This window comes from Panthera onca, chromosome A1 (genome assembly GCF_046562875.1).
Source record: "Panthera onca isolate mPanOnc1 chromosome A1, mPanOnc1 haplotype 2, whole genome shotgun sequence".
Taxonomy (NCBI): domain Eukaryota; kingdom Metazoa; phylum Chordata; class Mammalia; order Carnivora; family Felidae; genus Panthera; species Panthera onca.
The window spans coordinates 8,370,236-8,514,065 of NC_138339.1; the positions used below are offsets into that span (position 1 = coordinate 8,370,236).

At 48.1% G+C, this 143,830-nt stretch overlaps 1 protein-coding gene and 2 long non-coding RNA genes across 3 annotated transcripts in view; 1 reads left to right on the plus strand and 2 right to left on the minus strand.

Moving 5' to 3' along the window:
• Positions 1-4,337: 4,337 nt before the first annotated feature.
• On the minus strand, positions 4,338-67,160 carry DAP (death associated protein). The gene is made up of 4 exons (XM_078444382.2): positions 66,901-67,160; positions 54,968-55,064; positions 7,793-7,835; positions 4,338-6,211 (listed from the first exon to the last, which is right to left on the minus strand). Exons 1-4 carry the CDS (start codon positions 66,953-66,955, stop codon positions 6,098-6,100), a joined length of 309 nt encoding a protein of 102 aa, XP_078300508.1. The 5' UTR covers positions 66,956-67,160; the 3' UTR covers positions 4,338-6,097.
• A 12,116-nt stretch (positions 67,161-79,276) lies between these two features.
• LOC132680095 (uncharacterized) lies at positions 79,277-83,546 on the minus strand. Its single transcript, XR_009610507.3, has 3 exons — positions 83,406-83,546; positions 82,298-82,439; positions 79,277-79,475 (listed from the first exon to the last, which is right to left on the minus strand). It is a non-coding gene; the product is annotated as an uncharacterized LOC132680095 (long non-coding RNA).
• Positions 83,547-142,881: 59,335 nt separating this feature from the next.
• The window catches only part of LOC132680682 (uncharacterized), a 13,193-nt gene continuing 12,244 nt past the window's right edge, over positions 142,882-143,830 (plus strand). The window contains exon 1 of the long non-coding RNA XR_009610664.3: positions 142,882-143,049. This is a non-coding gene — a long non-coding RNA (uncharacterized LOC132680682). The remainder of the gene's footprint in view (positions 143,050-143,830) is intronic.

Genomic DNA, 143,830 nt, shown 5'->3' on the forward strand with positions numbered 1-143,830 from the left:
GAAGTTCAGGAAGGTTCCCTTTGGCAGTGATAAAGCCGAGGCCCAGAGAAGAAAAGTGAACTGCTCAGGTACGGAGTGGAGAGTGGCACATGACCTCAGAGGGCCCACGCTTGCTCTGGGCTCCGATGACGGCCGGCACAGCTCCATCAGGGGCGGACCGTGGTTTGAAGAGTGGAGTCGAGGCGGGCCCCCGAGTGGATGGGCATTGGTGCCACCGGCATGCACCTGAGGACGGGACAGGGTGTAATATGGTCCCTGTCTTCTTCCCTGGACCCAGAGAGGGACTGGCACAGGAGGGGATGTGTTGAGAGTGGGGAGCTGATCTCCCCAGACCAGGCCAGGGCCTCGCAGGTGATCCAGAAGGGCCCAGAGATGGGGTGGGGGGCGGGCGGGGTCTGCTTCTCTACACCAGGGGAGACCGCAGGACTCTGGCTCCGTGGGTGCCCCCCATAACCTCTTGTGTCTTGAATCAACCCAATAACACTTCTGAAAGTCACAGGGGGATTTCTTGCTGAAACCAGTCGAGGGGCTGAGCTTTGTACTAGGGAGACATGAGCCCAAACAGAGCACCATGCACAGCAGGCAGGAGCTAGGGGCCAATGCAAGCTTCCTTGACCTCTGGGTCACATCTGTCCTAGGGGGTCCTCAGGGTCCTAAGGCTCTACCCCTCCCTGCTGTGCTGATCATTAACCGAGCCTCTCTGGCCTCCTCTCTAATCCCAGACACCGCCTGGATTGGCACTGATCCGGCCCTCCTTTTCTGCAGTCTTCTGTCCCTGCTATCCAAAACCTCCACGCCCTGCCAGCACCATCTGCCCATGTTGGGGGCTCTGTTCTTTTGAAACTGGTATTAACCAGCTATCTAATGAAACTGGTATCTAATATGACCATAGATGTACCAGTATCAATGATTTTTTCGTATTCTTGCAAAATTGCAAAACCCCTTTCTCTGCGTACACAGCTTGCCTCTCTCCGCCTGCCTGGCACCTTGGGCTCACATCTCCATTGTGTCCCCAGCAGCCCGTGCCCACTGTCTCCGTCCCCAGGCCCCACTGTCACCCCCACCCTGGCACCACCACACGCCTCGGCCCCTCCTTGTCGAAGCCCTGCTCAGCAGCTCTGCACGGAGGCCCCACACAGTCTGCCGCTCCCCTCACCTCTTCTCCAGGATGGCACCTGCCCCATCATGCCGTCCAGGCCCCCGACGGCCGCACGGTCCCCTCCTCGTGCCCTCAGCATCCAGCCACGCCTGTGGTCCTGTCTTGGCAGCTCCCTTTCTGCGTGGGATTTCTGTTCCTCGGTCCGGCGAGCACCGCAGAGTGGGGCCCGATGCTGAGGAGGCCGTGGCCTTGGGGTCAGAGGATCTGGAGTCCAGGCTCAGCTCTGCCACTCGTTAACACGGACTTAAAAAAAAATCATTATCGAGATACACTTCCCACACCAACAATCTGTCCATTGAAAAAAGTGCACAATTCGAGGGGCGCCCGGGTGGCTTAGTTGGTTAAGCGTCCAACTCTTGGTTTCGGCTCATCAAACCAAGGTCGTGGGTCACAGTTTCGTGGGTTTGAGCCCCGCGTCGGGCTCTTTGCTGACAATGTGGAGCCTGTTGGGGATTTTCTGTTTCCCTCTCTCTCTGCCCCTCCCCTGCTCACGCTGTCTCTGTCTCTCTCAAAATAAGTAAATAGGCTTAAAGTAAAGCGCACAATTCTGGTTTGGCATATTCACAGACGTGTGCAAGCATCTTCTCAGTTGACTTTTGAGTATTTTCATCGCCTCAGGAAGAAACCCTGTTCCTTTTGGCTCTCACCCACCTCCCTGTCCTCCCTGCCCCCACCAGCCCAAGAGCCATTGTCTCTAGATATTCTCTAGTCTGGGCCTTTCCTATGAACGGAACCCCATAATACATGGTCTTCTGTGCCTGGCATCTTTCACTGAGCATAACGTTTTTCTTTTCATTTTTTAAAGTTTATTTTTTGAGAGAGAGAGAAAGAGACAGAGAGAGAGAGAAAGCACAGGCAGGGGAAGGGCAGAGGGGAACAGAAGATCCAAAGATCCAAAGTGGGTTCTGTGCTGACAGCAGGGAGCACGATGTGGGGCTCGAACTCACGAACCGTGAGACCGTGACCTGAGCCGAAGTTGGATGCTGAACTGACTGAGCCACCCGGGCGCCCCTGGTTTTCAAGGTTCGTCTGCCTTTAACCTTTTTATGACCAAATATTCCGTTGTACAGGTATACTACGTTTTGTTTATCTTCAGTCGATGGACATCGAGGTTGTTTGCACCTTTTGACTATTAAGAACAATGCCACTAGGGGCGCCTGGGGGGCTCAGTCAGTTAAGCGTCCAACTTCGGCTCAGGTCACGATCTCACGGTTCGTGAGTTCAAGCCCCACGTGGGGCTCTGTGCTGACAGCTTGGAGTCTGCTTGGGATTCTCTCTCTTTCTCAAAAATAAACATTAAAAGAAAAGAATCATGCCGCTAATGAGTGTTTGTGTACACACATTCGTGTGGACGTATGTTCCCATTTCTCTCCGTGGCTGCAACCATTTCACATTCCCGATAGCGCTGCACGAGGGTTCTGATTTCTCCACATCCTTGCCAACACCTGCTGTCCTTTGACTTTGTTGATTTTAGCCTTCCTAGTGGGTGCGAGGTGGTCCCTCACTGTGATTTTGATTTGCGTTTCCCTGGTGACCAATGATCCCCAGCATCTTTTCATGTGCTTGGTGGCCATTTGTATATTTCCCTTCGACAAATGTTTGCTGACCATGGCTTTTGCCACTGGGCACTGGGCTTCCGTCTTCCTGTCTGTGAAATGGGACAGCCGCCACCGATGGAAAACTCTCATAGGGAAGAAGATGTGGGATCTGGAAGCATGTGGCTCTGGACTGAAGACATGGGCAGAGACAGCTGTAGCCTCACAAGCCGGGACCAGGGGACAGACAGCCTCCTTCGGCTGGAGGCACCAACCATGCCCACGCCTCTCCCCTGCCACCTGCAGACAGGCTTTGCTCCCTGGCCGGTAATCTGCAGCGGGTAAAGCATTCTTACAGCTAAGTTTATTCAAAAAAGCGATTTACAAAATAGTCAAACAGTGTGAGCCGGGAGGGAGGTTTCTTGGCTTTTCAGCACATGGTTGATGCTCTGGGTTGAACTGTGATTCCCCAAAAGCTATTTTCAAGTCCTACCCCCCAGCATCTGTGAACACGGCCTTATTTGGAAATAGGGTCTTGCAGATCAAATTCCTTTCCATGAGGTCATACTGATTAGGGGGAACCATTCAGTGGTTCAAGTGTCTAAGGACATTGTTCAATGATGGTGTCCTCAGAAGAAGGAAATGTGGACACAGATGCACACAGAAAAGGTGACCATGTGACGACGGGGACAGAGATTGGATTTATGCTGAACCAGCAACGCACGCCAAGGAATGCCAGCAGCCATCAGAAAGGGAAAGAGCATCACCCAGGGCCTTCCCAGGGAGCAAGGCTGGGCTGACATCTCGATTTCAAGCTTCTAGACTCCAGAACCATGGAATAATAGATTTCCATCGCTTCAAGCCAGCCAGTTTGTGGTACTTTGTTAGGCAATGATGTGGGGAAAATGTAGGTCACAATGATGTTAATAATAAAGGCCTTGGGACAATTCTGTTCCATGTTGGTTGTGTGTTTTGCATTTCTGTCCACCAGCGTTTTACAGAGCCCGACTCTCTGCCCGGTGACGCTAAATACGTGAGACCCTCATTTTGTTCCCAGCCTCTTAAGACGAATGTGCTAATGCAAACAGCAGCTCCAGAGGAGACACGAGGGCTAAGGAAAGGCCAGGCTGGTTGGGAGATGCCAACTCTGGCCTGTCAGATGCCTGACACTCAGGTCCTCACCTGAGGGAGGAGGAGGCCCCGGGTGGGGAAACTTTAGGGGACCGTCCCAGTTCAATCCCAGGGTCAAACAGTTGTGCTCTCCTCCTCCGCACAGGGTTCCCGGAGACCTTTGGAGAAAGGTGAATGTCTTTTTCACCAAAAGCTGCTCACAGCCACCCCTGGGCTTACTACTAATTCCTTCTTAAGTCTGTCCTGAAGGGCCTCCCTAGCATAGGGCCAGCTGCTGGGCTCAAGTAATATGTTTTAATCAGCTGCATTAAGCTTTCCCATTTTCAGACATTCTAAAGTAGCTGATGAGACTCAAGGTGTCAGCTGTCCAGAGGTTCGACTTTGTGTCTGGGCAACAATCTGTGAAAGTATCCATAATGTGGGCATGTGCCTGATTCTAGTGAAAGCGTCGGGGAGCCCCTGTAAAATGTAAAAGAAAAAAAAATCTCTGAAATATAAGAAAAAACAAACCATGAGAAGAAATGCGGGACTTTTATTGCAATCGTTAATAATCTTGAGGTTAACAATTGAACTCATTGAGGAAAATATTTTGCGTTTAATGATTTAGAGCCCAGGGCTACATGCCAGAAGTAGCTAAAAGTACACGAGAAAAAAATGCACCTTGGGAAACAGCTCGGCACCCTGGGGCCGCAAAACTAAAAAGTATCAAGGAAAAGGATGCGTCTTAATTTCTGTAGCAGATGGTACAATGGTCCGCCCAGGCCTGACCCAGCCCTGGGAGGTGGCTGCTTACTCACTGTGCTCTGCGACATATGCCCCCCACCAGCCAGCTCCCCCCCCCCCCCAACGCCCTCCCCCCCCTAGTCTGCAGCCCTGCAAGCCCCATGATACCAACATCTCCGCGGCTAAGAAATACTAGATGTGATGACAGGGCACCTTGAGGGTTATTCGCTGGCCCTCAGCAAATCAGCGAGCAGAGAAAGCAAACCTGCCTTTAGAAGGTGAAGCAGCGCTGGGCTCCCCCCTCGGGGAAGGGCGAGGGGCGGGTCTGATGAGGTCACGGTGCCCAGCTGGCAGGTGCGGCTTTGGTAAGGACATCGGGCGGCCGGCGGCGCTGGCCTCCGGCAAACACGGCCGTCGGCGGTGGCCGGTCAGGGCCCGGACGGCACAGCATCCGAGTGGACCGGCCCTTTGGCTTTTCGGAACAATAAAGCACTCGACCGCCGTGAGCCCAAGAGCCCTCCAGGGCCGCTCCGGGCAGGAAGGACGCACTGCAAGAGTAGGACCGTCCGGCTCGCGCAGGTGAACGGGCCCGGCAAACCGCACACGGGCAGAAGAAACTCAGGGCAGTGGGATTGACAGGTGTTTTCTAGCTCACGTGGAACACGGTGTTTCTACCTTCTTCTAGGCAGAGTTTCATCTGCTCTTTCCACAACGTTCTTGCTTTGGTGTTCCAGAACCAGCTTTACGTCTACTCCTCCCCCGGTCGGTGGTCACTTCTAGAACTCAAAAGCGGCTCTAGAGGGGATTACGAGAAACGCAGGTTTGCCTGATTGCCCCGCTGGAGGCGGTCTGGATTGGGGCTGTGCCGGGTTTGGGACGCACACGGAGATCACATTCTGGAGCTGTTCCCTTTGCACAGACTGTCTACGATCTCCTTCTCCAGAAGGTGGCTCCTGGGATTCAAAAGCCATTTCAAAGACGGGAGCTTCTCTTTGGCTTTTCCCAGGAGTACCTGGTGTCCCCCTACAGCGACCCCCTGTCACACGGGAAGGAGAATTCAGTAACGCTGGTGCCACTCTCAAAAGCCTGCCTTGCCCTGCCTTTCTGAAACGCGCCCCTGTGATTCTGAAATGCGTCCCCTAGGTGTTAAGACGCGTTGTCCTGTTACTAAAAAGCATGAAATGGTCCACTTTCCCTCCAGCCTTAATCTCGTCCTCCCAAATCTGCGCCCTCGACGACCGCTGACGTACAAGTAAAGCTGGGCTTTGAACACTTCACTTAGGTCTCGGCAAGTTCTGCTAAAGGCACGTACAGGGGCACGCTGACCCTCAAACGACATCAACCAGGACTCCCTGCAAATGAGGTTTGGGGTCAGATCCTTTCTAGTGTCAGACACGGAAATTTAAGGCAAAGGACGGGGGCGCTTCACTTTGTCTTAGATTTCCCAGGGGAGCAGCGGGTTGAAGAAAACGCCAATTGTCTCTGCCGGGGAAATACCAAAGGTCGGGATATCGAGGCACTGCTGGTGGGGGCGCTGGGGCCTCGCCGTTCACTTGCGAGGCTGCTGGATGTGCTGGGTTCTCGGGGAGGGGTGCTTGTCCATGGAGGCGTGGGGCTTCTGGTGAGCCACCTGGGCGGCCGCCGGCGGGAAGTCTTTGTCGCCCTGTCAGGAGACAGAATGCACCAGCTCACCAACACCGAACAGCGGGGTAACGCAAGACCAAAGCCCCCGACCCCACGTCCTCTGGCTTCCCCGTAGGGTGGGCAGTGGGCTGGGGAGCCTGCTGGCAGGTAGAAGGCTGTCTCCTGGGACCGTGGGGGTCCTGAAGCTGTCTGGGGTGCTGAGGGGGGCACCCAGAGGGTGATAATGCTGTCTGCCCCCCTTGCCATGAGCTCAGGTCTCCATACGAGTCGCTCAGGACTAAGCCGGTATTGGGTGGCTTTCTTCTGCGAGAACTGTGACCTCTACATCCAGGGACAAAACAGAACCAAATCCAGTGTCCTAATTCTGATCTGCTGCCATGGCCGAGTCAGGGCACTTGTTGGGAAGGAGACACAGCCAGGGCAGGGCTGAAAGCCGTGAGATGAAGCCAGATCCAACCTGCTGAGTCTCACAGAAGGCACCCGGCTGTTTGTCGGGGAGGAAATGCCTTCTTGAGACAACAGTGCATGTGTGATGGTGGCTGGGGCCCAGACCACGGCAAGCAGGCTGGAGCCCTGATGTGCAGGGGCTGAGCTGTCACCATGGGTGACTCTGGCCTTGTGTCAGCATTTAATTTTCTTTTGTGTATTTGAGGAGCCACCTGTGTGTCCCCCGGGGTCCTGGGGCTCCGTGGTGAGCTGTGTCCAGCAAGAGCATTTTCTTAAGTCCTCACGTGCTAAGGGCTTGGATGTACTGTGAGCCACAGGGCTATGGTTGGCACTGCTGTGCCCTCCCTCAAAGGAGAGTGTGCTGCTGGGTCATTAAAGGAAAATGTTGGGGGGCACTTGGGTGGCTCAGTCGGTTAAGCACCCGACTTCGGCCCAGGTCTCCATCTCGCGGTTCGGGGGTTCGAGCCCCACGTCGGGCTCTGTGCTGACGGCCCAGAGCCTGCAGCCTGCTTCGGATTCTGTCTCTGTCTCTCTCTGCCCCTCCACTGCTCACACACACTCTCTCTCTTTCTCAAAAAATAAACATTAAAACAAATTTTTTTTTTAAAGTTGGGTTTCACCAGAAGTGGGGCTCTTGAAAAGTAAAGGGTGCAGCAAAACCACCCGTGAGTTTAGTCTGGGGGCGGCAGACATTTGTGGTAACGGGCCAGACAGTAAATATTTCGGGCTTCGTGGCTCAGCTGCCACTGTAGCAGGAAAGCAGTGTGGACACGCATGAATGGGTGTGGCCGCGTGCGGCTAAAACCGCATCCACGGACACCGGGATGTGAATTTCATGTCATTTTCATGTGTCACAACAGCTAACTCTTATTTCGATTCTTATTAAGTCTTGTTTCGCTGGGGAGCAGCTGACCCTGGTTGAGTCGAAAGAGAAGGGGGAGCACGAGGAAGGCGGGGGGCAGGCAGCTCCGGCTCCTCTGTGTGAGCCCTGCTGGCAGTGCTCGCCACACAGTGCTCGCCGTGGAAGCGCTCCACGGACACGACACAGCCTCTGGACCAGGGGCCTCTGGGCCCCGACAGATGAACGAATGGGGTCTAACAAAGACAGGAGGAGTCCCACAGCGCACCGAGGGCTTGGCGGAAAGGCTCTTACCCGGGCGATCACACCGGAGATGAACACGGTTGGTTTGGGCGGGCTGCAAGACAAGAAGGGAAAAGGCGATTTCAGGGAACAGCTCACGGAAGTGGAGGGAGGCAGGCAGCGCGAACTGGAGGAGGTGGGTTTGGGGGAGTGTAACAGACGGTGACCCGGGAGGAGGGAGGAAGGGGCAGCCGACCTCCTCTAGTATCGCATCCCACCCCCCGCTGGCCATTGGGGTCCTTCTCCTGAGGCTGAGTTCGGGCAGGAGCGGGAGACCAGCAGGCAGCAGGTGAGTCCTGTGCTTTCTTTTGTTGTCGTTCGGGGGGCTGTCCCCAAATTGAGGCTGGGGCAAGCCCAGGTGTTTCTGTTTCAAGAGACGATGGACACAGGTGCTTCCCGAGGCAGGGAAGAAACAGGGTCACCCTGGGCTGAACTCGGAGACCCCCACTAAGGAGGCATTCTTCCGGGGCCCTCGCAAGGTCCGCGGCTTCTTTCTGGCAGCTTCTAACGGGCGAGATCCCAGAGCCGATGCAAAAGCTCCTGGCCCCTAGGAGACCCAAGTATTAAAAATGCAGGGTCCTTGAGAAGCTACTGTCATTTCTTAACATCTCAAGTCATATTGAACCCGCCCACCTGTCAGCAAGACTGGGGAGGTGGGGGACAGGACCAAAGCAGTAACTGTGCATTGCGGAAGCGCACACAAGTTCAAACGTGCTGAAGTCAGTTGTCATTCTACCAAGTGGAAATGATCGCAGTTAACAGATGGATATCCATCCTGTCTTTCTTTCTGTGGACAGACACACTTGTTTTCATATTAAACTTCCTACGAAAGAGTCAGGTTGTTTTCTGTATTTGGGATACGCCGAGCACACTTTCACGTTAGCATACACTCTCCTGTGCATTTTCAAAAGTGGCTGCACGTCATTTAAAAACATGAGAACACAGTTCCAGGGAGTATACAGCTGCGCGCCCCCTGAATGCCTCCACCAGAGGTGAGGGGACCGGGGAGCAGGAGGTGAATACAACGCCAGCCTGGCAGGGAGAGGGTAACTAACGGGGGGTGCGGGCGGCTCCGGTGGGTGGACGGCCTTGCTGGGCAGACAGAGGGGGGTCCATCCCGTGAGCTGCCCAGCTCGCCTCCCACCTGCTCTGCCGGGCATCCTGGGAAGGAAACCACTTGTCTTAGCTTTGTTTTGCCGCAGGCAAAAGTCCCAGTATTCGGTAAGTTCACTGTTTGTATCCCTAACAGTTGAGCTAAAATACCCCAAATTTCCCCAAGTGATTTCTGTCACTTCATGAGACTAAGAAACTTCAAGTCTTACTAAGCAGCACAGGAACGTCCCCTACGTGACTGGTTTTATTTCGCTTTTGTTGTGTGCTTAAATGGGTTGGATTTTTTTTTTCTTTTATTACACATATGATTTGGCTACAGGATCAATAGCCAACCAGAGATGAATGAGTTCAACGCAAGTGTGAGTCCCCCACGTAGCGTATTTGGATTCTAACATTTCATAAATGTTTTAGAAAGGAATATGGTCCTGGCACCATAAAACTTTCTTACATTTTGAATGTTCCTTTAAAAATCTAGGAAGAGGGGCACCCGGGTGGCTCAGTCGTCGGCTCAGGTCATGATCTTGTGAGTTCGAGCCCCGAGTCGGCCTCTGTGCTGACAGCTCAGAGCCTGGAGCCTGCTTTGGGTGCTGTGTCTCCCTCTCTCTCTGCCCCTCCCCTGCTTGTGCTCTGTCTCTCTCTCGAAAATAAGATTAAATAAACCTTAAAAAAATTAAAAACAGATAAAAAATAAAAATCTGGGAAGAGCCTAAAGTAGGGACGGTTCCATTTCGTCAACTAATCACACGGCGTCACCTTCCAGGGAGGCACCGCCATTGTTTTGTACCAAGAGTGTATGATTGCTTGAATCATCTCCACTTTTTTTGGCTTTGTAACCTCAGCCAAGGCTCTTAAAGGCAGTAGAGACAGCTCCCTCCCCTCAGCAAGAACTGGGTGAGAAAGTCACCCACAGAGAGTGAATCTAGTCAGAGTAAATACACAGTAGAGTGGCTTCCCTGGTCCAAAGTGAGCCCCAAAAGGTGGCTGAGGAAGCGTGAGCCATTATCTATATAGAACACGGATGCCTGGGCGTCCGGCTGGCTCCGTCGGTGAAGTGTCCAATTTCAGCTCAGGTCATGACCTTGCAGTTTTTGCGTTCGAGCCCCACATCGGGCTCTCTGCTGGCAGTACAGAGCCTGCTTCAGATCCTCTGTCCCCCTGTCTCTCTTCCCCTCCCCTGCTCGTGCTCTCTCTCTCTCTCTCAAAAATAAGTATTAAAAAAAGCCCACATATGCTCTCTCTCTCTCTCTCCCTGTCTCTTTCTATACGTGTATGTATACATTCGTTATTGAAAAACGGACAAAAGCAGACAAGACAAAAAGTTAAAATCACGTGTAATTCTAACTGACTGTGTGTATAAAACACACAGATGCACATTTACGCCCAGAGCCAGACTATAAGGAAACTGCAGCCACATCAGCAGGTTACACTCCTGGGGGAGTAGCACCTGGTTCTGGAGAAAGGAGGTGGCCTGTCACAGGCAGAGTGCCAGCCTGCAGTGGGTCCCACGTCCTGAACCCCTGGAACGCCCGGCCCCCTCCGGACGGCAGTCCCTGCCCGTGGCTCCTGGGATCTGGTCATCAGCGCCCGCTCCCCTGTGTGCATGGAGGAAGGGTCTCCAGACCCTAGGAGCCCCAACACGGGGTCCCCGCTTCCACCCGATGGCCCCCTGACCCTCCTCCGAAGTGCCCTTCAAAGTCTGGGTATTTCCATGCAAGTCGGTCCCTGTGAGTCTCCCACATTAAACACGAGGGTGGGTTCCAGTCCTTGCCTTGAGAACGTCTCGGGACATGTGTGTCAATGATCCTAAGAGGTCACTAATGGCCCTGGTCCAGCCCCAGCATCAGAAAATGCACATGGAGGGAGGGAGCGGCCGTGCCTGGAATCTTGACTCCCACAGGCTCCCCTCCAGGTGAGTCTCTCAAAGAGACCTCCCCTCACGACAGTAGAGCTTCCAGAGCGACTCTGGGGACTAACAGAGACCCCGAAATAAGAGTGCCCCCAGCCCGGCTCACTCCCTAGGGGGTGTGCAGGGGCTGTGGGCACAGAACCTGAGGATGGTGTGCAAAATGGCGCTCCCCTCGCCGACCCCCGTCTTCCGGAGGCACCTGCGCCTTGACGAGTCCTTACTTAAGCTGTTGGGCTTTAATGGCTTGTTGGATTCGGCTCATAAAGGGAAAGTGTGTCCGTGAAAAGCAAGCTGGACTCAGAGGAAAGAAATACGCTCTGAGAACAGTCCGGGCGATGGGTGGGAAGACAGCCGGGTGCTGGTGGCTCTGTATACCAGACTTTTAAAAAAATTTTTAATATTTATTTACTTTTGAGAGACAGACAGATTGGAGTGGGGGAGGGGCAGACAGAGAGGGAGACACAGAATCCGAAGCAGGCTCCAGGCTCCGAGCTGTCTGCACAGAGCTGGATGTGGGGCTCGAACCCACGGACCATGAGACAACCACCTGAGCCAAAGCTGGACACCCAACCGACTGAGCCACCCAGGCGTCCTAAGCCACCCAGATGTCTTACAGCATGTATATTCTGTACAAAATGGCTCTTTAGGGTTGCAATGGAGGGAGGGGAGTTTCTGAAACATTCTGCTGAAATTCAGGAACCACTTTCTGGTTAGGGGTGAGAAGAGGGAACAGGTGATGGGCGCATATACCCCATGGCCCCTTTGGAAAGGAATCCGGAAACGGTGGGCAACCCAAATTGCAGAAGTAAACATTAACATTCCATATTAATAGAAATATTAAAATGTAAGTAAATACTAAAAAATTAAAAACTCAAATATCCTCTTTTCCAGCCCTTGGTTTTTGGTGTTGTCTTAAGAAGTACATGGCACTGATCGTGCCTACGCGTATCACAGGCTTCTTGCCGGGCATACCGGCGGGCACGGGCCCACGGGGTTGCCGAGAGAGCTGTGCAGGGGTGAGGGGGTGTGGCCCAGGGAGCCGCTGAAGCCACACCACCCCTACGTCTTGGCCACGGCAGGCCCCATTCCTTCCGCCAGGTGCGGGGCCTGTGACCCCCTGTTCAAAGGGACAGGAAGTCGCCCTCTGCGCACCCAGAGGGCCGATCTGGGCAGAGGAGCAGGGGCGCCAAGCTGGCTTCGGTCTGAGCAGACTCTGGGGCGCAGCCAAAACCAGGCATATTCCATCCAGTTAAGCCGGCTCGGAAGCGGCGGTGAAGACCTCAGACTTCATCCGGCTTCCCTGTGCTCCCGCGTCTCCATCTGTCGGTGCTGGTAAGAAATACAGCACCGGAAGCCACAAGGGGAAAAGCCCTGCAGATTTTTAGGTAGGTTTTTTCCATGTTTTTTATTTATTTTTGAGAGAGAGTGTGAGTGGAGGAGGGGCACAGAGAGCGGGACAGAGAATCATCCCAAGCAGGATCCGCACCGGCAGCACCGAGCCTGGTGCGGGGCTCGAACCCACCAACGGTGAGCTTTCAGGACCCGGGCCAAAATCAAGAGTCAGACGCTTAACCGACCGAGCCAGCCAGGCGCCCCTGCACTGTTTTAAGTTTTAACAACACATTCAAGAAATGTGCTGTACGTGCACACTCTTACCTAGCCTGCAGGGGAGCCCCGGGCCCGGGCTGGCTCTCGTCAGCGGCAGGTAAACGATGCTCCCGAAGACGGTGTGCACTCTCCCCTCCCCGCCCGGTCTGCTTTAAAATCCCAGTTAGCTCAGCAACTAACTTATTCACCGTTGTCGCCGCTGTAAATCGTACAGCTGTACAACTGAGTGGCAATACATTCACGATGTCACGCAGCCACCTCCACCGCCACCACCCGTTTGCAGGGCTCTCGGCATCCTTAGGAGACACTAGTAACCAGCAACCCTCAACCCCCTCCCCACCCCCTGCCCATCCTCCTCCCCCAACCCCCTCCCCAGTCTCCTCTCCCAAACCCCTCCTCCGGTCCCCTCCCCAGCCTCTTCCCCCAACCCCCTCTTCCAGCCCCGTCCCCACCTCCTCCCCAGCCCCCTCCCCAGCCTCCTCTCCCAGCCCCCTTCCTCATCCCCTGCAACTGCTGTTCTACTTTGTGTCCTAAGAACTCAAACTACTCTGGGCACCTCATATGAGTGGCATCACACAATATTTGTCCTTTTATGCCTGGCTTATTTCACTTAGCATAAGCTCACCCAGGTTGTAGCACATAGCAGAATTTCCTTTTTTTTTTTTTTAAAGTTTATATTTATTTTGAAAGAGAGAGGGAGCGTGGGAAGGGCAGAGAGAGAGAGAGAGGGAGGGAGAATCTCAAGCAGGCTCCACACCGTCAGCTCAGAGCCTGATGCAGGGCTTGAACTCACTAACCGTGAGATCATGACCTGAGCCGAAACCAAGAGTCAGATGCTTCACCACCGACCGAACCACCCAAGTGCCCCAGAACTGCTTTCGTTTTGAGGCTGAATTATATGCCATTATATGGGTAGGTCATGTTCTGTTTTTCCATTCATTGCTGATGGACGTTTGACTTGTTTCCACCTTTTCGGCTCTTGTGATTAATGATGCTATGAACACTGGTCTAATAGGATCTGTTGGAGTCCCCGCTTTCAAATCTTTCGTGTACATGCTCAGAAGCGGAACTTCTGGGTCATACGGTAATTCGTGGTCGGCTCTGAGGAACCGCCAAGCTGTTTGCCATGGACGTTCCACCGCTGAGGTTCTCCCCAGCAACGCACAAGGTTCCAGTTTCTGCACATCACCAATACTGGTTCTACTCTGGGGTTTTTTTGATAGTAGCCATCCTAATGTGTGAAAAGTGGTGTCTTGTTTAGACTTAGCAACTAATTTTTTTTTCAAATTTTCATTTAAATTCTAGTTGGTTAACATACAGTGCAATATTGGTTTCAGGAGTGGAAGCCAGTGACTCATCACTTACATACGACACCCAGTGCTCATCTCAGAAAGTGCCCTCCTTAATGTCCATCACCCATGTAGGCCATCCCCCCCCACCTCCCCTCTCCCCGGCCGGCAACCCTCAGTTTGTTCTCTGCATTTAAGAATCTCTTGTGGTTTCCCTCTTTTTTCTTCCCTCTCCCATATGTTCGTCTGTTTTGTTTCTTAAATTCCACCTATGAACGACATCATAAGGTAATTTGTCTTCCTCTGATGTATTTCGCTTAGCATGATACACTCTAGTTTCATCTACGTGGTTGCAAATGGCAAGATTTCATTCTTTTTGACGGCCGAGTAGTATTCCCCCCCCCACGTATACATATATGCACCACACCTTTATCATCCATCAGTCGATGGAGACACTGGGCTCTCTCCAGAGTTTGGATATTGTCCATAGTGCTGCTATAAATACTGGGGTGCACGTGCCCCTTCAAATCTGTATTTTAGACTTAGCAGACCAATGTAAGAATATGCTTTCCGGCAGCACAGAATACTACGTGTCCATGTGTATCGATCAGTCGTTCAAGGTCTTTATGACACAAAACGCCCCCCGGAAATCTTCTTCCCTTCTCTGATACTAAAAAGGCTATAATCACCTGTAAGGACATACGGCAGCTGCCTGTGACAAGATGACCGAAGGCTGACCTCTCCCATGCTACCCAACGGTGACATCTAGTTCCACGTGGCTCCTCTTCTGGCACAGACTGTATTGCGGATTTTCATCAGGGTTGGCCAAAGGGCCCCCTGGCTCTTTGTCTTTTTCCACCTACAATTAATAGAATCTCAAAACTGGTAAACGATTGTTCGTTACATTTGTCTAGTAGAAACACTTTCTAAGCTCCTTGAGATGTGGTAGCTTAAACGAAAATTCACCACCGAGAAACCCCGGTAAGAGTCTGCTTACAAAGCTGTGTTCGCAAAAACACACATATTTTAAATTCCATTAGGGCTCCATGCACAGCATAACGTACATTTCCAAGATTCTATAAACTGTGATCGCGGCTTTGAGGATTTATTTAATCTGATGAGAATCATTCTGACAGATGTTGTTTTGAAGATGAACATTACTTTCTCTCAGGAAACAGAGACAGTGAAAAATATTGTTCCTGCCCTCCCCACATCCTCGGGCTTTTCCAGTTTTTAAAAACCACACTCATCTAAACTTAAAGGAATTGCGACCGAGGCGGAATTAGCAGGGATTAGCGCCCCAGAAACGGTTTCTTATGTATTGGCAGAAAACTCCAAAACTTCCTCACACCTGCCCTAAGCAGCTGCCAAATATGCACAGAGGTTTCCAAGGCTCACCTGTTCAGGACCACATCACAGTCTCGACAGGGTCCTCTGTCCTGAACTACAGATCTCATTATTTATTTCCTAAGTTTCCTTGATGAACAAGCTCCATGCTTCCTTGGCATCCCAGACAGGGGACGAGATGCCAGGAATGCGTGGTGGACGAGCGTCCCCGTGGAAGGCGGACGGCCCCCAGGACTGGGTTTTCTGGTCTCGTCTTTAAATAAAAGTCCCCAGGGGTGAGAAAACCATTCATGGTTTCAAAACTCTGCTAAAAATCTAAAACAGCAATTATTGAAATAAATGGCCACATATTTAATTTAACGCAACACATCCAAATGACAGTCCAACATGGGATCCACAGAAAAAGCGTCAAGATCACTTTACATTCTTTTTGTGTGTCTTAAGACCTCACGACCTAGACTGTCAGTACAGGCCTCGGGAGACGTGACGTTTTCTGTCCACTCTGCCAGGAGAGACTCAGCCGCCCTGGACATTAGGGCCGGGAAGGAGGCGACCTGATCCAGCTTTCCTCCCCGTGGACGGCCGCCCTGGCCCGCGCCCTCGCGGCTCTGCACACGTGAGCCTGTGTGCCCTCGGGGAGGCCTCTGCACCATCTGGGGCTCCATCCCACGACCAAGGCCTCTTCTGCGGGACAGGCCTTCGATGTTTGAGGAGGGCTTCCACAAGCCTCGGGGACACCCCCTTCCCAGGCTAAAGGACAGGACTGTAAATTCCTTCACTGTCTGGGGCCCTCCCCCACAACTTCCATTCCAGTGTGGTCTCTTGACCTTTGCCCTGAACCACACCGACACTCCAGATGCACCCCAGCAGCCCAGGCCTCTGCAGGATGCCTACCGGGTCCAGGAACGTTGATGCTCCTCTTCCTCAAAGCTACGGAGAGCAGCGCAGCCCGGGGAAATGATTCTGGGCTCCCTGGCAAGGACCAAAACGCTAAGCTTCCCAGGACTGCTATCGGTAGGCAACATGGTGGGCGTGATTTGTATCCACTGCTCTGCAGCAACCCTGCTTTCCTAGCTGCTTACATGGGGTCCTTCCTCCTCCTCCTCCCTTTAATTCCGGGGAGCATCTGTTCTAGGTTTCTGTGAACGGCTGGTGATGTTCTATGCCTACATGAGCGTTTGGTCTATGCCTCCCCAAGTGTGCTGGCAGAGATTAGGGTAGCTTGGTTGCTGTGTAGGAGCATTTTGGGATGGGGACACACACACACACACACACAGTGATCAGTAGGACTGGGAATCCAGTCAAGTCACCCATCCCACTGCAAGTAGTCAAAATCACGGCAAAGGCATTGCTGGAGAGTTCTATTTAACAGAATTATTTTCATGTTAGTGCTTTCGGTCTGGGTTCAAGGAAGGCCACTGTTATCCTCTGCAAGTATTTTCTCCTCTTCACGTAAATGCACTCTGAAAATATCAGAGGGAGATGTCTGTATACAGATGGGGTCATAAAAGCCTGTAGCGCGTTGTTTCTTAATTTTTCTAAGGGATGAGAATGATCTCAGATGATGATAGCTACTATTTATTGACCACTTACCACGGGCCAGGCACTGAGTTAAGTGCTTTACATAGAATTACTGTATCTAACCCCCTCAAACTTGTGAGGCAGGAACTACCATGTCCATTTTACAGATGAAGGAATGACAAATTAGAGAGGTTAAGTAATTTGTCTGAAGGCTGCATGGCCAAGGACCGTGATGACACGTGACGGGTTTTGTGACAGAAAAGACTTGGTAGAAAGTGATCTGAAATGCTCAGGACTGAGGCCACCAGCCTCTCCTCCACCCACAGCTCCCGGTCCCAGAACAGGAGACAAGGATGGAAGGAAGACTGGCCGGGACGCTGGCAGGGGTCAGTGGTAACCCAGCACCATCCAGAAAAGGCTATATCAGGACCCAGGAGCGAGTCATCGTGTGATACTCCTTCCTGGTAAGAAAACAAGTGTGCGCCCAGAAGGGGATTTTCCCTAAAAATCTCCCGAACAGTCAGAGTTGTCTGGTGAGTCAGGGAGCAGTGCTTACATGAACACTCAGGCCCAGAAGGCTGTGTCAGAGTTTTGATTTCACTTTCCAATAAGCAGCTAACAGTTCTGTGAGAAGAGGCCTCCCCCGAGGACGCACGACAGAAGCCACCCCCCCCCCCCAATTTAATCTGCGGGCTGCTCACAAGAGGCACCATGCTGCTCCCAGACCACAGAGACTTTCCGGGGTGCTGCGTGCAGTCAAAAGGGGAGGAAGAGGCAGGACCCGCCCAAATGCAGCCCCACAAATGGAAACACAGTGCACCCGACCGCAGATGACTGTGAGGGCTCCTCTGTGGCCCCAGGCGCTGCCATATCTCTCACACGCCTCAGCCTCGGCCACAGTGACTGAGCCCCCTGGGGCCACAAAGCAGGGCTTTCCCCTCAGGGGGTGACCCAGCTCCAGAGGCCGGGTGCAGGCGCAGAAGCAGACATGGTGACCAGCTCTAGGACAGTGACGAACAGGGTGCTCTTCTTAGAGGAGGGGGGGGGGTCATCGCAGACCCCGACAAGGTGACATGTGAGCTGAGTCATGGGAAGGACACGACCTGTGTTCTCATGGAGTTTATGGAAAAGTATATCCCCACCTGGGGTGATATATATATTTCCCAGTAAATGGGAAACAAACCCTTCCTAGCCATTTTTTTTTCTTGACATATCTTTCTGGCTTGGCGTTAATTTATTTGGGTTATTAATTTTCTAGACACCAAAATAATAATTAGCATGGCTGGGGACCAGAAGGAAACAGCTTCCTTGACTGCATTTCTTTGTAATGTCATTCTTCAAAGACTGACAGTCAAGGTTGTTGGGCGGCCCACAGCACTCCCACAAGATGGCGCTGCTGGTCCTTCTGCTGGCTGTAGGGCCGCAAAGCTCCGGCGCGCTCCGCACAGAGGACAGCTGAAGGCTGGATGTCCCCGGCGGGCAGGGCCACCTCAGGACAGGCGTGTCCCCCGTCTAAGGAACAGATGATTGTCCGGGGAGTCTGTCTAAAGGGAAATAAAACACGACTCAAGGGCTTTAAATAAAATTCTAAATCTAAGGAGAAATAATCTGGAACCCAGTTCCTTCCGGATTTGGTATGTGGAGTTTGTAGATCTTTTTTAAAGGGCCCGAGCAAAGGTACTTTTCTGGGAGAGACTGTCTGAGCCTGTGTTCAAACTGGTCTCCTAACACCTTATCTTCAAGGGGACGACTGAGGCTCGGGGTCAGGAGTGGTGCCATGTCACTCCCTTGCTCACACCTACTGAGCATCTGACTTTGGGACAAATCCTTAGCCAGGCCGGATCCTCTTGAGTCCGTCCTAGAGACGCGTGGGGGTCCAGGTCTCTGAGGGCTTCTCAAACGACTTCTATCCAGATGACGTTCCACCCACAGATGCATGGCTCATTGTTGGCCCAGATGCCAGCACTTTAACCCCTGCTACTTACAGAAGGCTGTCAGCCCAAGTCCTGAGTGTGCAGGATGAGTGTGGCGTAGACGTGAACGATGTGTTCTACAGACACTCAGGATCCATTGGGAAAGCTACTGATTGTTTCAACAGGACCTGGGAATCTTCATTTTCCCTCTAGACGCGTATTTCCAGAAGCTACTCTAAGCTTAGTGCTCTGTCCATACAGAGATCCCATCGTGTGACTGATGGATTTCCCTTCTTCTCTTTGTCCTTACCTCCTGTCCCTGTTCACTGGACACAGAGAAGGTCCATGCAGCAAGCATTCTTATTGTTAGCTCACATCTCATGGACTTAATGCACAGGGTCGTCCCGGCCAGAGGGGGTGTCTGCGCGCATCACAAGAATGGGTTGACCACATTGGATGAGGGAAACCACGCTTCCGGGCGGGGTGTGGGTGGGCTGTAGGGTGCTGGGCACCTGCACGCTTTAGAAAATCCACCTCATTCGGCCACTGCCTCTGTAGAAAGTTCAGGAAAGATACAGAAGCACAGAGGAAAGTGCAATGGAGCGTTTGAGGACCCTGACTTTGGAGACAAATGGCTCTGGGTTCAAATCTCAGATCAGATGAGTAGCCTCTCTGGGCCTCAGGGTCCACTTGTGTAATGGGAACACCACCTCTTTCGCAGAATAGTTGACAGTTTAAATGGAATAATGTATACACTGGGCTTAGAATTATGTCTCCGCCAACAGAGTTACATTTAGTGGTAACAGATCCTGAATTAATTTCCAAAATAAAGACAGCCCACAAGGTGTTATTGTGTCTTCTAAACTGTAACTTAAAAATTCTTTTCCTTTCTTTCTCTCTCACTCCCTTCCTTCCTCTCTCCTCCCTCCCTCTCTCTTGACTACAGAATTCCAGAGTTTCTTAGAGCTTCTGTGAAGAATGCCAGGGTTTCCATCTTGTTTTCTCACTCCTTGTTCTGAGCTCATACGGTCACACTGGGGTAGGAAGGGAGGGTTTTTACAGAGAGAAAAGGTCCCTTACTGCCAGATTCCTGTATTATTCAAAAGGCATAGGGGGGAAAAAAAAGACTGCCTCCTTTATGTTGCTAAACGTTCCAGGGAAGATACCTTTTTAGGAAGAATGTAGATTATCATTAAAGACAAGGGCTAAGTTTAAAAAAGAAAAAAAACAACAACAATCTGTGTGTTGTACCACATGGCAATGTAGGAGATGCTGGGAAAAAAGCTTGCCTGTTGGTTGAAGTTCCAAAGCTACACTGTTGGAAGATGTTTGCTGTAGGTGGGTGGCCCCTTGAGAAGCTAAATCGAGGAATATTTTGGTGATACTTGCAAAGGCTCCTCGGTTGCTGTTCATAAGTTCTTGTTCTGCAGTCCACTCACTCCTTACAACTGGGAAATGCTCTTTTCTCCAGCTTAGTTTGTATAATTATCAGACAATCTGTGTAACTATCATATTTACGCGTCAAATTTTTTAAACGGTACTTCATTTCCGTTAAGTAGCATTGACACTTAAAGCTATTCCATCTTTGATTCTGAGCACATCCATGTTTTGGGGTCAGACTCTTGAAGTTCAATTGCAGGGAATGCCGGTGAATAAATAGTTCGTGCTGAGTGGGTGGGTGCTAAAATCAAAGTATTTACTGTCTGTGTTCTGAAATCAGAGCCAGTCGGCTGTTCAAGGTCATGGGTCACGTTTACAATTATGTGATTTGGGGAGGAGGGTGTCCATAGTTCCAAGTATGTATTTTCTCTAGCTGTTACAGCTTTAAGTAGGAAAGTGATTGTGTAAGTAGGAAAAAATCTGCCAAGTGTTAACAGAATTCCCATTAGGATGATGTACACACTGACATTATATCAAATACAGACACCAAGAATCTCACGTGGTCTCGGTCCACTTCCAGCTCCAGGAGAACAGGTGGCTGGCCTGAAACGGGACCAGCCAGCGTGAAGATGCTTTTTCAGGAAAACCCGACAATAAAAAAGGAGAGATGCCAGATTTCACTTGCTCTCAGGAGACTTTCGGCCATGGGAGCTTTGCATCAAGCACAAGTCAAAACATGGCCTGGGAGGACTGAACACGGCTTAGGTTAAAGTCAAGTACACGGGATGATGGACAAGAGCTTTCGGATTTCTCTGTTGCTGGATTCTCCTGTAATTATATCCTTAATCCACCCTCCAAAGTCCTGGCAGGGAGGGATTTGGTGAGCTGACAGCAGCAGCAGGAGCCCAGCCAGCCGGGCAGGACACGACACGCTGCTGCCTTCGAAGGTCCCCGGGTTGCAAATTCAGCTGCTTCCTGACTGAAAACACTAGCTCCTGGACCCTCCTCGGGTCACGCCGCACCCTCATGCTTTTTCAGCAATTAACAGAAATAGAGGAGCAAAGTCAAGCACCCAGAAATCGAAACCCACCTCTAACTCTGCTTACTTTTACAAACCAGTTAGTGAGTTACGAGGACTTGCATTCAATCCAAGAGCCCCGCCCTCCCGCACCTGTTTAGAACAGAGGCTCCGGAATATCCAAATAGCGCGCGAGAATGACAGGGACAGGCCGTGGTGTGGACTAACGTCAAAGTCACTTACGCTGGTGAGAAAAGCACTCCGGGCACTGACTAACGTCTTCCTTTGCTCCCTGACACTGAACGGTCCTGCTGCTCTGCTCCCGGTGACCAGCTCACTCCCTGGGTAAATTAATATAGTCAGGACCCTAAAGTTTATTTGTGGTTTGTCTGTTGGTATCGGTTGTTTATTCATTCAACAGACACACGTCTAAAAGTACCAAGCACGCCTCAAAATCGGGCAGCGTTGGAGTTTCATCTGACGCACTTCCTGCTTCTTGCTGTTCAGCAGCTCGAGGGACACCGGGCTTGCCCCCAGTGCTCGTCACCGTCTCTTCTCCTCCACTAGCGAGTGTTTGGTGATCATCCGTTGTCTGGGACTCCGCAGTGGGGGCTGGGTGGAGGTGGAAGCCATCAGAGAGCTGGACCCAGGGGCCCCTCGAATGTCATCAAGAGGGGGACTCCTGTGAGGTTTCCCAGAAGCGGAAAACAGGTCATCATGATTTTCCAGACACAGGTCATTCCTGTTTCAGTGTGGCCAGTCTCCGTAGCAACCATAAGAAAACCGAGCATATCCTTGTCTTCACCCACAGGAAGGACTTCCATGGGCCGATTCTCCGTCAAGGATGCAAAGTCCCCCAGGGCTGCTCCTGGGGACCCTGGGGAACCAGAGCATCTCCCTGCACTTGATGAATAAGGACCTCAGGTGGAGGAGGAAAGAACAGAAGCACGGGGTAAAGCAAGCGTCCGACACATGGCGCCCTGGACCCCATGCCCTAGGCTCTTCTTACCACTTCCTCCTTCCAAGTGCTTCCTTTAGGCATCTGCCACCTTTCTTTCCATGGGGACAGCCAGAAACCTGCTTTTGCCACCAAAGAAGCATTCGACGTGCCTTGTATGAAAAAGTGAAGCAGATGACTGAATGGTGAGGCAGTTCCATGGCACTGAAAAGGAGAACAGGGCCGCCAGACAGAAAACAGGCATTGTGACAGCCAGGTGGCAGCACACACTTGAGACTCAGTTTCCTCACCTGAAATAAGGAACTAATAACCCCTCTGGAGCTCAGGGGAATTTGGGGAAGATCAAGTGAGCTCCATGTGGTAAGGCACGCTGCACATACGAGCAGTGACTCAAGGAGAGAACCATTATTAGATTCGTGGGTAAACTGAAGATATATCGAGGCCACATTAGAGAGGGGAGGGAGGACAGGGTGATGGCTATCATATGCAGAGAAGTCAGAGCAGAGAAGCACATCCTTGTGCCTGGAGGACAGCTCCCGGCACCCTTAGGCAATGCTTGGGGGCCACGGTGCGGATGTTGCCAGGTGGGAAGAGGACTGAACCAGCAATGACCTGGAGGCCAAGGAGAGACTGTCCCGAGGCCACGGCTGTAAAAAGTGAGGCTCAGGCTGGGGGAGTGAGGGAAAGTGTAAGAACAGCAAGGTTATAGTTCAGAGTGTAAGAACTTTCACTCCTCTGAACTTCACAGCAGTGAATCACAATAAATGTAAATGAGCTAAAATGTGATGCAGACAAGGTTGGGACACCTGCTGGGCCTGCAGGAAGAGGCATTTGTTAGGGTTGGGAGAGGTGGACCTTTCAGTTGAAGAGTTGGTTCTGGCTGCGGAGCTCCACCTGACACAGCTGAGGTCTAGGACAGTGCAGATGCCAGTGGCATGGGGGGTCTGCACACGGGGATCTCTGCATGCCACCAGCATGCCTGGGCCCCTGCATCGAATAAGCATTTTCTGGGAAACCACTGGTGCCAGCCACAGGGCTGGGTACTGAGGACACAAATGGGGCCTGCCCTCCTGGAGCCTAACTGCATGAGGGCCCTGGGCTCCCCAGGGTGGACTGGAACTCAACACAGACCTAACCTACTTGCCAGTGAACCCAGGGCCCTTGTTTCTCTAGGTCACATGCTCTAGATAAGATAACCCAATTTTGCTTTGCATTTTGTTAATCAAAACCAGAATACACTGCCTGACAAATGGGAGTCCTCATGTGGGCAGTGGGAGAGAATATTCTCTTCTAGAAACTCTGTGGGTCCTGGAGGAGGGGGTGTAAACCCCTGTGTTTGCACTGTTCCATAGCCTTAGGTAGGCATCTGATGATCAAGCTGTCACCTAGGAAACCAGAGGGACAGACCACAAGGAAAGGTGCTGCCCGGGAGGAACTGGGAAAGGTGAGGGGCAGGGCGCCTGTGGGGGCAAGGCAGGGACTGGGGCATCCACTCACTTTGAGGCTTTTCCTAAGGAAACAAAGGAGATACGTAAACAAAGCACCCAGATCAAAGTCATTTGCATCGATGCTGCCTGTTTCACAAAGGCAGCCGGAATGGGAGCATTTGCTTGGAGCACTGTCTTAAGGAACTAAGTTCTATCAGGTACAAAGGACCCTAAAGGGGAGCTCTTCTTAAGCTCAAGATGCAGTCTGTTGCTTTTCCTCGGCATTTGCCTCAAAAAAGTGCTGATCTGACTAGAAAGGAAAAGACAGCATCTTTATGGTGCAGTAACACGGCTGGGAGAGAGTCTTAAACCACTCTCGGTGACATCCGTACAAACATTTTCTGCAATGCAGTCTTCAAAAATGATACAAAGGCAGATGGCATGTTTGTCTTCCTGTATTTTCTAGGAAAAAGAAGCAGCTAAACCCTGCTGCGTCCTCCTTGACCGGTGGAGGGGACGCAGAATCAGCCTCAGTTGTCCCTGGGGTGGTCATGCGTCCCTGATTCCTGGGGCTGCTGGCCCGGCCTCGGTCCTGGCATAATTACTAGCCACACCACCTTTCACCCTCAAAACATACCGGTCTAAACATGTTGCAGGGTCACTCCAAGCCGAGATGCAGAATTCTAGAATGAACCTTAACATTCCCGGGGCTTTTAGGAGTTTCGTTGTGCATGGAAGAAATGCTAATGTCCCCTCTGGTCTATTAACACTGAGTCAGCTGGGAAACACCTGCTCGAAGGCCAGCTAACGTGTTATCTTTCCAATGCCTTCCCCGATCTGCCGGCCCGTGTGGATTCTTTCCCAGCTGTGTTCCCGCAAAAACTTCCCACTTATCCGTGCAGCATAGACTTTTGCACACCGAATTCCCCTTGAAGGTCAAGGACGGTGGTGGCATCTGTTGTTCTGAAGCACTGTAGCGTCTGGTGTAGACAGAGCTTCGACAAATGCGGCCAATGCCACGTGAGCACGGCTGGCCCAGGCTGCAGCAGAGGCGGGATCGAATTACCCCAGGGGATTAATTGGGGATGTTTGTTGCCCACGTCTCGGAAATGCACGCGACTCCTTGTGTATGGAGGGCCTCAGAGGTTTGCAAGGGAGCCATCAGAGAGATCAGGTGGATTTATTTTTGTTACCTACCGACCAGCTGGTGATGGGGAGGGAACCTGGGGTCCTTGAATTAGTAAACGGCTTGAATTAGTGAGAAAGGGCTGAGGCTAAGAGGCCCTTCTTCAGATCACCTCACGTCAAGCTTCCATCGGTCGGATCTTGAAGGACATGGGTGCTAGGGGCAGAAAAAGGAGAAGGAAGGGTACATCCTTCTTCAAACCATTCTCAAGAGTCTGAATTAAGACATTTAACAGGAAAAACCCCATCGTCTTTCTATATGGCAATTCCTGGCAGGTGCCAACAAGGGCTGGATTTCTTAGCAGGACTCTTCCCGTATTTCCCTAAAAATCTAGAATGGGTCACAAAGTACAGGTAACCAGACTGAGGTCCCGGCTCAAAGGCAGCCAACCTTGTAAAGAAACCGGCGTCTTTTTTTTATGAAATGCGACTTCACCCATGACAAAAGTCCAGTTCCATGCACAAGGGACTTGTAACGTCTAAACCATCTTCTCAGGAGCCTAGAGAAGATCAAAATGTGCAGCCTCCGTCACCACCCGTCCCCTCCACGCGGACAGTCTTACAGACTTTGCCTCTTCAGCTGGATTCTCAAATGCCCGAAGGACCCAGGTCTTCATTTGGAAACTTCTTCCCTACCTACGGCCATCTCCTAACGATGGTTGCTCATCTCAAGTACATGTTAGGACACACGGCCGGCTGCTGTGGACTCGACTCCCTGTTGTCGCCAAGCACTGAAGAACATGAGTGAGGTCCAGTGCCAAGCCAGAGCGGTCACTTATGTGGACACAGAGAGGCTTTTTCCCCCCCGGAAACAGCATTAATGATGCCGAGGTCCCCATAGTGTCTCACAATCCACGGAACCCAAGGGCAGGACACGAAATGCCAGTGAGGGGAGTCTCGGGACTGAGACTGGCTGGCTGGTTTCTGCAGCCCCCGGGTGCGGGCAAACGCCTGACTCCACGTGGACAGGTCGCTTTGCTGTGTCAGGTACTCTATGCTCAGGAGCAGTTGTGTGGGATTCTGTGTTAGCATTCTGGAAGCATGGCCGAGGGAGGAGCCTGAGACGTGAGCTCTAAAAGGCCTCTTTTCCCTAACAATTAAAAGAAATATACGAAAGGATCCATAAGGGATGAGTAAGTTATTAAACTATTAAGAAGTGGCTATAAATGTGCAGTGTTGATTCAGTAATTTACAGCAGACCGGTGCAAGAAGCTTATTTCTAAGGCTCACGAAACACTGCTGGCTTCTGGCGGTAGCTGGCTTCCTGGGGTGTGAGCCAACTGCTTCTTTACTGAATAGCCTAGGCGAGGGGGTATCAGGGAGCCTTCTCCCTGGCGGCCTCCCAAAGGGCCCTGATGGAGGGAGAGAGCGGGTCCGTGGTGGGACTGTGCCTTCACCTCCCCCAACCCGGTCCAGAGCCTGGCACCCCCGCCTTGTCTGTGGCCTCAAGAGGGAAGCAACGGGAGGGGGCGGGGAGGCGTCTCGCCAGGTGCCACGACAGTGCTGAGCGTTCTTCACGGGGCGGCAGCCCATTACCTTGATCCACAACAGCGTGGCCTGCTCCTCAAACCCTCTGCCGGCGTGGGTGCCATTCGCTTCAGTGGTGCCTCAGTTTCCACTATAGCCCCTGACCTCCTACCTGGAACCCGCGGGGCCAGACAGGTTTCAAACTTCAGATTTTTTTTTTCAAAATGTTTAAAGACAACATGTTACATCAATCATGTATGATGAACACCCCCACAGGGGTCCTGGGGCAACACCCCATCCTTAAACTCATTAATATCTTCTACAGCAAAACGTATGGATATTGCACCAAGTATGGAAATTAGCCGGGAAAGGACCATAAGCAGCCTCACACCAGTTCAGTTTTTGCCACCGTGTGAGTTTCAGCACGAAGACGTAGGGGCACACGGGTGGGGGGCACACGGGTAGCCCTGGCCTCCTTTTATACAAGGAAGCAGCTGACTGGGAGAGGTGGCCACGTCCCCCGTGGCCTGGGGGCTGGGAGGAGGCGGGGCCGGGACAAGAACCCGGGTCCTCAGATTCTCCGGCAAACTGCTCTCCTGCCACCCGCCACACGCGCTGTGGCCCCACATCCGTTCAGCCCATCTCCAGTCTTGCAATGTGATTTGCGTGACCTTGGTCAACTGAGTCTTTGGCAACACCGCTCCTCCTGTATCCCCTTCGTGGGTCAGGCACTAGGACCCGGAACCAACTAAGGAAACCAGATTAACTTCACTGAACCCATGTTTCCCAAATGCATTTGAATCTGGAACCCTTTGGGGCAGAAGTCCCCGTAAGCATCGACACACTTTGGGACGCTGATTAAAGGCAAGTTCGACTGTTGAATTTATGCTTTTACGTAGAGTTGAGAGCAGCGTATCCATCTGGAAAGCGCTTTACCTCAAAGGCTGAAAGAGAACCCACCATGATTATCAGGAGACCCTGTCTAAGCGTCCATTTCTCCACCCTCCTTGTCTTCCTCCTCCACCACCACCGCGGGGCCCCCTCCCGCCACGCACTGTGCCGTCACTGGACGGACGGACGAGCCTGAGTATGTTCTACTGCTGCGTGTCTGGCTCTGATGCCCAGCGCCTAGTCTTTGTGGTGGAACAGGAGCGGCCCCTCCAGGCCGGACGCCCCCCTCAGGGCAGGCACTGTCTGCAAATCCTGCTGGGTAACAGGAAGCAGGGGAACTCAACTTTGGTCTAAGACACTGTCTGCTCTCCTCCAATTTTCCTTTCCAACTCAGTACAACCTTTTGCGAGCGAGGTGGTGGGAGGGCAGGTTTAAAAGTAAGGTCAAGTCATGCCTTTGCACGCTGCTTTTCTTCTGGAATTATTGAACGTATGTATGTGTTGGGAAATTCTAAATCCTTGGTCAGGTGGGAGAGCGGCACCAAGGTCGAAGATCAGTTTCACGAGCCGTAACAAAGTGACATTCATTTGGGCAATTACTGCCCCTGAAATCGTGTGAGATCCCCAGAAACAAAGCATTTCTCAAACACGTGTGATCAGGTGGGACGAGAAAGTAGCCACAGTCATCTCCAAATTCTGGCCTGGGAGAGTGAGCTTAGCTCAGCACCGGCAATGATATCAAACGGTGCAACGCTGGAAAGATGCCCTAACACCCGATTGGGCTGCGGTGTCCGGGAACAGCACTGGCCATCTGCCTCCGGTCTGACTTCGTACGTGGAATGCGTCACACAGTGGGGACAGGCAAAGGCGTCCTTCTAAACACACTGGGCCTTAAATATTCTATGAACACCACAGCTATCCGTTTACAGAGTCTTAGGATTTACTTTCAGTTCCAGGTTTTTGACTGTAAAATAACAGAGATAAAGAGACATAATGGAATACTACTAACGAGAGCTAATATTTCTCTCCTGTTCTGTGCCAGGAGCTGTTCTAGGTGCCGCAGACACATGACTTATGTAATCTTCACAACAGCCTGCTCAGGGAAGTGCTATCATCACTCACAATCTACGGACGAGGACACCCAGGCCCAGGGAAGTTTAGCAAGCTGCCCAGGCTTACAGCCAGTAAGAGGCGGAGCCAGGCAGGATCCACGGTCATGAACCTGGCCCCTAACAGCAGCCAGTGTTTTCCAAAGTCCAGACCTGAAGCTACCTTAAGACCTTTTGTGGCTATAGCACAATTGTGTGAATTCACCCAAATGTCGCTGGCTTTTAAGGAAATCAGACGGACTGGTTAAGACTAACTTTACAAATCAATGCCCAGGCAGATAAGAAACGTTTGTTCTAGGAAGAATTTCGTTTTTGTTTTTGTTTTAAGTTTATTTATTTTGAGAGAAAGTGCAAGTGAAGGAGGGGCAGAGAAAGAGGGAGACAGAGAATCCCAGGCAGGCTCCACACTGTCAGATTTGGGGCTGGAACCCACGAACTGTGAGATCAGGACCCGAGCTGAAGTCAGATGCTTAACTGACTGAGCCACCCAGGCGCCCTGTAGGAAGAATTTCTTTTAATGGTTTGTGAGACAAAACTATCATGGAATTTTATGAAGAACACACCTTTACTAACTTGAGAACAACAGCTAAGGTCATGAAATGATTTAAAATTTTTTAAAATGTTTTTCATTTATTTTTTAAACAGAGCATGAGCAGGGGAGGGGCAGAGACAGAGGGAGACACAGAATCCGAAGCAGGCTCCAGGCTCTGAGCTGTCAGCACAGAGCCTGACGCGGGGCTCGAACTCACAGACTGCGAGATCATGACCTGAGCCGAAGCCGGATGCCTAACTGACTGAGCCACCCAGTCGCCCCAAGACATTCTTTAACCTCATTTCAAATCACCCAGAAACTGTGCTTGTTTTGCATTTTATGAGACTTTATCTGAAAGTTTAGGGCGGATTTTTTTTTTTTTTTTTACATTTATTTATTTGTGAGAGACAGAGAGCAAGAGTGGGGGAGGGGCAGAGAGAGAGGGAGACACAGAATCCGAAGCAGGCTCCAGACTCCGAGCTGTCAGCACAGAGCCTGACGTGGGGCTCGAACTCACAAACTGGGAGATCAGGACCTGAGCCAAAGTCGGACGCTTAACCGACTGAACCACCCAGGGACCCCAGGTCATGAAATGATTTAAAGTAAAGACATTAACTTGCATCGCAGACGTGGCCAGATGTGTGCCTGTCAAGCCTACACTGCAGGTCAGAGAGCGGGTGGAGGGGAAAGCAGGTCAGCCCCTGCCACTAAGAGGTCCAAGTGCCAGGGAATCCCCATACACATAGAGTATTCTGGTCTTTCCTCAGGAACAGTGCAAACCACCGCTGTCTTCCCCTGACCGCGTAACCTTGGCCAAGTGATTTCTCCTTTCCTGATCGGGATCCCCACAACTGTAAGACACAAGGGGGCAGGCCAAGTCCCAAACCCACACGGAGAAGTCATAGGGGGTCGGCTTTAAAGAGAAGCCAGCCATCCGCCTCCAAGGCACTGTGCTAGGCTGCACATACCTGAGGCAGCTGGGGGCCGGTGGGGACCAAGTGGTGGGAGATTGACGGAAGGCCTACATTTAGGCAAACAGCTTGTACTGGGAGGGACAAGACACTACAGGAGTAGGTACAGCAGGGGCGTCAGGTGCAAGAGCCCGATGTTTCCGCTGGGCTCCAGAAGACCGGCACTTAGCTGAGCGAGGCGGGCACCAGACCCCAGGTGGGCAGGGGACCAGGGAGAGGGGGTGGGGGATGGCTCTGTCTTCTCAACGGCAGCACGCTGGGTTATAACAATTTACAGTTCATTAAAAAAAATTTTTTTAAGGTCTGTTTTTGAGGGAGAGAGAGAGAGCAGGGGAGGGGCAGAGAGGGGGTGGGTGGGACACAGAATCTGAAGCAGGCTCTGCACTGTCAGCCCAGAGCCCAATGTGGGGCTCAAACCCAAGAGCTGTGAGATCATGACCTGAGCCGAAGTTGGATGCTTAACCGACTCAGCCACCCCGGTGACCCTATAATGATTTACGGTTCAATATTCAAAATACTTTGCAATATGGCAGCCAGCACTGATCCAAAGGTGGATGCTGGGGGCACCAACCCCCCGACTCCAGTTCCACAGTAATTTGTCCACCAGTCGCCCACTTTGGTGCCTGGCCCTTGTGCAGTCATTGCCCCCTTAGGTGCCCAAACTCTTCTTTGGTCCGAAGCACACGAATCAACCTTTAACAGGGCGAAGGAATCCCAATGACAGTACAAACTCAGCGTTGCTGGAGCTCATTTACCGGGTGGGTTACAGTGCACGGTGCTGCAAAGCCCGGAGAGGACAAGGGGACAGAGGGCCAAAGCAGGACACTAAGGAAGACAAGTTTCATCTTAAGTCAGGCATGCTTTTCGACTCTGCCGTTGCTTAAGCTATTTTCTCAAAGATCTGTCCTGTATTTTGACCATGACCCACAATAAAAAACTTGGGTCTTTTAACACTGTGACCCTGTGCATGCAGACAGACCCACATACGTACATGGAACACATGGTCTGACTCCTACAGCCTGGAATGCACTCTGATATTTTCTGTTTCATCCTATTCTATTAAAAGAAGGGGGGGGGCACCTGGGTGGCTCAGTTGGTTAAGCATCAGACTTTGGCTCAGGTTATGATCTCACGGCTCGTGGTTCAAGCCCCACGTCGGGCTCTGTGCTGACAGCTCAGAGTCTGGATCCTGTTTCAGATTCTGTCTCTCTCTCTCTCTTAAAAATAAATAATAAACATGAAAAGAAATACTGGTCTCCACCCACTGACCTGACTTCATGACCCACCATGGGCCACAACCCACAGTTTGGAAAACACAGTCTTCTCTGACGAAATGCACTAAAAGAAACCCTCCCAAACTTCCGTTTGCTGCTGACAGGTGCTATCACAGGGGTGGTTTCTTCTAAGGTGGCTGCACAGACAGGCCACATAAACGAGATGGTAGGAAGAATATTAACCCCTTAAAGAAGGAAGGTTTGGGGGAGAAACCCAAAACACCCGACATGAGAATTTATACACAAATAACTGATATGTTTGTTATACAGAAGTCTTCCTTATGCATTAAATCATGCGCCCCCTAGGAGGAATCTACTGGAAGCACTGTAATTGGACAAGTCTGAGTTACAGTATGATCATGAAAGCAACAATACCCTAGTGTTTAATAGATATTTTATAATTTGGAATTTAAAAAAGTCTATCACACAACCATTCGGTAGAATTAATACAGGTTGGTGAAGTTCTACTGCATGAGTTTGTAAGTGTTTAGATTTGCTGTTCAGAAGTACCCACACGGGGCGCCTGGGTGGCGCAGTCGGTTAAGCGTCCGACTTCAGCCAGGTCACGATCTCGCGGTCCGTGAGTTCGAGCCCCGCATCAGGCTCTGGGCTGATGGCTCGGAGCCTGGAGCCTGTTTCAGATTCTGTGTCTCCCTCTCTCTCTGCCCCTCCCCCGTTCATGCTCTGTCTCTCTCTGTCCCAAAAATAAATAAAAAAAAAAAAAAAAAAAAAAAGAAGTACCCACACTGCTATGAAAAGCCAGGCAGACGACGTGGGAGAGCAGATAACAAAAGCCCAATGTCCTGTGATCCCACCACAGTTTAGTTAAGACAGTATAACTGTTTTTTGTTGTGGTGGTTTTATTTCTATTTATTTTTTAACTTTTATTTATTTTTGAGAGACAAAGACAGAGCAGGAGCAGAGGAGGGGCGGAGAGGGAGAGGGAGACACAGAATCTGAAGCAGGCTCCAGGCTCTGAGCTGTCAGTACAGAGTCCGACGCGGGTCTCGAACCCATGAGCCGTGAGATCATGACCTGAGCTGAAGTCAAGACGCTTAACTGACCGAGCCACCCAGGTGCCCCAAGATGGTGTAACTGTCGCTCTAGGTTTAAGACCCAAACTGAATGTACTTTTGGAGAGGAATGAGGTAAACAGGTGACATGTTAAAGAAATTCCACCTCCGGAGAAGGCGAAGGTCTCATAGTCCAGCCTGCTGCCCAGCTGTCTTCATAAACCTCCCCCAGCACGGGGCACAGGGCTGCACGTGGGGTTGTGTGGCTCTCTCGGGCCAGGTCGCAGGCTGAGGGGTCCTGGGAGTTCCCCACAGTAGACCACAGGAGGACACCTGCCTGGCCTCTCTGACCACGGGACTTGTTATCAGAGTACTTTCTAGGACCCGCGTGCCAGGAAGCAGGCTGCGAGAAATGCTACACGAGGAACGTGCTCACGGCTCACACTGGCATGGAAAAAGCGGTCAATGCAAAATAAGCTGACATTTAGCTACTTGTAATGTTCCCAGGTGAGGCCCTCAAACGAGCTGAGTGGTCGTCTCTGAACACGGTTTGCAGGTGTTTTGCCTGTATTCCTTCGAGCGGTGGTTGGACGTGTGGTCCTTCCAGGCAGTATCGGTGCACCTGGGGGTTGGCCGGAGTTGCACATCCTCGGGCCCCTCAGAACCTCCTCAGTCAGAAACCCCAGTGTCTCACCCACCCCCAGGGGACGCTGACATGACTCAAGGCTGAGAACCAGGCTGTGCTCTGAGCGGCGGAGGGCAGCACCGAGTTTCTACTCCCCTCCACCTTCAGAAACACATTAGGGAAAATTCACTACCGGTGCTGAGGCAATTCAGTTTTTAATCTGGAAACAGTTTTTAATCTGCATTCACACACACACACACACACACACACACACACACACACACACTGTAAACACTATCTCCCTGCCCCAACCAGGCCCATCTAGAACATTTCCTCCCTGAGGTCTCAGGGGGGACAGAGCACCCTGGGATCTCCTGGCTGCTATTGGCCACGTGGGAGCCCTGCCAGCCTCTATCGCATTAAACCCTCCACAAAATCCTCTGAACAAAGTATTACTGCCCCATCTCCAAAATGGGAGACTGAGGCTCAGGGCGTCACAGGGACGTGGAGAAAGCCACAGGGTGACCCTGGCAGAACCAGGTTTAACCCCATCCGTCATCCTGAGCTCACCTCATGGCACCAAGATGCCTCCGGGAAACCTGTCCCCAGAGCCACAACATAGATAAAACACTGAGTCACGGAGGTCTGCTAAGGGGTTTACAGGTGACAGAAGGTTCTTGGTGAGATCAGGTCGACTTTTATATCAGGTCTTGAAGCCTAGTGCAGGGGGTGGGGGGGGATGTCCAGAGAGTGAGGAGGGGAGAGCAAAGCAAGACCACAACCTAGAAGTAGACATGATGGGAGGTGCAGGTGTGGGGAACACAGCTGGGGAAGGTCACATCAGGGGACACCTCGAGTGAGGACCGTGCACGGTCTTCTGGAGGTGATGGGGAGCCCCTCACCTTGTAGAGCTCTGCACCTGGCCATGAGAGGCACGGGCAGACGGTGCCCTCCCACTCGGCCTGTGGTGTGGCCCTGGAGAAAACGCCCCGGTTCAGCTCAGACCCAGGCTTAGAACCCAGACTCAGTCACCCTTCTGCACCGACTCAACCTGTCCCAGCCTGAGTCCCTCCCAGGGACTGCCTGCGGTGTGTCCATGCTTTCAGGGCTGGCCTTGCCCTCAGGGCTTCGCCCCAGGCCTACCCCCGAGCCCAGCACACGCGGAGTATTCTAAGGAGGGGAGAGAGAGATTTTAAAAATACAACTTCCATACTCTGTGGCCTTTCCCCAGGCAGGGAAGCCGAGGCCCAAGCAAGGGTGCACGGGAGCAGGGAGGAGAGGCTTCTGGTATTTGCTAGGCAGTCTCCAGGGCCAGGGACGGGGGAATGCACAGGTGGCCAAGGCCTGGCTCTCCTAGGGGGGAGCTCTCACCGTCTGGGGGCTCAGACAGTGGAGGTGGGGCAGAGACGGGCTGAGGGGGACAGTCACCTCAGGAAGAAGAAGGTGAGCTGGACGGGGCCCTGCCATGAAATCTGGAGTGAGTCAAGCAGGGTAGGTTGTGTGATTTTCCTCTAGAAACATCCAGACTCTTGCTTCTGGGCACAGAGGGCACAGTGGGCACAGGACTGGAGGTGCACACAGCGTGCTGTGTGTGTTCGTGCTGGGGGTGGCTGCAAGAGCCCCTCTATCTTGGGGTTTAAGATGCAAGGTGGGACGAAAGAGAAGCAGGTACGGAGGGACGGACAGATCGCATTTAGTTTGTCTTGGGTGGGGCAGGTGGCAAGGGCTAGAGAGCTGGGTACAGGGTTAGCTGTAGACGCATGGTCTGAAACACCGTGCTCACCCTGGGAGCACGTCGGACGAGGAAAGAAGGGACAGAGGAAAAAATGCGATGTAGCTAATAAAATCACAATTGAGAGCCTTAATTTAAACATGAGTCAATGTAAAACTTAACCTCTTGGAAGTGTTTGAAATTGTCAAACGTGACATAAACCCTGCCAGGGGTCCACGCTTCCCGGTTTGGGAATGAGGGAGAGGGAAGGCTCATACTCTCCTGTTCGCTTAGAGGGAGAGGTTAAGGGCAGGCAGACCTAGGGGTCGGCGTGGCCAACAGTTACCTGCGGCCCCCAGCCGCCTGGCTGCACGGTCTCCCACCCAGCTTGGGCCTGAAGCTCTTCTCTTTAGAAACCGGGGCTCTGGCAGATGCACTTGGCCTTGTCTAGTGTCATTCATACCCTGGGAGGGCTGCGCTGGCCACACTTGCTTACTCTTGGCATTTAAAATCCTCAGGACCCCTAAGGCACTTTCTCTTCTGCTTCACTCTTGGTGCCTCTCCGTGCTCTGCCCTACAAGGGCTGTGCCCCGTCCTCCAGATTAGCCCATCACTAGCTGATTTAGGGTGAGGTACCTCTTTCCGTCCTTCTCACGCTGCCCTCCAAGTGGGGCCTCGAGCCCCACGGTGGTGTGTAAGTGATCTAGGGCATGATACTCCCTTAAAGAGAAGACAATCTCAGGGAAACAGAGAACACAGGTAGCCGGGAAGGCCTCAGCAGGTGATGACCCCATGCTAAGGGAGGGGCTGTTACAGGCAGCACGGTGGCCCCCAGGCCTAACCCCCAGGACCTCAGAATGTGACCATAGCTGGAGACAGGGTCTTTCAAGAGATCATTTAGTTAAAATGAGGTCATCAGGGTGGGTCCCAATCCACTATGAGAGGTGACCTTATAAGAAGAGAGAATTTGGACACAGACACGCACAGAGGGAACCAGGTGAAGACACGGCCGGGAGACAGCCATCCACAAGCCAAGGAGAGAGGCCTCAGAAGACTCCAATACCGCCAGCACCTTGATCTTGGACTTCCAGCCTCCACGACTGCCAGGAAGCACATTTCTGTTGTTTACGCCGCCCAGTCTATGACACTGTGACGGCCTGAGCCGACTGACACAGAGGGACGTCGAACTCATGTGCAGAGAAGTCAGGTGGGGGCCGACCCCGGGACTGCAGCAGTGAGGGAAAGCTTCGTGACAAAGGAGCTCGTGTGGGTCTAGAAGGGTCGATACAGTTTGGGTAAGCGAGTGGACATGGCCTGCTCAGGCCCCAGATTCAGGGAAACGTGCGGGAAGAGAGGTCTTCGAGGAAGGCTGGATGGCACGAGGCTGGCTGGGCTACAAAGGGCAGGCGCCCACGAGACCACCAGGAGCTGTTGGCCACGGCCAGGCCAGCGTGTGGCTCTGCACATGAGCCTTGAAGTCCTGGCTGAAAGAGCCCTCAACTTTCCCAGTGATCAACAACGGGCATTCATAAAGTGCCCTATCCTGTGCAGAGGGGGGTCTTTTCCCCCTGTGAGGGGTCTTCATTTTTATCCCCATGTTACACCCAAGAAGCCCAAGCCCAGGCTCTAGGGTTTTAAGTGTTTCTTCCACGACCACACAAGCAGCAGGTCACAAATCTGGGAGGGAAGGTCAAGATTTGTGCCCCAAGCTGAGCTCCCCGGGCTCCACGCCCCTGCAGAGGCGAGCTGAAGCCAGACGCGGGACGGTGCCGTCCCTCCAGCCGGCAGACAGCTCTGGCCAGGCGGCCAGGCCGGGGAGAGCCATTCCGCGGGTAGCCACCATCGGGGCGAGGACTGGGGCGGGAGGACAGGCATGTTCTCGAATGGGGAACAGAAAACAGCACTGAGGTCTGAGGGCGGGGCGTCAGGGGAAATCTCATCTGTCTGCCTGTGCGTGTTCTCCACATGTGGCTACGACCAGGCAGTCAGGACTCGCGGCACGCGGACTTGGAACTCAGCCGTGGGTTCTTTCCACGGTGAAGGTGCATCTGGGGTCTGGAACTCTGAGCATCATGCCGACACCCAGGTCCTCGAAGAGCTGTCTGACGTAAACCTGACCTGTGAGTTGAGACATAAACGTGTTGATCTAACGTGGCTCTGAGAGGAACAGGATGAGGTTCTCTTAACCCAAGGGGCTCCGAAACAGAAATCAGGGCACCCAAGAACCGGGAACGGGGGAGACCAACCAACGGACCGTGTACCTTTGTTCTCATCAGCACCTAACTGACGTGTAACATTCCCTTTCCCCAGGGATTCAGCAGCGAGCTGCTGCTGTGTGGGCAGCACCCGGGACCCCGTCTCACAGCAGCCTTGCCACAGGCAGGCGTCTTAAAACGTCGTGCCGTTCATTACTACCTCAAAGTGACAGCGGCCATTAGACCTGTCATGAAATCTTGTTATTCCAGTTTGAAAGGAATAACTATGTCATAGTTTACAATAATATTTTGATAAGTGCATCTCCTACTTCTTAGGGCAAGAAAACCTGTAATATGAGCAAACAAAAAGAAAACCGGGAAGAACGTAAAGGAACGAATTTGAAAGGGTTTCGAGAATGAAGGAACAGACATGCGGACACACACACTGTGGGGTCTCCCATTGGGGGTCATGGGTCCCCCCTGTAGGGACTTCCTGAAGTTGAGCCTTAAGTGCCCGCAGCACAGTGAAGGGGACGGGGAGGAATGGGGAGCACAGGTGCTGAGTGGCTACTAGAGAGAGTGGGGAAGTCTCAGCAGGTGTCCCGGCTTTGCTCCTTAGAAGGAACACTCCAGAGCATTCAGGAAGTGACAGCCTGGCTCTAAATACATCAGGGGTAACTTTCCAGCCCAGGCGCTACTGACACGCCCACCCACCTGCGGGTGACACTCAGGTAGCCGAGTCCATGGTCTGTTCCCCTCTCCCCATGGGGACACAGGGACACAGGGTGGAAGTCTGACCGGTTGTGGGTTCCCACGGCAGCAGCTTCTGACTTTGAGAAACTCTGGCAACTGGCTGTTGTCTGCCTGACCTGTGGGCCATCGGACAGGTACTTCTTGAGGACCCGGCAAATGTGCTTATAAAGTAGCTGCTGGGTTAGGGGCCCCTGGGGGGCTCAGTCGGTCAAGCGTCTGACTTCGGCTCAGGTCACGATCTCACAGTTCCTGGGTTCGAGCCTCGTGTCGGGCTCTGTGCTGACAGCTTGGAGCCTGGAGCTGCTTCGGATTCTCGCTCTCTCCCCCTCCCCTACTTGCACCCTGTCTCTGTCTCTCGAAAATAAATAAACAATAAAATAGCTGCTGGGTCACTTCTAGGTGAACAGCACCCCTTGAAAGCAATTCCCCAGAGTTATCTGGGGAGCAGAAAGAAGAAAAATGCTGAGAACTGCCACAACCAGCAGGAAATCAATGCGTTAATGAAGGTTTCTAGGCAAACAGGGCCAGTGCTCCGAGGGCACGAAGCAGGGCAGGCTGCTGTAGGAAGGGAGCCCCCCGCCTTGTCCATCATCCGAGCTCCCGGCCATGAAAACTCACCGTGGAATTTTAACAGGGAGAACGCACGGAGGTATTTATCACTTTCCATGTCAGTTTGTCACATGTAACAATTAATTTGATGATCCCAAGTTGGACGTGACCGGAGCCCTCTTGATGATGCGGCAGCCTTGGCTCAGCGGAGATGCATGGCACGAGGATACACCAGGGTTGCCCTCAGTAATTGCCACACCTCCCGACTCAGCGCCCACCCCACGGTGGCAGTGCCCCTCTGGCTGACAGCCGGGGCCCATTTTAGGAAGCCTGGGGTCTCAGCATGCTTACTGGTTGTGCACAGTTTCCAGAGACACCAGGAGGTGGGGGCACAGGAGACACTGAGTGCCACCCGCGGAGAATCGGGGGGAAAACGGGGCTGCAGAAGGTCTGAAATCGTGTCAGCAGGGAAATAAAGCTTGATAAGAGAAATCGTGATTTATGAGAAACTTTTCAGGAACAGATCAGTCGTGCCGAGTAAACACCCTTGGAAGTCTGTACGCCCCTGGGCAGCGAGAAGAAATCTTTTCTGTCCTGCGTTCCTCCCACAGCAGCTGCTAACCGCAAACCTGGTCCCTGCTGCCGGGGGGTCAGCCACCAGGCAGGTGCCACGGGGAGGTACCAGTCACGCTAAGGAAACCCATCGGGGAAATGTCAACGTCTACGTGACAACGCCTAGCCCCTGACAATACCCCGCTCACACCCACCACCCAACAGCTAATGCTCACGGCGGTTCTTTCTCACAATTACTATTCCCCATCACCCTTTAGACTGCAGTTAGCAAGAAGCCCACAGAACCGAGTATCCGTCACGGAAGCTGCATAGCAAGACTTTCAGTAATCAATGTACCGAAAAATCCTCTTTACACATCCTTAGGCTTCTGGCCATTGGGGCCGCAAAGTCCTGGCCATTAGAAGGCACGGTCATCCTTCAGAGCCGTGTCCCTTGATAAAATGCCAATGACAAAGAAACACAGGCAGATAGACCTATGTATCTGCTGCCTCGCAAGCCTCCGGCTGCCACAGACAGTCCCCTTGGAAGAGTAAGCAGTTTATAAAAGAAGGCTACACATCCAGTCTCTCCAAAACAGCATTTATAGTCACAAACTCTTAAGCTGATAGAAGAGAGAAGATACAGTATTAATAGCCCATTGGATCAAAACAGAAGACAATGTTACAAACCATGGAAAAGAATTCAGCCGCCCTTCCGCATATATATGTATCTCCTCTCCTAGAGATACAATTTGCGGAGCAAAGCTCACCCAGCCAGCTCCTGGTGCAGCTGGCTCACCTCAGGTCGTCTAACTGGGGCCTCCTCGTCCACGCTGGCGCTTTGTAAGAACAACTCAGTGGCTACGGAACCTTGGAAACGATGCTCAGCTCCCCTGGGTCATCCTAACACGAGTATTGGTAGGGCCATGTCTTGGGGACTCTCGGGAAGAAATAACAGATGACAAATGGAGATATATAGGAATGATCATTAAGAATACCCAGGCAGGAAATAAAACAAAGCAGTGCTTGAGCATTTTTAGTAAAGGAAAAGAGAGCAGGCTACAGTCCCTAATTAACACGTAGCACTTCGTGAGGAGAGATTATATGGCAGGCTCTGGGCCAGATACTAAAGCAAAAGAATAAATGTGTGAAACCCAGCTCCTGCCTCATTAAAAATCTTGGTCAGAGTTGGCTATACATTTTATTATATGCCATTATCTCCATCCTCATTGTACTGCTGAGTTGTGACAACTTCGGTGTTGACAAAGGGCTCCCAAGGATCTGTGAAAAGGAGCCTCGTCCTTCCTCTGCCTCCTAGTGGGGACTGTGTGTTACCTGAGTGCATTTTCAGGGTGTTCATTTGGAAGATTATTGAAGCAAATACTGAAATACAAACGATGCATTGTTTGGGTGCAGAAAAAAACCATATAGCACTAAAGAAAACCTGAGAGATTTGTTCAACAAACCGTAGCTCACAGACAGTCCATTTCCTCCTGTTATCCTAAAAATGTCATACAATAATTCTTAGTAAAAACTTTAAAAAGACTTAAAAGCACAGTGCCTTTAATCCTGTTTAAGTTTGAAATGACTCATCGCCCACCCAGGATCGACTCTACCACCATCGCAGGGCAAAGGGTCCCACTGAGGACCTATCCGCGTCTCCAAGTTTCACGAGGATTCACTTGTGTTTTCTCGTCTCCTCCGGAGTCCAGCAAAGGCCCCGCCACAGAACAGGAACTTCACACATGCGTGCTTTTAGTTTGCTTCAAAGCCTATAGGTGTTCATTTTTCCTCATTCTATTTTCATCATAAAAGTCCCACAAGAGAAAAGACTCATCTACAAGTGTCATGCTGTCGATGAAGAGACAGGCCCGGAAGGCTAGTGCCGTAGGTGGGACGACCCAGGAGCCATGGATCAGGACGTGGGAGTCCCCCAGTGCAGACTTTTCCTGGCCAAGCTCCTTCATGCACACTTCAGGCAGACAACGGGAAGCCTGAGCCTAGGAGACTATATGTCCCTAAACTGCTTGGTTTCATAGTCGTAAAGATGGTCTAGGATCAAAAAAGAAAGCTACAAAGACCAACAGATAAACGAACAGACAAAAGACCCAGTCTGAGTTGGGTCAAACTCACGCTTCAAGTGGAAACATTTCTCTTTCCTGGTTCTGTTGTCCCCTAAAGGATGCCAGCTCAGTGACTCAGAGGGAGGAGCCCTTGTGTTCACCCCCAGGCTTGGGTTTCCAGAACCTCCCATCCAGGGACCACGGCCACATAGGCGCAGAGTCTGGAGCTCTGAGTGCCCAGAACATGCTGGGGGTTCCATGGACACCTGCAGCCCTGGGCCTCCTTCCCCCTCCTCTCGGCTTCAGGCTTCAGACCTCTGACCCAACAAAGGCAACAAAGTCCTTTCGCATAGAAATCCACGGCCCAGGCTCCGCCTTGCTTGAGCTGGAAGGGTTGACATTTGTTTCTATCTATAATCACATTCGGAGCCTCTGGCAAAATGAAAACACACTCTTCCATTCTTTAGCAGTGTTTGTTTTGGGCCCATGTGGGCACCACCCTTCCCATTTAAGGCTTTTTACTTCTTTTTTCCACTTAAAGTCAAAATGAATTCAGTAGCCATGAGTCATCGGTTTTACCCTAACTTCCTCTTATTTGTGCTTTTCTGCTCTGATTTCCTCTCTTTGCTGACTTTAGGAATCTCCGTCCGATCTATGGCTTCTAAAATCAAGATGGCCCCAGTCTTGGTGCTCTGTGTCTCCCACGCACTGGGCTGGGCGCTTCTGAGGCGGATGGTCATTTTCCTGGCTCTGTGGCTTCTGTCACGGAGATCTCAGCACTTGCTGGAGCCGTGCTGCCATTGTTCAGGCCGAGGCAGTGGGGCATGCCCTCGTGGGAACCCGTGCCACCTGCACTGTGCCTTGTACAGCTGCAAGCTGGAGTTGGCAGTTGGGGTAGAAGAAAAATCCCAGAAACTCTATCTTAAGTGAGCTTAGCTGGAAACAACCTTAGTGCTGCAAATATATCTCTGAACTTTTAAAATTCAGAGTAAACAATGAGGCTCTCTTCTCAATAATTGCCCCCACACTCTTTGGAAAAAGAGGGTTGGTTAGTTGCCAGAACACAAGCGGTAGGTAGCACAGTGGCAAGTCTTTGGAAAGGACAGATTTGGATTCAAATCTTACTTGTGTCATTTCCTGTTAGGATGACCTTGGGCATGTCAGCAGCGTTTCTCAGCAGATTTCCTCATCCATAACATGAGAGACACTGCCTCCCTTTGCAGGCAGTGAAGACAAAGTAAGACTAAGTATGTAAGGTACCTGGTCTAACCGTGGCTTGTATTTGTCATTATTTGGCCGTCCGACTTTCCAAATGATGCTAAATTGCTTGTTTGATAGCAGGGACAGTCTTCTGAACTTCTTATTCCCCAGGGCCCAGTTAAGATGAGACGTATCATACACTCAAAAGGCTGACTGACACTTTCCAAATAGATTAAAGTCCCATAAAAAAGTCCAACAGCTAGGAGGTGCCTGGGTGGCTCAGTCAAACATCAGGCTCTTGGTTTCAGCTCAGGTCATGATCTCACAGTTCGTGGGTTCAAGCCCCGAATCGGGGTTTGCGCCGAAAGCTGCAGAGTCTGCTTGGGATTCTCTCTCTCTGCAACCCCCTCCCCCTCCACTGAGGCAATTCAGTTTTTAATCTGGAAACAGTTTTTAATCTGCATTCACACACACACACACACACACACACGGAAGACACAGGCCTCTGGGACAATTCCACAGCTGATGTAATACTCAACGGTGAAACACTGAGAGCTTTGCTGAGAAGATCAAAAGCAAGAAAAGGTGCCTGCTCTCAAAACTCCTATTCTATTAACAGTACTAGAAGTCCTAGCCAGAGCAATCAGGCAAGAAACAGAAATAACAGGCATACAGGTCCGAAAGGAAGAGGTAAAGCTGTCTCTGTTTATAGATGATGCAATCTTTAAAAATCCCAATGGCTTCACTAAAACAGTGTTAGAAGTGATAAACAAATTCCATAAAGATGCAGGATACAAAATCAATACACAGAAATCGACTACCTTTCTAGTCACAAACAACAAACTAGCCAAAAAAGACATTAAGAAAATCCCATTTGCGATAGCATCAAAAATTGTAAAATACTTACGAATACATTTAATAAAGGAGGTGAAAGATCTACATACTGAAAACTGTACAATGCTGACGAAAGAAACTGAAGAAGATGCAAGTAAATGGAAAGACATCCTGTGCTCATGGATCGAAAGAATTAACACTGTTAAAAGGTCCAGACCACTCAGAGGAATCCACACATTCGAAGCAGTCGTTACCAAAATTCCAATGACATTTTTCACAGAAATAGAAGAAAACAATCTTAAACTTGGTATGGACCCACAAAGACCCCAAATAGCCAAAGGAATCCTGAGAAAGAAGAACAAAGCTGGAGACCTCACACTTCTTGGTTTCAAACTATATTACAAAGCTACTGTAATCAAAACAGTATGGTACTGACACAAAAAAACAGACACAGACCAATGGGACAGAATCCAGAGTCCAGAAATCCGCCCCGCCCCCCCCCCCCCCCCCCAACACACACTTAAAGTTCTGGGGGAACATTCAGACTCAGCCCAAGGGACAGGCAAAAAAGAGAACGGAGAGCTGTGGTGGACGACTGACACTCAATTTGTTTTGCTTTGTTTTCTGGAGCTTCAGGGAAGTGAGATATAAAGAGAAGGTGTATAGAGTCATAGATTCTGGGGTCAAGAAATTAAAATAGTGATGCTGACGTAGAATCTTTGTTTTCTAAATATTTATTTTGAGACAGAGAGAGTGCGTGAGTGCACGCACAGACACGCGGGACTTGATCTCATGAACCTCGAGATCATGACCTGAGCCAAAATCAAGAGTCAGATGCTTAGCCAACCGAGCCACCCAGGTGCCCTCTGATGTATAATCTCACAGATCTAAGAATGTTCTTTAGAAACCCGACCTGCCAGGAAGTCCAGGTAAATGGGTATCATCACCACACTCCTAGGTTCCACTTAGGGGGAACTCAGGAGGGACATATCTTGCCCGAAGGTAGGAATTCTGGGCAGGCACGCTGCAGCACGCCTTTGCACAGCCATGGAGAGATACACCTGCACACGCAGCCCTTGTGCCAAAGTGAGTATAGAGAGGGAAGAGATCCACAGAGGACGAGGCAGTGGGGACGGAGCCAGCCCGGCCCTCCCTCCGGCATCAGCAACATCACCTCCTTTGCCTTTTGCAAAATGCTCATTTACACCATTTGCCCTGACTCAGACTCCCCATATTTCTGCCTTATCACAATTCTGCATATGCTTCTAGGTTCAGAGTATCAACTTCCCCATGTTAATTCACGGCGTGTTAACTAACAACATTCACGTTGTGTTAATTGTTCTGGTGTTTCGGTCAACCCACAGAACTTAGCCAAAATTGCAGGAGGGCAGTTACCCTTTCCCCACAAAGGGGGTAGAACTATTCCATCGTGTCCACTTTCTACTGACGCCACGTGTGCGGAAAGCTAACCTTCGCTGCAGAGCTCAAGCTGTTCTGGAGGAGAAGAATTAGTATGTCTGGAACCGAGCTTAAGTTTTACAATCAACTGCCATCTTGGGAGGTAAGTGCCCACATCAAAACTTCCTATTTCTGCTCTGTCATCTTAGCGGTCCTTCCCTTCATTCCCCACCTCCCTCGACACCCCCCAGAAAATAGCAATTACTCCTCTATACTTAGTCAGACTGGCTGAAGATGCTCTAAATCTCATGGTCATCGTGCTGAGAGAGCCTGTCACGAAGGAACAGTGAACAGATGTCATTTAAGCTCTCGTCCCAACGTACAAATTCAAAATTATCTAGAATACAAAGTTAGTGGTGGCAGTCCAACTTTTGGACAAACTCCTGGAGTACCACAGACACACTGTTTTCTCCACTGCTATGCAGCTGTCCTGGGGGAGGGGAGCTGTAGTTTGCAGAGCGTGAGGGGGGCCACGGCCAGCCACCTTTCCACCAGCACACCAAACAACCCACGATGGTGCCCTATTCGCAAAATCCTTAACCTCAGACTTGACCATGATTCTTGAAGCAACATCCGTGAAGATCCTAGTCTGATTTCCCCGGAGGGGAAGACCCATCTTTCCCGTGGTGCCATGTCAACGGTGGAACAGAAATGGCTGGAACATGGTTGTGAAAATTTCTCTTTGAGACCCTGCTTTCAAATCTTTTGGAGATATACCCAGAAGTTGGCAAGGGCTTAATTTTAATATAAAAAAACGTTGTGGGTCTCTACCCTGTAGATGTTTTGCTTTTGGTGTCTAGACCCTTCTAGATCTTTGGTAACATCTGACATCTTCCTTGGATTAGGTGATCTATCAGGTCATGTCCAGCTCTATCTGATGATTCTATGAGAACTTCTCGATTACATCACTATCCTGACTCCAGTCCACATTCGTTTTACATTAATGACTGCAGCCCTGTGTCAGAGGTTGTACACAGCCAAAAACCAAAGTAAGTATCTTGCCCAGAGAGAGCTATGGGTCCAATAGAAGATGTCCATAAGAATACTTTTCTTCCTCCACTCTGGCCTTACCTCACTGACCTCCTTTCCTAGCTGGGAAATAAGAAGTAATCAAGTTAATAAAGTTGATTAACTATTTTGCCTTTTTTCTTTTAATCTTTATTTATTTTTGAGAAAGAAAGAAAGACAGAGTGTGAGCAGGAGAGGGACAGAGAGGGAGACACAGAATCCGAAGCAGCCTCCAGGCTCTGGATGGTCAGCACAGAGCCCGACACAGGGCTTGAACTCACGAACGCGAAATCATGACCCGAGCCGATGTCAGATGTTTAACCTACTGAGCCACCCAGGCGTCCCAACTATTTTCCCTTTAAAGAATCAGAGTCTAAGCTGTATTATCACTGATTCACCAAAGTGTTTTCTGAGTGCTGTGGATTCTGAGACAGTTGAAGTCAATAGAGTTTATTTAAATAGAAGGTTTAAAAATTTCAGGCATAATAATTAGAATGTAGCAAACTCCATAAAGGGCTCTTGTTTCTATGTAGTTATTCTTATATGTAGCATTATTCCATGAAGCTACTATTCCATACTTCATTCTATAAAGTCCAAGCACTGGAGAGCTGATTTAAATTCAGTTCATATGTTTATGTAATAAGAAAATGCTCCTGATAAATAGTGCAACCCTTTGAGTAACACCATGAAAACAAAAGACTCATCCGTTCCAAGAGGCTGACTCCACTGCAGATACACAGAGCGGTGTCTGGAGGGGAAAACTGATAGCTCCATTTCCCTGCTTCCCTCCTTCCATCTGATAAAAAGAGCTCTCCCACTGTGGGGGGGGGGGGGTGACAGTCTTATAAGGAGGCTGCAGGCCTGTGGAGAGAGAGGGAGCAGGCATGGGGCGCTCAGAAGCTAAGCCATCACGCCTGGTCCCCGCATCCGTTCCGGAACCAGATGTTGCCTACGAGCTGATCGGTGGCAGCACCAGGCACCGGGGGAACGCTGGGCCTTCAGCACCGTCCTTCTCAGCCCCAAATGGAAGGGGTCCAGCCAAGCTCCCGGGCCACATGGATGCCCGTACGCTCCGTCCCACGGCAGAGCATCGAGCCTCCGAATCGCTACCTGCCAGGCTCGAGCGTTCCGTTGGAGCCCATCTCCATGAAAAGAGCACTCAGAGGCTGAGTTCCTGACGATGCTAACGCCTGCGAGTTCTGGGACACTTCGTGGTCTGTGTTCATCGGGCACTTCCGGGAAAAACGTTTTAATGTTTATTTATTTTTGAGAGAGACACACACACACACACACACACACACACAGCACAAGCAGGGGGAGGGCAGGGAGAGAGAGAGAGGGAGACACAGAATCCAAAGCAGACTCCGGGCTCTGAGCTGTCAGCACACAGCCCGATGCGGGGCTCGAACTCACAGACCGCAAGACGAAGTCTGAGCAGAAGTCGGATGCTTAATCGACTGAGCCACTCAGGGGCCCCGGGTCCCCTTCCAATTTCTCAGTTAAAGTCCTTACCCCCAGTATCTCAAAATGTGATCTTGTTCGGAAATGGGGTGGTTACAAGTGTGGCTGGTTAAGATGAGGTCACGCTGGGGCAGGGAGGGATCCTAACCCAACAGGATGGCGTCCTTATGAAAGGGGAGACTGGACACAGACACAGGCACAGGAGGAACGCCAGGTGAAGATCTGTATGTGGCCACCAGCCAAGGAACTAACTGCCAGCCACCGGGGGAGACACCTGGAAAGCCTCCTTCCCTAGTGCCTCCGAGGGCACTTGGCTCCACTGACATCCCTGTCTCTAGAACTTCGAGAGAACGTCTCTGCTGTGGAAACCACCCGTCTGTGGCACTTTGTTCCGGAAGCCCTGGGAAATGGATACCCTGCTTCTTCGGGAGAGGCTGCCAGCCTGATAGGAGTTCACATCTGCTGGAAGCTGGGGACTCGGGAGGGGTCCCCAGCAGAGGGAGGGAGGGCTGACATCAGGACAGGCTGCAGACTCTGTGACCGCAGATGGACACCCCTCCCCCGGCAGCCCGTCACAGGGGCCACCGGCTGACCCGGGCAGCCGTGTGGGGATGTGGGGACCCGCACCTGCTCTGTCAGCGTTCTCCTGCCCAAGCTGCCACCGGCCGAAGGATCACTTTCGCCGCTCCCTGCCGGTATGCGAATGCTGACGCTGCACCCCCGCCCCGTGTCACCTGCAGACGTAGAGCACTGATCTACGAGTCTCGCGTAGGCAAACCTGGCAGTGAGAGGCGCCCACCTGCGCCCAGAGTCTCCCCCATTTTGTCACCGCGGCAGTCAGGGCTGTTCGGCGCTCTTCGGGCCGCCGTGAGATCTCGGGCTTTCTATTCTGGGCTCACACGGTGCCCTCAGAACTGCTTCTCCCTGCAGGAGGCATCTCAGGCCATAAGCGGGTGACAGCCACGTACCCCCTTCCCAAGGACATTCCGGGTCGCCTGATGCCACCACATCAACTCTCTGCCTTCGGTCCAGGGCAGGGGTCTGTGGCCGCCGTGTCATGGGCCCCGCCCGCCAGCACAGGGCGCCCGCAACAGGACAGACGTTGGTAGCCAGTGGGCACTCAGCACCCCCAGCCCACTGGCATCTTCACGCATCTCAGGGAGGACACAGCTCTTCTAAACGGCAGCTGAAAACTAGCCTGGACAGAAAAGACCACACCGGAAAGTACGGATGATGCTGACATTGGCTCAACACGTGGTGCAACTAACGTTCCAACACAGATGACGGCTTGCAGAAGTAATCTCAGGCGTGTAGGCTGTGCTATCCCTTAGCTTCAGTTATAAATGTTTATTTCCCTTTTTTAAATATGAAATTTATTGTCAGATTGGTTTCCATAAACACCCAGTGCTCATCCCAACAAGTGCCCTCCTCAATGCCCATCACCCCCTTTCCCCTCCCTCCCACCCCCCCATCAACCCTCAGTTTATTCTCAGTTTTTAAGAGTCTCTTATGGTTTGGCTCCCTCCCTCTCTACCTTTTTCCCCTTCCCCTCCTCCATGGTCTTCTGTTAAGTTTCTCGGGATCTGTTTATTTCTTAAGAATTCACTTTAGGGGCACTTGGGCGACTCAGTCGGTTAAGCGTCTGACTTCGGCTCAGGTCACGATCTCATCGTTTGTGAATTCGAGCCCGATATTGGGCTCTCTGCAGTCAGGGCAGAGCCCGCTTTGGATCCTCTGTCTCCCTCACTCTCTGCCCCTACCCCACTCGCACTCTCCCTCTCCCTCAAAAATAAATAAACGTTAAAAAAAAATTTTTTAGCGTTCCTGTATCCCTTGGGGGATGGGAGGGAGGGGAAAGTGGGTGATGGGCATTGAGGAGAGCACTTGTTGGGATAAGCACTGGGTGTTGTATAGAAACCAATCTGACAATAAATTATATTTAAAAAAAATTTTTTTAATTCACTTTAAGCGAGACAACCATTAAAAATGGCCACAGGTTACCACTGGCATCTGTTAGAGACTGAACTTCTTTCCCCCAAACGGCTATGTAAAATCCTAACCACAGTACCTCAGAATTTGACCTTTCTAGGAAATAGGGTCTTTACAGAAGTAATTGAGTTAAAATGAAGTCTCTAGGGCCGGCCCTAATCCAATGACTGATGTCCTTACAAAAAGGGGAAACTTGGACCCAGAGACAGACATACACAGAGAGATGATGTGAAGAGACACAGGGTGAGCACCACGTGGACAGATCGACACAGATCGAGGTGAGGCATCTATAAGCCAAGGAATGCCAAGGATGGCCAGCAAACCACCAGAAACCAGGGCTGGGGGCACAGGACATATCCTCCCTCACAGCCTCAGAGGGAACCAGCCTTGGGGACACCTGATCTTGGACTTCCAGCCTCCACCACTGTGAGGCGCTATGCGTCAGTTATTTTAGCCACTGCCTTGTTGCATGTGTTATGGTGGCCCCCGTAGTGATACAGCATCCATACAGTAATGACTTCCAGGCAAGGTCACGGGTGAACGCTAAAAGTAGCAGGTGGAATTCTGATGAGAAACAAACACTCGCGGCACTTTTTGTGGTGGTCCACAGACATGCACAGAGCAGCAAAAAATGATCACTGACGTGTAGTTCCATACGAGGTCGGACAAGATGGCACTCTGCTGTCTTCTTTCAGTTTTTACGCTGCAAACAAGTGTCCTTTTCATGGTCTCCAGTGTAAGGATACCCTTTGTTTTTTTATGTTTTTAATGTTTATTTTTGAGACACACACACACACACACACACACACACACACACACACACAGAGCAAGCAGGGAAGGGGCAGAGAGAGAAGGAGACACAGAATCCGAAGCAGGCTCCAGGCTCTGAGCTGTCAGCACAGAGTCCAGAGTCCAACGCGGGGCTCGAACTCGAGAACCGTGAGATGATGACCTGAGCCGAATTTGGACGCTTAACCGACGGAGCCACCCAGGCGCCCCAGAATACTCCTTGTTTTATAATTAATACATATGTTGGGGGAGATATTTGAGACTATGCAAATATCCTGTTTCTCCTTAGACTTCCTCCCACTCTTCGTAACATCCATTGGTGGATCTTGTCTGCAACGGTGACTGAGCTGTTTGCCTGTTGGTGATGGTCTATTTCCTTCCTTACATAATTCTTTTTTTTTTTTTTTAATTTTTTTTTTTTTTAACGTTTTTTATTTATTTTTGGGACAGAGAGAGACAGAGCATGAACGGGGGAGGGGCAGAGAGAGAGGGAGACACAGAATCGGAAACAGGCTCCAGGCTCCGAGCCATCAGCCCAGAGCCTGACGCGGGGCTCGAACTCACAGACCGCGAGATCGTGAGATCGTGACCTGGCTGAAGTCGGTCGCTTAACCGACTGCGCCACCCAGGCGCCCCCCTTACATAATTCTTAATTACAATTCTTCTGTGAGAGCTGTCTCTTCTCCTCATTTATATATTCAATTACTTATATCAGGATGCACTTAGGAATGTTTATTTTACCCTGTGGCTTATAATCCAGTACTGCCATTTGGCTGCTGACTGCCCCAGCTTTGGCCATGAGGAGCTCCTCCCAGTGGCCTTCTGTCCTGATGAGCCCCATCATCTGTCACACTGCATCCTCTTGTCCTGGCCCTACAAGCTGTTCCAGGCTCATCTAGGATTTTTCCTGCCCCGGCCCTGGAATTTACCACTTCTGCAAGGAACCCTGGTTCCCGTGATGGGGGAGAAGTGTTTGAAACAAAGATCCGGGTCCAAGTGATGCTCAGGGTTACATGGGTGTCAGTTCTCATAGGTGTTTAGGCTCCTGCCGAACACAGCAAGGAAATACAGGTGTGAGCGCCAACCCTCCCCATCTGTCTTTATTTTTTCTTTTTAAAAGCTTATTTATTTATTTTGAGAGACAGAGAGAGAGGGAGATAGATGTGGGGGAGGGACGGAGAGAGAGGGAGAGAAAGCATCCCAAGCAGGTTCCACCCTGTCAGCGCAGAGCCCGACGCGTGGCTTGAACTCATGAACCATGAGCTGATGACCTGAGCTGAAATCAAGTCAGAGACTTAACCAACTGAGCCACCCAGGCGCCCCATCTTTATTTCTGCCTGTATGTACACATCTGTATGTTGTCTCCTATCCATCCACCCATCTTTTAAAACTGAGTTCATACGAATACCTCTAATTCAATTCACTGCCACAAAGCTCATTTCGGTTCCCTCTTTCCAGCTGTAACCTCTCCCTCTGGCAGTGAGAAGCTTCACTCTCAGTATCCACGACATATTTATATACTTGTTCAAACACCAAAGCAATTTCAGAATTGTAACCCAAACCCCTGTAAGAAACACATCTACTAACTAGTGTGCAGCATTTTGGGACAGGTGTGTGCATGTGTGTGTGTGTGTGTTGTCTTCAGTCTTAAGAGTATCCGGTCAGAATACTGTTTTCCAAAATTATTGGTTAAGGTATTTTCTTCCCCAGTCCTTTCAATGGCTTAGAGTAATCATCTGTATTACAATTAAGTTCACCTCTTCCTGTTCGGATTCCATTCTGGATCTCTCCCACACGTGGCAAAATTTGAATCGTTTGCTTATTTTTCGGGTACGTGAGGTTCTAAGTCAGGGTGAAAAGACGGCCACGCTCAGCCAGGGCTGTCCGCTCTGGGTCCTTATCAATCCCACCCTTATCTCCTTCTTCCTTCCACCCCTCTCCCCCCCGACCTCATCCACACCCAGACCCTTGCATTTCTCGTTCACCCCTCCTGTCACGTACGCTTTTCAATCTCTTGTCCCAAGCTCCACTCGTGCTAGGACCTCAGGACATGTTCGACGCTGAACCGTGTTCTCTAGTGAGTCTTACTGGCTCCTGAAGTCCATGCTGTGTCTGCAATTTCCCCTTCGCCTAATCAAAGTGAGCACTTCATCTCAATACGCTCGACACAAGGCTTTGGGGAAAACCACGGCTTTCCTTAATTGGGTCAGTTCTGACATGGGATCTAGCAGCTACTCAGGACAGCACTGGCGAAGAATTTCAAAGCTCTAGTCCTCTTCTGGGCCATGAAGAGCCACACGGAACTAGTGCCCAGCTTGACAGGAACTCTAGGGCAACATTTTCAAATTTCTGCTACTTCCTTTTTTTCCTTTTTAAAATGTAGCATCTCAAAACGGCCTGGCAGCCTAGGAAATTATCTGTAAAACCCCAGAAAATGACAAGATTAAAGGGAGGAAGAACAGCATGAATATGTGCAAGAAAAAATGTGTGTGTGTGTGTGTGTGTGTGTGTGTCACACAATAATGCTCCAGTTATTCTGTGATCAGTATTTGATTTTCAGATTAATGAGGAAGGAAGTCACCAGAGATGAGTCAGGAAATGTAAAGACGAGCCAATTATAAAAACCTGGAAAGGAAAGCAGAGAGTTTTGCAAACACAGATCTAAGGAGGAAACTGGCATTTGAGACTCTACACTTATTTTCATGTCTGGAGGACACCTGGACCCAAACATGAAACATCATCAAACTTTAGGACCAGGGTCATGTGGATGTTGAAGTCACATGCCATGATACGTCCAACAGAATAATGAAATGTTTGACAAATTCTGTACATAAACAGGCGTTTTTATAGGTAAAGTAAAGACAGCCTATCCCCCCTCCCCGAAACCCTATAAAATGATAATCACACCATCTACTGACAGCCAAGCTGCATGGGTGGAATCACGGGCTAGAGGACTATGGGAAAGGTCATGGGCAATCCGGAATCAACCAGTTTAGGGACTGGATTTACATTCCGTCAATATATTCTGTTTACTGTGTCAATTTGGGGGCTTCTACAGCATATTAGGGGCCAGACAGAATCAGGGCTGAATCCTGGCCTGGCCACTCACTGGCTACGTGTCACTGGGCCAGATCACCTCCCTAAGCTTCGGTTTCTTCATCTCTATAATGGGCACAGTAATACCAGCCTATAGGTGGTTTGAGCTTTATTTTTTTTTAAATCTTTTTTTAATGCTTATTTATTTTTGTGAGAGAGAGCAGGGGAGGGGCACTGAGAGAGAGAGGAGGACAGAGGACTGGAAGCGGGCTCTCTCTGTGCTGATGGCAGAGAGCCGGATGCGGGGCCCAAACTCACGAACCCTGAGATCATGACCTAAGCCCAGATGGAGAGTCGGATGCATTAACCCAGGCGCCCAGGTGGTGTGAGCTTTACATCTGATGTGAAGCACTTAGAAGTGCCCAGAACAAAACAGGTGCTCCATTCGCAAGCACAGCCCAAGGGTCGATAGTGAGGACTCTGGACTCTGCTGGGATACTGGCTCTGCCACTCATTTGCTGTGCCACATTGGGGAAGTCAATTAACCTCTCTGAGCTGTTGAAGGGGCAGTAGCAATCTGGAATGGGGTTAATCGATAACCAACTCAGAAACAGGGATGATAAGAAATAGAGTAGTTGCAAGGATTTAATGAACTAATGCAGACAGGGTACCAAGGACAGGGCCAGATGTCCTGCATTCTAGAACACTGGCGACGGTGACGGGTTGTGATGACTCAGTCAGCCCACCAGACAGCTGAGGAGTGCTTAGTGGCGGAAATAATCTCTTACGCAGAGTCCCAGGCGGGGCGCGGAGGCCTGGAAGGACGTGTGTCGGCAACATTTGTCCACGGCTCAAGGGCCTTGAGAGGCTAACCCCATCTGCCAGCGGCGTGTCAAGTGGTTTAACCCACAGTGGTCAAGAGCAAGGCCGAAGTCGAGAGCACAGGAGCCAACACGCTCCTAAGGAACATATTACAGCAATGTCGCTGCAGGGAGAAAACCAACAAACAAACAAACAACCCTCGCTCACATGTTATGCAAACCCTGCTCTGCAATCAGCCTGCTTCGGAGTTCTTGGCCCCACAGAGGAGAAATCTTTGAGGTAGGACGTTAAGGTCCAGGGTGCCGCTGTGCTCACTCCTATGTCTTGCACTCGTTCGTCCTCTGGCACATTTACGTAAATAGCACGTCTTCCCTAAACGCTGTATTTCACCTCATGAAAAAAAATCAATAGAAAGAAAACGAGTAGGCTGTTCGGTCTGTATTTCTAGACATGCTAATAAATGATCGACTCTCACTGTATTGACGCCGTTTCACAGGGAAATAGCTATTTGCGCCTTACTCCGCTGGAACTCTCGCAGAAAAGTGTGTTCCATTTGCTCCCCAGCCAAGTCTCTCTCTCTCATCCTCTTTGTCCCTTACGGAATGACTGGATATAAAGACGGGGCCTCCCAGGTTTTGTGGTGGAGGAAATCCCACAGGCCCACGCTCTCCTACTCGATACTGAGTTCAAGAAATGTCCAAAAACTGAAAGTTTCCTTTAACTCAGACGGAGGCAAAAGTTAACCTGAGCTGGCCCAACTCTGTAAATTTGAAAACATCATACACAGATTCCAATATGCTGCCTGAGGCCCCACTACGGGTGCTATGTGTACATGGTTTCATCCTCTTAGGACCCCCACATTTCTCAATTCTGAAATAAACTGGGCCCCAAGGTTTTCGGATACAGGACTGTGGACCTCTAGGAGAGTTACCGATGCTGTTATGTTCCAAACATGGCTGTGTGAAAATAGCCAGTGAGGCAGGCAATTCTAGAATTTTCTTTAACTGAGCTGTCAGCACAGAGCCCGACGTGGGTCTCGAACTCGTGAACTGCGAGATCACGACCTGAGCCGAAGTCGGACGCCCATCTGACTGAGCCACCCAGGCGCCCCAACTGCCTCCTTCTTCTAAAACAGAACCTCGACATGGCTGATCCCATGATTTAAAACGGGCAATAATCGCCCAGAAACTTTGCCCCTACTTTTGTTTGCCCCCAGGTGACTGCACTATAACTCATACCCTACAGGGACACGTGGGGTTTCTGTGAACATGGATGTCTTTTCAGGGGACATGTGTTCTTGGGAGCTACTCTTTGGAAGCCTGGCCTGTTTGGGCCCTGTTAGACCCAGGTTTAAATCCCGGATCCAATAACTTGCGAGGCACATGGCACAGGCACGTGGACCTGTGTCCCATGTGAAAATCGGGGAGATTTTCAGTTCAGCGGGACTGTTGGACCGAAACAAGGAGATGCGCAGAAACATGGGTTAGCTACCTTCCAGACCCTTCCCACGTTGACTTTCCTCCTCCAGCCGGCGGAGACACCCTCTGGGGACACGGCATAAGGCAGAAGACCTGGGGTTCACTCTTTTTTGCAGACAAGCTCAGAGAGACGTGTATGTATTTGTGGCCCACGTTTGCATATTACAGGGTGGAAAGGAATAGATTTGCAGCGAGGTTCTGCAGCCAAACCCGACATCAGAACCTCCCAGGAGAACGGGTAACAGAGCTGGGGGCTCCGCAGACAGATGAGCTGTTGGGGACCTGGGGAGTGAGGGGCAGAGAGGTCATTTAAGGACACCTGGGTGCTCCTCAGAGTGTGGCCTCACTGGTTTTGATTTGGCTGAAGAACCAGAGTCCAGATAACCTGTGGACGGTTTTAAATTCGTAGCTCACTGTCCTAGCTGCACAGATGCCAGCCTGCCCCAGAGATTCAACCAGAAGGGCGTTTTCACAGGTCTCAAGGCGATTTCAATACTGTCGTGGAAACTGAGGGCACTGCCCATGGACCGACAGTAAGCATACGCCCCGCCTGAGTCAGGGCAGAGGCTCCAGATGCCCGCTTCTCCCGTCTGGGGACAGAGCCTCACTGAGTAGGAAAGAAAGAAATACGCGGCGCAGGACCCCACAGGGCGAGGGGTCACCAGACGTGCAGGGAGGAGAACAAACCTAACGTGTAACCGAGTGACGCGGCTGTGAAACACACACAGTCGCCCGCGTGCTCACCTGGGACTCTCCCATCCCTGGTCGTCCTTGTCTCTCTCTTCTTTGGTGTCTCCCGAATGCGGGTGCTTCTGCACGATGCGCATTCCGCCAGCTTTCACTACAACGGAAACAGAGTGGGGTGTCATCGACGTGGCAACGCAAGCACCAGAGAGAGGCGCAGGGGAGCTAGCTGGAAAGGTTCGGTCCCCCCTACGGCCACAAGTGAGTCCCGACGACCGGGCAGTGACAACGATTAACGACAGAGGTCAGTGCGAGGACGACGCGGCAGCCAAGGCGATCTTTGACTCCAGATCCACTTAGACGCTTTCCAAGGCTCTTGTTTGTTCCATTTGTTTCTTACAAGAACTTTGCAAGAGCAGTAGCGGACCCGGAGGATAAACCACGTGGACAAGGTGGCTGCTTGCTTTGGGTTCTTTCTGCACATCGTCTTGACTCGACGGGGTCCCCCTTAGTCCCCGCCCTGTGACATTTTCTCAAATACCGATGATGCCGTGGATGGGACGATGCAGCCACAGGTGACACGGGACAGCTGCCGTGCCACGGTCACAGAGCCCACGCGGGCAGAAGCCAAAACGTCTGTGGCAGCCGTTCCCAAACTACATTGTGAAGCCTCATTGTGGGCACACGTTAACTCTGTTTTTAAAAGTGGCCTTCCTGACACATAATTCACACACAAGCCGCCCACCCACGGGGCACAATCAATGGTTGTGAGTGTGCTCCGAACTGCTGTATGGCGATCGCCACAATCGACTCCAGCACGCCGTCATCACCCCAGACAGAAACCCCATACCCGCTAACGGCCCCTCCCCAGGCGCCCCTCCCCCCAGCCCATAGCAACCCCTCGTCTGGCTTTGCCTGTTGTGTGTATCTGGCCTGCTTCTTTCACTCGGCATGTTTCCAAAATTCATCCACGCACCAGCCCGTGTCAGCCCTTCATTCCTTTTTATGGCTGCATGGTGGTGTTCTTGGCACGGACAGACCGCATTTTCCGTGTCCCTTTGTCTGTGGGACATCCAGGCTGTTTCCGCTTTGTGCCTAGTATGAAGGATGCAGCCATGAGCGACGTGTGTCCAAGTTTGTGTGTGGAGACGTGGCTATACACCTTCCCTCCCGTGGGCGCACACTTAGGAGTGGAGTAGCTGTGTTCCACGGTGACTGCACTCATCCTTCTGAGAAGGACGCCAAGCGGCTTTCCAAGGCCATGGCGCCATTTCACACGCCAACCGGTCTGTGGGTTCCTGTTTCTCCGCATGCTCGCCGACACTTGTTACTGGCTAACTTTTTCATTGTAGCCATCCTAGTGGGTGTGGAGTGTTAGCTCATTGTACTTTGACTTGTGTTTCCTCAATGGCTAATACGTTAATACTGCCTTCCAAGAAAACAAACAAAAACGAAACACCAAAAATGGGGACTCTAGGATCTGTTAGCGTGGGAAATGCTAGGTTGAACAAATTAATGCCTTTCCTCAAGACAGATTTTCTTGGCCGTTAGCATGCATTGTGAGCTTTATGAGGGGCACAGGGCAGAGCACCTTCCCCACGTTCATATGACGCCACGAGTCCCTCCCACCCCAGTAATGCTGGTTCTCGTCCTTCAGGACCATAGTCCTCCACAGAAGAGTTTGGAAATGCCGGCCTTATATCCTCAAACAGCCAGCCTCCCGTGACTGTCACGGGCACGTGCTGTGGGGTCAGTAAGCCACCACATTGCCCTCAGCTGTATGGTTTCGGACTGTTTAGCCCCTCAAAGCCTCGCTGCTTCATCTGCAGAAAGGGGGTAAGAGATGCATCCTGAGATTTTTGAATAAGAGAAGCTGTTGAAACCTTACCCCCGTGACAGTGTTTGGAGGTGGGGCCTCAGGGAGGTGATTAGGTCATGAGGGTAGAGCCCTCCTGGGTGGGATTAGGGCTCGTATGAAAGACCCCCAGCCCCCACCCCACCGAGGCACCCTGTCCTTTCCCCGTGTGAGGACACGGCAAAACGATGGCTATCTACGCACCACACAGCCAAATCACTAGCTGCCGAATCTGCCGGTGCCTTGATCTTGGACCTCTGGCCTCCAGCACCACGAGAGGCTTCTGTTGTTTATAAGCCATCAGTCTGTGGTGCTCCGATGCAGCAGCCCGAACAGGACTAAGGCGGCGAGTACTTGAAACAAAGTGCAGCCTAGTGACCTGTGCTCACCGCCCTCAGGGTCGTGGTGTGGGGCTCTCCGTGTAGCACCCCCTCCTCCGCACAGCTCTGCTCACAGACAGCCAACGTGGCAGGCCGTGTCCTCGGGGCCCTGCTGAATTAAGAAAAGTCCAGGGCAAGCTTCCTTATGATTCTAAAGAACAGGAAGGACAATGTGAAAAACATGCTCAGGCTCCCACACTTGGGGGTTATTAGTTTTCAATTTCCCAGCCAGAGTTTGCGGCCCGGGCTTCAGGAGGCCGACAGCACCTGCTTCGAGGCCAACAGCGCCTAGCAGCAGGCAGCCCGTCGGAAAAATGCAAAGCAGAGGGCGGGTAACACAAAGGACTGTGTCTGAGGACACATCTGCCACCAACACGAATTCTCTTCAAGGGGACCTTCTACTTGGAAAGGAGGAAATATAATCCTGTGTGGGAATTCTTCCAAAAATCTGCTTTTTAAAGAAAATTTTGATGTTTAGTTTTGAAGGAGAGAGACAGAGCGCAAGTGGGGGAAGGGCAGAAAGAGAGGGAGACGCAGAATCCGGAGCGGGCTCCAGGCTCCAAGCCATTAGCACAGAGCCCGACGCAGGGCTCGAACTCACAGACTGTGAGATCATGACCTGAGCCGAAGTCGGATGCTTAACCGACGGAGCCACCCAGGCGCCCTGAGCCCATCTGTTTTTATTTCAATCATTTTATTTTTCACTTCTAGGGCATTTCCAATTCACCCCGTCTTTTACTTGATAGGGTCTTTTTCGTGTCTTGTGTTTTTAAGTCTTTTCTGTGTGCAATCGTTTTAGGCACACTCGTGTCATTGTGCATTCAATTACTGTATGATCTGAGGTCCTTGGGAGTCTAATCCCACTGCGAGTTTTGTCTGCTGTCATGCTCATTCCGGTGATTGTACATCATGAGCTCTCCTTCAGAATGGCTTTGTCTGTGGGGACCTCTGGGGCCTGGGGCGCAGGCGGCCTCCCTTCGGAAAGATGTTGTACGCTTGTGTGAGACCAGTACAGGCACCTGGAAATCCTTTTTGCGTCAGATTTCTCAGAACAGGGATTGCCAAGCTGTAGCTTTGAACTCCTAGCCCCTGTAAAGGCAGGCCTGCGTTTACACGTTCTTACGGAGACTTCTTCTCCCCCGCCGGAGCCCAGGCTGAAGGAGAGTGGTTCTCCACCATCCCGTTGTGCTGCTGGGCATACGGGCTTCTCCTTTGCTCCACAGGTTTGACCTCTGAGCACCCCATTTTATGTTCGGTCTTGGGTTAAATGAGCCTGGTGGGGTGGGCCCTAATCCAACATACTGGTGTCCTTATACAAAGAGGAAGAGAAACCACCGCCTGCCTCATGTGGGCCCAAGGCTCATGCTAACTGTTCTGAATTTGTTTCTTCTTCGGGTGTGGTTCCTGGGGATCTCCCTCACTTTGGGCTCAGATTTTTTTTTTTTTTTTTTTTATGAAAAGAAAGCAAGCAAAAACACCACTGCAGGTGGCTTATCACAATATTCCAGGTTGAGTAGTCTGTCAACCCTTAAGAAATAGAAACTGAAAGAAAATTCTGTAACATGTTAAGATAATTTTCTACTTTATTGAAATGTAAGAGCAGAGAGTTATGTTTTTGGCTAAAGGGGGCTGTAAGAATTGTCCCCCTAAAAGTTTTGTTTTTCTAAAAAATTTTTTTAAAGTTTATTTATTTTTAGGGTGTCTGGGTGGCTCAGTCGGTTGAGTGCCTGACTTTGGCTCAGGTCATGATCTCACGGTTTGTGAGTTCAGGCCCCGAGTCGGGCTCTGTGCTGACAGCTCAGAGCCTGGAGCCTGCTTCGGATTCTGTGTCTCCCTCTTTCTCTGCCCTTCCCCTGTTCACACTCTGTCAATCTCTCTCTCAAAAAATAAATAAACATTAAAAAAAATTTTTAAAAAATAAAGTTTATTTATTTTTGAGAGACACAGAGAGACAGAGAACGAGCAGGGGAGGAACAGAGAGACAGGGAGACACAGAATCCAAAGCAGGCTCCAGGCTCTGAGCTGTCAGCACAGAGCCCGACGTGGGGCTCAAACCCACAAACCGCGAGATCATGACCTAAGCCGAAGTCAGATGCTTAACTGAGCCACCCGGGCGCCCTTTAAAGTTTTTTTAAATTCATTTCCTCCCCATATATCCCACCCTCTGCCCACACCCATTAGAAATTGATCAAAGGTACTATGGGCTGTGTTGTGTCCCCCAAGTTCACATGTTGAAGCCCTCAGCCCTGTCACCTCAGAATGTAGTTGCAGATAGGGCCTTTAAAGAGGTGAGAAAGTTAAAATGAGGCTGTTAGGGTGGGTCCTAATCCAACAGGGCTGGTGTCCGTCTAAGAGAAAGAAAGGACGCTGGGGATGCCACCACAGAGAAAAAGTCACATGAGGACACAGCAAGAAGACAGCGGTCTGCAAGCCCAGGAGAGAGGCCTCAGGAGAAACCCGCCAGCACCTTGATCTTAGCCCTCCAGTCTCCAAGCACTTTGAGAAAACGAAACCCCACCTGTGGGATTTTGTTACAGCAGCTGGAGGTGACTAATACTCAGGCCCGTTTAAAACACAATGCCTGAATCGTGTCGACTTGGCAGACATAACACTTTGAAACTACAGCTCACAGATATGTCCTAGAAATGGACGAAAGTGAAAAGGGCTGTATAACCATACAAAGAAAGCCGCCCATGAAGGTCCAGTCGACATTTGAAATAAGCCAGCCCAAAGCTCCACGGCTCTGTCGAAGTCACTACACACGTCAAGGCTCAGTCACCCCCCCCCCCCCCCATTAGCACTTCATTTAATTTGGTTTATAAAAACAATGAACTTCATCAATCCCTCACAGCGTGTGTGGTGATTAATGCAGGAATAAAAAGTGGCAATAATAATAATAACTCAACACCGAGACACATTCATTTCAACTGGCGATAACTGCCAAAATCTATGACAGCATTTATTGTGGCTGTTTTATTGCCGTCACTAGAACTCCTCATTTGTAAAAAACACAAAGGCCAGAGTTATTTTTGCAGAAATCTTTGCAAATGTGAGTATTTTTAGGAGACATTAGGAAAAAAAGAACTCGGAATTTCTCTCAAATGAAAGAATCCCAGATGCCCCTTGGAAGCGCTGTGCGCACGTCAGGGGCATGATCCTGGAGTCAGATCCCTGGGTTCCAATCCTGGCTCTGCCCGGGTGTGTGTGTGCACACGCACGTCTCTTCGCCCGTGTGTGTGTGTTGCTGCCGTTCTCTGTGGCTCGGGGTGCTCCGTCTGGGAGGAAGGGGAGACCGTGTTCTCCCAGCAGGGGGTGCGGAGGACTAAATGACTTAGCCCATGTGACACGGCTCCCCCAGCGCCTGGCACGTGGCGAGGGCTCGGCCGGTAGCTGCTCCTATTAAATGGGTTTTAACCCTCAGCATCTAGTACTTAGACCTCCACAGCCTGTGTCCTGGGTGCTGTCCTTTCCCTCATGACAGTCACCTAAGATGTAAGACGGGATGAAGGTCCAGGCTTGTGGGGATGGGGGATGGGGGAAGGGGGAGACACGCTGTAAAGCGTTCTGCTGATGTGGGCAGCTACCCAACAGCAGGACCGTTGTCAGTGTATCACCATCTAAGTGTGGGAGCTTCCAGGGAATCAGATCCCGGCTCATTCTTCAGCTTCACTCTTCCTCACCATTTCACCATACGGCTAGGTGCAGGCACCGTTCTCACCACTGGCCTCGTGATCTCCCACCTCACAGGTACCACGGGGTGGATCCCGAGGGTGAGGTGGGGGGAGCCGGCGGGCCGAGCCAGCGCAGAGCCGGATCCGGCCCTGAGGCCTGTGCCCTTAACCGCACCCTGCAGGCCTTTCTCTGCTTGGACCTTCCAGAAGACAGAGAGCATCACGGACCGCATAGAAAGACACAATGATGGCCCGGGCAGGCTCTGATTACTGCCACCAGGCTGGGGAAGACCATGAGTTTGACCTTCAAAGCTCTCTACAGAGAGCTTCCTGCCTAAGGGGTAAGGGGAGGGGGGGAAGCATCTTCCTTGGTCAGACTTTGCCAGGGGGGACATATTGAGCACACTCTCCTGTGGCCGGGGCATCCCCGCAGGGGTCGGGGTGTGCTGGCTGTAAGGGGGTCGCTGGCGGCTTTCTCTGTCCGTGCTCAGTAGCAGGCTAGAGGGCCCCACAGCTGGAAGTCGGGCAGGGGGACGAGAAGGCTCTCCCTAGGATTACTCACGTCTCCGCCCCCGTTTCACACAAACATCCCCAAAGCACTAACTGCAGGTGTCCCAGCACATCGTGAAAAGTGTACAGCACCTTTGTTCTTACCTGACAAGAGCCGCTGAAATGTTACTCGAGGGAAAGCTAGTCCAGCTAAAAGAAGGGGTGCGAGGGTCCCAGAGAAGAAAAGAAAGCAGACGAGAAGCCAGCCGGAAGCTGTAGGTTAGGAGCAAACCCAATAATCTCAGGCAGGGCAGGTGAGCCGGGTGGAAGGTAGAGCCGGGCCCCCCACCCCGCCCCCCAGGGCTGGGAGGTCAGGTGGAGATGGGGGCAAAGGAGCAAGGTCCACGGCAGTTAGCAGCTACAGCTGCCCAGGAGTGGGCACGGAGAACTCACTGGCCAGCAGTCCTGACAGGGGCTTCCAGGTTCACAGGCGGGGTGGTGGGGGGGAGTGGGGGGGGGAAGCAATGACTTGTGCTAAAAAATGAGCCCCTGAAAAATTTCCAAACTTACCCCTGATGGTTTGATCCCTAAGAGAGCAGAGGAAGAATGGAGGAAAACTGCTATTCTGCGCTTAGAATCGAAGACGAAGGTGGCAAGGCCCTGACATTATACAGGGCAATCCGGTCACTTTCCAGGGGTGGAAATGAAGTTCAGGGTCATGGCGTGATGGCCAGGGCCTTGGAGCTCTGGATCAGACCTAGACAGGCCGGGCCGCCCTCCACAGCCGTGCGCGCTCCATTCTGCAACGGGGCTGTGACCCAAAGGACAAACTGCACGGTGTGACTGGACCAGGATGGGGGAACCCTGCTGGGCAGCCTGGGCCAAAGCTGAGGAGGGGGTGGGGGCAGCCACACGGGTATCCTTCAGGTTAGGGAAGCCAGTCCCTAAAAGTGCAGGGAGGATAGGGGCCGAGCCCGGAAGCCCAGCAGAGAAACCTGGCACCAGCGACTGGAGCACAAGGCCGGACTGGGGCATAAGGCTAGGGGTTCACTCCCCATCCCAGCCGCCCTCGCAGGTGGGCTGGAGCCACTGAACTGGATTCTGGCCAAGGCTGGCTACAGCAGCCAAAGGAAAGTGATGCAGTGACACGTGGAAGTCACAGAGTGACCGTAAGCCTCCACACCATGACCTACACCCGCCGTCCCCTCCGCACAGGCCATGCCAGCGGGGGCCCCGGCCCCTGCACTTGCTCCTTGTGGGAGGGCCGCCTGCCGGAAAGGGAAACAAACCTCGACCAGCTCAGCCCGGGATTCTGCGGTGTCTGTTACGGCAGTGAGCACTATTGGACTTACTGACAGAACTGTAATTAATACTTCATACTTTTAATATAACTGGGACTAATACAGTACTTGATACAATAGTGAGTGTTCCCGATATAAACACAAAGATTCCCCAAGCGGGGAAGGGGAAAGCATGTCCCGAACCAAGCACGAATGCACGGGGCGTCGTCCTGAATGGGAGGAACATACACAGAGCACGAAGCAAAGTCCTGAAGAGCAAAGTGAAACCTAAACTGTGTTTTAGAAATGCTGCGTTCCACCCCGACTTGAAGCGTCTGAAAAAAAATGCAGTGACTAGAGGGTCTTTTTTTTTTTTTTTTTCTTGGCATGTCAGGAGCGAAGGCAGACCTCTTCCCTGTACTCTGCCAGCGTTAATCAGTGATTGGGTTGAGGACACTGGGGGCAAGCTCGGCAAATCTGCGGCTTTATGCTTAATACAATAAAAGACAAATTAGTCTTTCATTGCTAGCAATACACTGGCCTCGGTAACATGAAAAACCTTCTGGAGATGATTTAGGGAGAACCATCACCCACAATCTTTTAAATGCATCCTTAACTCACATTTGAGTGATTGATGTAACAAAGAATTCAATTATCGTGAAGTTACTAAAAAAAGTAGTCTACTTCCCGTTTACTTTAAATAAATACAGTCGTGTTTATGTTTCCGTACGACTCAGCTCTAGAAGGGATGGGAAGTCTACTTTTCAAAGAAAACCATATGTAAAATTAGTAACGCTCAAAGCTATCCATAGATTTACGAGAACTTTACTGACATACGGTTTTGGCTACCCTGGGAGATGGAGGGGAACGGGGCCAGCAAAATGTATTGAAGAGTGAGATTTTATCCACGTCGCTGCCACAAACTCCCGAAGACAGGCAGAAATGAGTAATAGTGTGTCTGATAATTACGTTCTCCTTTCTGCCGTGGAGCACTGGTCCACCTGTGTGTAGTTAATGCAACAGAACCTGTGTTGTGTGATGCAACAGAACCTCGCTAATTCTAACTTTGCTAATCTGTATTTGCAAGAATGCTCATAAAACGAGCGGTCTCAGCCCATTTCTCCGCAGATACTTTGTAGCTGGGAGCAGTGGCGGGGTCTCCAATCATTAAGACTTCATTACTTTTACCAAGGGCCCGGCCAGGATGACAGGAGCACTGCAGCCTGGGAGGTGATGCCTCCACCAGTCTTGCCCCGAAGCTGGTATTTAAGGTGGTGGTTTGCGCCACTTTGGGGAGCTACTCCGTTTTCCTTGGTCTCTCCCATAAATACAGGAGGCATACGTGTTACCAAACTTCTGTTTGTTTTTCTCGTTAGTCTGTCTTTTGTGAGCAGTAGGAGGGTCCTCAGCCAAGAATTTAGAAGGGTGGAGGGAAACACTGGCACACGGTAACACTCAGCACAGGCTGGTTACTACTTCCGCTGCTAAGATGCTACCTAAACTGGCTCACAGCCTCCCTGCATCACTACGACTCACTGGGGGCAGCTCAGAAGTTCAGGGACCTTGCGGATCCTGCATGCTCTGTCTGGGGAAAGTGAGAGGTGAGAAGAGGCTCGGCTTGGGAGAAACTCACTAGGGAGCTATTTATTATTTTGTGCCTGACACTGTGCCAGCCCCTGGGGATGAAGATCTCAGTAAGTCCCAGGCAGAAGCAAGGAGAAGAGAGGCAGACAGGCGCACGTAAGTGTGACAGTAAGGAAACGGGATGTCGTAGGGATGCACAGGAGGGTCCCTGGTGCAGACAGCAATAACGAGAAAACACAAAAGAACATGAAGACAGTCATGGGAGAGAATTTTATTGTTTCTGATTGAGGATGTAGGCACAAGTCTTTGTCATCCAACTTAAGCACTTAATGAGAGGGTTCCTAAAGTTTTTAAGGTTGTTATTTGATTTATGAACGGTGCTCTTGGCTATCTTTGATGATTATTCTTTATTATAGCAGGTCTTTCTCTTTCTTTCTTTTTCTTTCTTTCTTTCTTTCTTTCTTTCTTTCTTTCTTTCTCTCTTTCTTTCTCCCCCCCCTTCTTTCTTTCTTTCTCTCTTTTTTTCTCTTTCTTTCTTTTTTCTTTCTTTCCTTTCTTTCTTTCTCTCTCCTTTCTTTCTTTCTCTCTCTCTCTCTCTCTCTCTCTCTTTCTTTCTTTCTTTCTTTCGTTTTAAATTTTTAAATAACATCTACTCTGCAGAGCTTCCTACTCTCTGGCCGGAGTAAGCAAGCAGACCCTGAGCTTCCCCGCAGGGAACTCTGTGATCTGGGAGAGTGCGCTGAGGGGCACTACTGGGAAGCAAAATACCGCAGGCCAAGCCGTAGAAAGCAAAAGGCCCCTTTCTAACCTGTGCCCCCGGGCCAGGATGCCAGGCCCTTCCTCCGACTCTGGCCAAGAGTGACCAGTCTCAGAAAATGCAGAATAACAGTGACAGATCCCTAAGCAGCTCCTTCTTGACTGGGAACCCAAAGGCTGAAGGACCTGTCCTGAAGTCATTTGAGTTTATCTGTGGGGTTAAACGCCCTTTGGCTCTGATCCTGATGGATGGAAGGGACTGAGCTGAAGAGTGTCCTGGGCTTTCCCAGAGGAAGGTCAGCTGGCCCAACCCTCCCATTTCAAAGATTAGGAAAAGTAAGCCCCAGAGAAGTGACAGGCCTCAAAACTTAGAACCCCAGGTTCACTGCTCACCAGCACAAAAGTTGGTTCCTTGCACCTCAGGGCATAAATAAGCCATTCAGTTCGTAATTCGCAAAGCCTAGCTGTTCACAATTCACAGAAAATCAGAGTCCTTTAAGAAATTTCTCCCAGGGAGTTAACAATGTACAGTTTATACCTCTGATCCTAAAAATCTCCATATGGATATGTCTCTCCATGCAATTTAATTACTGCTACGTGGATTTGGTATCATTCCAACAGATACACTTTAATGCCACTCATTCCCCTGGGACAGGGGAGCCATGGGCAGACTAATGCCACATAGTACAAGGACATGACTGCAACTGGAGGGGTTCCTTCCTGCAGAACCGCCCAGGTGAGCAGGCAGCTGGACGTGGATCCCTAGCAGGAGGAATCCAAGGTCAGAGTTATCTTTAAAAGAAATCCCTCTGAGGTACTGTTTTTTGTAACTAATGCAATACAAATGGCCCCAAAGCCTGTCTTCCCCAAATCCCACGCCTCCTAAGTCCCCACACAGCAGTCAGCCATTTTTCTTCCCTAGTGCTAGTTAGTTTTCCTGTTGTTGAGAGCTTTTTTCACCAGTGAAAAATATTACCTACTCTGGAATGCACCTTATTGAAAAACTGCTCCGTTGCCCCTGTTGAGGCAAAGACTTAGTGTCCTAACGTGAGGACAGCAGATGGCGATTGGGCGACTCTACTGTAACAAGAATGGGCACAAATGGGGCACAGAAAGCAGCCACGTTTCCATAAGGCTTCTGTTACTAGAAGGCTGAGTTCATAACACTAACGTGTACAGTTTAGACTCTGAAAGACCCACACACACAGAGGCGCCGGTAGCCTTTGAGTCTCTCCCTGTGTCCTTCCATATGGATCGATTGTCATTCCGGAGACAGCGACCCGTTGGGACAGAGTCGAAAGAACAAACGGGAACCCTGCTCCGAGAGGGAAGAGGTGGGCCCTATGAACTTAAAAAGTCTGCTTAGATTCGTTTTTTGGTTTTTTTTGTTTTTATTTTCTCGAGAAAGCTGACTCTTTATCCTGGATTTAATTAACTTCCTTGGCTCATAAGTTCAGGATTTGCAACAACAACAAAAAAAAGTCCGAGGAAAAACTTTTAAGAAAAAGTTGGATGCGAAAGAAAGTCGGGAAGGGGAGGGGGGGGAATCACACTGAGCGATTAATGATAAAAATTATTTCCGCTTCTCTAGTTCTTTTATCCGCACGAAATGCTGTCAGCCTACAATTAATCGTCACCACGACACGACACACACGGACTTTTCAGCGTTCCGGCTGCCCGTTTTCCTAAGACATCTGTCTGTCCCTTCTAAGTACGCACTCGGCCCAAACTTTCTCGGGGAAGTTGTGCAAGCGACTTTCTTCCAATCATTCTGATTTGCATGCAACTCCCACGGGCTGGCGAAGCCGGGGGCGCTCGGAGCCCAGGGGGAGCCCCCGAGCGGAGCCCCCGAGCGGCCCCCGCGCCCGGCAGCCGGGGCGGACGCCCCCGCCCGGCGCCCCCTCCGCGCCCCGCGTCCGCAGGTTCGAGCCCGCCCTCGCGCCCCGCGGCGGGAGAGAAAGTGGGAACGAGTCAGTACCGGCGGGCGGATGTCCGGCTTTCGTCTCTAGCTTCCCCTCGGGAGGCGAAGACATGATGCGACCGCGCGTTCGAGGGGCTGCGACGGCGACGGCGACCACGGCGGGCTCGCGAGCCGGGAGGGAGGCGCGCGCGAGCTTGAGCGCCGGGCTGCGAGGGAGGCGCGCGCGGGGGGCGGCGGGGCCGCGCACGGAGGCAGCAACTGCGGTCGCCGGGAGGGGGCGCGGCCGCCGCGCGCCTACGTGGCGCGTCCCCCTTGCCCGCGGCTGCGCGTTGTCGTCACTGCGCCCGGCCCCGCCCAGCCGGCCCCGGCCCCTCCCTCCCGCTCTGTGCACTGAGCATGCGCGGCTGGCAGCGCCACGTTGGAAGCTGCGGCCGCGGGCGCGGGAAGAAGAAGGAGGGTGAGGGTGGGGTGTTTGCGGTTGGAGGAGGCGGGGCTGATGCTGGCACAGACTCCGGCAGGAGGTCGAAAGGGCCCAGCGGGGGGGGTGGCCCCTTCTCGCGCCGCGCTTCACCTCCCCCCCCCCCCCCCGCCGGAGGGGCGGTGACGGAGGTGCGGAAACTGCCGCCGGGGTGGCGCGCGCAGGGGTGATGCAGGTTGTCTGGGAACCGGCCCGCGCGGCCGGGTGTGCACACCCAGCTCACACTTGGAGCGACTAATTATGTGCGGAAATGAGACCCCACGTGGGACCGACTAGGAGCCTGAGGATTGAAGGGATTTGCTCAAAGACCCTGCATATGGGAGTGCCCCCCGCAGCCCCCAGGAGAAACACAGCGCTGTGAAGCCAGGGACCAGGACAGAGTTCTTGCGCTGCTGCCTCTGGGCCCCCCGGCGTGCTGTTGCGATGGATCTGGGTTCTGTCCAAAGCTGATCCTAAGCGCTTCGTGCCCTGCTTCGCATCACTCCCGCCTTCTCAAGCGCTTTGCGATCCTCTCCTGCACCATCCATCCCGCCTTGCCGAATTAGCGTTCAAACATGCCCAGTGTCTTGAGGAAAGGAAATACCACCGTCTCTCTTGGCTGTACATCCTACCCTTGGCAATACAGCTGATCAAAGAGGTTAAACACCTCACTCCCCCTTTACCCCTCGGCCCAGTCCAATCCAGCTGCCCCCGAGGTTACCCTCAAACAGGTATGGTTCTTTTATCAAGGTTACTTATGACCTCCATGCTGCCCAATCCGGTGGTCACCTTTCCATCTCATCCTACTTGACCTGTCAGCATTGACCTAGCTGACCGTCCCCCTCCTCCTTAGCCTCCTCCTAACTCTGTTAGGTGTGTTGGCTTTTCTTCTGGATTTATAGACGTTTGAATATTCTAAGGCTCATCATCAGCCTTCTTCTGTCTGGATCTTGTTTTTTGGCAACATGCAGGCCCATGGGTATGACTGTCATTCATTTACTTACGGATAACAAATCTGCAAACCCATTTCTCTACCCCTGTTTCTCCACTAAGCTTCAGACTCCCACTGTCTCCTTGACCTCTGGGTGCCTAACCCAACGCTGCCCAAGTGTGCATCACAGCACATATGCGTGTTCTACCCACTGGGGCTTTCTCCCCACATTTCAATAGCATTAATAGCAACATAGTTGTTGGCCAGGCGGCCGTCGTGATGTAGTTGTCATTCTTTTGCATTCATTCACATCAAAACTCGCAGACAGGTGTCAGCAGCTTAGAAGAAAATCCGAAATAAATAGCAGAGCGCTCTTTTTAAGAGGTGAGCCGTCACTAACACTCTAAATGGAACAGTGAGAAAATCCACAGACACTCTGGATATGGATCCTGAATGGAAAGAACCTTTAAGGATACCTAACCAATTAATTTTATGAAGATTTTCCTTTTTATGTATGTGCATGAGTGCTATGTAAAGACTCATGTCTTAATAATTCTGAACCGTTTCTAAGAAGTATGAAATAATTCTAGAAAACATTGTGTTATAGTTTAATTGGCAGCATTTTTGCCCCTAGTGGTACATAAAGCTGCATGTGAAGAGTGATGATGTCTTCAGGGGCATGTGGCATTGCTAGGGAACCCTGGGGTAAAAGAAGGAGGCTTCTGAGGAGGGAGTCAAGCTACTCAAGGACCTTGGTGGCCCCACTGGGCTGCCCTGAGGCCTGTTCTAGCACCAAGCTGACTGGAACACTCTGGTGTGATAGTCATGTCTAGTTTTATATGTTCAAAGCAGCATTCCTGATTCTCGCACCTAGCCCCAAATACCTTTCCACCTAGAATAGCATCCAGACTACGGTGTGGGGTACCTGCCTCGTCAATAGCATTACTACTGGAGAAAATGTGGTTGTGTAAGGAACTCGGCTTGGAAAAAAACCATCTGAGTTTTTCCCAGCCTCCGTTGCAGCTAGGGGAGGGCACATTCTGCCATGGAAATGTAAGTGGAGGTTTGTTGGGAGATCTGTGGCAAAATTTTGCACGTTTGGTGTGAAAACTGCTCTTTCTCGTGTTGACCTCGTGGCTCACACTGCCTCGAATTCAGACAGCAGGTGCAAAGCAGAGCAATCCTATTGCAACTGTGAGGCAACTAAGGGCATGAATGCCATGTGCTCAGGGTGGCAGAATACACGGGCTTGAGGTTCTTGGTCGGGTGGGGGGGGGGGTGCTCCGCAGAGCAATGGACCCGCTTCCAGACTATTTAGATCAAGTCCCTGTGGTTGATGTCTTTACATGTAGCCAAATGCAACCCCCAGCACATGTGGCCTCCCAGGCCCTGTGTGATGCGGGCTGTGCCCGCCTCTAGGAGCTCATCTCTCATGGCCCATCTGGCCACCCTGGCCTTTCTGATACTCCTCGAGTGTGATAAGCCAATTCTTCCCTTTGGGCCTTAGCATTAGCCATTCCCTCCACCTGGAACTGTTTCCTCCAGATTATTCCCCCAGAATCCTTCTTATTCTGGAACCAGCTTTTCCATAGGGCCTCCCCTGCCCACCAGATCTGAAGCAGCCAGTTAGGTACGTGACTCTCATCCCTTTGTCTTCACGGCACCTCATCCTCCTCCTCCAGAATCCCTCATCCGTCTTCTGAGTGTCAGCTGTCTGTCTCCTCTGACTAGCACTGGTTGAGTGCCAGCCCCAAAAGAGGAGAGACCTTGTCCAGTTTGCCCACTGCATGCTCAGCACCCAAAACCAAGGTGGGCACATCAAAAGCGTTCAAGGGATGCCTGGGTGGCTCAGTCGGTTAAGCATCCAAGTCTTAATTTTGGCTTAGGCCATGATCTCACAGTTCAGGATTTTGAACTGACAGCGTGGAGCCTGCTTGGGATTCTCTCTCACTCTCTCTCTGCCCCTCCTCTGCTCACGTTCTCTCACAAAACTGAGATAAATAAACATTAAAAAAAAAAATAAAAAGCACTCAATGGATATTCTCGCCCATAACTCCAGAGCATGGATGCATTTAATTTCCCACAACTGTTACCGAAATGAAGAGCAGTGAATGAGGACTATGCAGAGAATGGCAACATCAGTACAGATGGCCGCTTGTCCTTTCTAACATTTGCTCCCGCCGTGAACACGTTTGTGTATGCATGTGTGTACGTGCATGCGTGTTTGTGTGTGTGTGTGTGTGCGCGCGCGCTCACATGCATATGCATGGGCGTGTCCAGCCTCACCAGTCCCAGATGCCTGAGGATAAATGCCAGGCACCACCCATTGGAAAGTTTCTATATGGCCATGCACACTCAGATTTTGTTAGAATTGCTGGGTGACTAATCTTATTTGAAGCTCACTGTAATTCTGAGAGCAAGGCAGTTTTTTTACCAAGAAAAACAAAAGCAGACAGAAAGAAGAAAGGATTGTTGGGTTGATACGGGACACAACTCTCGACTGCACACTGGGACCAGAAGCTGGATTTTTGAAGCCCCAATACCATTTTCTCCCACTGTTGACCGCCTTCCAAATAGAGTTTTGTGAGCTATTTCCCCCTTCTTCTCTAAGTAGACTTGTCCAATCCCAAATGGTGCTGGAAGAAATGGTGCTGAATGTAAGATACTTCTTTTTCAATTTAAAAATTTTTTTTATTTTAGACGAGAGTGTGCAGGGGAAAGGGGCAGAGGGAGAGAGAGACAGAGACAGACAGAGAGAGAGGGAGAATCTTAAGCAGGCTCCGTGCTCAGCTCGGAGCCTGATTTGGGGCTCGATCCCATAACCCTGGGATGATGACCTGAGTGGAAGTCAGCAGTTGGACACTCAACTGACAGAGCCACCCAGGCACCCCTGTAAGATACTTCTTAATGTGAATACTGTAAGCACTGGAAAAAGTACTGGAAAAAGGAACAGAAAATGCAGACCCTCTTCTCCATGTGTGCATGTTGTACCCTGGGCTACATCCCCGGAACTTTCTGAGCCTGTTTCCTTATCTGCACAATCCCTCAGAGAGGTGAGCACTCACCTCCCCCAAGATGGTGTGAGATCGGGATTGAGTGCTGCCTGTGCTCCATGTAGCTCTGCCTCGCCACATCAACCGTCCACGAGATCCTGAGACCCAAGGACTTCTCCGCCCTCATTCATGGAGAAACCCAGTCTGCGAAAGGCCAAGCACGGGAATCGGTGGCTGGTGCCTGGAGACCCGAGGGAACCCCGTGCTGGCCGCCGTCCTGCCCTGTAAGCCTCAACATACCGTAGAATGTAGTGTTACTACTACAAAGGGAGTTTTCATGAGAATTCATGGAATCCATGAGCTATCCTGTAGCGTATTGAAATAACCCCACCTATCAATCACTGTGATGAACATTGCTTCTTTATTCCAGACTGGCCCGTACGTTATGTCTTCTCGTGCTGTTTGTTTGATGGATGAGAGTTTTTATATTCTTACTCACTATGCAGAATTTGTTTTCCATTGTTGATACTGCTCAGAAAGGGAGAGCAGCATTCTTGACTTTGTAACATCCAAGGTATTTCTTACTATATTATGGAGGTTTTAAATAATATTAATTTGAATATAACTTATATGACACCCCCCCCACACACACATACAGTACTTGAAAAGAATATGCATGTCCTAGAGCCAAATAAAAATCATAGAACACCACACATCTTACACACACACACACACACACACACACGAGGAATCCTTTGGGATTTCATTGGGCTTCAACTTGTCAGTCACAGGGTAATTGAGAAGCACTTTGAGGCATTTTTCAAAAGTAATTTAACAGCTAATAAAAGACACGGAGGTCGATTTTAGTCGCATATGAGGTTACCCTCTGGCTAAGGATGTTTGAAGAAAAAAATAAGCAGCCTGAATCTTGGCAACACATTTTTATCTGTATTGGACGTTAGAAAATAGAAGCCGCGAACAGGATGAGAGTGCTACTGCCGTGAATACTGATTTCCCACGGAACCGCACCTGCTACGGAGGCGATTTATGAAAATGTTCCAGCGGGGAGAAATGGCGTGGGGGGGGGGGCAAGGACAATCTTGTTTCCGGCTCTTTCGCAGAGTCATTATTTGACCTTGCGCCGCATTCCGTGATTGTGGTTCCACAGTGGAGGCCGTAATACGAATCCTACTCGGGGATTCAAACAGTTATTCAATATTATGCCTTAGCATTTATCTCCTTATATAAAATTCTTACAAGGGTATATGAATTGCTATAAGTAGAAAAAATAAACATGACAGAGGCATCAAGAATAAAGAGGCTTTCAGCAAGATAAAATCATCTCAAGGGAGTCTGAAATTGAAGAACAACATATTTTGGTTAGCTTTTCTTTTTTTTTTTTAAATCTATTCAGGATTCGGTGGTACTAGGATATTATTTTACCCTTTTCCCATTAAGAAAATTCAAAAGTTTCCTCAGGGGGAGTATGTCATTGTTAGAGAGCTTAAGTGAAAGACGAACAGGATGTTGAGGGGCTGCTTCTGCCTTTCGGCCGTGAGCCTCTGCTCACACCGTCCATGTGGGATCGGTCTGGGAAGGAGAATCTGCAAATGACGGAGCGCTCGTCTTGGGGGCTGCAGACCAAGGTTTGAGACCCAGCCTGATCACACTATGTGTGGCATTGGGGAAACACTATCCCCTCTGGGTCTCAGAGCCTCCTCCCACCCCGCCTTAAAAATGGGAGTAATCATACACCCCTCCAGAATGTTTACAAGAAGGGCATGGGATCACATATTGAAGATGCTTGGTAAACTTTAAAGAACTAAATACAAGTCTGCCCAAAGCACATGACTTGTTGGAGATTTTAGAGAAATAGCAAAATAAACCTATACTTGTATACTCAAGAGGGAATGAAAGTGGAAAAAAAAAGCAAAAAGCATTTCAGTATCGTAAAAAAAGATAGTTTTGACCTCATAGCTCCCCTGAATGGGTATAGGGAAACTCCAGGAGTCCCCGGACCACGTTTTGAAGGCTGCTGTTCGTGATCATTCTTTAGACACATTGATTTAAGATTAAGAATAAAAGAGCATTTAGGTTAAAAAACAACCACCACCCTGTAGTTGGTGATGTCAGCCTTACGATAGACTTGAACCGCAGTGCCGTCTGGCATCCCCTAGAGTGGTCCAGGTTAGCCGGTGGGCACTCAGGACTGATTCACAGGTGCTGGGCCAGCCAGGTCAGATGCGGGGGTGGCGTGGGCTTGTCTTCCCAAATGACAGCTGCAGCCCCCACTGGCTGGGCTTCCCCACTCCCCACCGCTGTTTCCAGATGGGCAAAGCCCTCCTGTTGTGCTGCTTGCTTTCAGAAACGCAGTTTGAGAAATCTTAGAGGTTTGATAGCCTTACTGACACCAGTTTTCAAAAGAGCTGTTTTCACAGGCTTTTAAAAAAAAACAAACAAACAGATATGATTGACATATAACATTGTATAAGGGTAAGGTACACAATGTGATAGTTTGATATATTTATATATTATAATATGATCATCACCTTAGCATTAGCTAAGATTTCTATCGTGTCACGTAATTATCATTTGTGTGTGTGTGTGTGGCCAGAACAATTAAGACCTAGTCTTTTAGCAGCTTTGAAATTTATAATAAAGTGTTTGTGACTGTAATCGCTGTGCTATGCATTACATTTACAGAACTTATTTATTTTCTAGTTGCAAGTTTGTGCCCTTTTTCTTTTTTTTTAAAGTAGGCTTCGTGCCCAGCACAGAGCCCAGTGTGGGGCCTAAACTCATGACCCTGAGATCAAGATCTGAGCCGATGAGATCAAGAGTCAGATACTTAACCAACTGAGCCACCTAGGCACCCCAAGTCCGTACTCTTAAACATCTCCCCAGTTCCTCCAACCCCCAGCTCCTAGCAACCACCAATCTTCTCTCTGTTTCTATGATTCAACTTTTTTAGATTCCCCATATAAGTGATATCATACAGTAGTTGTCTTTCCCTGACTTATCTCACTTAGCATAATGCCGTCAGGATCCAACCCATGCACATCCCATTAACTAAAGAAGTTAAAAACCTGTACAATGGAAACTACAAGAGTTTGGTGAGAGAAATTGAAGACACAAACAAATGGAAAGGTTATCCTATGTTCACGGATTAGAAAAATGAATGTAGTTCAAAAGTCCACACCACCCTAAACCATCTATAGATTCTAGGGGGTCCCTGTCAAAATTTGAATTGTTTCTCGCAGAAATAGCGAAAACAATTCACAGACTTTTAAATAAGAAACGGCAGAAGATCTCAAAGAGGAGGCTATTGGCCATTTCTTTCCCCTCCAAAGCTGCGAGTTGTGCCTTCTCTTAATAAGCACAGATGTTTTGACTACTACATAGGAGATATTTGGACGCCTTTCATGTAAGAGCACTTTTTATAAACACATTGAAAAATAAAATTAATATACTTTAGAAAACCTAAATAACAGAGCAATGCCCAAAGGAGAATTTGGACACTTCTTGGTGACACATGTCCCCACTTCTTAATAATCCTATCAGCATTAGGATGATAACATTTAATAACATCTGGCTTCCAGAAAAAAAATAGATAAGGATTCTTTTTAACTGTCTTATTTTGTGCACTGTCCCTCAGTTTATGTTAGTCTGATGTTTCCCTCATTCCCTGTTATACAGGGGTTATGGATTTTTGGAAGGAAGACCATGGAAGGGAAGCGTCATTTTCTCTCCACATAATTTCAAGGACACCTGCTATCAGCATAGGTTATCATAGGTGAGGTTATTTTATAGATTTAAGTTAATGTACTGGTAAGTTCAGCTATTTATTAGGCATCAGTGTGAACAGGGGCTAAGTTATTTGTGTCCTAACTTTCAACGGATAAGCCTGTATCAATAAGCATACACATGGCTATGATTCTGGAAGATTCTGGAAGATACCTTTGGGCACTTCTTCATTTTCTCTCTCTCTCTCTCTCTCTCTCTCTCTCCTTTGCTAATGAGAGGAAGAGAGTTTTATTCTCTCTCACCATTCTGAGGTTAGAGTTGGCAAATAATTGCCCTAACAAATTGAAAGCCTATTTTCCCTGCTGAGGTTACCTGGGTTTCTTTTTAAGCCATCTTTCTTCCCAGTGAAGTGATTTAACAAAACCGATTAATTATTCTACTCGGGTGGAAGTATCTCTGTGTGACTTTGCAGGCTAGAGAAGGCTGTAAATAATGATTTCGGTGGGCATCCTCCTTCTCACCATGTTTGCGGAAAAGTCAGCTCAGCTTTTGCTCAATTTTTAGGGGAAAGTCCGAGCTTGGGAAATACAATTGCGATTGATCTAGATAAGAACAAATCTCAAGCCCATCCTTCAGGCTTGGAGGGACCCTCTGGGGCACCATTCAGAGCTTTTTACTGACATAAATTAATAAACTGCCTTTGGCCATGGAAAAGATAAAAGAAAATATGCAAGCTTCCGTAGCTCGCTTGAGACTTACAACATGACCATTCATCTTCCTAACAAAGAACCACGGAGTGTTTGGGTAAAGAAAAGTTACACTGAAGGGATCCCTTGCAGGGTCCATGGAAAAGGTGATGTGACTTCACACCCACAGATAGCAGAGAGGGGTCTAGTTTTTCCTCCTTTGCACCCTTACAAATTGCACATAAATAAAAAGCAGTGCCCCAATGGATTCATTACACAATTTGAAGCCTTGCTCTCCACCCTCTCCCTGCTCCCCTGCACCCGCCGCCCCCCGCCCCCGGCAATTCTACCTTGCTATTTTTTTTCTGATACTGAAGTCTGTCCTATCCCATTAGACCCACCGTTTACCGCAGGCTCTTTCCATCAACTGCCCTCTGCTTTTATCCCAGGTTCCCTGGGATTCATTTCCAGCTTCCCCAACTTTCACTGAGGTGATTGGAGAACTGAATGTTCCTTGAGATTCCAGGCAGAAGGCTGGTGCTGCTATGGTAGCTGAGAGACAGAAAGGAGCCCTGTCCTTATCTACTCATGAGGGGGTCCTGGGAGACATATGCTGGCCTGAGCTCTCTCCTGGGGTCCTTGTCCTCTTCCTATGATCCCAGGGGTTTAATGGCAGGGGGAGGGAGGCACAGTTGGCTACCAGGCCCTGAGGATAAATCTAGGAATCTCAAGACTCGGAAGGAGTTTATCGATTTCATAGACTTTGTTTCATTCAACAAATATTTTTGAGGACATACCCTATGCCAGGCCCTTTTCTAGAAAGTGAAGATAAGGTCTCAGCCTTCTTAGAGCTTACATTCTAGTCTATCGGAGGCTGAAACTGTGCATAGTGAGCGACAGACATAAGCGTCTGATATTCTCCTCTAAAACAAACTGAACTGATGAACAACTTCCCAGTTTCTGAAGCTTTGCAGTGTTAACATGCTGGGTTGTTTCTAAACAAAGACTTCATAGAGTTCCTTGTGACACATTTTAAAAGATAAAATTCAAGTGTCATGTCATTCCCGGTTCTCCGTGCCTTTGCCGGTAAGATCCTTCAGGAAGAAATGTGGGGTGGGGAGAGGCTGTCTTGTGCTCCCCTTACCCTTCCAGGCATCGCTTATGCCCTGTGAGCTAGGGGTGGTGGCAGTCCTTTATCCTCTGGAGCAGGAGTGGGCAAATTCCCTTGTACCCATGACTGGTCTGGCTCTGGTTTCTAGAAGCTCAGAATTGAAAAATCATCACAAGCAAGGCTCTTCTTGTATCTTGGCTATAGGTTTAGAAATTATTTTTATGAGCCTTTCCTCCCATTTACATTACCGGTATCCCCTCAACAGATGGGATTGTCATGGTTGGCCCAATGTTCTTTTGTTGTGTCATTAAGTAAAATAAATGAATGGAAGTTCTCTTCTAGGTGACTAGGTAGAAATTCATCATTAGGATGGCGAGGGGAACCTTTCAGGCAATTCTAGGCCTTCCACACTCACCCCAATGCCTCGACAGTCACACAACTTCTAACACGATTCTAGGTGACAGGACAGTTCAAGGTCACGTGTTCTCAATTTTGGATGATGGTGGTCAATACAGATTCGATATGATTTGCCCGTGTTTACGATGAAGCATTTAATACATGTGTCACCTGAATGCCTTTGTCAGAAACAGTAACATGCTAGTTCCACTTTTACCCCTAACTTCTGTTTTATTCTCTAATAGAATACGGGCTACTTTCTGTGACACTTGGCAAACTATGACCTGTGAATAAAATTTTGCCTGAAGTCTGCTGTGTAAATAAAGTTTTATTGGAACATAGCCATGCCCATTTGCGTACATGTTGCTTCGTGCTACTTTCGTGATACCATGGCAAGGTTGAGTAGTTGTGACAGAGGTCACATGGCCTCCTAAGCCAAAAATACTTACTGTCTGGTCCTTGGTAGCCTGTTTGCTCTCCCCTATAGACTACAGGATCAACAAAAAGTAGAAGCAAAGGGATTTGCCCTCGGTAAATATTCTGATAACGGATCACTTCGGGGTTTATGTTTAAGCCTTTATTTCTTAGGAAACGTGACACAGGTAGACAATTCCAGAGAGTGTCATCTTTCCGATCTGTGATATGGTGACATGTGCCGTGAGGAACAGTTTATGGTGGAACGTAGGAAGACCTTGTCCGAGGGGCCACGTTGAAACTCTTCTTTGACTCAGAATATGACAGGCAGCCTCGCAGATAACGTCCCCCCAGTCCCCTCCTCCTTGCGATAATATCTTTGTATAAGACGCTTCCCTCCGGTGTGGGCTGGGCCTAATGACTCGCTTCCACTGGACAGAATATGGCAACAGTGACGAATGTCGCTTCTGAGACTAGGTTATAAAAAGACTGTGGTTTCTATGTCTTGTTCTCTCTTGCTCGCTTCGTTTGCTTACCTTCGGCAGAGCCAGCCTGGGAAGCGGTCCTGTGAGGATGATACCCGCGTGGTAGGAGACGGGGCCCCGACAATAACCATGTGAGTGAACTGGAAGCTGATTCTTGGCACCCGCCCTGGATGAGACCCCAGCTCTGTCCAACAGCTCGACTGCCTCCTCCTGAGAGGCTCTGAGCCAGAGGCACCCCGCTAAGGCACCCTGGATTCCTACCCGCAGAAACGGCGAGATAATTAATGTGTGTTGTTTTAAGCCACTACATTTTGGAGGTAATTTGTCATGCAACTGTGGGTAACTATTACCCAGGGAAAAAAGACCGGAGCTGAATTAGGGAACGATATAGCTTTTGGGCTTCTATAACTTACTCAATCTGCTTTGTTTAAGTTGAATGAAATTAGACACTGTTACACAGGTAAAGTAGTGACCTTTCCAAGTGCACTGTTATTTTTCCACGAGGTCACATATCCCCACCTGTTGGCAAACACTCGCGGAGGCTACATGTCCTGGCCCTCGCATAGGCTGGCACACTGCTCGGGGGCGGGCAGGACCCTCCGGTGGGTCTTCCCCTGTCTTTACTCGCAGACCTGGTCCGCGGGGGCCCCTGGTGGCTGCCTGGGTGGCGGGGGCATCAGGGGGCGCCGGGAGGCTGTGGCTGGAGCCGCGCGGGCAACGGAGGCAGGACCGCTGCCGCGGCTGCTTGGGCCTGGATGGAAGCCAATTTGGGCAGAGACAAATCGGTTCATTTTGTGTTCTTCACCTTTCTCTTCTCATGTACGTTTGTGGAATCTTGACGTGGGGATCCTTTCCGAATCTGGCATATGCTTAGAACGACACAGGCCTGGACCCACACAGACACACACGTGTTGTGCACACTCTTTGCACAACAAGGTGGAGGGCTAACAGAGCTGAAGAATTACTTCGAAGCTTGTCCGGCCCTAAACCAAGCCTCCACGTGCTGGACCTTGCGGCTGTTTTTTCAAAATGCGTATCTGGGTCCTGTCCTGACCTAATTGAATCAAAGTCTCCGGTAAGCCCAGGAGCCTGTATTTATATGGTGGCAATCTGGTCACGTCCGCCCCCAGCCCCCACGGGAGGCTGCCAGTGTTTGGTGAGTGGGGAACCTGTTTCAGTTTGCTAGGGCCGCCTTAACAAACAACCACAGATCAGGGGGATTAAACCACACAAATATATTGTCTCCCAGTTCTGGAGGCTGGAAGTCCAAGGTCGAGGCATCAGCGCGACGGTCCCTTCTGTGGTTGGGAGGGAGAGTCTGCTCCAGGCCCCTGTCCTCGGCCTGCGGAAAGCCCTCTTCTCCCTGCGTCTCTGTGTGTCATCTTCTGTTTACATGTGTGAATGTTCACATTTCCCTATTTGCAAAGACAACAGTTATATTGGATTGGCTTCCACTCTAATCACCTCATGTTAATTGGATTACTTCCGTAAAGACCCTGTCTCCAAATAAAGCCCTAGGCTGAGATACTGGGGCTTAGGGCTCCAATACATCTTTTTTTTGCGGGGGGAGGGGGAAACAATTGGGCCCCTATTAGCACCCCTTTACATAATAGAGGACTATGTCTATGTCATGAGTATTCCATAATATTGAGATGATCAGAGCTACTGTTTTTGGGTGCTTACTCTCTGTGCTAAGTGTTTTACATGCGCTTCTTAATTTAATTTAATTTAATTTTACTTTACTTATTTTTATTATTTTTTCAAATATAATGTATTGTCCAATTGGCTAACATACAGTGCGTAAAGTGTGCTCTTGGCTTTTGGGGTAGATTCCTGTGGTTCATCACTTTCATACAATGCCCAGTGCTCATCCCAACGAGCGCCCCCCTCAATGCCCATCACCCACTTTCCCCTCTCCCCCACCCCCACCATCCACCCTCAGTTTGTTCTCTGTATTTAAGAGTCTCTTACGGTTTGCCTCCTTCCCTCTCTGTTTGTAACTATTTTTCCCCTTCCCCTCCCCCATGGTCCTCTGTTAAGTTTCTCAAATTCCACATATGAGTGAAAACATATGATATCTGTCCTTCTCTGACTTATTTCACTCAGCATAATACCCTCCAGTTCCATCTACATTGCTGCGAATGGCATGATTTCATTCTTTCTCATTGTACATATAAACCACATCTTCTTTATCTATTCATCAGTTGATGGACATTTGGGCTCTTTCCATAATTTGGCCATTGTTGAAGCCGCTGCTATAAATATTGGGGTGCACGTGCCCCTATGTGTCAGCACTCCTGTATCCTTTGGGTAAATTCCCAGCAGTGCTATCACTGGGTCATAAGGTAGATCTATTTTTAATTTTTTGAGGAACCTCCACACTGTTTTCCAGAGCGGCTGCACCAGTTTGCACTCTTACCAACATGCACCATTTAATTTTAACCTTCACTGCCAACGTTGACGAAACTGCTATGTTTCCCAATTTGGAGATAATAGCTGAGGTTCACAGAAATTAGCTAACTTGCCCAAGGCCTCGCCACTAGCAGATGGCAGCGCAGGGATGATGCGGACGCCATGCTTTCTTTCTGCTCTATGTTCAGTTGTCCAAAGCTCTAACTGGTGCAGAAATCCTCTTGCCCTTAGCCAGTATTTGCTTTCCTATTTCCTTTTCCTATTTCCTAAATTCTTTGTTCTGCTTGGATGGCAGAGCGGCTGCGCTCCTCCTCATTGTCAGACGCTTGTAACTTTCTCGGCCCTTTCAAGCCTTCACTTTTCCAGGGTACACACCATGGGTCCTCTGACCACAGTGGTTCCATCTTCCCGGACCTCTCCATTTTGCTGATGAGCGCTTTACGGTGTTGTCCCCAGTGCAGTCTGGAGCTGGGCTTGGACACAGTCCTGCTCCAACTGTGCTGGCTTGTTATGCTCAGAGGAAACAAAAATCTCCCAGCTGCAGGTGCATGGTGTCCCATCAGTCCAGGGCACGCGTGGTTTCTGTCCTTTCTGTGTAAGTGCATCAGAATATAGGCTAAGCACACATTGTAAGCCAGAACTCCAGGCATGCGCCCACTGTGTAGACCACGGCAAAGTTATAAACTGACGCACATCAGGCCTAGTGTTCCAGACAGAGCGAAGGCCCTACTGTTGGGGTCGCTGCCCAGGTTTCCAGCTCACTGGGCTGTGCCAACATCAAACTCCCCGTGAGCAGGGTTCTCATGGCGAGCAAGCCAGCAGCGTGGCTTTGCCGATGGCGTGTTTGGTTTCTTCCCTCTCCCGGGTGACTGCAAATCTCCTGTGTATCTGAAACCAGGAAGGACTTTCCTCTTCTCCATCTTACTGTCTTACTTTAGCTAACGTAGTTGCCCTTTAGGTAACTTTCAAGAGATGGTTACTGTCCCAGACCTGTGGTTTTGTACTTGGCCTTCTGAACTATTGAAGAGATTGACATCATCACCCTGAGCGTGGCCTTGCAGGCTGCCTGGTCTTAGCACTTACTATGGGACAGGTGCCTGGCTGCTAAACCCTCCCTCTCTTCCTCACCAACAGTGATGGGCTCTGGTTCCAGGCATTGTTCTAGATCCCAGGGATCCTGGGTTGAACAAGACAGACAAGGTTCCTGCTCTCAGGGACATTCTAACCGTGGGTCAACTGGTGACAAAGAAGTAAACCAATTAAGTACATTCAGGTTGTGCAAACAGCAGTATTGGAAATAAACAGGACAATGAGGTGTGTGTGTGTGTGTGCGTGTGTGGGTGTGTGTGTACCTGTGTGTGCATGTGTGTGGGTGTATGTGCATAAGCCTCCTCCTTCTAGATTCCTCCAATGTTAAACTTTCCAGTTTCTAATTTATACGCCATTAGCCAAGTTACACTCTATTAACCCACCTTTATGTCAGCACCCAGTCACCTGTGTCACCTCCCTTCATTTGCCAGGTAAGGGTCGTGCAAAGTAAATTTTGAATTTATCCCAATTGTGGAATTAAAATGATTAAATAAGCACTCAACCACCAGACAATTACAAGTGGGTCTCGCCAGTGTTCTTGTCGAGTCCTGAATGACTGTGGGCACGGGGTGTGAAATGACGTGCTTGCTAGCACCTCCCTTACGTAAGCATCCACGGAGGCAAAGCAGCACCTGGAGAGTTTGTGGAGTCGAGGAAGGGGACCTCTTTCCTGTTGCTCTGCCCCCCATCTCCTCCACTTATCCAAATAAGAAGAGAGTGGCCATCCCTGGCTTACCGTCAGATGAAAACTTGGGACCAGGGGTGCCAGGCCTGGGACTCTATCCAGAAATGAAGACGGTGCATGTTTCTGGAGCCTCTCCATTCCTCATGCTTGGGGACCCCAAGCTGGCCCACTGAGTCAGGGGCTCCAACAGGCCCTTGCATAGGGAAAGAGGATCTGTGAGTGAGGCTTGGAGGCAGCCAGGAATGGGATCCTTATAAGAACAGGGGCACTTGGGTGGCTCAGTCGGTGAAGCATCTGACTCTTGGTTTCCGCTCAGGTCATGGTCTCTTGTTTCATGAGATCCAGCCCCAGCATTGGGCTCTGTGCCAACAGCACGGAACCTGTTTGGGATTCTCTCTCTCCCTCATTTTCTGCCCTCCCCCCCTCAAAATAAATACATAAACTTAAAATATATTTATATTATAGAACAAGCACTGTCGTTCCAAGGTGCAAGAGGCCCTCAGACCCCGGGGGGAGAGACGGCTCTTACCAGGTCCCTATTTTCCTGAGGCTCAGCAGGAAAGGACTGAATATCCCAACCCCTTTCATGGAGCCCTTACTGAGGTGGACAGCCTTGTAGGCTCCTTCCTTCCTTCCTTCCTTCCCTCCTTCCCCCCTCTCTCCCTCTCTCCCTCTCTGCCCACCTCCCTTCCTTCTTTCCTTCCTTTTTCCCTTCCTTCCTTCCACATTTCAGGTGAACAATCTCATTGGAGTGGAAGGCCCTGGCCTCTTTAAACAGGTACTAGCAGACTGAACTGCCTATCTCCTGAGCATCGAGGTGATGGTGGGGGTGCTGCTCTGAGCCCAGCCCCAGGTGCCTCTGAAATCTTGCCCTGGGTTGGAACAGTCCTCAAAGGAACCTCGCAGCCTGCTCTCATGTGGCCCCTGGATGGGGGATGAGGCTAACTTTTGGGCCATCACTGCTGCTTCCAGGCGTCTGTACACATGTCCCCACACACGTAGGGGTAGGGGCAGCTGGGCTCCCTCTCCTGCTGCCCATGACTGGAGCCCACTGTTTCCTTGGAGTTTGCTCTGTGAGCAGGCTGCCTCCTTCCTGCCTTTCCCACACTGGCTCCCTCTCTTCATTGCCATCACCGAAGTTGGGGCTCCCCTCATTAACCTTCCTTTAGCCCCTGTTCTTTCCTCCTGCCAGGCAAAGGTTTCTAGCTCTGCAGAGCTCATTTCCTGTGAACCTTCTGTCCATCTTCTGTCCAAGCCTCTGCCATCTACTCTGAGGCAGAGGTGCCAGGAGTCCTTCATTCCTGATGCTTTGGACTTTGGCCAAAGCAGGAAGCAGGAAGTGAGAAGCAGGGAACAGGAAGTGAGAAGCAGGAAACAGGAAGCAGTTGTTTTCTGCTGCTTCAGGTGTCCTTCCTCTGGGATCCAGGAAACTTCAGCCTGCCCAGGGCCAGTAAGATTAGGGAGGCAGAGAACCCTGCCCTTGGGGCTAACCTGCAGAGAATATTCAGGAAACTTGTTGACCTGCATGCTGATTTCAACTACTAGAGAAAAAACAGTATGAGATAAGAAAAAAATATATATTGAGATCTATTGTAGAAGTAATTCCAATCACGGTTATTTGAATGAACTACTGGTCATTCATGCCTATTTGTCATGGGGTAGATAGACCCTCGTGCACACTAAAAGAAGTCTACTGAACTTTGAGGCAAGTATTCTTCAATTATAAAGTCAAATCTGGCTCATACTTGCGCCCACCTTCCTGGTATGTTGCTTGGGTACCATGGTCTAAAAAACAGAGAGACACTGGCCTGTAATGAACGTGGAACAGGGACCCCACTGTGGACATTTTATCTAACAGGCTACTTGTGTTTCTTCCTTTCTGCAGTTGACACATCATGGAAAATCTACGCGCAAATAAAAGTTTCCCGTCAAATAGTATCTCAAATGACCTTTAACATCTGTCTCTAAACCATGCATTCTCAAAGGGGAATCCTCAAGAGAGCATAAAAGTCATACTGCTTTGTACATTGTTCATACAGGTTTTTATGTGTCAAGCACAGATATGCATCCAATACATAGATAGATAGTGTGTCTTTAACATTAAAATTTCATTGGGGGAAGGGATTTGAACAAAAATGTCTTAAACGGCTCGTGATGGGGGGTGGAGAATAAAGGTTGAGAAATGTGCCTAAATGGGTACTTTTAGCATTCTTCTATTTTACAGTATTACCTTCTAATTAGTTTTTCAATAGAAATGTGGATTTTCGTATCTTGCACTTGCTTAAAGTCAGACAGATCTATTGAAAGTCTGTTACTGCCAGAAGGCAACATTCATCCATCTCAGCCATTGCACAGTGGCCCCCAGGAGAGTCTTCTAGCTGGGAAATCTGCCATGCTATTATAAAATAATAAGGCTGCTTATTGTCCACAGCTCGTGGAAGCAGTCTCATTATTATTTTATGGTCAAATCTCTGGCGATAATAGTACTGATAATTATAACGCCGTATTTCATGAAAGCGAGACTCCATTGATTGTAAGATGTGCCATTAAAATTTGACACAATGCTAGGATGCTGCAGACTGTCAGTTTCACTGAAGAAATGTTAAAATGTGGGGAAGTGGGGAAGCACATTTTCGGGCCAATGGAGAACAGAAATGATAGCTGATAACCTCTGACTCTTTACCACGTGCCTGGTTTATCTCACTGAACACTCTCAACAGGGTGATGCCTGTTACATATGATGATACTTATTATTATCCCCATTTCTTAGATGAGGACAACTGAGATTCATATAGGTTAAGTAACTTGCCCAGGATTGCACAGCTCCAAAATGTTGGAAGAAAGAATCAACTCCAGGACCCTCATGCCTTAGCCTTCTGGTGGACGTTAGGCTACATCTTCCTTTACCCCTCTTCAACTCCCAGTGGCCCCAAAAAGCAGATGTACTTCAGTTCACTCAACATACAAGTTTCTAGAGGTGGCACAAAATAGAACGCTCGTATCTCACAAATTCACAAGGGGAATTTTAGTTTTCAAAGGCATGCTATGGAAAGAATGCTTTGGTGCTGTGACCTCCCCACTCCCTTCTGATCTGCTGGAATGAGAATTGACCTTGAAGACAGAAGGACCAGGGTTTGATCCTCACTTCTGCACATACCTGCAGTGATGACGTCGCTGAAAGTCCACCTTTCTGAGTTTCAGTGTCTAAGTATGAGTCTTGAAGCCTGTGCCTCATAAGTCCAAGCTCTCATAGCCACATGGCTTCATTAATAAACTCCTGAAGGATGAGAAGTTAAACGCACACTCCTAATAGGTTTATAGCTTTCTGCTTGGGGGTCGCTGTCAGCGAGAGGTGTTCTATTTTTATCTCTCTTTTGCCTTTGTTCTGATTGCTATTCTGTAAATGATCTCGGCCATCCAGAGTGTATTTAGCTCATTCGGCTGGGACACTTCCTTAATGGTATAGAGATAACCAATTGTAGAGTTTATATTGGAATAGACAATTCGCCTCCCTCAAGAATATTATAATCTTAACTTATTGTGTGAGGCTCCATCGCTTTTGGGTAAATACGAAAATGTGTTTTCTCTTTCTCTATTCCAGTGGGCAGTTTTTCAAATGGACTGTAACAGAAGCTTCTCTGTTTGCACTGGGAGTCATCTCAGGTTTACATTCAGAAAACCTAATAAAAATGTGAGCAGGAAACAACCGAGCTAAAGCAGGAATGAAAAGAAATTGTTTGATGAGGATTTTGCAGAATAATGGCCCAGGGCTGTCCTCGCAGTAGGACTTGGTGGTTTCTTGGGAAAGGGGGCAGGTGTGTGTGCTCACCCCAGGTAATCATTCCCAAAGCTTCCGATGCCCCTTAGTCCCTTGTGCAAAACTACACACATTAGTCAGAGGATCCTTCCACACTGGCCTTGCTTAGATTTGGGTGTGTTTCCAGTAAGTTCTTCTTTTCTGACTTTGTGTGCTATAAAGCTGTTTGAAGTTAATTTAAACCAGACTCAAAACGATGAAAAAAAATTCCATAAGAAATGATGACTGCCAGAGATTTCCCAGTAATACTTATTCTGCCGGTTTCTGGAGAGAAAAACGTTCTAAATTTGTTAACTACAGGTTTCGCCAAAAGTCCAAAGGCAGGTTTTCTCTTCCCTAATATTCTTCTATAGTTTTAGTTTGCTTGAGTAAATATTGTCAACTGAACAAATAAACTTTGGCCTGTAGCTGGGGAGGTGTTTTGGTTTTGTTTCCTCCCGGGGTTTGGCATCATGGTCTCTGACCGGGAAGACATCTGCTCCTGTGGTTCACACTGGTGCCTCTCTGGCCCCTGAACCATTGCTGGAGCTCCTGGAGCTGTCTTTGCTGGTGTCTCTCCCAACCTGACTTTCAGTGATGTCATGCTGGTAGCTTGGAACTGCCCTTGAGGGAGTTTCTACACCACAGGACTCAACAAATCCCACAAGCCAGGGCCTTCTCCCTGCCCCTCTCCCACCTCGGGAACCCATGTTAAATACTGATGGTCCTCCAGCGCCTATGGTGTCAAATCTCGGTGACAAACCGTGGAGGACACGTTATAAGTGTTGGACGGAAAGTCACTGTTGGGACTACATGAGTCTCATTTTAGACCTCGAGACACCTGCAGGTTGAAAGTAAGGTGACGGGGAATCACGTGTCATGCTAATGGAGCATCAGCTAACACACAAATTCAGTACAGTCACAGGATACAAAATCAATGTACAGAAATCGGTTGCATTTTTATACACCAATAATGAAGCGGCAGAAAATCAGAATCGATCCCATTTACAATTGCACCCCAAACCATAAGATATCTAGAAATAAATCTAAGCAAAGAGGTAAAAGATTTCTACTCTGAAAACTATAGAACACTTGTGAGAGAAACGGAAGAGGACACAAAGAAATGGAAAAAAATTCCATGCTCATGGGTTGGAAGAACAAAAATGTTTTAAATGTCTATATTATCCAAAGGACTCTACATATTTAATGCAATCCCCATCAAAATAACACCAGAATTCTTCACAGAGCTAGAATAAACAATCTTAAGGTTTGTATGGAACCACAAAAGACCCCAAATAGCCAAAGCAATCTTGAAAAAGAAAAGCAAAGTGGAAGGTATCACAATTTGGACTTAAAGCTACATTACAAAGCTTTAGTCATCAAGACAGTATGGTACTGGCACAGAAACGAACACAGAGATCAATGGAACACAATAGAAAACCCAGAAATTGACCCATAACTATATGGCCAACTCATCTTTGACAAAGCAGGAAAAAATATCCAATGGAAAAAAGATAGTCTCTTCAACAAATGGTGTTGAGAAAACTGGATAGCAACATGCAAAAGAATGAAACCGGACCACTTTTTATGCAATACATAAAAATAAATTAAAAATGGATGAAAGAGTTAAATGTGAGACAGGAAACCATCAAATCCTAGAGGAAATCAGAGGCAGCAACCTCTTTGACCTTGGCCGTAGCAACTTCTTACTAGACACATCTCCGGAGGCAAGGGAAACAAAAGCACACATGAACGGTTGGGACCTCATCAAGATAAAAAGCGTCTGCACAGTGAAGGAAACAACCAACAAAACTAAAAGGCAACCAATGGAATGGGAGATGGTATTTGCAAATGATACATAAGATAAAGGGTTAGTATCCAAAAATCTATAAATAACTTACCAAACTCAACACCCCAAAAACAAACAATCCAATTAAGAAATGGGCAGAAGGCATGAACAGACATTTTTCCAATGAAGACATCCAGATGGCTATCAGGCACATGAAAAGATGCTCCACATCACTCATCACCAGGGAAATACAAATCAAAACCACAATAAGCTATCACCTCACACCTGTCAGAATGGCTAAAATTAATAACTCAGGAAACAACAGGTGTTGGTGAGGATGCGGAGAAACAGGAACCCTCTTACACTGTTGGTGGGAATGCAAACTGGTGCAGCCACTCTGGAAAACAGTATGGAGGTTCCTCAAAATTTAAAAATAGAACTACCTTATGACCCAGCAATTGAACTACTAGGTATTTACCCAAAGGATACAAAACTACTGATTTGAAGGGGTACCTGCACCCTGAGGTTTATAGCAGCATTGTCAACAAGAGCTGTATTATGGAAAGAGCCCAAATATCCATCGACTGATAAATGGATAAAGAAAATGTGTTATGGATATACAATGGAATATTACTCAGTCATGAAAAGAATGAAATCTCGCCATTTTGCAAAGATGTGGATGGAGCTGGAGTATATTAAACGAAGCAAAATAAGTCAGAGAAAGACAAATACCGTATGATTTCACTCATATGTGGAATTTAAGAAACAAAGCAGATGAACACAGGGGAAAAAAGAGAGAGGCAAACCATAAAACAAACTCTTAACTGTAGAGGACAAACCGAAGGTTGCTGGAGGGGAGGTGGGCGGGGCAATGGGCTAGATGGGGGATGGGCATTAAGGAGGGTCCTTGTGATTGATAAGCCCTGGGTGTTGTATGCAAGTGATGAATCACTAAATTCTATGCCTGAAACTAATATTACACTACATGTTGACTAACTAGAATTTACATAGAAACTTGAAACAAAAAAAATAAAATATTTGTTAAGTTGTTATACAGATGAACGCTACTTAAATTTAGTTGCTGTAGGCTTAGATTGGAATATTTTGCTTTCTTCAGAAATATTTTCATCAAAATGATACTAATTATACATGAGTTATATTTTCAAAAAATATATGAATAAAAGCAAGTCACTATCTGGGAACCTGGTCTGGGGGTTTACAAGCAGGTGAGTAAGCTGGGCATTATGATTGCTGTCACTGCTGCCGTCACTCAGCTGGAAGCTGTCGCTGTGCCCATGTGTGTGTGCGTGTGTGTGTATGTGCAAACCTATATCTGTATGTGAGAAGCTGTGTGTGCCCCTATGTGTGTGCCTGTGTGGTTGAACCTGTGTGTGTGCATTCATGCAGGTGTCTGTGTGTACGTGTGAGAAGTGTGTGAGCGTGTGTGTGCGTGTACATGTGCCCCGAAGCTCCTGAAAGCGAGTGCATACAGCAGTCCCCCCTTGGATTGCGCTGGGCGTTCATGAGCCATGGCAAAGAGCTCCTCAGGGCCGTGCACGGCTTTGTGGGAGTGAGGAATGGCCATCTGGAAGAATATGAGGACGGGGGCGACTCTGATCACGTCAGTCCCCCTTTTCTTGCCCACTGCTCCTTCCTGTCTGTTAAACTTAACATTCAGGAACTTTTAAGGAGGAAACGGTGCCCAACGGGGAGGCAGGTGGAGGATGAAGGAGGAGGGAGTGTTAGTGTTGCCTATTTGCCTGGCAATGGTGGGAGTTGAGGGCTGGCTGTATGTCGGAGCCTCGGGGCTTCTCTGGAACCTTCCAGCTGGGCTTCTTCTTCCTCATCAATGAAAATGAAGACTGACCTCAGGTCCCTGCGCCTTTGTCCAGCGCTTGGTTGTTGTCTGGCCACTGCAGCTACTGTTCAGGCTCTCAGGCCTGAGTCATCGCCCAGAGTTAGAGATGTGGGCAGGAGCCCCGGCCTCCTCTTTGTGCCCCGAGGCTGTGTTGTTCCAGTCCTTACGTGCCCTTGTTATGGTTTGCCTCTTTGTTCTACAATCCTTACACGTCACTCCCGCTTTAGCTAAACCTCACAGGGATCCACTGGGGTAGGTCCTTTATAATCCCACTTAAGTGTTGGGGGAAACTGAGGTCCCAAGACACAAAGCAACTGGCCCCAAATCTAACAGTCAGCAAGTAGCAGAGGCAGGGGTGGAAGCCAAGTTTCCAGACTCTCAGCCACACTTCTGTCTTCTCTGGAGGCCAGAAGCAATCTTTCTGTTTATTTGCAGGGTTCTGAGATCCCTAAAGCGACTCGCTTCGACGCATTTTTTTAAATATTCTTTTTTTGGTTTTGTTTTTTATTCTGAGAGAGGGAGAGAGAGAGCATGTGTGCATGAGGGAGCTGGGGGGGGGGGCAGAGAGAGGGAGAGAGAGAATCTCAGGCGGTTTCCTTGCAGAGTCTGATGCAGGGCTTGAACTCATGAACTGTGAGATGATGACCTGAGCCGAGATCGGGTGCTTAACCGACTGAGCCACCAGGTACGCCTCTCTTCAAACCATTTTGTGTGTCAAGCATAACCAGCAGAATCCTTCCTTCCCAGGCCAACGTGAGGGTCTTGGTGTGGGTTGGCTCCAGTTTCTTTCTTTCTTTCTTTCTTTCTTTCTTTCTTTCTTTCTTTCTTCTTTCTTTTTTTGAATTTTTAAAATGTTTATTTACTTTTGAGAGAGAGAGAGTGGGGGAGGAGCAGAGAGAGAGGGAGACACAGAATCTGAAGTAGGTTCCAGACTCAGCTGTCAGCACAGAGCCCGATGTGGGGCTCGAACCCACGAAATTATGACCTGAGCCAAAGTTGGACGCTTAACCGACTGAGCCACCCAGGCGCCCCTGTTCCTTTTCTTAAGTGGAACCGCTTGTCTGTCTGAGCATCGCTGTTGCTTTACTGCCTGCTAGTAAAAGGGAATATGCTAACATTTTACAAGTTTATGAATTTCATAAATTTTTGATTTTTAGCAGGGGCTTCAGGCCGATTCCCCATCTTCCTCCCGGTAAGTCGTTGTTCTAAAGGCAGCACTTTCTACTGAGTCATAAAAATGTTCACCGTGGACAAGGCAGCGACATGATTGGAATCATTGAGAGACGTCCACTTTGTTCCACTTGCTTACTGTTAACAGATGTCAGAGCGAGGCTGCTCTTCAGCATTCCGTAAAAATTTTGACTATTGGTACTTGGGTAATCACAAAAATATGTTGGGAATAACATATTCCAGATATTATCTGTTTCTAATGGCTCGTTTCAGTTTTGAACAGAAGAATGTCAAGCCTTGAAGTATTCTAGAGCTCTGAGGGGCTTGGTTGGAAAGAAGGATGTTCTTTGGTGGGAGGCAAAGTATAAAACGTACTCCTTTTCCCTTTGCTTTGGTGGGAGGAGTGTTCTTACACGACACATCTCACATGTACCTGACAGCTGCTTTCTCCATCAGAGCACTCAAAAGTTTCCTGAATCAAACTCAGAGAGAAATCTTAGAATGTTCCTCACCTTGAGGTGTTGTGGGGTCACACACAATGATGTGTGCCAAGACCTCTTCATATGTTGAGCATGAGCTATTGGATGTGGTGAATGTTCCAAACCTCCCGAGCGGCCTTGTTCCAGGTGCTAGTAGCCCTGACCTTGGCCAAAGCCATTGTTCTTGATCTGCTCTTTTATTTTTAGGTGCGTGGACGGCTATCCTCTCTCACGCAAAAATATCCCCTTGACCTCGGAATCATCAACAAGGTCTCAAATGATGTCTTTCCAGTGGTCCTACTCAGCAAGCATTTACAGGTCACCAGACCAACCTGTAACCATTTTCCACGTGGTGGGATTAGGATGATCTTACACATGGTTTTCTCTCAGCCCTCACAGTTCAACTTGTGGAATGGATCTCAATTCCTTACCCCTCCCACTTCCCAAGCCCTTCGTCAAGTGACTTTGCTGCCCTATTCATCAAGATGTGATATCTATTCCCCGACCCCTGTGTGTAGGTCACCTTGAGACTTGCATTGTCTCCAAGACGGCAGATGGGACAGTGTGGCAGGGACCTTGCGTACTTCTGTTCTTTCTCATGCTGGGCTACTTTGCCATGAGGACATGGCTAGGCTAGCCTGTTTGATGACTGTCCCAGCCACGGCCACCCCAGAGCAGCATGTCCCCAGCCACCCTGCCCACTGATCACAGACTCATGAGCATGCCAAGCCGAGAACAGCCCGGCCCAGATCACTGGAACCACACAACTAACTCAGAAATGATAAACAGTTGTAGTTTTAAGGCACAGAACTTTGGGACATTTTGTCACTCATCAATAACTAACTGTTACGCTTCAAGCACAATAAGTGTTTGGTAAATATGGCTACTACCTTCATTTTTTATTCAGCTCACCGAACAGGTCCTGGTTGCACCACAGTGACCCTCCCCTTTCCGTGTGACTTTCCTCTCCAGTCCTCCTTTCCCTCTGCTCTCTGTGCCAAGCCCGTGCCTCACAGCCACTGAACATCGTCCACTCCCTGCTTTCCATTTCCCTCTACAGAGCTCAAGAAAACACAAACCGAAGACCTTCTTCCTAGTAGAACAAAGAGCAGACTGTATCAAATTCCTGGCACCACGTTAAATTTACGTAACAAATGAACAGTGAAACGTGGCTTGAATCCCATCACTGGTGTCTGACATCAATTGGACCTCTTTCTGTGTCTTTTAAGCAGGAGCATGAACAAAGTCCTCATCCTCGTGGCTGTCCAGGCAAGCCCAAGAGTGCCAAGCACCAAGGGAAGACTGGAACAGAGTTGAACTTGGTGGAGTTGAATTTGGTGGAGAGACACCCCGTCTAACTGGGTCTCCATCCTACCCGTGCCAGCTGCCATTCGACCCCGGGCCCAACCAGTCATCCTCTCTAAATGTGCTTCTCGTCCCGTAAAGTAGGAATAATTCTGTCTGCTCTCCTTATCTCCTACCTCATTGCAAGGATTCAGTTAGGTGGCGTGTGTGGAAATGCTTTGCAAACTATTGTGAACTCTGCAGTGGTATGTGAGGCACTGTTATGATTGCTACCATTTCAGGTCCAGCAGGGAGCTTGGATCTGGGAAGAAAAGCATTGTGACTCCTGTCAGAAAAGATGCCTGGCAAACACGAAGAGCATAGTCTGGAGAAAGCTGACGAGCCCACAGTTGGGATTCTGCACTGGGGTTTAGAAACACAAGCACCAGGACGCCGAAAACATTGGAAAGAGTCCAGGGGAAGAGCGACGTGAGTCACTCCAGAACAGAAGGCCCAACTTGGGAGGGAGTCGGCAGGAAACGTGTGCGCTTTGGCTCCCAGGAATTTGTACTTGTTTTCCCAGGTTCTTCCAAGGCGAAGCTGTTTCAGGGATATGAAACCTGCTGTGGCGTGAGGGCTGATGTACAGAGAGGGCCCTCCGGACTCTGCCCCTAATTTGAGTGAAGGCAACAGATGCACCAGGGGAAGGGGAGCCAAACTCTTCCACGTGGACCAGTGAGAGTTACACGGATTGGGGTACTTTTGGCTGCAAGCAACAGACAAGCTAACAGCAACATCAGCTGGGACTCAACTCACCTGCCCCCCCCACCCCCTGTCCCCTCTGCTGTCCTTGGTGGCCTGGCTTGTCCCGCTAGGCTGGTTTCCCTCACCGTTCAAAGATGGCTGCTGCAACTCCAGGCATAGCACACAGTTGACAGTCCTATTTTCCGAGCAGGGAATAATTTCTCAGATGTTTCCAAGCAGATCCCCCCCTCCCATCGTACTTGACCGTGACTGCATCTCCCTTCCAAACCTGAATCAGCTACCTACATGGGGTATAAAATGGTAGTGACTGGCTTAGACCAATCAAGATTCATCCTGGGACTGGAGAGAGAGCCTGGTCCTCACAGGCACAGGGCCTTCCAACTGCTGAACACAGTTGGGATTCTGATGGCGAGAGAGGAGGAGAAGAGCTGCTGGGGGCATCGGCCCCTAATAGCCGCATCCCCGTGGCCCATGTGACCCATTAATGATCTGAGCCCAATTCAAGACTTGGCTGCTCAACTGACTGAGCCATCCAGGCACCCCTAATGGCTTCCAGTTTCTTAACATTAGGGCAAAATTCTTCTCCCAGGACTTTAAGGGACCTTATGATCTGGCACTGACCTATTTTTGCTGTCTTCACTGCTCGTGTGTCCACCCTCCATACTTTGCTCACACTAGATTGGCTTCGGTGCAGTGGCCATGACCTGTGTTCCCCTACCTCTGGACCTTTGCACAGATTGTCCCCCCCCCCCCCCCAGAAAATATGTTTGCATTCCCCAACCATGTCCCTCATTCCCCAACCCATTCCTAACTGTTGAAATTATGTCCATTTCTAAAGCCTGGCCTGAATGCCTCCTGTAGGAGGCACCCCCCAATCACTTTGCAAAATTCTCATGATAGACATCATATTCTGCCCCACGTTGTACTTAGTGGGTTGTCGATTAACCTCCTCTGTTAATTCTGTAAAATTCTTGAGCATGGACTCTACATCTCGCTCAGCTTTCCATCTTCAATTGAGGATGGTTAGACACGTAGTGTATTTTCACAAATATGAGGAGAATTACAATGACAGGCCAGACTGAAAACTAGATCGAAACTAGGGCCCAGCAATGAAAACAGTGTCCGTAAAAATAAGAAAAACAAAAGAAGGACTAAAAGGGAGTCAGTTCTGATATGACCCAGAGGAAGATGTGAAATCCTGGCGGGAAGAAACCTGAACAGAAGAAAGACAGAATGACTTCCCCTGGTATTGCTGCTGTATTTTAAAACCCAGGCTATTCAAGATAGCACTCTGGCTGAATATTCTAGAATGTTTTCTGAAAGGGAAACATTTGATCTCTGGAGACAACTCCCCAGAAGCTTTGCCTTGGAAGGCTGGCTGGACAGCGGAGCTTCTGAAGTCTTTTTACTCTGGATTGACTTGCCTTTGCGATGCTTCAGTAGAGAGTGAACAGCGGTTTTCAGCAGGGAGCAGCAGGCTTCCAAGTGCACGCTTATGTCCTGAAAACCATCGACTCTGCGGACACGTGGAAACCATTTGTAAGTCGTAAGTGTGGGTTTGCCTGGATCTGCTGGAACACAATCAAAGGGAAAGTGATTTATATAATCTCTCCCTTCCCATGTGCTTTTGGGGCCGGACTCGAGCGAGGCACTCAATCAAAGGTTAGAAAAAATAATAAGGAAACAAAACACAAAAGTCACACCTCTCCCCCCAAACGCCTGCAAACTGAGAGAGAACACTTTCTTCTCACTGCAAGAGAAAACTGGGAGATAAACCTGTTAGCCACGTGAAATCTAGTGGGAAAATGGGTGGACGCTCCCCCTAGTGAATCTTAAACCAGTAAGATTCGCTCCTCCCCTTTTCTTTTCTTTTTTCTTTCTTTTCCCCTTCATCTGTCCATTAGCGAGGCTTGCTCGCGAGGACTTGAATAGCTTCTCTAATGATCCCCAGGCATCCCCCGCACGGCGGCACATTAAAACGCATCGAGAAGCTGAAAAAAGGGGGAAGGAACCATGGCAGCAATGTGGCAATTCAGTGGGGAGTAAAACGTGCTGGCGTCCCTGGGGCTCTGCTTTGTGGCTCAGCGGAGAGGTGGGGGTGCTCTGTGTCCCTGGCACATGCCTGATGGTGTTGGATTTCTGGGGAATTTCTGTTGGATTTCTAGTGTCCCGGCTGTCAAAGCCATGAGGTTTCTGGGAGGAAGGAAGTCAAGCTGGAGACGCGAAGGTGGGGATGATGTGACGTTGGGGTGAATGCCGGAAAGACCCCCACCCACCCAGACGCTCTCATTCAGCTGCTAAGCGTCTAGAGTCCGGCTCCTGGAAGCAGAGCCTGATACGGGGAGGCTGGTGCAGGGGGTTGATTGAAGAAGTGCTCTCGGGACAAGGGAGGAAGGCATCCGGGGACGAAGCGGGGCGTGGGGGCAGCTAAGCGAGGGTGTGGGCTCCACTGGAGGCCAGCCTCAGCCCAAGCCCACGGGAGGCCCTGAAGCATGAGTCATGCCCCACAGTTGGTTTCTTCTGAGGCAAGAAGGCTAGGTTTTTGTCTTTCCATGGCCACCGATCACTGGCCGTGGGGGGTGGCCAGGCGGGGTGACATCCGCCAGGACAGCAGGGATGCTCAGGAGAAGGAACAGGAGCGAGTTACCCCCCGCAGTCGTGTCATGGGGTTGTCGTCAAAGAGCCGCAGACCAGAAGCTTCCACAACAGACATTTACTGTCTTCCGGTTCTGGAGGCCAAATCAATGTGTCTGCGGGGCTGGTCCCTTCTGAGGGTGGTGAGGCAGGATCCGTTCCAGGCTTTTCTCCGCGGCCTGCGCACGGCCGCCTTCTCCTGCGTCTCCTCGCCTCATCCTCCCTCTCCGTGTCTGTGTCTCCTTTCTATGAGGAAGCAAGTCATACGGGGTTAGGGCCCACCCTAATGACTTCATTTTAACTTGATCACCTCTGTGAGGACCCGTCTCCAAGAAAGTCACAATACGAGGTACGGGGGTTAGGCGTGCAACGGGGGGATTTGGGGGGGAAAGGAAAAACACGATTCAACCCATAGCACCAGGCAGCGTTCTTCTCAGCAGTGGGGGGGATGGGTGCCCCCACCAGCCCGTAAGGAGGAGCTGGGCAGGGTCCCCCAGTGCCCGCGCCACACAGAGCCTGAAAAGCGAGCTCCGGAGTTGGGTCATTTTAGTCATGACCCCTGCTTTCACCTGCTAGGAAACCGCTAAGAGCCGTTAAACACGGGTTCGGTGCAGAAGAGCACTTTTCTCCACAAAGACACCGTGTGACTAAGACGCAGCGTGTGGAACTGGGGGTGGGGACGGGTTGGAGGCTAAGGTGAGAAGCCAGGACCAAGCTCCCCAGGTGGCCTCAGGCCAGCTCGGGAGTGAGGGAGCCACGCTGTCGGGAAGCAGTCGGGGTCTCCTGCTCTGACGGGAAGGGATGATGAAAATTAGGGTTTAGGGAGAAACGGTGTCATCCCGGAGATGAAAAGGTAGAAGACTGAGGCTCCCCGGTAGCAGTGACACAGAGGAGGGTAACAAGACACTAGATTTCTCCCTGTGTGGGTAGAGCTGCCCGGCTCCCGAATTCCACCTGCTGCCTGAACCTTGGCTCCCCCCTCTGGCAACTGTCCTCGTCCAGGGACCTCAGACCCCTGGCTGGTGACCCTCGGCTCCCCCCTCTGGCTACTGTCCTCGTCCAGGGACCTCAGACCCCTGGCTGGTGACCCTCGGCTCCCCCCTCTGGCTACTGTCCTCGTCCAGGAACCTCAGACCCCTGGCTGGTGACCCTCGGCTCCCTCCTCTGGCTACTGTCCTCGTCCCGGAACCTCAGACCCCTGGCTGGTGACCCTCGGCTCCCTCCTCTGGCTACTGTCCTCGTCCCGGAACCTCAGACTCCTGGCTGGTGACCCTCGGCTCCCCCGTCTGGCTACTGTCCTTGTCCAGGAACCTCAGACCCCTGGCTGGTGACCCTCGGCTCCCCCCTCTGGCTACTGTCCTCATCCAGGGGCCTCAGACCCCTGGCTGGTGACCCTTGGCTCCCCCCTCTGGCTACTGTCCTCGTGCAGGAACCTCAGACCCCTGGCTGGTGATGACCGATGCTGCCAGTGGTCGCATAGATCCACACTTGAAGTCTGTCCTGCTCTCTGACAGGCTTCTGACAGGACAAAGTTGAAAAGGCTGGGAACCGTGGCCACTTCTGAGGGTCCGAGGAGAGTCCTTGGGCACAGTGGGCACAGTGGGCACAAGTAGGTTTTCACAAGCTCCTTATTTGACGCTGAGCAGGGAGAAACTGCTTCCCTCTTCTCTCAGAAAGAAAAGGAGCAGCGTTTCTGATCGATAACACTTTTTAGTCTTGGGGGTTTGATTCTTGCAGAGAAAAGACACCCTTTGCAGGGACCTTTCTCTGTTGCTGTTTGGTGAAAAGGAGGCTGTGGGCACAAGGGCAGGAAAGGCCAGCTGGAGACCACTGGAGGTGGGTGATGTGGTGCAGAGGTGTTTCTGGCTTTACAGAGCTGGCTTGGGAGCAACTTCAATTCCTTGCTAGGAGTTTAAGATAGGTAAAGTATGTAAGTGTGCATTGTATATTGTGTATCATTCCATCTAAACAAAAGTAACAGGAAAGACTTCACATCAGGAATGAGTTACTATTATTAAACTCCCAAGTTGTGCTCCCCTTCCCCCCATGCCCACGGCCTTGGCTTATAGATGTTACATTCGTGTGTGTGTGTTTCTTTTTTGTTTAAGAGAGAGCTGGGGGGTGGGGGTTGGGGGGTGGGGAGGGGAAGGGGCAGAGGGAAAGATCTTGAGGTGGGGCTGGATCTCACCACCATGAGATCATGACCTGAGCAGAAATCAAGAGTCGGATGCTTCACCAACTGAACCACCCAGGAGCCCCTCTTGTTTGTTTGCTGGAATCAGGGTGCTAGCAAGGCCCCGGGCAGGGCTCTGGGTGACATCTCTCCTACAGGGTCTTAATACATAGGTTTCCCCCTGCAGTTATTGGGTGATGCCAATAGATTTTATCCTGTAGATTCTCCAGCAGTCTGACTCTTGCTGACTCATCGTCCTTGGGACCCTGAACCTGTCCCTCTGTCTGCTGTCCTTCCTATGAAGTGGTAGGAGGGTGGAGGGTCAGAATCAGATTTGATCTATTTGGCAAGGCTGCTCCTGTGTGGTGGGGTGAGCTTCCTTCCACCGGAAAGAATCAAGGATTACCTACCTGGCTGTCTGTGGTGTTGGACACTGGACGAGCATATTCTTCTTGTTTTTTTTTTTTTTTTTTTTTCTTTTATAATTCTCTAAAAATATAAAACCATTCTTAGCTTGAGGGCTGTACAAAACAATCCCCAATTGACTAAATCCATTCCTTTATTAGAGATGGCAAAATGGTCTCACTCTCCAATCTTCATTTAGTAGCTGGATTATTTCTATAAAGTAGAAGTTTCTCCTTATCACCGATTTGGTAACCCTGAGGGACAGTTCATTTAAGAAGGGCAGAATAAATGCTTGGAGTTTTTCTCTTTACTTACTGGTTTTAATAATAATGAGTTCCTAGACTTTTCCCCAAAGAAAATCAAAACTTTGAAGAACATTATCATGAATGTATGGATTTAACCCTACGTCACATGCTCTCATCCAATGTATTGATTGTCCTTATTGAGAATCAAATTTGCTGCCTTGGACCACATTGGTCCCTGATTTTTTTTTTTTTTTTTTTGAGAAGGAGAGCACAAGCATGCCCATGAGCATATTCAGGGAAAGGGCAGACGGAGAGGGAGGGAGAGAATCTTAAGCAGGCTCCATGCCCAATGTGGAGCCCGATGTGGGGCTCGATCCCGCGACAGTCATGATCTGAGCCAAAATCAAGAGTCAGACACTTAACCGACTGAGCCACCCAGGCGCCCCCTTAATTTTTAAGATAATTTTATTGAGGTGCATAATTCACATGCCAATTCACCCATTTAAAGGATTGTTTTTAGCATATTGTTTTTACTGTATTCGGAGTTGCACAGTCATCATCAAGATCAAGTTTAGAACATTTTGTCACCCCAAAAGAAACCCTGTATCCATTAGCTGTCACTCCCAGCCGCCCCCTGCCTGCCTCCTCCTCCTTCACACCCCCAGACCTAGGCAACCCATGGGGACTTTCTGTCCCCATGGATAAGCCCATTCTGGAGAGCCCATACAATATAATTATACAACATGTGATCTTTTGTGCCTGGATTCTTTTGGCTAAATGCCTTCAAAGTTCATCCATGCTGTAACAGGTGTCTATACTTTGTTTCCTTTTATTGCATAATAACATTCTATTCTATGGGTATACACATTTTATTTACCCACCCTTCCATTGATGGACATTTGGGTTGTTTCCATTTGGACCCCAAGTTATTTCATAGAACCCTAGCAATTCTCGATAGCTTCCCTGTTTTCTGGTGTGATAAGATGTTCAGACTCATCTCATACATTAATGACCCAGACCCGTAAGAGCCTATTTTCCAAGGAGTACTTACTCCCTTAAGTGGGAAAATTGAAGTCAAACTCTGGGTGCTGGGGATTCTCATTGCTATTGGGCTGGTCATTGATTCTGGGACTTGCAGCAGACAGAGATAGGAAATATTTTTGTGTATTTATCTGCTGTTTAAGATAAGCTCTATCCAGAGTTCATGCTTAAACTTCCAATTCAAAGTTTAGGGCCATTGTTTTTACTTAGCCTCATCAATCTTACATTTGGATTTTTTCTTCTACGCTAAAATTCAGGATCTCAGTGACACCAATGCAATTAATCATTTGCATTACCCCACAGCGCACACATACAAATTTCAAATCACAATATCAACATTTGCAGGAGCAATATATTTACTGAAAACAATTTAAGATTTGTTTGAAGTTATTTTTGCCTTAGAGAGTTGTCACCGCAGATGTACATTCCTTTGTGTGGTTATGCTATCTCCTCGATATCATTTAAGTTCATTTGGTTCACTTTATTTTTGATTCTTAGGGATTGTTTTTCAAGTTATTTTTGTTTTATAGCTATGCTCTTAAGATTAAATCTACAGAATAAGATTTATTCGAAGGAGTCTAGCTTTAATCTCTATCCTCTCTATTCTATTCCTTCTTTCCATAGGCCCCCATTAATGTTTTTAAAATTTTAAGTAAATTCCCATATATATTCATATTTTCCTTTTTCTTAGCCTATTGTATTTACTATTCTCCGCCTTTCTTTTTCCATTTGATTATACATCTTAGAGATCACCTCATAATAGAAATCTTCCTCATTCTTTTTTTTTTTAATTTTTAATGTTTATTTATTTTTGACGGGGGGTGGGGGAGAGAGACAGAGCGACAGAGAGACAGAGCATGAGGGGGAGAATCAGAGAGAGAGGGAGACACAGAATCCAAAACAGGCTCCAGGCTCTTAGCTGTCAGCACAGAGCCCGATGCAGGGCTCGAACCCACAAACCATGAGATCATGACCTGAGTTGAAGTTGGATGCTTAACCGACTGAGCCACCATGGCGCCCCACTTTTTTTTTTAATACTGCAAAATAGGGGCGCCTGGGTGGCTCAGTCGGCTGAGCGTCCGACTTCAGCTCAGGTCACGATCTTGTGGTCCATGAGTTCGAGCCCCGCGTCAGGCTCTGGGCTGATGGCTCAGAGCCTGGAGCCTGCTTCCGATTCTGTGTCTCCCTCTCTCTCTGCCCCTCCCCCGTTCATGCTCTGTCTCTCTCTGTCTCAAAAATAAATAAATGTTAAAAAAAATTAAAAAAAAATACTGCAACATACCTTAGAACTTTGTAGATGTATCTGGTTAATTCACCTTGAGTCTAACTGATGGACAATTGGGTTGCCCCAAGTTTTGTGCAATCTCACAAATAGTGCTGTAATGAACAGCCTTTTGAATATAGGTTTTCAAATTTTTGCCAGTGTATCATTGGGTTAGATCCTAGAAGTGCGACAGGTAAAGGAAAAGCATATATTGTCAAATTTGGGGATTTTGCCAATACATTAATTCATGAAGGGTTGCAAATGGTGATATTTAAATTCCATCATTCATGTATTAGCTGGGACAGTTCCATAAAGAGAAAACTCCTTTTATCACCTTTTTGATTATAGTAAACAACAGTCCATTTAGGAAAGGCAGGATAAATGTTTGATCCTTTCTCTTCTCTTCCTTAGTTTCACAGTAATGAATTGCTTCTCAGGCATCCTCCAGGGAGGAACAATAAAGACTTTTGTGCCTGTATGTGTCATTATGAACATACAGATGTAGCCACATTTGATGTGTTTCAATCCAGTGGTATTTCAGTATAATTTTAATTTGGATTTCCCTTATTATGAGCTAGGTTGAACATCTTTTTATTTGTCTAAGAATCAGTCACGTTTATTTTTCCATAAACCACTTATATCTATCTATATCTATATCTAATCTATATCTGTATCTGTCTATATCTATATCTATCTATCTATCATCTATCTTTCTATCTATCTATCTATCTATCTATCTATCATCTATAGATAGATGACATTTCAGTAGAGTCCTTGGCTTTTTTTCCTCTTATTTTTAGAACCTCTTTATCATTAGACATTGACTCTCCGATGCATTTTCATGTGGGTCTCCTGTCTTCTCACTTCGCTTATGCTTTTTTTTTTTTTTTTGCCATAAAAGTTTTTCTTTTGTAATGAGACTAATCAATCTTTTTCACTTATTGCTTCTAGATTTTACGTCTTAATTAAGAAAGTTTTATTCACTTTGAGTTAAAGAGAAATTCAGTCATATTTTCTTCTAGGATTTTGTGGTTTTATCTTTTTTGCTATTTAAATAAACACCATTCGCCATTTATCCTGGTGTACACGCAGCATGAGCAGAGAATTTGTTTCCCCCCTATGGCTATGCAGTTAGCTCAACACCACTTGTGAAAAAGTCCATCTTTTCCCTACTGTATTAAGATGTTGTCTTTGTTGTTTGCCAAATTTTCATATCCATGTACACCTGTTTCAGGATTTTCTGTCCTGGGTCATGTATGTTTATTCAAACACCAATAGAAACCTTTTTAGATCATAGAAGCTTCGTAGTGTGTGTTAATATCCGATAGGTCCAGCCACCCTCCCCTCCCCTCCCCCATTCCTGTTCTTTTCAGGGTTCTGCTTGCTTGTTTGTTATTCCTTTTTTTAACGTTTAGTTTTTAATTCATTTTTGAGAGAGAGGGAGAGGAGGGGTAGAGAGAGAGGGAGACACAGATTCGAAGCAGGTTCCAGGCTCTGAGCTGTCAGCACAGAGCCTGACGCGGGGCTCAAACTCACGAACCGTGACATCATGATCTGAGCCAAAATCAAGAGTTGGACTGAGCCACCGACTGAGTCACCCAGGTGCCTGCTTGTGCATTATTCTAAATCAACTCTATAACCAGCCTGTCTCCCCAGAGAGAAAAAATTGTGATAATTTTTAATATTTAAATCACAATAAACTTATACATTAGTTTAGTGAAAACTGATTCCTTTTCGATGCCAAATCATCCCATCTGAGAATGTGGAGTGCCTTCCTGTTTGTTCGAGACGATTCTTGTGCCATTTAGGAGTGTTTTCTAGTTTTCTTCACTGGGTTTCAGACGTTCTTTTGTAAGATTTGTGCCTAAATATTTTCTTCTTTTTGCTGTCATGAATGTGGTCTTCTTTTATACCTTTGTACTAGTTTTTGTTTATGATATATAATGGGTATCTATTTTTCTTTGTTAATTAAAAAAAATCACTACCTTACAAAGTCTCTAATTGTCATAGTAGCTTTTCCTTTAATTCTTTTCAGTTTTCCCGATACATAAATATGAAGTGAAAACATTTTTTTTGTATTAGCAGCTCTGAAGAAATGTTTGAAATCGGAATCTCTGAGACAGTACGCCTCTCGTGAACCATGTGAATGGAATCTATGTAATTTCCACCACTGTTGGCAACTAGGAAAACTGTCTGCAAGGAAAGAAAATGCAGCTTTTTGAGTGTTCAGACTGGCATCTCCAAGTTATAAAGTTGGCTTTTGCGTTGTGAAAATGTTAGTTTTCTCTCCTTTCTCTGAAGGCTTTTCCTTCTGTCTTTATCCCATTTCCTTATATATTAACATGCATCCAGGAATGTCCTTCCTGCACAGACCCTTATGGCTTTTTGCTCTTTTTGATTTCTTCCTGTAGCCAGTCTTTACTGTTTGGCCAGTCTCTGATTCATTGTAGTTCTCCTTCTCTCTCTTTTTTGGTATTACGCTTTTATTTTTCTTTATTTTCTCCTTTCTATCCATTGATGAGAACATTGGAGAATAATGAGGACTAAGTAAAAAAATGAAATCCGATCCAGGAAAAGAGGTCTTGAAACTATTATATGAAAACTTTTTACTATACGTGTTTGTGGCTTTGTTCCTAGAAAGGCTGATTTTTGTGTGCAATGTAAAGCCAACAGTACGTAGCTTAGCTTATCCTGAAGATCCCAGATAATAAGAATAATGGTGAAAATCCCCATTTAGTGGGCAGCTCCCACGTGCCAGAATCTGTGCTGGAAGGTCATCCATTCACTCAACTAATATTCATTGAGTTCCAGGAAACTTCAACGTGCTGTGGATAAAGTCTGAATTCTCAGTCCTCCCTGAGCTTACACTGTAGGAGGAAGACAGAAAATAAATGACATCAGTCAACAAAATATATGAGACCCATCGTCGCCCTGCTCCTCTAGAAGTTAAAGGTTGTGGCCAGAGTGGGGAGAATATTCTTATAGGGACATTGGCTTTTGCTTGGCAGGAGTTGAGAAGCTGCTGGAGGGCGGTCTTACAGCGGACAGGTGATGTAATCCGACGTATGTGTTTTCACAGGGCGGTCACGACCCTGCAAAGTCAGTGATTGAGGCTCCAGAAATGCGATAATTTCCTGATGGTCACACAGAGAGAGGGTGGTGGAGTCAGGACTTGAAATCGGCTGCTCTTGGTCAAAAGTCCTTGCTCTATCTACTGGGAATATTTCCTTCCAAATATGTTAGTTGCAAAGTTTTTTTTTATAAGAATATTTTTTATTTGTATTTTGAAAGAGAGAGAGGGGGTGGGAGGGGCAGAGAGAGAAGGAGAGAGAAAATCCCAGGCAGGCTCTCATCAGTGCAAACCCCTATGCAGGGCTCGATCTCACTAACTGAGAGATCATGGCCTGAGCCGAAATCAAGAGTCTGACACTTAACCAGCTGAGCCCCCCAGGTGCCCCACTGGTTGCGAAGTTTTTAATCCACGCGTCTCGTTTATGCCTCCTTTCAGGCCTGCATATTTCTGCTTGATGGAGAGTGAAGTTGTATTGGGTCTGCATTCTTTCACTCAGTCCAAAAGCATTTATTCACTTCCTGTCAAGCGTATGGCAGTGTAAACTGTACTGTGGTGAATGAAAGAGGCAGAAGACAAGGTGTCGACTCTCAGGAAGTTTATCGACAAGCTGGAAAGAGAAGACAGAATTTGTCTGTAAATTATTTAAATCCAGTGATTTTTATTTTGGGAGGTTCTTACTTGTTTCATTTAACCACCTGAAAGAAAATTGCTATAGTATATATATATATATATATGTGTGTGTGTGTGTGTGTATATGTATATATATATACATATATGTATATATATATACATATGCATATATAGCGATATATATAATATAGCAATGCAGCAATATATATATTATATATATAGCAATATATATTGCTATATATATAATATATGTTATATATAAATATATATTATATATATAGCAATATATATACACATAATATATATTTATATATTATATATATATAATTTTTATATATATTTATATAAATATAATAAATAAATATAAATATATATAATATATATTTATATATTTTAATTATATTTATATATTAATTATATATAAATATATATTATATATAAATATATATTTATATATATTTTTATATATTATGTGTGTATATATATATATATATATTTTTTTTTTTTTTTTTTTTTTTTTTTTTGAGAGAAAGCCCCGCCTGAGAACTGGAAACAGACAAAAGTATAGGATTTCCTCTTGGCTTTTATGGATTTTGACTTCCAGCCTGACTACTCAGCACATGAAAAGATGATTCCCTCCCTCTCCAACCCCGAGCCTTGCGAACCCAACCCGAGATCAGAAAATCCAGCTGTGCACTGGCTGTTCCTCACCTGGTCGCCAGGAATAGAGAGATTCAGCAATCCCCGCTCAACTGACAATGTTGCCAGCGACACCCAAGGCCAAGGAAAAACCAGGTCAGCATTTCTGCCGTGGCGGAGGGAGCCGGCTGGGGCCCGGCGTCAGGCAAAGCAAGCTGGGCTGGCGGGCAAGAGCTTGTACCGCAGTGGGCAACAATGTCCCACGTCAAAATCTGCCCTCTCGCTTCGGTGAGAAGATGTGCCTGGGCAAGTGTTGAGTCGAGTGACTGTTCGGTTTACCTTCCGTCGCTGTGTCCATTATTTTCAGGACATGAATCCGTCAGTCCTGCCCCTGGCCTTCCTGCGGGAGGACTCAGGAAAGCATTATGCGTTAGAGAACCAGCTCTGGATATAGACTGAGAACACAAGGGTTTGAGATCTACCCCTCCTGCATTCTGCCTATAAATTAAATGTGCAATCTCCAAGAAATGATTCATGAAGTCATTCAATTTTGCGAGTAACCCACACGAGCTTTATTTAGGTCTTGCAGAGTCCGTAATGGGAAGCCAGCAGAGCTGTACCTGGGCTCTGTAGCTCTTAAAATATCCCAATTTAGAAAGCCCATCCGTATTCTGCTCGAGTTTGCCTCCCTGCTCTATGTGAACATGCACCAGCTCTCTGGCTTTACAGATTAGAATAAATCTATGACCTCTACAGGAGACAAAGATCTCCATCTTATCTAACTTGTTCTCAGATAATGCATCCTATTAAGTGGATGTCCACACCAGTTTCTTATAGCCACTATTTAACGTCCTATAGTCCTGGGATCCTTTGCTTTATCATAGCTTCTTCTTATGTGGTTATGGGACACATCCATCCAGCCGTCCCTCTATCCATTCAGTGAATAAACATTTATTAAAAGCCTATTACTTGTCCAGTGTTATGAAACCCGGTATCTATCCCTTCCCTTTGGGAGGCTGATGCTTCAGGGGGTTGGTACTTATGTCTTTTGCTTTCCTATTGGAGTGTCTTTGGTATGAACAGTTTACAAAAGGGGAAGTCTTCCAAGGAAGTATGGTTTCTTTACTGATCAAGTTTCTACACCTCAGAAATTGTCCAAGATTCCGTACTAGAAATCATTATGATCAGGAAGTTTTGATTTATTTGTAAGGAAAAATCTACTTAGTAATGGTGACTTTTCGCTCTTCTTCCCCCAAACTAAAAAATATAGAAATGAATTTTTACAATGAGTTTTAATTTCTTTAAAAAAAAAAAGTTGTTTGGGCAAGTTTCTCTTGGTTACAAAAACGTGAGCAATATTGGTTTTAGGTTTTGAAATAAATCTGAAGAGGGGCCCCTGGGAGGCTTAGTCCATTGAGCATTCGAGTCTTGATTTCAGCTCAGGTCATGATTTCAGGGTCGTGGGACCGATCCCCAGGTTGGGCTCTGCACTGAAGAGTCTGCTTAAGATTCTCTCTCTCCCTCTCCTTCTGCCCCTTCCCCGCTCTCTCTCTCTAAAAAAAAGAAAGAAAGAAAGAAAGAAGTCGGAAGATATGAATATCATAGTGACTACTTGGAAATACATTTGAAGCATGCAAAATTAAGCCTGCCAAATAGATTTGCACTGATTATGGAAAAAATTAGATATTTTTGTGTGTAGCAATTGAATTCAAATATGGATCTACCAAAAAGTATACACGCATAAGAATCTGGTTCTCTTCAATTCTCGTATCACTTCACTTCATTTGTCATTAAAAATGTAGTTTTACTGTCAATTCCCATTTGAATTAAATTGTGTGTGTGTGTGTGCAACTGTGTATTCAAATGCAAGCGATATAGTGGATTGTGGTAATAGAAGGATACAGAGGCTTGGGGAAAAGAGTTTAACGGGGTTCACACTGCATGATCCTTTCCAGTGAGAAGGGCCCCAGCCCTCCCTGGAACCATCAGGCACTCTCAGTTTTCCTAACCTGTTCCTCTGTGCGTGTCACTGGCCGTACAGTGACAGGAGGCAGAACAGAGCAGGAGAGATAAGAATGCTCTGAAATCAGAATGTGTCTTACAGTTAATGTCTCTTAGATTTGATGAAATGCAGTGATCAGTGAGCTGGAATGCAGGAGGCTTAAGGCTGACCGGCTGATCAAAAGTGGCTGTGGCTGCTTCAGCTTGGAATCCCCACTGTCCCTAGCACAGAGCCTTATACACTCAGGGTAGATTCTCAAGTACTTGTTATTAAAGACAAATATTGAAGAACTATAGCTGAAGAATACTAGATGACCAGTAACTCTAGAGATTAGAGGCAGCTAATTTAATCAGGCAAGAAAGAGAGCCATCCCTAGAGTAGATGAATAGTCTCATTCAAATACTGGCATCCATAAGTGGCCCTTGATGTACTACCCACTTACAGACTCTGCATTGAATAAAAGGTACTCATGAATGTGTTTGCACGTTCCCTGAACTCTGAAAGCCTTTCTTCAAGCTCTCAGGGGATTCCCAGGCATGATGACTCCTGAGAAGCCGATCGGTTTCCAGGACCACCCAGCAGTGAGACAGTACCTTGGAATCCACTAGATCCAAGGATGGAGAGGACTCCTAGGGGTCTTCCGGTGGCTTCCCCAGACAAATATGTTTTGCATGCCTCCCACGTGTGCTAGGGATATAGTGGTGAGCAAGACAGATGACGTCTCTGCTCTGATGGAACCGAAGTTCTAGAATGCTGCGTAATGCACATAGAAGCATGAGTGCACTACCCAGCATTCGGGAGGTGTGCCAGGAGTGTTCGTTTCTTTTCTTTCCAGGTAAGGTTCCCAAGCCAGAAATGGCAGGGAGGCCCTGCACCTCCCCATCCCCACTCCCATCTAGCTCCTCAATGCCTTGGTACTGTTTTCTTGTAAAAACCGTCTGTCTCGGGGCACTGGACGCACACATGTGGTTGCTGCTGAGGGGAGCCTGTCTGGAAGAAGCTGCAGCAGACGTCCGTCCATATTAGTCTAAGAAAGTGTTCCCAGTCCTTTAAGAAAACCATTACTTGGCTCACTGCAGGCTAATTGCATTTGTTCAGTCATTGTGAAATGGATGCAGATGGGATGAGGAGGCTTAGAAATATCCTACTGTTAAATCAGAAATAAAGCCACTTGTTCAGGGGACACTATTCCCCGGGATGAGGTTTTCACCAAGAAGTGGGAAATTGCTCGGTAAATTTCTTTTTTCTGCTCAAGCAACTCTTTTAATTAATTTTTACTGACCTACTCCTCCTTTAACACACAGAGTGTGAGCGTGTGAAGAATTGGGCTTGTTGATAGGACCGTACAGAGTTGGAAGGGGAAGACGAGGGAGACGGGTTTGTTCTTTTCAGTCTGGGACAAAGCCTCGGGGTGTGAGGCAATGTTCATAAGGAGCCACAATGGATACGATGTTGTCTTATTATCTTAGTGTGTCTGTGTTGGTATAAAAAGATCTCACTTAAAAAAATTTTTTTAATATTTTTATTTATTTTTGAGAGAGAGAGAGAGAGAGAGAGACAGCGTGTGAGCAGGGGAGGGGCAGAGAGAGAGGGAGACACAGAATCCAAAGCAGGCTCCAGGCTCCGAGCTGTCGGCACAGAGCCCGACGTGGGGTTGAAACTCCTGAATCCTGAGATCATGACCTGAGCTGAAGTCAGATGCTGCTTAACTGACTAAGCCACCTAGGCTCCCCTAAAGATCTCACTTTCAAAATAAATGCCGTTATGGGAATAACAACCAAAAAATGAGAATCAAATTTTAAAAGGAGAAGTGCACAACATTTTGATAGAAATACGGGAGATCTTCCTATTTAAAATTGTAACATCGTTTCTTCTATCACATAAAGGCATCTTCTCTATTGGTTTGATGAAATGATGCCGTATTATTCTCTTTTCAGCAGTAATTAAACATAAAGGTGTAGTGTCATTTCGTAATTTACTATGATGTGGTAGAAATTCTAAAGGGTTTCAGAGTTTGGGGAGAGATGTTAATCCTATCAGGGAGTAAATGCTCTAGGAAAGTGTTGTTCACTAACTTTATCATCCCTTTGGAAACCTCTCGGTAGCCTGAAGAAAAATGTCCGATTGAAGCACTGTATTATTGCCTCATGTGGCCCAGTATGTGAGACACACAAGCCTATGAGGGTTGTTAGGAGCAGAGTTAATAGCATGCAGCTCGGAAAGGATAATACAAAGAGTTGGACGCTTGGGAAGAGAACTTCAGCCCAACCTACCAATTGGCTGGTCAACCAGTTGGCTGGTCCACGACGTAGGTGAACTTACTTACTTCAGGTCACACAGCCACTCAGAGCAGCACCAGGACAAGAACCCCGGTCCCCTGAACTACCCCAGGGCTGCTTCCACCTTAAGAAAAATGTTATGGTCACTTCTTTTAAATGGTGTATAGGGCCTGTGATGAAAGAACCCTCAGAAGTCTCGTTAATTCCAGGTTTCTTTATGGGAAAGGTTTAGGAACTATGTATTCTGTCTTCAATGATTCCGTTTCCAGTTCCAAATGGAAAATAAACAAGGTTCTTATGTTAGGGTCGGGGGTTAAATGGGTTTTAATGGTTTTCTTAAGGTGCCAGAGATTTCTATCAAGAAAAAAGGCTCTATTGTGAATAATGCTGTGATAAACAAGGAGATGTAGATACCTCTTTGAGATCCTGTCCTCACCTCCTTTGAGAATATATCCAGAAGTGGGATTGCTGGATCATACAGTGTTCTATTTTTAATTTTTTGAGGGCAACGTGGGTGGTCCTGGAAGCTTTATGCTAGGTGAAATAAACCAGAGAAAGACAATTCCTGGGGGCACTGGGTGGCTCAGTCGGTTGAGCGTCCAACTTCGGTTCAGATCATGACCTCGTGGTCTGTGGGTTCGAGCCCCGCATCGGGCTCTGTGCTGATGGCTCAGAGCCTGGAGCCTGCTTCAGATTCTGTGTCTCCCTCTCTCTCTGACCCTCCCCCACTCATGCTCTGTCTCTCTCTCTCTGTCAAAAATAAATTAAAAAACATTAAAAAAAGTTTAAAAAAAAGACAATTCCTGTCTGACACCACTTACATGTGGAATTTTTAAAAGCCAGGCTTATAGAAACAAAAAGTAGAAATGCTTGTTACCAGGGGTGGGGGAATTGGGGAGATGTTGGCCAAAACATAGAAACTTTCAGCTAGAAGATGAATAAGTTCTGAAGATCTAATGCACAGCATTGTGATTAGAGACAGCAATACTGTATTAATGTACTTGAAAGTGGCTAAGAGAGTAGATCTTAAATGGTGTCACCACAAAAAAGAAATGGCAGTTCTGTGACATGATAGAGGTGTGAGCTAACACCGCCATGGTAGTCATATTGCTGTGTATAAATGTATCAAATCAATACTTAGGTCAATTACATCTGTAGAGTTGGAAAAAGAAAAGAAAAAGCTAACATCGTCATGGTAATCATAATGCGGTGTATAAATGTATCAAATCAATACGTAGGTCGATTACATCTCAATAGATTGGGAAAAGAAAAGAAAAAGAGATTCTACTTGTACTTAATAGCAGCATTGAACATGCTGAGCTGAAATGCTGAAAATGCTGAGCCTAAGTCTCTTGTGGCTTGGGTAACTATCTGTCCTGCTTTGCCTGGGAACGAGAAATTTCCCAGGAATCCGGAACTTCCCAGGGCTAACACTGGGAAAGTTCTGGACATGCTGGACCGAGTTGCTCACCGTGTCTGTGGCAGGAGGGAAATCTCTACATTCCACACTGGAAATACACGCACACGCACACGCACGTATGATCCATGGGTCTAAGCTTGGAATGTGAACCTGCCTGTTAGCATCCTAGATACTCGATCACAAAAAAAATTAAAAAGGTTGTAAATACTTTGGCCAAAATCCTGTTCCAAGTTTGCAGATCTATAACTGTCTGTTCTCTGTGTCATGATTTGAACATGATGATGGCTTTATACTGCTGGCCACCTGAGATCTTCAGCACCCAAGTTTGCGAAGTGAAATTTTATCGTTCTTTAAGCTTCTCGGAGTTTTAACAATTCCGTACAGGCGATGACAGATTTCTCCAAATTGCAGCGCAGCTAAAAATTCTTTCTTCCCGGGTAGCAAAGCCCATCTGTTTTTAAACTGTGAGGGAGCTGCTGTCACTTTATTAAGCCGCTGTTTTCCTTACATTGCAGTTATCTGAAGCGACACTCCCCCCCCCCCCCACCCCAGTCCTGTTTTCCCGTGTGCAGTAACCATAACTACTTCTTATTTGGGAAATTGCATGTGGCTGCTCCATCACTTGATTAATACACGGAGTCAATATTTTTTGCTGTATTTTGCAGCATCCCAGCGGGTGGCTGTGTTTCTTGAAGATTCGCTTTATCCTCCTCTCTTTTTCCCTTCTCTTCTGCTGTAAGAGTGGGAATACTGGACATTCTAAATTTTTTTTTATTGTTTATTTACCTCTGAGAGAGACAGAGACAGAGCACAGACAGGGGAGGGGCAGAGAGAGAGAGAGAGAGAGGGGGACACAGATTCGAAGCAGGCTCCAGGTTCTGAGCTGTCAGCACAGAGCCTGACGTGGGGCTCGAACTCATGAACTGCGATAGAATGACCTCAGCCGAAATAGGACGCCCAACCGACTGAGCCACCCAGGCGCCCCAATGGGCATTCTAGTTCCAGCAGGAGGAAGAAACCAATGTTTAGAGAAAGTCTGGTTTGCAGTTTATTGATGAGACTTCTGTGAGCATAAGCTGCAGCATCCATAGACATATCTCGGATGGATGTCCATGCAGTTCTTGAAAGGATGCAGGGGAATCTATACTCAATTACTTGACTTTTTGGTGAAGAACACTTCTTCCTGAAATTTTAGCTTCTCTCTCTCCCTCTCTCTCTCTCTTTTTTTCTGGCTTTCTGGTTTTCCTGCAGATCAGTCTACCTTTCTCTGGGCCCTGAACTTGTATCCCTCTTCTCTCCTACTTGTGCAGGTGCATGTTTGAAACATACACAATGTGAGGGGCTTTAAATACCATGTTGTGGCTGAGCCACAGTATCTGAAAAGAATACTGGTTAGGGACAGTGTCCCAGGGAGTCAGCGGATTCTAGAGATAGAGTCTCAGTCTCGTGCTTTTGTTACCTTATTCATATGTTTTTGTTTTAGAGCTGTCCTCGGTTTACTTTTTTTTTTTTTAATTTTTTCTAACGTTTATTTATTTTTGAGAGAGAGAGAGAGAGAGTGTGTGTGTGTGTGTGTGTGTGTGTGTGTGTGTGAGCGGGGGAGGGGCAGATAGAGAGGGAGACACAGAATCCGAAGCAGGCTCCAGGCTCTGAGCTGTCAAGAACAGAGCCCAGTGTGGGGCTCGAACTCACAAACTACGGGATCATGACCTGAGCCGAAGTTGGACGCTTAACCGACTGAGCCACCCAGGCGCCCCCTCAGTTTACTTTTAATCACTGTATTGAGAAGAAGAATGAGAGACATAAAATCAAACGAGAAGTTGAGTGATCTTGGAAGGATCAGAGAAGGTGAAACACTCTGTGCCTCTGAATGTTTGGGATCTTTCTCTTCTCTCTCTTGAGCCTCATTATTTCCTTCTCACGCACCTGCTGGTCAAAGCCCACACTCGATGCGGGGGCAGAAACTCCAGCTTAGGTGGTAATTCGGGACCCCCCTCCCCAGGCCAGGGGATGGACAGGAAGGACGTGGCGGCAGAGTTCTGGAGATCTGGGCAGCTGAAGAATGGCGTCTGCCGGGCAGGCAGAACCCGGGACATCTCACAGAGCAGATTTCCAGGAGAAGGAGACACTTGCCGTGCGGAGGTAATTCCCTGAGTGTGTTTGTGAGTGTGGGAGTGCATGCCCACTGGAAAAACGAGGGTGCCGGCAAAGCGAGAAGCCCCAAACGAACCAAAACTAACACAACTACACTCATGGACTTCTTATTGCTTATTCCGAGTTAGCGCAAAGCCAAATTTCTGGTAGGGGTAGTGCGTCAGGCTTACCTTGCGGCAAATTTACTCCCCTGCAAGAGAATATTCTATGCAAGTCTAGCTCCTGCATGTGTGGAAACGCACACAGATTCTTCCAGATGGATGGACCCCAGGGATGACATACGTTACAGGCTCGGGGTCCAAGGGCAACAAGATTCTTTACATATCCAGAACTCTATCCACATGTCCTACCCTCCTAGGCCCGTGTTGGAGAAGGAAGGGAGATTAAGAGAAGGGGAGGGCAAGAAGGTGGGGAGAGAAGGCAAATGTCCCCATTTCCTCTTTCCACCCCACCTCACAGACTTTCTGAAATGACTCCAGCCAGGTTATCCAAGGACATGGCTTCACAAGCGCTAAAAAGGTGTTCTCGTTGCACACCAAATCTCCACTCATGGCTTCAGCTGAAATCTTCACTCATTCATCCAGACCAGTGTAGACTGAGAGCCTTGTTATATAAATACAATGGGACACAATGGGTTGGTATACAAGGCGTAATGCCAAGGTACAAATGATCGCGTCAGATCCTATCCTGTTTTAATGGGGGACAATAAAGGCACAGCCTGGACAGCAAGGGGTAGAAAAGAAGAGGTAGAGATTGTAGGGATCTCAGTTCAACTTCAAGGATCTAGCTGTGTTCTCTTCATCTGTCTTCGTTTATTGATGTTCAAGGCAAAAGGTAACCTTAAAGGTCAGCTAGTTCAATAGAGTCATTTCACAAGTGAGGACCACGTGTTCCCCAGAGGTTAACGTCTCACCAAGGGTCATCGGGCTGGTCAATGGCATTGTACTTCAAGGAGCAGCTCTCTTGATATGCAGTCTTGTGCTCTTTTCGTTGCAATATGTCATTTCCAACATTCATGATGGCAAAATAAAAACCATGGGCCACATTCCCCGCCAGAGCTTTGTGCAGAGGGCAGGCCCCTTACCAGGGATGGGAGGGGAAGGGTAATGAATTATCAGCTGTCCCCCCCCCCCCCCAACTACTTCTTCCTGCGAATCCTCCCCAGGACCCTGCATCTATAGTCTGCTGGGGATTTAACATAGCCCTATTTGTAAACTTTCAAGTTTTTAATATTTTAATTCTGGTCTAAATTTGATAATTGGGGGGTATTTGTTGTAGCTGGATTTTTTTTTTAATTCTGATTTTGTCTGAACAATCGTGTTCTGCCTATCTTCCCCATCTTTGTTTTGTCTAAGGTGTTCTGTTAGGTTCCATTTTTCAAATTCAGCTGGGTCATACCACTTCCCCACCATCCAACCCTGTCTCTGTTGAGTGCCCAGTCTCAAATTCAGACATCAAATGAATGCAGACCTGGGCACCACGGATCACGTGGAGAAGACGTCCTCTCAGGTCAACACACACTATTTGTCACGTGATGGATGTGGGACCTCCGAGGCGGTTTGTTACCTTGGCACTGTTTTATCATGCGACCTTAGGCAAATAGCTTACACTCTCTGGGCCTAATGCTCTTCATCAAAGAATGATAACAGCTCAAATAGCTCTGTTCAAGTCAGAGTTGTGAAAATAAAATGTAGATAACAAAACAAGGTCATGCATTAAAAAGTACTGTGCAAATAGTAAATACTGCACAACTGCACCCTGCATTTTCATACTTTGAGAACCTCAAAGGTCTGTTGAAAAACAGTTAAATTTAACACCGAATTTATTTTAGAAAACAAGCTTTTTTTTTTTTTTTTAAAGAATTCACGTTCTTAAAAAATGAGACATCCAATCATTTCAAGCAAAGGAGAATGGTTCTGTTTTAGAATTCTCTAGTTATCCCCTGCCTTCTCGGAGTATAATTGAGTGCTATACTACTGTTTATTGCTCTCTATTCCTCTGGGTGTTGCAGTATATTGAGTAAATTGATAGAGTGCTATGAAGTAGCTGGCCGATTCTCTGGATTACAAATGAGAGGATGAATAAGCTGCTTCACTGACCATTTGTTCCAGGGGTTCCCATTACGGGGCCATTTTGATGAGTCCATCAAATCAGGGGCACGGTGGAGTAGGCAGCCACATTCCATGGATCTCCACACCCAAAGGTATTTCCGTGTTGTAAGGGCATCACAGGATTGCAGAGTTGATAGAATCATTAGATTATATCTGATCCACTTTCATTTTAAAGCCTACAAGATGGAGGTGTAGAGAGACTTGGAGTCCGGTGTAGACCATAGAGCCATGGTCCTCAGCCTTGCTTCTATTGTCTGAAAGCTCTCCCAGGGATTCCAGGAGACAGCCGTAGCCCTTAGTTTGGGGATACAGAAAAATACTCCAGGGCAGTGACCCTCAATCAAGGGGCTTTTTTGCCCCCTCTACCCTCAGCAGACACTGGCAATATCTGCAGACATTTTTGCCACGATCGGGTGGCTAACGGTGCCACTGGCATCCAGTGGTTCGAGGACAGGGATGCTGTTAAACGTCCCACAGTGCACCATGAAGCCCCCACAACAAAGCAGTATCCAGCTCAAAATGCCAGTAGTGCTAAGGTTGGGACACGCTGGTCTAGATGAGCTGTTAACTTGGGGACTGAAAAGACTTAGATTCAAAATCTGGATCTATATTCTCCATCTTTCTGAGTAGGTGAATTAACCTCTCTTTTCCCTCGTTGTTTCATCTATAAAACGGGCATCATAATAGTGCCTGTTGCATAGGATTGTCACGAGGGTTAAACAGAACACTGCACATAAAACATAGGGACTGTCCTGTGTTGGTGTTAAATAAACGTTAACTAGGATAACTAGATGAATGTCAGTAAAATCAAATAGGGCTTGTGTCAGTGCCTTTAGGCGTTGTTATGACAGCTTGGTAGGGCAAACAGACCCCTAAATTCTGCTTCCAGTACCCTGAAGGGAGGGGGCAGCCCAGTCAGCTTGGAAACGCTTTGAGGACAAAGATTGTCTCTTTCCCTGCCTGTCCCCAGGATCTAGCACAGGATCTCACTAACTGGTGAGCAAATAAGTGAATGAATGGAGGAATTAGGGAAGCTTCTAGGAAAGGTGCTTCTTGCTTGAATCGGATAATAGTAGCATAACTTAAATAATAAACACTAAGGTGACACAAACAATGAACCAGAGGAACATTGTCGATGTGTGAATTATCGGAGTGAAGGGAAATGGCAGTTCGGGGGTGCGGGATGGGCACACGGTGCCCAAGAAGGGCTGAGAGTGAGAAAGAGCTAGATGTTCTCGGGGAGCCTCAGGCGCCCAAGTGTGAGCTTTCTACCCTTCAATGTCTATACAGTGGGTGACGTTGCATCCAGAAAAACATGCATCTGTTCCGCTCGCTTTCAGGAGGTAGTGCTGGCAGCTATAGGCTCAGGGCCACCCTGCTCTTGGAGACAGATGGATTTGGGAATATATGCTTTGGGGAACCTAACCTGTTTTTAGGGATAAGGTCCTTGGCTGGGAATCTCACTGAGGCTGCATATGTACTCATGTGGGAATTTGGGGAGTTAGGGCCCGAAGGGAGGACGGATGGTGAAGGCCTGGGTGCCATACCCAAGAGATTAAACTTGACCGGCGGGTTGATGTTGTCCCAAGTGCACCGCAAGAAACAACGACAGCTAACGGGTGCTAGCATGTATCACACAGTGACAGCACACTTTGTGACAGGCCCCTTCTGATCACCTTGTAAGTATTGGCTCACGTAACCCTCAGAACAACTTCATCAGTGTTTTCCCTGTTTCACAGATGGGCCAGCTGAGGCACAGGGCTTCAGTGGCAGTTGGTAAGAGGCAGATCCAGGATTTGAACTCCCACATTCTGTTCCAGAGTCCATGCTCTTAACCACTATGTTGCTCCTGAACTTGGTGACGGTACTGAGTACATATTATTGGGGCCCTCGTCAGCAGTGGGGAGAGTAGGGAGAAAGCTTTGCAGAGCCAGGGAGAAAGGCTAGGGGAATAAACACCAAGAAAAGGGCAGCAGGCATGGCGTGGGGGAGGGAGTCCAGAGCTGTTCCGGAACCACTGACTATGGGTGGCCCGAGACGGGGGGGGCTCAAGTGTACTCCACCAGCTTTCAGTAAAGATGCCAGTTGGCTATTTTGATTGTATTTTTTAATGTTTATTTATTTACGTTCAGAGAGAGCATGAGTGCGGGAGGAGCAGAGAGAGGGAGAGAGAGGAAGAGAGAGAATCCCAAGCAGGCTTTGCACTGCCAGTGCAGAGCCTGATGGGGGGCTCAATATCACCAGCTGTGACCTGAGCTGAAACCAAGAGCCAGATACTCAATTGACTGAGCCACTCAGGTGTCCCTAGTTTGATTGTATTTTACTTGAAGCTGAGAAGTTGTCAACATTTATCCAGAAGCTGGTGTGAAAGTTCTCCAACACTTCAGCGCCGAAACGATGGAACAATCCCCCAAGGGATGCGGCTCATTGTTATCCAGGCCATCCCTCTTCCAGCCTTGATTTCCACTGGGCAGCCTGTGCATTTAGTTTGGCTGTTAACTTACTAAAAACCAGTTTACTGTTTATGTGTGAATTATATTACTGAGGTTTTGACAAGCTGGGTTTACATTCTTATGATGTCAAATCTGTTGACCATATTGTCGAAAGTTCTTCAATTGCTTTTTCGTCTATCAGAAAGTCATTCTTAAGGGGGCACCTGGGTGGCTCAGTGGGTTAAGCATCCAACTTCGACTCAGGTCATGATCTCATGGTTTGTGAGTTCAAGCCCCACATCAGGCTCTGTGCTGACAGCTAAGAGCCTGGAACCCGTTTCAGATTCTGTGTCTTCCTCTCTCTCTGCCCTCCCTCCTTTGCTTGTGCACTCTCTCTCTCTTTAAAAAAATAAATAAAATTAAAAAAAAAGAAATTAAAAAAAAGAAACTGATTCTTCACACAGGCTTATTTTTCTCCAATATTCTTTAGCTTCATGTGCCTTTTGTATTTAAAGCTTGAAGACATCAGAAACCTATTTTGCTGTGAGGATTTCTGTACCTGATTTGTTTCTAGTTCCATTCATTGAAAAATCGATAGCTTTTTGTCTTTTTTCAGGATCTGTTTGAGGTCCATCTCTCCTTTTCCATTCATTTATTTGATTCTGGCACCATACCGTACTTTTAAATTATTATAGTTTTAAACATGTTTTAATATTTATTAATGAAAACCTTTCTCCCTCCTCTTTAAAAATAGTAATAATTCTCATTGTGTTGGGCTTTCATATCTTCTTTTTTTAGTTTATTTACTTATTTATTTTGAGAGAGAGAGAGAGAGAGAGAGAGAGAGAGCACAAGTGGGGGAGAGAGGCAGAGAGAGAATCCCAGGCAGGCTCCACGCTGTCCGTGCAAAGCACAACGTGGGGCTCAAACTCACAAACCGTGAGATCATGACCTGAGTGGAAACCAAGAGTTGGGTGCTCAACCAACTGGCCACCAAGGCACCCCTTTCATATTTTCTATTTTTAATATTACTGATTTATTTATATTATATCTTATTTGTAAGAGCTATAACCAGGTAGATTATAAGGATCTGATCACAGCTTTGATGGGGGTGGATAAAGAAGCAGTTCAGAGAACTCCAGGCCACTCAGTTATGTGTCCCAAGGAGGAAGGTAGGACATTTCATATGACAAAGAACAGAAAGGAGAGCTCTTTGGGGGCTGGGTGGACACAAAGGACACGGGAGGAGGGTGTGGCAGGTTGGCTGGGGTCAGAAACATTGCGGTCAGTTTTATACTGGCTAAAACATTCAAGAGGAGGGTTTCACTGAAGAGCCCCCCACAGACATACTGCTTTGGGAGACAACAGCATTCAGTGTGCACTGAAGCCCCAGGTTTGTACTCGGGGATTCCTCCCCCGAGCGCAGAGGGCTCCAGGGAGGGTTTCTGAAAAACACCTTCAAGAGGCCAGTGGAGGAAAAGGATCCGAAGAAGTAGACTGAAGAGAGATAGGGAGAAAAGTGGGAAGAGAGTGGAGGCACCAAAGCCCATGGAGGTCAGAGGAAGGTGATGGGCAAACCCTGCTTCCAATACCGACAAGACGAGTAAGGGGGAATGGCTATTTGATTTAAAAACACTGGGGCACTGGTGTGGGGTTTCGGGGGTGTGGTGCGTGCAGAAACAGGTCAGCACTGCGGACAGAGGTGAGAAGGACAAGAGACCCAGGGGCCGGTGAGGGGCAGGCTGGTCAACCCATGGGGCAGCCACTGTCTGTAGCCACAGCATACACCTGCTGGATCGATTACAAATGGGGAGCGTTCCCATCTCCTGGGGCTCTTGGGCGATCAATGCCTTCAGGACAGAAGTCCACCTTAAGACTACTTTCTGATATTAGCACTGCCAAGCCAACTTCCTCTTGCTTATTTTTAGCTTGGTGTGTCTTTTCCATCCCTTTTTTTCAAACCTTCTGTATATTATATTATATATCATATCATATTATGTTAAAGTTTCTATATGTGCAGGTTTTTGTTGGACAAGTTTAACAATAATCTAAATCTGCTAAACCAATGGTCTGTCCTCAAGACTCCTCTTACTTGACTTTTCCACAAATTTCAGCGATGTTTTCCACAGTTACTCACTCCATCATATTTGAAACACAGCCCGGGAGTCTGTGTGGGGAGTAGAAAAAAAATTATAGGCCTCCTGAGAGAAAGTAAATCTTTTCCATAAAGTGGCCTGTTACAGCACCCACACATACACTATTCATGTGGGTGAGGAATCCGAAGCCAAGAGATTAGTTTAAAACAGATGTCAGGACAGGAACTTTGGGACGCCTAGCAAAGCAAAGGCTAAACCAGTCTGTAGGGACATTTCCACCACCCGAGAAGGTGGGAGTCCCAGGGAAGACAAGATCACAATTAAGTAAAATGCAGAACACAGGGAAAGAGATATACTACAATACATGCACTTGACTTTATCTTGCTGGAGACCTGGAGAGCTTTTTGAATCTGAACGTCATGTATTTCTCTAAAAATGCCAAGTTCTTAGCCAGTGTCTTTTAAAATGTTGTATCTCTCCCATTTTCTCTATTTCTTCTTCTGAAACTACTTTCTAGACATGTGTTGGACTTTCTCATTTTATTCTATGTGATTCCTAATGATGTTTTTATATACGTGTGTATAGACACACATATGCATGCACACACACATATGTGTATATATATGCAGTTTAAATTTCATTTTTATTAAAGTAATACATGTGCAATATTTAACATGCAGTTTAGTGCATTTCTTAAAAGTTTATTTACTTATCTTGAGAGAGCGAGAGCAGGGGAGGGGCAGAGAGAGAGGGAGAAAGAGAATCCCAAGCAGGCTCCACAATGTCAGAGCAGAGCCCGATGCGGGGCTCAGTCTCAGGAACCCATGAGATCATGACCTGACCCGAAACCAAGAGTTAAGATGTTTAATGGACAGAGCCACCCAGGCACCCCTCATGTAAAATATTTAAAGCGAAATAGGTCTACAAGATTTGTGACAACATGAGGAAGAGTCTCTGCTTTACAGTAGGTTCCACCTTTCAAACAACCATTTTCAACTCTTCTTTTCATTTCTTCTGATATTCGCCTCTGTATTGCTATAATAAATTTCCAAATCAGAGGAATTAGCTCTTTTTTTTAATAACTTCTTTGATGTGTTCCTCTTCCTTCCACTCTCTTTCAAACTTGTCATGGAAGGTTGTCTTTCTACTGTCATATTTTTATTTTCCAAGAAATTATTTTGTTCCCCAGCTGTTTCCTTTTTGTTTGTGTCCTGTTCTTGTTTAGTGTATGTGCTGTCTTCTCTTATAACTCTGAGGATGTTATAGTTGTTTTTTCCTTTTTCTTTTTTTACTTTTTTACCTCAATTCATTGTTTCTGTTTCCTTTTCTGTTCCCTTCACTACCCTTCCCTTCCTCTCCTCTCATCTTTTTGACACACAGAGCTTCCAGTTAATTTTTTAATCCTCAGCCTTAAATACAAACCCAGCCAAAGAGTAGATGTAGGGGCACATGAGTGACTCAGTTAGTTGAGCGTCCAACTCTTGACTTCAGCTTGGGTCATGATCCCAGGGCATGGGATTGAGCCCTGCATTGGGCTCTACACTGAGCATCGAGCCTGCTTTGGATTCTCTGTCTCTCTCTGTCTCTGTCTCTCTCTTTTTATCTCCCTCTCCCCATCTCCCCCACTTATGCTCTTTTTCTCTCTCTAAAATAAAAAAAGGAAAAAGAAAGGAAAAAAAAAGAGTAGATGCTTTCTCTGGAGCTGCTCAGTTTCTCAAAGGGCACGTCCTGCATTTTCCCTTCTGATTGATAGCTCTTGGCTGCCAATGTTTTCAAACTCAAATGTGGGGCAGGGACGAGAAGGGACCCATTGTGCAGTAGGCAGAATTTCATTTACTCCCTCAGTTTTCAAGCATAGTCCTTGCCTGAGGTTGAGCTGGGTTCAACTTCTCCAGGGAGTTTTCTGCTAAGGAATGAGGATGAACTAGATCCAACCTCTTCTCACTCAGTCTTCCAGCTAGTTCTATTCTGACTTCTACACACACTCTTGCTCCCAGAGATAACAGAGGCAGTGTGAACAAAACTGAACAAAACAGTGTGAACAAAACTGAACAAAACAGTGTGAACCAAACTGCATTCATGTTTTGCCAGTTTTGGCTTAGATTTGGCAGAGTTTTCTCCAGTCTAAGTGATTATTACTAATGTTTATTATTGCATCTTCTCTCCCATTGTTTGTCCTTTTGGGTTCCCGCTTTCTTTGACCACTATCATGTTAATGGAATTTTCAGGAAGGAGGTGTGATAAATGTTTATGTTAAAGCTGCCATGTTTTACTAGAGATTCCCCATCCCCTTCTTTTTAAAAAGGCCTCTTTATCTCTCTTGCTGCATTCTGGTTAATTTGTTCAGATCTAGAGATTTCACTGGTAAATTCTATCTTTGGTTTTATCTATTTAGCCTGACCACTAAGTTTGTAATTTTAATGACCATATGTTTTTCCTTTTCACCCATTAGAAAAATCTGCCTCTCTCCCTCCATGTTTTCTTGTGTTTTTCATTACAATTATTTTCCTTTATCTTTCATCTATCTTCTTGTTGACACTTTTTAACAGATGTGGCTTTATGAGCTCTTCAAGATTTTTCTAATCTCTCAAGCCCTTGCAATTATTTCTTTCTTTCTTTCTTTCTTTCTTTCTTTCTTTCTTTCTTTCTTTCTTCTCCCTCTCTCTCTCTCTTCCTTCCTTCCTTGCTTCTGCTTTTGTGATTGCCGAGTCACCATTATGGTAAAGCAGTTCCTCTTCTGTTCTTTAATTTTTGACAAGGAGCTCATCTTCACTGGAGGCTTACTTCTTTCTGTGGGAGGCCCTGGGGTTACACAAGAGTCCCTGCTGAGTGTTGTAGCATTTGCTCTTGCTGGTAACCACAGGGTTCGTTGTCTGAGACTTTTGTTATTTGTTGAGATTCCTGTATTATTTGGATAGTGTAAATTTAGACCCACACTGAATATTATTTTTCACCCAGACCCTCATGCAGAGAGAAGCTGCTTATTCAGCCACCTTCTTGGGCCAGTAGGAAGATATTCTTTATTGCCATTTGTGCTGGTTATTCAGCTGGAGGCTCTCAAATTTACCCCCTGCTTCTATACTCTGTTTCTGATGCCAGGGATGGGATTCTGCAAGCCACATTTTCCCTATGCCATCTGGCTGTCTTTCAGCTTTTGCCAAAAGGGTCTCACAGAGAGAATGGAAGGCAGAAGGAGAGAGAAAAGATTTCCTGTTTGCTCACTGTTCCTGAAGCATCATTTTGGCTATGGCTCATCATCCCAGTGATGGCAATGGTTCTAGTTTCTGGATTTTTTTTATACCACCGGTGCCAGTCTCACCCCAAGATACCAATATCAGCTGGGCAGCACTTCTTCCTTCAAGCTCTGGGTCTCAGGTCTTCAGGAACCTCCCCTCCAAAGTTCTAGGTTCTAATAACCCCACTTCTGGGCAAGAACTTATGGGTCCAGACCAATAAGTATGTGAAGCAGTTTCTAAGATGGCTCCCAATCATCTTTGTCTCCTGGTTTTCATGCCCTTGTATAATCCCCACCCCTTGAACACGAGCTGGACCTAACAAACAAACAGAATGCAGCAAAAATGTTGAGATGCCACTACTGAGATTAGTTCAGAGAGAGTTTGGCTTCCATCTTGCTTCTCCTCTCTCACTCTCTTGCTTGCTTGCTCTGTTGGAAGTGGGCTACCATGTTTCAAGCTGTCCCATAGGGAGACCCAGTGATGAGGAGTGAAGAGAGGCCTCTGGCCAATACGCAACAATAAGCTGAGGCCCTCAAGCCCACAGTACATGAGGAACTGGATCTTGCCAACAGGTACATGGGTGAGTTGGGGGTGATCGACCCCCAACTGACACCCTGATGGCATCCTTGCAGGGGAGCCTGAGTCAGAGGGCCCAGCTAAGCCACACCAAGATGCCTAACCTACGGAAACTATGAGATAATAAATTTTTGTTGTTTTAAGCTAAGAGGTTTTTGGGGAAATTTGTTACACAGCCATGCGTAACTAATCCTACCCCACTTCTGATAACAGAATAGCTTTTTGAGGGAGGCAGAAGGTCTCCAAAGGTGCTGGGAGTCCCAGTCATCTCTAGTCCTCAAGGCCCCAAGACCTCTCTGGCTCTCCCAACACGGTCATTAAAACCTTGTCCCTCAGGTGTTAAGGCTCATGTTCATGATCCACATCACATAGCATCATGTCTCTGCAAGCTCCTGCTTAGTTTCTGGCAGCCTGGGAAAATTTCTTTTATGTTTGAACTTGACAATGCACTTGAAAATATTTTGTAATATCTACCCCAAATTTCCCTGTGTTTGAGGAAGAAATGGACACCTTCTCCTGTCCAGTGCCCCTTATGGCCAGAAGTCCAAGGTCAAGCAGAAGAATCTGGATTTTTATACATAAAATCAGGAAGTCTCGGGCGCCTGGGTGGCACAGTCGGTTAAGCGTCCGACTTCAGCCAGGTCACGATCTCGCGGTCCGTGAGTTCGAGCCCCGCGTCAGGCTCTGGGCTGATGGCTCGGAGCCTGGAGCCTGGAGCCTGTTTCCGATTCTGTGTCTCCCTCTCTCTCTGCCCCTCCCCCGTTCATGCTCTGTCTCTCTCTGTCCCAAAAATAAATAAAAAACGTTGAAAAAAAATTAAAAAAAAAAAAATCAGGAAGTCTCTGTATTTTAGTTCTCAATATTTAAACAGATTGATCTTTGCCAGTTGTTAAAGCACAAACTCTAGTTCATAATATGAATGATCTCCCAGGATGAATGCCATTAGGGCAATCTGGTGGCTTAATTGCTTCCTCCCTGATGACTTATGACTTGGAACAGCTACGAAAGTAGGGTATCCAAACAAATACTTGAAGGCCAAGGATAAAAAATGTTAATAATTAGTAACAGCTAGAAGCAAAGTTAATTCTCAGTGGGCCCATAATGCCAGCTATTTAATGCAAATTAACAAATGGCATTTTAATGTAAAGGACTTGAAAGCTAATATTTTAATTTTCCATGTAAGATCAATAATTCAACAAACAATAATGTGTAAGAGGAAGGAATTTAAAATTAGAGCGATGACTTTATTTCAGACATAAGTGAAATGCTATGTGACGTTTATATTTGTGGATCCAAAATTAGACCAAATTAGGCTTAGGTGCCACATGCATTGGAAGAAAGTCCTCATAAAAATGAAAAGTGCCAGCGATAGCTGATCACAAAGTGATAAAATTGGTCTTATGATGCCAAATAATGAGGCAATCTCTTTTTTTTAGAAGGATTATGAAGGATAATTCTGAATTAAAATGGTGTTGTTTTGAATTCTTGGGTCTTGCCCTTTAGACAAAAGTTTAATAAATGAATAATGAACCAGAGTTCCAGTTTCTGACCTCGGTTGTGCTGGGTGGATGATTGTGACCTGAAGTGTAAAGACACACCCGTATATTCAGACTGTAGCCTCACCGTGGCCACAAGTGGCATTACTTTTATGGCTGGTTTGTACAAGATGCTGGCGGGGCGGGGGGGCGGGGGGAAGCACTCAAAAGGAGATCTTCCATTTGTGTAGGACCAAACATCTTCCCACACTTTCTCTCATTTGATCTTTAAAAAAAATTTTTTTTAGTGTTTATTTTTGAGACAGAGAGAGACAGAGCATGAACGGGGGAGGGTCAGAGAGAGAGGGAGACACAGAATCCGAAGCAGGCTCCAAGCTCTGAGCTGTCAGCACAGAGCCCGACACGGGGCTCAAACTCACGGACCGTGAGATCATGACCTGAGCCGAAGTCGGACACTTAACCGACTGAGCCACTCAGGTTCCCCTCATTTGATCTTTAGAATAAGCCTGTGTGGTAGGTATTCTTAGCCTCATTTGACAGATTAAGGAATGGAGAAATTATGATTTGACCAGGGTCATGCAATTTGCAAACGCAGAATTCCTCCCGGGAACCTCAAGTGCATTACCAAATTCTAAGTGGTTTCCCCATACACTTGGGTTTTTCAGGTCTATCTGGGCATTTTGCTCTGCAAAGCCATGTGAGTGGTCTTCATTATCATTTTTCAGTGTTTTCTTAAAGAATTAAAAACAATATATTTGTTTATTTATTTTTGAGAGAGAGACACAGAGAGAGAGAGAGAGAGAGAGAGAATGCATGAGCAGGGAAGGGTCAGGGAGAGAGGGGGAGAGAGAGAGAGAGAGAGAGGGAGAGAATCCCAAGCAGGCTCCATGCTGTCAGCACAGAGCCTGACAAGGGGCTAGAACTCATGAACTGTGAGATCCTGACCTGAGATCAGGAGTCGGATGCTAACCGCCTGAGTCACCCCAGAGATTCTCATCCTCCGGTGCTTTAACGTGTGTTGGATCCTCCAGCTCTCCTAGCTTTGTTTACCGTGTTTGATTTTGAATTTGTTTTTTACCAGACAGAATTCGAATGCAACTTTACTGACAGTGGACTGTGAACCACCGTCTTCTGGGACACACTCTGCACTCCTCTTCTCTGGGTCTTATTTTCTCTCCCCAACTAAAGAAAGAAAAATTTTTCCTAAAATATACCCTGTATACAGAAAGATTTCACACGATAGACTGTCAACAGTGGAGCACAGGCCTATCTATGGAGTTGGGGCACGAAACAAAGTTTTTAGCCTGTCGGAAACCGTCCTGTGTTCTCTCTCAGAAACTGTGCCCTCGAAGGGTAATCGCTGGCCCGAACGCTAAGGGCACACATTAGCTTTGCCTGCTTTCATTTTTTGTGTACGGACATCTCTTGTGTCTGGCTTCTCTTGATCGATAATATGTTTGGGAAGCTCACCCATGCTGTAGGATGTAGCTGTAGATCATTTGTTTTCAGTGCTGCATAGTACTCCCTGGTGTGAACTTCAGTATTTTATTACAGTGTTATTATTATTATACAGAAAATAATACTTTGTAATGGAGCCACCAACTAATAGACTAGACAAATATTCTCGAATAGCTTTATTCATCATTCCACACGTGATGGGCATTTGGGTGCTTTCCCATGTGGGCTATCATTAATAGTTCTCATCTGAACATTCTAGAATAGGTTTTATGAAGAACATAGTTGCACAGCTTTTTTGGTAAATGTGATCCAAAGTTTGGATCCCCGACATTCTTCTACTGGCATAAATAAAAATATATCAAGAGTATAATTTTCCATTTATGTATTTTATGTTAATAATTCAAATCATAATTTCTGGCAAGTTAAGAGCTCTGATGGCAAACATACTTCCTTTATTTAGACTTCATCGATTTAAAATTTATAATCATTCAGACTGGAACTCAACCCACATCTTTTTTATTTATCAAGCATTTTCTTTACAGGTAATGTCAATTAATATTTCAGTATGAGATATATATTTCAAACTCAAGAGCTAGTCATCAACTACTTTAGAAATGACATTTAAATATATAACTCCTAAGGTAATTGCAAGCAGGTCTTATCTAGAAATAAAAGCAAGGTATCTCAGGAAATGTCCTTTACAATAATAGGCTTTGTTAGTGGGTCTGAGTCGGTGGTACTTTAGTATTGTTGACAATTTCTTTTAGAAGTAATTCTACATCCTGTCATTTTAAATTATCTGATTTAGATGTGGCACTGGCCTAGAGTAATAAATCTAGCTAGCATGTAAGCACAGAATACTTATCAACATGTAGAACTTTTCCCCCAATTAATCAAGAAGGACAGAGGTAATAAGGTAGCCGTGTTTAAATATTCATCGAGAAATCTGTGTGCGGAAGCCATGACATAAACTGTAAAGTGCTCTATTTTGGATAGATATTAGTGATTATGATATGTCCTCCTCTCTCCCTCCATCATGTTCTTTTCTAAATGCTTCTTCTGCAGAATTATAAACATGGAGTGTGGTCATTTCCAACATTTTCTCACCAGATACCATCCCCCCAACCCTGCTTTTGTGGGTTTTTTTGTTTGTTTGTTTGTTTGTTTGTTTTATTTTGTGTTTTTTTGCCCTTCTTGATAATCCAGCCCCTTGGCTTAGCAGAGTTCTTTTCTGACTAAGCCAGGGTCTCAATGCTACCACCTCCTGAGAATAAGGCTTTCTCCATCTGCTACACAGTGAATTGGGAAAAGTGCTAATTGTGAAAAGAATCTGGTGCCTTGGGAGCACAGGAGAGAAGCATTAAATTTGCTCCGGGAGGCGGGGGATGGAGGTCATCCAGGAAGATACATCCAGATAGCGTGATTTTTAGATCAAGAACTTGGAAAGTGGATACACACGCAGTGGTGGCGGGATATGAATTAGCCGGTGTGTTTGAGGCAGAGAGGCTGTGTTTAGGATACTCTGGATGAGCCGGGCAGTGATTCTCGCCTTTGGCTGCACGTGGGAATGCCCTGCTTGATCGGTTCTCTCTTGCCACGGTAATGCGGTGTAGCAAATAACCACACAACCACAGTGCTGTACGATGGCGAGTGTTTGTTGCCCACACGTCTGACGTGGCTGGAGAGGTAGCTCCGTGAGATATAGGTTTAGTAGGATTCATCGTATTACGATAAATCCGTGTGCATAATCAGGGAATAAATACAAGCTTTAAAGGAGGCACAGCAGGGGACTGGACTCCCAAACACTTGAGTTCGAAGCCTGGCTCACTATCTCCAAGATGCCTGGTTCTTTATTCGTTGAATGGGAATAATCATAACACTCACCTCCTGGAACTTTTCTGAAGGTTAAACTGAGATCATACGTGAAAAAGCCGGGCACAGCACCTGGTCTCTAGTTAGCACTGCAGAGCGGTGGACTGTATTACACGCTGAGCTGGAGAGTGAAATTCTTAATCGCTCTTGAATAAGTTTTGCTCTGTAAGTTCTTTAGAACATGGTCATTTAGGTTGGTCATTCGGAATAATACGAATAGCATTCATATAGTGCATTGAAATTCATAAAGTGCTTTCATGTACCTTTTTCAATCAACATCATAATCTGGGTGGTAAATAAAGATGAGAAAATTGAGGTTCAGAAATGTTAAAAGTTTCACACAAGGTTATTTAGCTAATATAGCTCACAGATGGAATCCATATCCTGACTGGATTATAATCATGCTCCAGATGTTCAAATTAGAAGTTTAGAGACTGGAGTCCCAAAAAGGCACACACTGACTTTCCCTTAATTCCCCACAGAACAGTACAGAAGGCAGAATCACACAAGTGGGTTCACAGCCTGACTGTCCCCTAAGATGTCTGATCAACAGAGATAATATTTGGGGAATCACTTTTTACATCGGACCATCCCAGGCATATGAATTGTAACAATGTCGTCCCGTTTTGTTGAAATACGATGTTAACCCACTGCTGTCACACGGCTTGTGTATCACACCCTTTTAACTTCTTGAAGTTTTGCAAAGAAATTTTGTAGTTTCATCCGTGACGAAAGGTAGATGTTAGGAATGACAGAAGTTAACCAACATTTGGAAAGAGTAGTTTTTCTGGCTCAAAGTATCCCTGCTTAGCCATCACAAGGGTGACTTACCACCGTGACTGTACTTCATGCCATTTTAGGTTGTGGTCAAGGTAGGGCCCGTTAAAGACTCACATTTTATTTATTTATTGAGGGGGGAGGGGCAGGGAGAGAGAGAGCATCCCTGGCAGCCTCCACACACTGATGCAGAGTAGAACTCACGAGATGAGTTCTCACGAGATGAGAACTCACGAGATGATCGTGACAGGAGCCCAAGTCGGACACTTAACCAACTGAGCCACCCAGGCTCCCCAGAGACTCATATTTTAATAGAAAATTTCTTTTCTTTTCTTTCTTTTTTCTCCCTTCTTCCTTCCCTTCCCTTCCTTCCCCTTCCTTTCTTGAATTACTGATTGTGTGTGCATGTGTGTGTGTGTGTGTGTGCGTGTGTGAAACCGTGTGTCCTTCCACATCTCTGAATTATAACCTCCTTGCATGGGGAAGCCACAACGCAGCCTGTACCTCCCCTATCCACCACAGCCAGTGCGGATCTTTTCTTCCTACCAATGCCTATAGTTTCCTACCAGAACAGTACTCATGGTACTTAAGCACCAGCACCAGGTAATCAATAGGCCCTGTATTTTTAGATAACAGTCACCACAGCAAACTTGTATTGACTACTTAATTTGTGCCAGGTGCTCTCAGCACCTTACTCAAAAGAGCTCGCTTAACCCTCAAAACACTCCATTAAGAGGACAATAATATGTGGGGCACCTGGGTGGCTCAGCTGGTTGAGCATCCGACCAGCTCAGGTCATGATCTCACGGTTTTTGAGTTCCAGCCCCGCATCGGGCTCTGTGCTGACAGCTCGGAGCCTGGAGCCTGCTTTGGATTCTGTGTCTCCCTCTCTCTCTGCCTCGCCCCTGCTCATGCTCTGTCTCTCTCTCCTTCAAAAACAAATAAACATTAAAAATTTTTTTAAAAAAGCAAAAGAGACAATAATATGTAAGTGTACATTTTTTCACTCTTCAATAATTTTTAAAAGGGCCTTGAGCCTTAACTATGTTCTTTTGGGGTGGTGGGTAGGGGAGCAGTGAGTTGAAACTTGGATGTGGCAGACGTGGGACAAGGGCTAAGTGACAAATTCACCAGAGGAAGAAAACGTTCCCCATCTTTGCCATCCTCTTTCCTTTGCAGCATTCGATTAAAAAAAAATTCAAATATACAGAAGAGTAGGCAGAATCGTACAAGATCTATGTTCTAAGCTCAGCGATCGCTAATATTCTGCACGTATAACATACAATTAGATATACACAGTAAAACCTTGGGTTGTGAGTAACTTGTTCTGCGAGTGTTCCACAAGACAAGCAAACCTGTCTAATAAATGTTAAATAAGTATAAATAAATAAATGACTCGATAAGCGAGTGATGTCTTGCAGCATCATGCGATGTTGCCGAACGTCACATGATCACCAATGAGCCAGTGGTTCCTCTCTCTCTCTCTGCGGGATTGTGGGTGATCATCTCCCACGCTCGGCTGCTCGGTCTCAAGCTGAGGTGTTTGGCAGAAATCGGTGATTTTTCGGAATGTTGGAAGATGCCCACAACTGGCACTGGTGTCCTTTTTGTCACTTCCAAGCTCCTGTGGACAGTCCTTTGCTTTTCCATCCAAGAGTAAACTTAGGAATGCTTTGCTTCATGCTAGGTCAGGCTGCCTGCAGATAGAGACCCTTTCCTCAGCTGCCTTATTGCCAGTTACATTAAACACAGTCTATGACAAAAGTTTATTAATACTGTACTGCAGTCAACATCCGTGTGAGCGTAACCAATGGCCCCCACGCAGAAGATTCCAATAGACAGCAGTGATTCTGTTAGGGATAGTGAAAGTTGTCCCACACAATAACCCTCCCTTCTCTTGTCTCCTTGACACTAGCCACGAAGGTTTTCAAAGGCCAGTGCTGGTTAATTTGTTATATTTTGTGTTTTCTTTATCATTTTGTATTATGTTACTGTATTGCACTCATTTTTTTATTATTAATTTTATTTTTTTTAATTTACATCCAAATTAGCTAGCATATAGTGCAACAATGATTTCAGGAGTAGATTCCTTAGTGCCCCTGACCCATTGAGCCCATCCCCCCTCCCACACCCCCTCCAGTAACTCTCTGTTTGTTCTCCATGTTTATGAGTCTCTTATGTTTTGTCCCCCTCCCTGTTTTTATATTATTTTTGTTTCCCTTCCCTTATGTTCATCTGTTTTGTCTCTTAAAGTTGTCATATGAGTGAAGTCATCATTTTTATGTGAATATTTTGGGGTTTGGGAACGAATCATCTGAGTTTCCATCATTTCTTATGGGGACATTCGCTTTGATATACAAGTGCTTTGGATTACAAGCATGTTTCCAGAATGAATTATGCTCGCAAACCAAGGTTTTACTGTATATATGTATAAGGTTTTGCTGAATCATTTGAAAGTAAGTTGCTAATACCTTGGCATTTCCTTCCTAAGGGCTACAGCACACACCTTCTTAAAATAAGGACAGTATCTTACATAACCACAATGCTCTTATCACACCTAAGGAAATTAACAAAAACATGGAATATGGCTTTTTTGTTTGTTTTCCCCATCCCTATTTGTCTAATAAAAAGGCAACAGAGGGGATGCCTGGGTGGCTCAGTCAGTAAGCAACCAATTCGTGATTTTGGCTCAGGTTATGATCTCACGATTTGTGAGTTTGAGCCCCGCATCGGAATTCTCTCTCTTTCCCTCTCTTCCCCTCCCCCCACTTGCACACTTGTGTGTGTGTGTGTATGTGTGTGTGTGTGTCTCAAAAATAAATAAAAAAACTTTTAAAAAGGGCAACAGAGAAAAGAATTTTGAATTTGAATTCTAACAAACTAGTATTCTATATTTTTTGGTGATGTGTAAATATTGTAGTTAGTCTTTCTTTTTACTTGGAAAGCACTTGCTACTTTGATGGGGAGAGAGGGTAGTTTTTAATAGTTTAAAAATTGGAACTCACTCCCTTACTGAGGTAAATAGGAACGTGCTTATGGTATGGCTGGGAAAATCAAGACAGAAAATTATAGTGTCAGCCTCTTAAGGATTCAAACTCTGGGTTTTTTCCCAAAAAGCCCAGTTTAATTTAGGGCTAATCAATAATTCACAGACGCAATCCCTAACCAAGAGATTTAACAGTTTAATAAAGAGGAAACCATACACAGGTCCAAAATATAACCGTTAATACATGGGACTTCGACGTCCATTTTCAAGACTGCGCCAGTGAAGATCCAATTATATCAGTGAGCTAGTGACAGATTATGGCTTTCTTTTTCCATTGATGAAAGAAATCTCTACTTTTGCTGACAACAGAAAAATGTAACTTTAAAAATCTTGAAAAAATAACGTGTAAACTTTGCTTCATATTTACTTTCTCCAAGCCAATTAGTGCTTCAAGACTTTTCGTGCAGGTAAAGCTGTCTAACATTCTAGCTTTTCCTCCAAGTATTTGGTGATACTTGATTAAATGCCTGACACTTTTGCTGTTGATGACCGGATTTTTAAAATTAGTTTTCGCAATAATGATTAATATTAGCTGGTCTCTGACAGAGGTAATGTTTATTTCTTTCGTTTCAGGTTTGGAACTGTGTTTGGTTATTCCTAGTTCTTGTGAATAGAGGACAATGTGATGGAACATCTTATACAAGAATATCCAGATAACCAGGAAATATGCAACCGTGGTAATCATATGGTGGTAATATTGCAGGAAGTATTAGTTTTGCTTTCACGGAGGGGCTGAACAATAGTGGAAGTGTTCCAAAAGGGAATAGATGTGATGCTACCATAAGACGTGAATTTTGGAGAGTACCAACTAGATTTTAAATACCTGATATGAAATCAGGCTGCTGTGAGTTGAACTGAGTCCCCCCGCAAAATGATATATTGAGGTACTAAACCCCAGGACCTCAGAATGTGATTTTTTTTCTTTAGAAATGAGATTTTTACAGAGGTAATCAAGTTAAAATAAGGTCATCTGGGCAGACCCTAATTAAATATAACGGTGTCCTTACAAGAAGAGGAAATTTGGACACAGAGAGACATAGAGAATGAATGCCATGTGGAGAATAAGGCAGAGATTAGGGAGATGTCTCTACAACCCAAGGGGTATAAAAGATTGCCAGCAAACCACCAGAAGCTCGGAGAGGTGCACTGAATGGATGCTCTCCCCCTCAGCCCTTAGAAGGAACCAGCCTTACCAACACCTTGGTCTCAGACTTTTAGCCCCCAGAACTAGGAGACAGTAAATGCCTGTGTTTAAGCTGCCCAGCTTGCGGGGCCCTGTGACTGCAGCCCTGGGAAACTGATACCCAGGCTAATTTCTTGAGCTGAAATGCATGAGGGTATGGGGTGTGATTTTTCCTCAGTGACTAGGTTACTACTAATGTAGTGTAAAATTTCCTTTGGGGAACTAAATAGTGTTCCATATATTTACTTAAGGAGCCTTTCCCTTGAGTTTCTTCAGAGTTAAATTGATTGGTGGTTTTATTTTAAAGGGAATCATGTAGCTGTCCGCATGAAAATTTAATTAGAGAACACAAGTGACTAGCTACCGATCAGTGCAATATTAGCAATGATTACATCTTTCTATTTTGGAATATTTTTGGTCTGCCCCACCTCTCCTCATCTGGGGAATGTTCCTGAGCCACAGGATAATCCCTGCTCTGCCCACGTCGTGTGGGTGAGGCTGTGAGCTCCAGCTAGTCCAGGAAGCTCCAATAAGAGTTCTTCATTTCAGTGATGAGAATGCAACCCACGCTAGACCAATCTGTGTGTTCCCAGGGAACTCACCAGCCTGATCAGAAGACGTGCCCTTTTCATCAGGCATTCTAAGTCCTAAGGTGAGTGCAGACTTCTGTTTGGGGATGGATGGAAGCCGCACTGAAAATTATGGAGCTAGGCTGGGACAGGAGATACAGGCTCAGTCAGAAAATTCTTACCCCCTGGATCAAACTCTCCCTGATCAGAAATAATCTTTTGACGTTCTACTTACAGGAAGGAGCCAACGACATCTCCTTTGTACTTAGAGCCATTTTGAGTTGGGTATTTGACATGGACAATTAAAGTGTCTTAATGAACCTGCAAAGCATAATCTTTAGTTTTTGACCCCTCATGGCCTCTGGAAGTCTTGGATTGTTTCTGTGCTAGAATGTTCTGGAGCATGGTGAGCCCTCAGTAAGAGTTGATTCGGGTTTTTATCCTACATTGTCAGAATAATATCGATGTCCAAATTCATCAACATGTCAGTGGGATGGTTTTCCTTATAACGTGGGATGACCACGGTCATACTTTGCCAACGTCCTTGTGACGGGTTGTGTTTTTCATCAGCTGTGTGTATTTACATACGTCAGCCCACAGCCTGTTATTTATTACAATGCACTCTCTGCTTTCCCACTGAGACGTGGCCTCCGAGTTTCTTCCTGGTGACTCTGGGGGAGGGTTGGCTCAGGACTGCTCCAACCAGGATAAAATGGCAGAAGTGATGCTCTGCGGCTTCTGAGGCTAAGTCCTAAAAAGGTTGTGGCTTCCACGTGGCCCTCTTCCAGATGCTTGCCCTTGGAAGCCAGTCGCCGTTCTGTGAGGAAGGCCGAGCCAGGAGAAGAGAGGAGCTGGGCCCTCCGCCTCCTGCTGACATCACCCACCAGACACATGAGCGGACAGGGCTTCAGATCGCTCCAGCCCCCAGCCTTTGAGACCTCAGGCATTGTGAAGCAGACATGAGTTGTAGCTACTGTGCCTCATCTGCACCCCGATCCACTGAATACATGAACATAACAAATGGTTGTTTTCCACTAGTAAGTTGTAGGGTGGTTTGTCACACAGCCATGGTGAGGTCATTTGCGACATGTCAGAATTCCCTTTCCTGTATGTTTCCGGTGACGGTGAGCCACAAGAGAGATTCTCCTGGAAGACTCGGCCGGGGTGTGTGAAGCAACAGCCGTTGGTAGCTCACATGTGTTGTCACGGGTTTGTTGGCCCATCGGCACAGGCTGTTCTGGGGCCCGTGTCTGCCCTTCTGGGCTAGTGTGCAGTTAGCTCCACAGCAAAGGGCCAGACTTCCTGGGGACACCTGTATCGTTAAGGTTAGAGGAAACAAAAACTGACACATAATGGGATCCGGTTTGTGCTGGAGGTTTCCTTTTATTCCCCTTCCATTTGTCCCTCGATGTGCACAGTCACTTGCCTCTGGTATCGCTCACCGCCTCCTGCACCTGTTCCCTGTTTACATTAGTATTGCCGCAGTCGTCACTGAGTTGAAAATCTGAATACATTTTGAGGATGTAAATAACCTTGGAACACAAGCTGTGTCTGAGAAGCCTTTCCCAAGTGTATATGAATAGATTTCTATCCCCAATGGACCGGGCAAATATCCATATTAAGGAAAAGGCTTGCTTGTTTATCTTCATTCCTTGGATGACCCTTCACCCAACTTTTTAGGCCAAGATGTCTTAGTCTGCTCAGGCTGCTATAACAAAATACCAAAGACCAGGTGGCTTAGACAATAGATACTTATTTCTCACAGTTCTGGAGGCTGGTAGTCCAAGAACAGGGTGCCAGCACAGTTGGGTCCTAGTGAGAGCTGTCCTTCTGGCTTGTAGAGTGCTAGCTTCTTGATGTGTCCCCACATGGCAGAGAGAAGGCTCTGGTCTCTGCCTATTCTTATAAGGACACCAGTGCCATCATGGGAGCCTCATCCTCATGACTTCATCCATACCTAATTACCTCCAAAGTCCCACCTCCAAATACCATTACATTGGGGTTCACCACGAATTTGGGGGCAGGTACACAAACATTCAGTCCATAACACAAGATAAAAACCAAATCTTGTTAACTTAAAAAGACTTCTCCTGAAGGATTTACATGTTTATTCATGGTTGAGTGTCTTTGGAATTTGACAATTGAAAGAACACTCTGACTACTATACATGGACCAGGAGGGGCAGATGGGAGAAAGACTGTCTGCAGTTCCTCCACAGTCCCTGAGGCTGATGTAAGTTGCCTTCCCATTAGTAGTATTTAGTTGTACATAATGAAGATCCCCTCATGTGCTGAGAAGCTTCCTCATGGAGAAGGAGGCCAAAAAAAGCCAAGGGCGCCAATGGACAACATGCTGATGATTCAGAGTAAAACATGGCAACCTTTCAAAGCAGAACAGTCATATTCTCTCCTAGTGGACCTGCTCAGAAAAAGACATGTCTTTACACAACCCAATATATTATATTCTTAGTTCCCGATGTAGCAAGGTTCGTTGACACACTGAGAACATAAACCAAGTAGAATTACTCTTTACAGCAAGAAAGGCCAGAAAGGCACGAAGCATTGATCCATTGGGATAAACTGCATACGGAATATGTTCGCCTGGGTTCATGGTGCTCCCTTCTGCTGGACCTGCCCACACCCATGACGGTATTACAAACCTTCTGGCAACAGTTGGATGGATGAGGTTTAGAAACGTGACCCAAGCTGAGCCGATAAGATTATTCTTTCCCTGGAGTTTAGATTTTCACCAAAAGATCCTCAATCTATGTGTGTTACTAGAATGATGTTACGGATTGAATTATGTCCCCCCAAATTTGTATATTGAAGACTCAACCCCCAGGTTGGCTATATTTGGAGATAGGGCCTTTACAGAGGTAATTAAAGTTAAATTAGGTCACAAGGGTGGGGATTAATTTGATAGGACTGACATCCTTGTAAGGAAAGGAGGAGACACCAGATGTCTTTCTCTGTGCCTGCATGCACAGGGGAAAAGCCATGGAGGTTACAGTGGGAAGAAGCCTTGTACAAACTGAGTACAGAAGGAGACCTCACCAGAAACCATCCGACTGGCACTGTGATCTCAGACTTGTAGCCTCCAGAACTGTGAGGAATAAATGTTTGTTGTTTCTAAGCCAGCCAGTCTATGGTACGTTGTCATAGCAGCCCAAATGGACAGATAGACATTGGTTTCATCTGACATTAATTAATCCAAAGACCTCATCAAGCTCATACTCTGTGATGGGAAAACAAATGGAATGTTTCTCAGCCTCAGGACAGTCTGTGTGCTTTAGAAGGAAAAGTGACCAAACTGTGTGCCATAATCTGAGACAGAATACTGGGTGTTTGTTGTTTTGGCTCCCAGCTTCTTCTCCTTGCCCTGAGCAACCACTGCCTCACCATCTTCCAATGCCATATTTGGGGTCAAGTTTGCATAATGACTCCACATGTAAGGCAATCAGTACATTCCATCCTTCTGATCAGAATGGCTGGCTTCCCATGGTCACATGACACAAATCCCATTCATCATGTCTGAGGAGATTCAATTCCCAGTCTTTTGTTGTCATCAGGGAAGCACACTTCCTTTTCTTGTTGGCGCCTAGGTGAACAGATGATGGGACTGGAATTGTGGCAGCCATCTTGTGAGCACACGGGTCCTAAGTGAGGACTGAACATCGAGGAAGCAGAACTGAGAAATCCACAAACAGAAGCTCCATCTCAGTGAAATCGTCTGAACCTGGATCAAACCATACCTGAAGCTCCCTCTGGGTTTTTGGTTATGTGAGCAAATAAATTCCTTTTCCTGTTCCTTTTCTTCAGTTGGTTTGAGTTAGGGTTTTTGTCACTTGCAGCAGAAAGTATCATAACTAATACAGTTATTGGAAGTTGAGTTGTGGCGTCGGGCAATCTATAAACTGGGGAGACTGCGCTACAAACAGGTTCTGAAACTCCAGTAGGTATGCCTTCTCCTTTCTTTGAAATCATAAAACACTTTGCTTCTACAATTGATATAGCGTGTATCACATATTGCCTTGAATTGCAATTACAGTTCTCATACGGTGGGTACACATCTCACAGCCATAAAACTCCGGTGTGCAGAAATATAACTTTCTTTATTGTTTTATAATTGAGCTTAATTTAGCTCACAAACCCTCGTGTCTGCTAATGATGGAGAACTTAATTTTGCTGATTCCACGCAATTCTGTCAATCCTGGTATAAAACTTGGTACCTTTTGGGGGGGGAAATACCTAGCTAATTCGGGATTCCTATTCCCTTCACCCCTATCTGTTTTCCCTGGGGGCTGGTCTATGTTCTAGCAAGTATGTTCAGGAGGCAAAGTGTCTGGTCTGGGAGTGACCTCCGACCTGGTGCAGACCTTTGTGATTGACCCAGCTGACCGGGCAGCCACTGCTGCCGGCTGTGTCTACACCCAGCTCTCAGCTCAGTTTCTAGAAACTCAGCCATGCCCTTCATCCAGTCCCCAGCTTGGGCTGCCCACAGGTCCCTGATCTCATAGCACAGTTGCCTCCCTGCCATGCACGCCGGCTCGCAACTCAGCTCCCAGCGACATCCCACTGCAACATTCGGGGATCCTTGACTCCTTCACATCCTGCAGGAGTGAGGGAGACTTGGGGATGGGGATATGTAGGCCAGCTTTGCTCCCATTTCCGTGCTCCAAGAACCACCTGTGTGGGGGGAGTCGGCTTCCCCCAGTTCTTGGATGAGCCCGCTCTGTAGGATGAGCCCACAATGGCTGCAAACCCATTGTGGGGTGGGGTGGGGGGTAGCTTGATCTCAAGAGCAGACACAGAACCTCACCCTCCCTTCCTTGGCTTGCTTGCCCCTCTGTGAGCTCTGCGCCCCTACCCAGGAAGGGCTCTTTGTCATCCCCTTGAACTGGAGGTCACGCTCTTTACCCCAGGCTGGCTCTTGATATTACTTGAATAATAAGGAAAACCCTTTCTTCTCTCACCGGTGTGGCTCTTACAACAGAAAATTATTGTTTCCAAGACCAGCCTGTGCTCTTGATTCCTTGAAGTTCCCCCTAGAGCTCCCCAGGGGAGAGTCCCATGACTTGTTCTGGCTGTCTCCTTGGGACCAGCTCTTCTCTGGAACCTCACAGTCTGGATCGAGTGGAGGAAGGGCTGCAGGGCGAAAAAGAAGACCACAAGGCAGAGCTGCTGGGAGGAAAAAGCACTCAGGGACTATTTCACAGTGTAATTTCGCTCAGTGAGCTCCGTGGTTGTTCTGCCAGCCACAACAGCGTCCTGTCTGGCTCCCCGGGGTGTGGGGCATTCACTGGCTGCCACTTTAGCCAACACTTTGACACCCTTGCAAAGGCCAAACTCCACCCAGTGTACTGAGAAACTCAGCCAGCGGGAGGAACTTTCCAGGCTTTCTCTGTAGGGCAGTTGGCCTCTGGATGATCACTGCTCTTTCAGCCTCTGGAGGTTGGCCTTAATATTTTTCCATTAATAATAGGAGCAGCTTCCTGCTACTAAATATTATTAGATAGTATTTTCTATCTAAGAATCGTAGTAGCTTCCTGCTCAAGGATCGACCCCGAGTCTCCTGTAGAGTCGGCTTGGCGTGTAGTGGCCCCGGGTGGCACTCAAGGTCATCCTCAGTGGGTCGTGCATTCACCTGTGTCCCCAAATGCTAGTGGAAGTTCTGGCCCCTGGCACCTGTGAAGTCGGCCTTGTTTGCAAATGGAGTCCTCGCAGGCTTAAGCAGTTAAGAATCAAGGTGAGATGACATCAGCTCAGAGTGGCCCCTAAATTCAATGACTGGTGTCCTTCCGGGACAGGGAAGAGACATTCAGAGCAGAAGAAGACCACGCGGCAACGGAGGCAGAGACTGGAGCGATGTGTCCACCAGCCAGGGAGCGCTGAGTGTGGCTGGGGCCACCAGATAGTAGCAAGGGGTGGGCAGGACCCTCCCCTAGAGCCATTGAGGCAGCATGGCCCCGCACCCCTTGGTTTCACACTTCTGGTCTCCAGACAGCCAGAGAGTAAGTTTCTATTGTTTACACAGAAACAATGATTTGTGCTGCTTTGCTCAGGACGCTCCCTCCTGCCTTGTTTCCCTCTCCCCCAGCCCAGGGTCAGATTTTTTTTTTTTTTTTTAATGTTTATTTATTTTTGAGAGAGAAACAGAGTGTGATCAGGGGAGGAGCAGAGAGAGGGAGACGCAGCATCAGAAGCAGGCTCCAGGCTCTGAGCTGTCAGCACGGAGCCTGATGCGGGCTGGAACTCAAGAGAGGAGCCGTGAAATCCTGAGCTGAGCTGAAGTCAGACGCTCAACCGCTCAACGGACTGAGCCCCCCAGGCGCCCCTCCCAGGGTCAGACATTCAGAAGGCTGTGACATTGCAGGGATCCAGAGAAGGCTCACCAGAGAGTGAGCTCCAACTGAATCCCCTTTAGAGCGCTGGTTCCCCCAGCCGCTCTGAGTGCTGGCTGCTGAAGGCTGAGCTGCCCTGCTCTCTGGGAACAGCAGCTGCGGCTCGCAGCCTGGAGACTGCGCCACCGCTGGAGGGAGGACGGTCCCCAGGTGCGGGACGCAGTGGGGTGCAGTGCTGCTCCCCTCGCCTCTACTGAGACTGACTCCGGTCTCATTACTCATACTCCGGCTCCGGAACCCCCGCACCCTACCTCCCGCGGGGTCAGGCCGAGGGGCTCTCCTGCAGAGCGCGGCTCTGTTTGCTCCCCTGGCCGGGTCCTGCTGCCCTCCTCCCTCCTCTCGGGTGTAGCTCCAGTCCTCTTCTGCGCCCAGTCCCTGCCTCGGGCGTGGCTTCCGGGGAAGCTGAGCCCAGACAGCAGGTAGGGACTCCCCGAGGGCGCAGACTTTCTTCCCGGTGACTATATCCAGCACTGGGTAAGGCATGGCCCCGGGCAGTGGTTCTCAAGCTGTAGCCCGCACAGGGGGCACCTGGAGAGTCGCTCAGGTTCCTGGCTTTAACCCCAGAGATTCTGATTCAGGAAGTGTGGGACTGAGCCGAGAATCGGCATTTCTAACAACCTCCCAGGTGTTGCGGCTGCTGCCGCTGCTGATTCAAGGACCACACTTCGAGACCCAGTGGCCCAAGCTGTGTGGCTTGATGGGTGAGACCCGATAGGGCAAGTGTACCGGGCGGGAGAGGTTTGCGGAAATTAACGTGCATGTGAGAGCTTTGAAGCTGGGCAAAGGATGGAAAGAATCTGTGCGATGGGTGGAGGGTCGGGAGGAGGTGAAGGGGGTCCCCCAAACACTTCTGTTGGGCAGAGGGACTAGCTTGACTTAGAAAAGGGGAGCTGGGTATCCCTGGGCGCGCCTGTGCATCTGTGTGCGCACGCGCAAAAGCGTGCACGTGCGTGTATGCATGCGAGTGTGTGACACAAGCATGCGGTCGCGGCCTTGTTGAGTGCTCTGAGTCACCTGGGCAAGACAGCCACCACCGGCAGCAGCAGCTCCCAGCACAAAGGGCAAGACAGCCACAGCCCCACCGCAGCGCGCGGGCGCGCGCGCGCGCGCACACACACACACACACACACACACACACACACCGTTCTCATGCGGACTCCTCCTTGGGTGCAGCAATCTATTTTTGTCTGAGAGCCCTCACATCCTCATTTGCAGGTCCTGGCATTTTGGGGTTTGCTCCTTCCCACCTCACTCTCCCGCCCAGCCAAGTCCAGGGTTTCCTCGTGCTCTGCCTTGTCCGTGTCAATTACACAGAAGGAAGTGTTGAATCTTCTCCGCTTTTGTTGTTCCATTCACCTCTCCGATCGTTTGTTTCGAGGCTGCCGATCCTGCACCTCACAGAGAGGGGATCTGAACCCTTCTGATTCTTTGTTCCCAGAAAACCTGGGCCCGGAGCCACCACCTCTCCGCAGCCTCCACGTCGCTTGCCAGCAGGTGGCAGAATGTCCATCCGTCTCGGGTTTTTTAGAAGAGAGACCGAGGGGGTGCTTCGAGCGGCAGTCCATCCCTATGTGCCTTCTTCTCTTTTACAAATCAAAAAGAAGGGGCTTCAGGTTCAGAGGTTGAGTTAATCATATTCCTATTTCCGGCACATTCTCGTCGTCACTCTGAAAAGCGGCTTTCTTCGCCAGCCCCCTGTCCTTCCATAGGTACTTAGAATAAGACTTAGACATTAGAATAATTAGAAACATTAGAATAATGTATTCTAAATGTTTGTATCTGTAGTGGATGCTAATGGCACCTCACAGGGACCCCTTCCGGGGTGGAGTACCTGACCCCCTACCACTGTGAGTGCGGTGTCCCTGGATGGTGGTAACTGCTCTCAGGTGGGGAACGTCTGGGCTGAGAGTTTCCCCCACCCCTGCCAAATGACTGTCTGAAAAGCGGTACAAAAGGCCAACCCCTTGTCTCAAGGGTGTGCCTTGTGCCCCAGCAGGCCCTGGGGATCTTTCTAGACGTTCCCCAACTCCATAGCCTCACTGAGCTCCTTCCCCTGCTGGATCCTGCTCCCTCCCTGCTTTCTCCTGAAAGCCTCCCTCAAAGCATCACATGCATCTGAATCCTGTCTCATGTTCTGCATCTAGGGATTCACATTGAGACAGTGTCCACACTGAATGTGTAGTGGTGTGTGTGTGTGTGTGTGTGTGTGTGTGTGTGTATTTTAGCTGGCGTGAAGAGTGTTGATCTACCAGCTCACACCCTTTCCTTCTGTTTTCAGGTAGCACCCTCGGTCCAAGAGCCGTCCCTGGTGCTATCCATTCATTCAGCAGTGTCCTCCAAATGCTCTTGAACCAGAACTACAGTGACACGGAGATGCGACTCAGTGGCAGCTTCTCTGGGTGCTTGTTGGGTGTGTGCTCATGTCCCCCTGGGAGCTGTCTTCTTGCCAGTGTAAGAGAATCCTGACCACCCTGGCTGGGGTGTGGTTGGGTGAAGAGAGAACCCAGTGTTGGGACTGCAGAACTTTCCTGTTGACTTTATGCCTCTGGGCTGTGTGAGCCTCAGTTCCCTCATCTGTAAGATGGGGCAATAATACCTACCTCACAAGAACATTGTGAAGGTTAAATATGATGAAGATAGAAAAAGAAGGAAAGAAACAACCTTCTTTCTGTTGCATGCGTATTCCACAGTGTGTGCCACCACATTCTAGCCACTTCCCTAGTGAGAAACAGATCGATTGCCTCTTCGCCATGGCTGTGGGCATGACCTCAGTGGACACCCTTGTACACAGCCCCTGGGACTTGCATGACAATTTCTCTGGATGGACAATTGGGAATGGATCCTGAGCTCTGGGCACCTGCAGACGTATCTTTACGGAGTATTGTTTATTTTTATTTTTTTTAGAGAGAGGGCACAAGTGAGTGAAAGCCAGCGAGAGAGAGAGAGAGAGAGAAGAGAGAAGTGGGGCTCACCCAAATGGGCTCATGATCACCCGATGTGGGACTTGAACTCAGGAACTGTGAGATCATGATCTGAGCAAGGTCAGATGCTTAACGACTGAGCCACCCAGGCACCCCTTATCTGTACAGAGCCTTACATGTTACTCCCCTGGAGCTGCCCTAGTTCCCCAAGAGCTGCACATGCCCAGTGGTGACACATAAACATTCCTGTCTCCCCCCATCCTCTCCAACATCAGGGACTGTCTTTTCCTTTCCTTTTTTTTTTCCTTTCT

What these genes read in the sequence shown, in the direction of transcription:
- DAP (XM_078444382.2), bottom strand. Translation starts at nt 66,955, where the DNA reads ATGTCTTCGCCTCCCGAGGGGAAGCTAGAGACGAAAGCCGGACATCCG. An exon ending in AGCCGGACATCCGCCCGCCG is followed by an intron (nt 55,065 to 66,900) that starts GTACTGACTCGT and finishes TTTCCGTTGTAG; the next exon opens with TGAAAGCTGGCGGAATGCGC. An exon ending in CAGGGATGGGAGAGTCCCAG is followed by an intron (nt 7,836 to 54,967) that starts GTGAGCACGCGG and finishes CTTGTCTTGCAG; the next exon opens with CCCGCCCAAACCAACCGTGT.